Below are 139,840 nucleotides of genomic sequence, written 5' to 3'. Positions count from 1 at the left end.
ATAGTTCTTTTACAGTGTGCAATCATCCCGGGCAATAATTGGGCAATAATAGAGAATGTGCGTGAAATTATTGATTGGCTCCATACAAAGGAATTGAACCGGTGTCCTTCACCGTAATCATAGCACAATGCAGTGCATTCAATCAAACGTTGTCGTCAACCTATTTGATCGTATTTGTGCATTTGTTATGTGTGTGAGACGAACTGTCGCGGTAGATTGCAATAGCTTGTAATCATGCTTTTGTTGAATGAATTTGAGTACTCCGCCATATTTACGGTATGATACGTCATAATCTAGGTGATTATTTGCATTGGATATCTTGAATACGCTGGTGAGGTTGTGTAATAATCGGATTAATGCTATAACAGTAGGTGAATACAAGTTTTGAATATATCACGTTGCAAAGCCCCATTCAGTGATCCCAGCGAAAAAGTGAAAAAAAATCAAATTGTTACTTTTATAAAAAATTTTTAATGAACAAAATTGGCACAAAACCCAAGAAAACGGCAGTATTGACGAAGTTGAAGCCCCATTCAAATACATGCATGCTAATTTATATACTGTCAGTATATAAATTACAGATTCACGTAAATGCATTATTTTTGTCTTAAATAGGCCTACACGGCTTAGGGCTGAACCACTAGCAGAAGACACCAAGTTGATGTTTTATGACCTTTGACATTCTTTTGTGGCGAGTGACATCATAGATTTTAAAATCTATGGTTCAATTCACGCCGAGTGTCTTTGACAGGTTTAACTCTGCTTCGGTGGTCATGAAAGAATTCAAAAGATAACCTCTGCCCCAACAATCCCAAGCAATTGTCTGAAACTGCTCTTCGGATGATGTATCATAAGAACTCAGTCGTCAAATGATGATAGTCATATAATGACCAAAAGATTATTACTGACTATATCATTGACGACTGAGTTCCGCAGTCTGTACAAAATCTGAATTTTGATGATTTTTACGATCGTCCGGATGAAAAAAAATCACTGAATGGGCCGTTAGTTCCCTCCTCTCCTTACACTGGCAATATGGATCAAAGAAAATAAAGAAAAAATAAAGAAAACAAGAAAAAAAAAGACAAAGAAAAGAAACAATAAAAGAAAAACAAATATGAAAAGTTCGAACAATATTTGGTTTATAAAATTAATGTGACCGTGATGAGGCTCGAACTCACCACCTTCCGATTTAAAGTTCGAAGCGCTAGTGTACCAAATTCTGATGCCATACCAAGTGAGCTGTGCTCCTGAGATACGAAATAAAAATAAAATAATACACTGTATACCTGCTTGTGTCGGTAATTGATTTGCTCAAATTCCATAATGGTACAGTGCAACAGAGCAAAAATGCCCAAAATTTAAAAGCTATATAATTTATGACCACTATACACTATACATAAAAATACTAATACAAGGGAATTTCAACGTAAGAATCCAAACAATTAAGTACCAACATGCACAGCTTTGTCCTTATATCACATTTGGGTTTTTAACAAAATGTTATCAAACCTCTACTGTGATTGGCAGCTGCACAAGGCATCTCTTTGATAGCTGATCATGGCCATCCATTCAGCAAGTGGCTACTAACTGACCTTGACAGGCTTGAATGAGCACTGTCATCTGCTACAAAACCATCACACTCTAGGACCTGGTCACTCCATAATGCTACAGCTACAGGGAGCACAATACTTTGACAATGGAGTGAAAGACTATTATTATTGATTAGGCGCGGATTTTAAAAGTACAGCTCCTATGCGTGTATAGCAAAAATTGGAATAGAATGTTTGGAATCATGTAACTAAAGTACTAAATGCATTCTGCAAAATGCGCTCTGACCAATTTATAAAGCATTTCATTAGCTTTAATTTGACATATTGTTTGACATATTTGGAATTATGGTAAATCATCAAATAAAATATTTATTAATTAATCAATTATGTCAATTAATTGAAAATTTAATGCAAATATGCATATTTTCTCTGACAGAATTGTAGGATTTGACAAGAGCCATCTTTCTTGTAAGTTTGATTCTTATAACATACCGGTATCGTATTGCGTCCCGTTATAGTTGCAGAAAAAAAAATACGCGTGCAGGACACACATACGCACACACACCCACACACACCCCCACCCAGAGGATCGTACCGTTTTATAATCTTATAACATTCATTGGCGCTAGTAGTAGTAAATTTCCATTTTCTTTGCTTTACCTCACTTGTTCTGCTCAAAATTAAAAGGGGACATATCTAGCTGACAGTTAAAGCTTACATTTTATGGAAATTATGTTTAACTATTTGCTTAAACAGCACAAAACAGATAAAGCAGACAAATTTACTATACATAGGCCTATACATGTATGGTATCATGCCAGGGACTGTTTAAGAATATAACATTAGATTTATGATATTTACTTCGAGGACTGTTATTTATCAAAAATGTGAAAAATATCAAATTTTAATAATTTGTCATAAAATTTGTATTATATCGTGAATTTCAAACAATGAAATTTATTTGATATCAGAAAGACATTCATCGTATTCAGAATGCAATTCGATATGTCTGATGTGCTCTCATGTCCCACAAAAAATACTATCGAAACGCTCAAAACGCTCATTCCAGATCCCTTAATTTGGTTAATTTTCTTTTCTTGTTTTCTTTCCCAGTGGGCACAGGTTAGGATTTCGACGTTGTATCAACGTTGATACAACGTCGAAATCTAACCTAACCAGATTTCAACCCGATTTCAACCTAGAGATTGGTTGAAATCAGGTTGAAATTTCAACGTCGATACAACGTTGAAATTTCAACCTGATTTCAACCAACTTTCAATGCAAAAAATTAAGAAGGTTGAAATCAGGTTGAACTTCAACGTTGATACAACGTTGAAATTTCAACCTGATTTCAACCAATGTTTCAACGCACAACTTAATGGCCTTTTTAATACATAAGATATTATTAGGACGAAATAGGCCTATGCTTAGTATATTAACATGATTAAAGTAATTATATCCATGCCGCATGATCTCCCGATTTATACCGTACTTCCGTTTCTCTTCTTCAAAAGTGGCCCGCCGCGGCGTTCACTACCTCCAACAAGCATGTAATGACTTACGCGAAAACACCGGGTGGTACGGGGTATGCTATACGGCCCCGTAGCCGCTCAACTGGCGGGCTGATGTTGATATGGGAATTCCTACAACTTGGTGGAAGCTGGTGCGACAAACACTTGTTGGGGAGGCAAAAAAAAAAAAGGGGGTGCTTAAAGTTTTGACCCTTCTAGGGGGTGGCCTTGAAAAAATAAACTAACAATTTTCCTGTGAAAATTGAGTTTACATGATTTTCGATGGGATTGACCCATAATTTTTATGTCAAAAGGGACCCTGAACTATTTGAGAACTGATAATTTTTTTTTTTTGCATCAGACCCCGAACAAGTGTTTTGAACGGTCCCTAATAGGCCTATTGTTATTTCGCATATTCTTTTAACCATTTTACTAACACGTGATATCGCCCCGGGGTAATGTCCCGGGTATCGCCGTCGGCGTAGCCGGCGTCAGAGGTGCAGAGGTCGGCATCCATACGCGGGAGGCAACCGGGTGTGGAGTGAGTGGGCCGTACGCAGCGGTCATGTAGTCGGGCCCCTAGCCCCTGGCTGGAAACCGGCCGCATCATAGGCCTCTATGTTTTCGATCATAGTCGGCGAAAGCAGGGGAGGGGGAACGCACTCTCTCACTGAATTTTTCATGGAACGGCAAGTGTTATAGGTAGGCCTGGGGAAGGTGGGGCATAACGGAACACTTAACTTCGAGGATGCTCTGTGACGTCACCATAAGTAATATGACTGTAAAAAGTATATGTTCAGTTGAAGTTTGTATTTACCTTTAATATACCATTAACCAATATAACTTGAATCTTAAAATTTTTTATAAAAAATGAAGAAATATTTTCAAAAAAATAAATCCGTTTTGCCCCACTATCGGGGCAAAACGGAACCCCCTATGGGGCAAAAACGGCACCCTGGGTGTAAACTTATATCAGTAGTTCCATCGGTAGGCCCTAGGCCTAGTTATTATGTAGGCCTATATTCAGTTACAATATTAAGTGGGCCTACCATCTCTGTGGAGTGGGTTAACTTCTTATAGACCTAGTAGGCCTATAATATGTATGACCAATATTTGATTAGAAAGAAATATTAAGTAGGCCTACCCATCTCTGTGGAGTAAGTTAACATTTAATCATTAATTCTATCTGTAGGCCTAGTTTAATATGCCTATGTTTCAGCGAAGTGTTTACCATGCTCGAGTAGGCCCCTAGATAACGCCTACATTTCCTTGAGTGAATACGTATTATGTCCAATTGGGGCAAAACGGAACCCATCTGTGGGGCAAAACGCCCGGGGCAAAACGGAACCCTGTTCCATTATGCCCCACACTAGGGGTTCCGTTTTGCCCCATACCTGATTTTTTAGGAATAGGTTGCATGCATAATACATTGTAGCATATAGGCCATGCAGTTCATACAGCTCAAAGCTAGTACCTTAGTGTTTACAATATACACAATTATTTGGGAATCCGATATTAATGAAGTAAAATTTCCGCGCATTAAACATCTACATATCTTACGTCAGACAGGTTGTAATTTTTTGACTCGATCTTGCTCGGATGTCAGCAGATTGTTTCAGTTCAAATTTTTGTTGTAAATCTGTGTGGCCATACTTGTGTTCCTCAATATAATTTGCATAGACGGCAGTATTGCCAAGGCCTATTTTTCCGTTGTGTCCGTTTTGCCCCGGGGGCCCTATACACGCACGTTTGGCAAGCTATTGTAGGTGGGTGCGTACGCTCGCGCACATTGCCGGTAGGCCCTACACACACGCGTTCGCAAGTGTTGGTGAGTACGCACGCGGGTTCGCAAATGTTTGCGACCACGCCCTCACGCTTCGAAGTTTTCCTGCGTACGCTTGCGCACATTACCGGTATGCACACACGTTTGCAAGTGTTTGCAAATGCGCGCAGCGCGTGCACAAGTGTTTGCAAATGCGCATGCGCAATCTCAAGTGGTTATATGATATTGCGGTTTATGGGTACGCATGCACATGCTCAAGTGTTATGGGTACGCACATGCGTTCGCGAGTTATTGCAGGTACGCAGCGCGTGCATACAAGTACTTGCAAGTACAAACGTACGTTCGCAAGTGTTTATGGGCACGCATTTGGCATGCGAGTTCGCAAGTGTTCGCAAGTGTTTTCGTGTTTGCTTGTGCGTTCGCAAGTGTTTATGAGTACTGCGTGCGTCGCGCGGGTTATTTGCATGTGCGCATGCCCATTCGCAAGTGTTTGCGACTACGCAAACACGTTCGCAAGTATTTGAAAGTACGTACACGTGTGCGCAAGTGTTTGCATGTACACACCCGTTCGCAAGTGTTTATGCGTACGAAAGCACGTTCGAAAGTGTTTGCAAGTACGCAAGCGTGTGCGCAAGTGTTTATGGGTACGCACGCACATGTGCAAGTGTTTATGGATACGCACCTGCGTTCAAAAGTTATTTCGGGTACGCACGTGCGTGCGCAGGTGTTTGCAAGTACGTATCGCTTTCGCCCAACACTATGGGATATTGCCCAATGTACTGCAGTGAAAGTAAATGGAGTTACACACGTACGAGTGACGTACATGAACTTGAGGCCTAAATTTGCAAATAAAACAGGTTAGTAAACATTTAAATTTTCTTTAAAAGTCTACTTGAATTTTGGACATATTGCAGCATGTATATTTCAACTTGTTTTTCCATTTTGTATCATCAGGATATGTTAAAATAGTTAAGCTTACTAAGCAGTTAAGATACATGCCTGTTGTTCATGTTGTTCGAGCATATTCTCTAACGCAATGCGAGGTTATCCGTGAGCAAATTCGTTGCTAGTGTTTTTCGAGCAACATGCCTGCTGCATGCTGTATATACGATGAATGCACCATTAGACAGACACGATACAGTCATGACAGTGCCTTGACTTGTAGGCCTACTTTGTAGAAGACTCGGTCATTTGGAATATTTGCTGGGGCAATGTAAATGTAATTAACGAACTAGGCATGCTAGGCCCCTAGCCCTAGTCATATCGTACAGTAAAAGGTCTTGCTTGGTATACTGCTGGGAGCATAGATAGGTGAACCCTAGGCCCTAGACTACGTCCAAGTCATGTTCATGTCATGTGCATGTGCATGATGTGCTAGGTCGTGTATTAAATGATTTTATATTTTAGTAGACATTTACGTTACCGGTAGGGGAGTCTAGGTTTGTAACTCCGTCAAGTTTTTTGATTTTTTACATTACGCATATTTAATCCTACTGCATATCTATGCCAAATATAATGTTTCTGTGTAAATTATGGAAATAGTTGTGTTTTTATTTTAAATGATAATCCCTAAATTGTTATTTTTGTCGTTACAGCTGACGTGTCGTTGCGCCACATGATAAAGGAATCAAAACAAGATCAGTGAAGATTGGCCATGCAATAGACAGACTATAGTCCATGACAATGTATACAATGTATAAAGCATCAAGAAAATTGACGTAACATCAGAAAGGTTAGATGCAGCCAAAGATTTCGGATGAACTGGTCACTTGAGAGAGCCATTAGTTTAAAAGAATTGCATGGAGCAACTCCTAGATCAACCCTCCTTCTTCCTGCAAATTCTGCCTTTGGGTCCATCGTAGAGCAGTTAGTGCCACGTACTACTCATCAGTTTAAGTTCTAACCTTGTTAGTCATGAAGGGTCAAAGGGTCCTTCATTCCATCTATATCCCGCAGATGGAATGTACTCCCGCCTCAAATTCCAGGAATTGTGAAACGGACCAGCTTCCAATCTAGGCGCCAAACCATCAGCTTAATGATAACAGCTGTTATTGCCTTGATATGTGTCTTAACATACAAAGAAAGAAGGTGAACAACTAAGCAAGCAATACAGATTCTGGTCTAGATTTTCTTGATATTGGTAGTGATGACATCATCAATGCGAAATAAGCCTACTGATAGGGTTGACGTTTTCGATGCTTATCTCCTTCAGCTAAAACTGAGCACGACAAGGATCCTTTGAACATGTGTTGAAGGGTGGAGTGCAAGCGCAGAACAGTTCCAAAACTATTGATCACATTCTCTGTATGATCTGATCATCAGTCTAAGAAAGTTAGTGTGAAGTTCTTCCATGAGAAAAATAAAAGTATTTAGTTGTATAATCTGTCAACAATTTCCAGTTTAGTTAGCGTATCAAAAGTCAAGACGTAGAAACCATATTTTAAAGATACCTTGCACTTGCATGGTATCAGAAGTTTTAAGTAAGTTGTAACGTGAAAAGAAGATTTTTACGCGTTTTCTTCAAGTTAATATTGAATGGATATTCCAAATGCGCAAGCCAGGGAAACCCCTTATTAACATTAAATACGAGGTTCATTCAAAACCCTCCATCGTCACCTCTTACGTCACCTCTTATCGTTATCTCTATCTTACGTGTCAGGCAATTGAAATTAAAAATGTTTTCGAGATCATTCGCAAAAGGTTATAAAAGGTTGTCAGAAAACGGTTAAATGTCGGGTTATATAAAGGTTATATTAAAGGGGTAACCCTATTGGTTTTGGATATGGATTGTCTTTAAAATTACATAATAATATCAAATATCTCCCCTTTATGCTGCTTTGTGAAAAAACGAGAGCATTTTCAGCGTAAATGTGAATAAATAGCCAAATTTGCAATCCAATACCTTGTATACGTGAATTGCATTCTGGGTAGGCATGCAACAACAACAATTCCCGTTCGTATGACGAATGCTGACATGCTGCAATGCCCGGCCCGTATTGAACGGAAAATATTTGTTTGTTTTTTGTTTTTTTTTTTTTCGTACCGTTTCAGAAAAAAAGGAAACAAAATATATTTCCCCTTGCGATATGTACATTTCAAATGAATATAAAAAAGTTTGGGTTAAAAATGGAGAGGAAAAAAACCTTCCGATACCGGGTTTTGAACCGGGTACCTCGCGGGTAAAAGAACGGCGCGCTAGCCAATTGCGCTATTTCACCAACTGAAATAATAAAGGAATTGTTTTAATTATATACGGCGGACCGTCTCCTCAGCACTTAACGTAGTTCGCTTTTTCTCTTCCCATGATCCGAAGTAATTTTTATTGTTTACAAACTGGTATACCTGTAAAAACCGCTGTGATTCATGATTTCTCCGGAAATACATCGACTTGGAGCGTCAAATTTCAGGATAGTAATGAGAAAAATAGTATCTATTATGTGATACCAAAACCTCATCAACAATGAAAAAAAAACCGGGGGATGATGCTGTCGATCGGGTTACGGACCTTTAAGGGTATAAAACGTTTTCATAACATTAAAAAAGATTTTTTGATAATCTTCTGCCCAGCAAACACAAAATGTATTGCAGAAACGTTTAAATGTCGGGTTATATAAAGGGTATAAAAAACGTTTTAATAACATTCCAAAAACATTTTTGAAAACTTGATACAAAACATTCTGAACAGAATGTTATTTTGGGGTTGAAAAAATATTTTGCGAAAAATGTTTGCCTAAAATATTAGTAATAACGTTTTAAAACCGTTTTCATGACATTTATATAACCCGACATTTAAATGTTATTAAAAAAAAAAAAAAAACATTTTAAGAACATTTCTGTGTTTGCTGGATGCAAATATTTTAACATAATTAGTTATTTAAGTGTTGACAAAATATTTGGCAAAAATGTTTGCATTGATAGTTTACAATAGCATTTGAAAACATTGTTAAAATATTGTTGCAGTGTGTTTTTATACACAACGTTTTAAAACGTTTTCATGACCTTTATATAACCCGACATTTTAATGTTATAAATACGTTTTTACCTAAGCCAAAAGCCAAAATATAACTTATCTAAAACGTTTTTAAAACGTTTTTTTTTTTTTTTTTTGATTATACCCTTACATCTTGGCTACAAAATAAAAGTTATTAAAATGTAATGTTTGGTTTTTAAGATGTGTTTGTTGAAGCGAATACAGATTTGGTGCGCCGGAAACGGTCTGAAAGATTTAAAAGGTGGCCTACATCTATGTGGAAGTCATTACAGATTTATTTCTGAAAATAATTAAATTGCTGTATTTTGTTCAAATACTTTAATCAATATCTAATGCTTGCATGTAGTGCAACTGGGTATCGTGTATTTTGCACCCTCAATTCATCATGATCAGTGCTTTAATTAAAGCCTATGTGAGCTGATAAATTTGGCGGCCATTTAGGATTTGAAGGTTAAAAGTAGGTCCAATCATCAAATTGAGGCTTATTACGGTAAACTGATATGAAAAGGTGAAAAATTAGCACAAGGTTGCAGGTTTACTCAGTGGTGGCCATCTTGAAAAAACAAATTGGTCAAAATGTTTTGGTCAAAATGAGATTTTTTGGTCAAAAAGTAGATTTTTGGTCAAAAAAGTAATTTTTTGGTCAAAAAGTAGATTTTTGGTCAAAATGAGATTTTGGTCAAAAATAAGATTTTTGATCAAAGTGAGATTTTTGGTCAAAAATGAGATTTTTGGTCAAAATGAGATTTTTGGTCAAAAATGAGATTTTTGGTTTAAAAAATGAGATTTTTGGTAAAAAAATGAGTTTTTGGTCAAAATGAGATTTTTGTTCAAAAATGAGATTTTTGGTCAAAAATGAGATTTTTGGTCAAAAATGAGATTTTTGGTCAAAGATCGGATTTTTGGCCAAAAATTAAGATTTTTGGTCAAAAATATGATTTTTAGTCAAAAATGTGATTTTTGGTCAAAAATGTGACCGCAGCACACGGCACTCCACACCCAGTTCCTGTCGCGTATGGGTGCCTACTGCACGGGGCCCTCTGCACCGACAACAACGCATGACCGCTGCGCACGACCTACCAACTCCACACCGGGTTGCCTCCCGCCGCTGGCTCCCGCGTATGAGTGCCAACTGCGCATTCTGCACCGACTACGATGCGGGCGATATACCCGTGGCTATTCCCCAGGGCGATACCAGGCCTATAATCATGATATAATACACCAGCCGGCCGATTGTGAAACTCTACACGGGTAAGTATCAATTTATTACTATTATTTAGTAATTAGGCCCTATATTTGAATGATAATTTACAAAATCGGGTTAAAATCGGGATATAATCAGGTTGAAATCGGGTTGAAATCAGGTTGAAATCAGGTTGAATTTCGACGTTGATACAACGTCGATACAACGTTGTATCAAGGTTGATGCCCATTTGCAAATACAACGTGATTTCAACCTTATTTCAACGTCGAAATCGGACGTTGATACAACGTCGATACAACGTCAGAAACTGACCCGTGTGCCCACTGGGTTCTTTATTTTTCTTTGATTTATATTGCCAGGGTAAGGAGAGGGAACTAAAGGCCCATTCAGTGATTTTTTTGATTTTTTTTCATCCCGACGATCGTAAAAATCATCAAAATTCAGATTTTGGATACTAGACTGCGGAACTCAGTCTTCAATGATAGTCAGTAATTTTTATATTTTGGACATTATTATGACTATCATTTGAGGACTGAGTTCTTATGATCCGAGGAGCAGTTTCAGACAATTGCTTGGGATTATTGGGGCAGAGGTTATCTTTTGAATTCTTTCATGACCACTGAAGCATAGTCAAACCTGTCAAGGACACTCGGCGTGAATTGAAAGACCATGTCACTCGCCACAAAAGAATGTCAAAGGTCATAAAACACCACTTTTGTGTCTTCTGCTATCTAAAGGCCTATGGCTGATTTTGTACCTTTCGTCATTGTCATAGATGTGCTAACATAGCTTGCTAGTGCAGTGGTTCAGCCGAAAACCGTGTTTCTAAGACAAAAATAATGCATTTACGTGAGTCTGTAATTTATATACCGGTACTGACAGTATATAAATTAGCTACAAGTATTTGAATGGGGCTTCAACTTCGTCAATACTGTCTCGTTGTCCTGTTTTGTTTTTTTGCCATTTGTTTTTCATCAAAAAATTTATAAACGTAACAATTTGATTTTTTTTTTCACTTTCGCTGGGATCACTGAATGGGACTTTATAGCGTGGATTATTCAAAACTTGTTTTTACCTACTGCTATATAGTACGGTATTAATCCGATTATTACATAACTTTGCCAGCGTATTCAAGACATAGGTTATGTAGGGATAAACTGTACATGGGTATAGAAGCCCTGCATGCTTTTATCGATTGGCTCCAAACAAAGGATTTGAACCGGTGTCCTTCACGGCGCAGTAGCCTACAGTCCATTCAATCAAATGTTGTCAGTGTGCGAGACGAACGATGTATAAATCTGGAGGTCACATCATCACTTATCATGCTTATTGTAAAAAGTTTGTCCAATGCATATACTGTGTGTATTGTTCCCGGATATTGTCAATACAGTCAAGCAAACAGGTATTATATTTTGAAAAGGCCGCTAAGTATATTCACAGGGGTGTCTTGAATGGCCAATCATATGGGACATAATCGAATTGCAGTGACTGCTTCCTTTGTTACCACATGTCAGTCATCTTGTGATTATTGGACCATGTAAACCTGCAAAAAACGAGCCAAAGTGCAGGCCCTATGTTTAGGGGTTGTTTGGATTTTTTTAGTAGGCCTATGGTCATGCTGGTCCCACCAGGACATAAGTGTGTTTCTGCACAGAGAAAGGCAGTACATAAACAGCAAACTGCAAAATGCATCTGTGTATCACACTCACACACAGTCAGTCATCGCCTATGACAGTTCACGTATTATAAGCTTACATGATATAAGCTTAACAACTGCAGCCAAGACACCAGCCACGACAGCATGAAATTGGAATGAATCTGCGTGCATAGACAAGGGTCTATGCATCCTTGCAGTCTCACTTTTCAACTAACTTTTCATATTCCATCATGCAGACAAGCACACGACAATCCGCTGAGCTGCACAATCAGAACAAATATGGCGCTGATGTGACCACGTGAGCCGATGCACACCGTGTGTGCAAATAGTTCCGAAATGCAAGTCATTATAAAGTTGACAAATTGGGTAACTTCGGTCAAAAAATGAGTTTTATTTATTAATCAACAAACATTAATTGCAGCTCATGTTTAAACTCATTTATGAATTGAGATTTTCAAAGCGGAAGATTGAAACTGATATCAATGCGCGACGGTATCGGCAAAATGACCACTAAGTTTTTGACCACGTTTTTCGTGGCTAAAATGACCTCGTGAATGTGGTCAAATTAAAATAGTACAACCCCCTTGAAGGGTCAAAACAACCCCAAACGTGGTCAATTCAAAATGACCACGGAAAATATAACCCCGTAGTTTTTAGTGTGTACACCCTTTTGCATTACTTTATCCTCCAGCTTTTCAACTCATTTACTTTTATTTGGTATTTTAATACCCAACATTCAAGGCTAGATAAACTTTTGTGAAAAACGGTAACTCGTGCTACAAGCAAAGGACATGCTAAACAAAAATTTGTCTTTAAAAAGACAAAGTTCACGGATCAGGTGTATTATAATAGTACGGTACTCTACTATGGTCTAACTTTCAATATTATTATACTAACCCACAGATAATAACCTACTCTGCACTGATTTAACAATAAATAAGTGATTTGAGGCATACGTGATACTTGCATCTTGACTCTGGAAAATAATTTTCAAAATTTTCAATCTACTAAAAATAACCAGAATGTATGGTTTGATGACATATGACATTAAGGTTATACAGGATTTTGAACTCTTGTGTAGGCAAATTGGCTGCACGTAGCCACCTAAAATATTTTGTTTTTCAAAAAATAAACATGGCAGGCCTAAAAATCATACTTCATCTTAAAGTTGACACTCTAATGATTATTATTGTAATACTTTTAACGTCATAGCTCATACACAAATGTACTTTGTAAGTGTTTCAATTTGTGTTCAATTTCATGAGCATGAGGTTTTTTGGGAAAGAGGCCAGGAAAATATGGGGAGAGGGTCCGATTTCATTGCGATTTCGCATATGTGTTACAAACAAACCAATGAAATAATGTACCTATTTATTCTTTCGATAGGTCCTCCTGATTTAAAACAGTAAGCTTACATGTTCACAGAATGTCAATGAAAATGATGGGGTAAATGTCGTCTTTTTTGCAACAACAATATTAATTTAGTGTGCCAATATATTGACACAACTATTCCCTACATTATTTCTTTGAAGTATCAGCTAACACATGCATATCAAAATTTTATGAATCAGCTACGGGAAACATTAAAAATAATTTATTTCATCTCAGCATATCAGGCCAAATGGTCCAAAATGGAGTTTTGAGATATCCACACATTTAGTTTCAAGTACTCACATTTTCTGCTATTTCACAGTATCAATTCACAATCCCATAATATTCCAGGTGCAGTGCTCCTGTATTACTACTGATAATCCTTACTGCATGGGAAGTATCAATTGATTTTCACAAAACTTGCAGAAATTGACAAATTTCTGCCAAAACTTCCACACTATCTATTATCATGTTCAAACCATGTGCTAACTTGTTTACAATGCTAGTTAGTGTTGCCAGGGCCAAGGTGATAGTACTTATTTTATTGATTTTGTCTAGTATAGTGCTGGTTGAATACTCATGCTCCACTGTGCATATGCTTCAGTGATTTTAGCAATCAAATGAAAATGATAGGGTTGCCAGTTCATGCACTGGAATAATAATCACTATAAGGGGCACATCACTAAATAAATGTCCCATTGAAATACATGTGAAAATACAATAAAGTAACTAGGTGCATAATAATTATGAGTCCTGGGGAGGGTAGAATGGGGGAGGGGGAGCAGTTTTTGGCAAACATTTACAGTGCATCTTTATAAGGCTTAGGAAACACTACAGAAACATTCAAATCTGCATCATAATATCTAGGCCATTTAAAGTTTCCACATTGGCAAAGTTAGGCTGGCCGAGAGCAGGGCCAGGGAGGATGACAGGAAATGTTGGCATACCTTTTAAAATCTAACCCACGGGCCCCCATGTATATTTGGGATTCCCCTTCCAAAGAAAATGATAGCCCTCACACCTTCTCTTTCTTCCATGAGTTACACCAAATGCGGAAGGATTTAGTGTAGTGTCCCCTTAAAACAAGAACTGTCTTTAAAAAAGAATTAGTGCTGTGGGATATCTAGAGCAAATATTGATACACAAAAATAATTTAAAAAATACTTTGTTGATACAATTTTTTCAATCTACATCTCTGAGATGTTTAATATATACATATACTTCATAAATAAAAATTAAAAAACAAAAGACAAGTTGAGTGGAATTTTCACCCTCCGTAACCTTAATCTGTAGATTAAGTGGATCTTGTGTTATATTTTGGGATTGCAGTCTTGTCCATAATCACTGAAAACTGATGGGTACCAATTATTTTGATACACCCTCTATCAGCCCATCAGATGCTATTTCCCATTCGACACCCCATTCCTTTTTAAAAGAAGTATTATTTGGAAGCAAATCGCCTAATGTGTTTCAGGAACACTGCATGTTGGTAACATCTCAAATTATTTTGTTGAATAGTTTCCTATACAGATGCTAGATCACTAAAGTAAACACATTACACTACATGGTCTTGCTAGTCAATAAACAATCAATAATCTAATAGAGAATGGACTTACTTTTGTGCGCTGTAGTTATATTCTGAAGTAAATCGCCTATTTTGCAGCTTGCTGAATACAGATCTAGATGATGCCTTATCACTAAATAAATCAAATTATAGCTAATTATACTGACTATGGTGACCTGCTTAACCAATCAGTTATGTGTATTGTCAGCATGTGATTGCTATAAGCCAATTGCAAACATGTGAGCAGTCTCACTGAAGATTAATTGTGCTAAATTGTCCTTGCCATGGGGAGCAGGATTAGATAAAGGCATACAAACGAGGGTATGAGATATTAGGAATTATTTCCTAGCCTCTTAACCACGGGGTTGGTGGGTTATAGCTATTCAAGACACATGTCATGTAAGGGATAAACTGTGCATATGAGATGTGGGTGCAAATGGTTTTAATGTTCACTGGCGTGAACAAAAATCACTCAATTTTATTTTGACGGTGTCCTAAAAACAAAAAACACTTATATGATAAGTAACTACTATAAAGGTTTATCTTCATATACCCTGTAATGTAACTCATGCTACAGTTTGTCCGCCCAAAAAGATGGAAACATGGAAAACATCATCGTAGCGGAATATGTAAATTTCAATATTCGTTGAGTAATTTAAAACAAAAAAGCATGAAATAAAATCTTATTTCACTCAAAAAAGAAACTAATTTGGCCAAAAACAGGTTGTCTAATTTAAAGAGCATGTTAACATCTTTCATTTGATCCATGCTATTGTATTTTATGATTTGGGTCATCCCTGTTTCGGTGCTTGGAAATGCCAATGACATGCCAAGTTAGGCCTAAAAAAAGTGTTTGATTGGCGTAACCCGACCGACCCTAAAAGTAGGCCCGACCCTGACCTTTTGTTTGTTTTTTTAAATAAAAGATTAAAAAGTAAAGAATTAAATAATTAAATTTAAAAAAAAAAGAAGAAAAAAGTTCCAAGGCCTTTCTTTATCAAACGCAATTTATAGCTTTTTAAAAGTAAAAAAAAAACATATGTTATATATTACCTGTAAACCCTATAATTTTTTTTTTCATGTTACGCCATTCAAACAATTTTTTAAGGCCTCAGATGAAACCATTATGCTTTGAATTATTTATGTTTTACATATAAATTGTTTGTTTTTCCCCTATTTTGGTGATTGAAAACTTTTTCGGTCACTTCAACTTGGAATACGGAGAAATGTCCGTTTTAAATAAAAGTAGAATGAATAATAAAAGTCTGTCTTTTTTAAACTTTTAGGCGACGAAAAAATCATGTAAAAATCCTCCATTTTTTGCCCAAAATTTTGGATGAACAATTTTAGAAAATATGTTTTAAAAAATCAGATTTTTTTTCAGATTTTTGCAGAACAGTAATTTTTTTAAATATTTAATTATTTTTTTATTAATTTTGTGAAAAATACAATATTGCCAATGAAATTTAATATTTATTGCATGTGATATCTAATGAAACTGAGTGAGAGGAATGTCATAATTGTGAAAGTAAAAAAAATAAAAATAAACGCGCCCCTGGGTGGGCTCGAACCACCAACCTTTCGGTTAACAGCCGAACGCGCTAACCAATTGCGCCACAGAGGCGGATGGTGTGATGTGGAAAAATAATTAATTTATACAATTGTCCTAGAACCTGCATTTTCATAACGCCATTATACGCCTTAATTCATATAAATTACTTCTAAAATATAAAGAAATGCATTTCCTTTCAATGACAGTTTATAAGACCGTATTATTGGATTCAAAATAACTTCGCTTCTTCGGTCTTCATTTCCATTCACCTGAAAAATGTACCTGCTTAAATGTATCAACATATTTATTTGCTTTAGTTTTGTTTTTTGCAGCAGTGCTGCATTAATTCTGAATTGGCTGGGTGTTACTATACTGAAATTTTCGAATGTGAAAGGCATTTTGTACCACTGAAGTTTTTCGTACACATCGATAGCTTTATTAATATAAAGATTGACTTTTGTAGAATTTTGGTTGTGTATCCATTGATTTTATATGCGATTTCATTGAAAGAAGTGTTTTTTAATGCAATGATTTTCAACAACACACTCAACCTGGGCTCCTTGCATGAGGAATATTAGCTACAATCATTAGCTGAGCATGCGTCCTGTCAATTTCTACTCTCACACCCCTGATTTAGCATAGGGATTGGGCTCGTTTGCATATGCATGAGTTCGTTGAGTTGGTCGTAGCGTCCTTGGAGATAGTACATTTCTAGTAAAATGGTATAGATGAGTTTATAGTCAAAATGCGTGATGTATTTTAGCAGTTTAAACGTAGGCCTATGTTTTTGTAAATGTGCATAATTTCCAATCACGTCGCAGATGGCAACTATCACAGCACAAGTAATAATTTATTCTAGTGTATTGCCCCGGTAGAATACCTTGCATATGCCATAGACAAATTTTGATAACTTGGTTGGTAGACAGAGATGACGTCAGTGGTACTGATTTTGGTTTAGATCTGAAACCATATTATACCTCAGGTTTAGATTGAGAAAGTATAGGCCTACATATCAAGTAATTATCTGGTGGGAATTGTTTTATTGTTGTATTAATTGTGGTATACTGAACCCGACAACCACATTTGAAGAAAATAATTATAACTATGATTAATTTTATCATGGGCTATATTTTTGCCGGCGGAGGAATATGGATTTAGCCTGGGGAGTTAGCTTTCAAAAACTGTATCACGTGTCATTACATGTGGATGGGATGGGTGAAGTTTCGTGTTACCAAAGTATGGTGTGTTACCATTACAACAACAACTTACTTATTTACATAGTACATCCAATCACAGCGTGCTGATCTGTCTAAAGTAATAAACAAAGGTTGTTCAGTCGCACAGTAACAGTGCATGCACGTCATTAGAGGCGCTGTAGTTTAATATGGATATGCAAACGAGATGGCCGGTGACCGTGACTCAACTGTAAATGATTATTCTTCGGGACACCTTGACGGATTTTCCCGCAATTGACACACCGTGCTGTAAGCATGGTAAAGTGAACCTGTAAAATGTACCAAATGCAGTTTTTGATATTGCGGTACATGTCAGCTATTTTTATGCAATTTTCGGCCGTTGTTTCGGCCTACAGTTTGTTTAGGACTTCTTTGTTGTGGACCATACTATTTTGTTTTTACGAAAGTGATAATTTCTCCATCATTTTGTTTCAAGTTGCTTTATTTATTACTAAATAGCCTATTCGGTCTGGGTATTAAATTGATAGGCCTAATGGCGCAGTGTATTAAAGGACCATGCGGTTATAAGTTGAGACTCCCAAAAGACTGACGGCGTGACATTTTTCTTGAACAAATGAAATGATAATGATATTTTCAAAATGAATACTTACACCCCTCATAGGGGTCTATGTAAAACAGTCAATTATCAGAATTGCAAGTGTAGTCTAAAAGTGACAAAGAGATATTGTATTCTCTGGTTTGGAATGAGTAGGCCTATTTATGACTGAAAGCAGTTTAAGCAGCTAATTAGCACTAATTAAACCTTTTGAATAAATAATTAGGTCTGTTAATGAAGTAAATTTTGATCACCCTGTATACATAGAAGCAAACATCGCACCCAAAATAAAGTATATTTCTGGTTGGCTTTTTCAATTCAAGCTCTGTTTGATTTTGTGGTCCTCAGATTGAGAAAATATTCCTGAAAAGAAAAATATACCACATGTTCCTTAAAAAGTTCATTTTTACACACTGTATATCGTCTAGTACACCCTGAATATTGATTTCGAATTTTGGTCAGTTTAATCTCTGTTCTTAATGCTTTCCAGAAATAGGCCTACCTGTAATTGGTTCATAAAATGATATAACTATTCATCGCAAAATTGAAAACAATGGCCATACCCGATGTCAGTCAATGGTATATCAAACCACAATATGAACCTGAAGACTCGTCATCAGACTTAGACACTATCCATGCTATCAATGAGGAATTGCTATTACCCCATACCACAGTATTATGTTTATAATCATTCCTAGGCCTTAAGGCTCAAATGCATACAACTTTTTAACTCATTTATGTTAAGTACAAACTTGAGAATAATTATGTTCTTCATTTTAAGTAAATGTCATCATATGTTATTAAGTATACCAAGAAATGAACTAAGTACTCAGCATATAAATTAATTTGTGCCCTCATTGTGGGTTTTAAGACAAAATAAAATAAAGGAAACAAACATCATTCTCCTTTTTACAGTGTCGTTTCTAAAAGCTCATTTTTAAGCCAAAGGTCCTCTCAGTGAATGTGAAATCCAACATTTTTTCTTCATTCACTGCGCCGTCTTTTTTAAAGACATTTCTTGTTTGCTCTTTTTTATTTTTGTTACATTTATAGTATAGAAATAAAATATCATAAACAGTAAATATTACTTTATGTTTTCTTACATGAATAAATAATATATTTAATTTAGTAAAAAACAACATTAAAACGAATTATTGTGAGCAAGGACAGGAAAGGTCATTTAAATTAACCTCGATTTATTACGCCGCTGCATGAATTGTGAATTGGATATCCAATTAATTTGGACATCGCCCATGGAATGAGGTTCCTATACTACATCACATGTACGCTGCAAGCCCAAACAATGGACGGTTCCTGTATAACAGAAACGTAATCTGCACGGAAAGAACCCTTCATTTTGGCGTCGTTTCAGGCCTTTCTCAACCCGATGGCGCCGGGAAACATGAAATCTGAATTCATCGGACTTCAACGAATCAAGATCGAGAGAAAAACTTCTTTGAACCGTAAAGGTTTATCCAAGAACGGGGTTAACTTTGGAGGGGAGTTCCACGACATCAACACGAAATTCAACATGTCTGGTGGTGGTGGTGACAGTAGTACACACAACGGTGTGTGTACTACAAGTCCGACTAGTCCTGTACAAAAACTCTCTCGTCAAGGTGATCTATCTAGGAAGGATTTATTAGCATCAGGTGATCATGTTGGTTTACCTGACAATTTAAAGGTGAAATCGGATCATCAGATCCCGCATTTGAAGTCACTTTCTATGCTTCATTTGGATTTCATTGAGCAACAGCAAAAACAACTTCAAACGCAAGAAAAGGAGATACAAAAGTTACGAAGTGAAAATGACACGGTATGTTTGTATGTTTGTTTTGGTTAAGATTTGAAGTGGGTGTGTACAATTTCTGTAGAAATAGATGAATAGGTCAAACACAATTAATATTTAAATCGCAATTTATTAATTGCAATGACTAGCTGTCAATGACATTGTGAATGTGTCATTCATTGTGAATTTGACAGTTCAACACAGCAGGTGATGGCCTTGGCAGACAATACAGAGAAAAGTCAAGTGCAGTGTGGAATCAAGTACAGGTGTCATAGTGATAATACATAGTGATGTACCCTCTATATATTTAATATAAACTTATGCACAAAACTGTTCCAGTCAGTAACTCTCCAGTCTCCACTCCAGTACGTATCCTTCTTCTACACTCACTTGATCGAGAACTCGAGTTACAAAGTACATTGTACAATCATGGAAATACATAAGCCTAAGGGAGCGATCGTTATTTCTGACCCGGAGGGGGTTCTCCCTGGTAGAAGGTATATAGGGAAAAATTGCCCCTAAAAGCACCCAATTAGGGCAAATTTTGGTGTTTTTTGTGGAAAATTGGTATACTGATGATGGGTGGCAAAAAGTATGTATAGAGAAAGTCGGCATCCGAAAGTCTGCGCGGCACATCCCCGTAATTTTTTGATTAAGAAGTGTCACTTTTCTTCTTTTTTTTTTTAGAATTTTTTATGTCGACACACTGTCGACGCCGGTATACAAATTATATCGACATGTCGACATTAAAAAACGGTGCCGACGACGGCAGTAGTTACGAACCACTGATCGAAATAATCACAACACAAAGCCTATGGCATATCATAATTTGGAACAGGTGTATGAGCCCATCAGGCTTGAACCAGTAACTATTACCGTAACCACTCTGGTATAAGCCCACCCCCCTAGATGGCAGATTTCACTTCAAACATGGAGGTGGGCTTATAACCGGGGAGGGGCTAGTACTTGAATTTAGAAATATGAAAAATCATCCCCATTTGTATATGCCCAATGTACTAGTAATTTCTATCATCTATGTTAATTTCTTAAAATTCTAAGTGTGGAATGTTAATTATCAACTGATATTTTTTTTTATTTGTTCTTAAATGTGAGAGAAAAGCATTGATTTGATTTAAGAACTTGGCCAAAATTTAGTACTGGGCTTATAGCCGAGTGCACCCTTGTTCCCAGAATGTTTTGAAAAATAGGGGGTGGGCTTATACCTGAAGGTGGGCTTATACCCGGGTGGTTACGGTAAATGTTTAGTGTGGACAGGGCTGGAAAAAATGAAAATTTCCCTGGAAGATGATCAAAATTTCCATTCAAAAAGACAAATTTCCCTCCAAATTCTTATGTATTTCTTTGTTTAAGGACCTTAATTTCCCTCCAAACTTACAAATTTCCTGGGAAGGAGCTTCCCACTTTCCACATTTTTCCAGGCCTGATGGTTACTAACATGCACTACGACAGCGAATACAGCAGTTTTACAGTTTAGCATCTAGCATTTCATTCATGGTTTTGAATTTGAGTACAGTAAGCATGACATGGTGGCAATATTAATATAATACTTCGAGATTTGTTTTAAAAGGGGGGGGGGGGATATAAAAAATTGTGAAAGGGGTCATTTGTAGGCCCTATTCATGATTCTGATTAACTTGACAACTATTGTGATCAAGGGATGTAGTGACCCAACAACCAACATGCAACACCAGTTTGAGATTTGGGATATATATTTTTTCAGCCCAAGAAATTTGTTATTGGGCAGGGTTAGAATTTTCTCACTCATCAGTTTCGAGAATCAATCTTGATTCTTGCAAAGGAATTTTGCTGTGTATACTTTGTCAAATATTAAAACTTTTATAAGCGGGTCACCTACTGATGAAATAGGAAAGCAGTATAAAAGCACTACCATACTTTTTATTGATCTTGAAATATAAACAGATATGAATCCTATTTTAGTGTTTTTTGTTTGTTTTGTTTGTTTTATTTCTTCTTTAACCTGGGACACTCAATCAGTTGAAAACACAATTAATCATCTGTTCTTCCTTGAGGCCCAGTGTCCTTCAAAAGTGTTTATTTGGGATCTTTTGAGTGCTCTCTCAGCTACTTGTGCCTTTCGAAACTAGAGTTGATAGTATCATAGTAGCTTCTACATGTAGGTGGCAGTGATTTAATCAATCAATTCTTAAGAACGCATACCATAATTCAAATTGTATGACCTGCACTGCTTGGCAAGGATTAATAGCGCCCTCTTTAGTCTGGGTGGGCGTGAAGATTAAAATGCACACCACCAACTTATACCAACATCAACACCACTATGAGTTTGGCAACTCGCGTTCGCAAATCAAATGGATCTTTCTATATGCACCGATTTTGGATTTGATCAAGTTCTAAATATTTGCAATAAATGTAGTATTTTAGTATTTTAAGTTCATTATTCTTTGTTGACCCCGAGTTACGATAGTCTCGAGTTTTCTGGTAGTTTGCCGTAGATTGTCTAGAAACATGAAATTATTGGCAGTGGCGGTGTGCCCGCATGCCCATTTAGCATGTTTAGATTCGTCCAAGTCTCGTGATCATGCATAATGTATGATGTAATTTTCAATGCCGCTTGCTACACTCTGGACACTGCAATTATCTTCACCAATCTTATAGAAAGTGAAAAAACCCAAATAAACAAACAGAATCAAAAATATAATTGTTTGTGTTTTAGTTGAAAATATTAAAAAGGGAAAATCGAAATCTAGGGGAGGATGAATGAAATGCAGTATCAAGATAGCACCCCCCCGGTGGCTGGAGAGGAATGGGGAGAGGGCGAGCAATATTTGGCAGTGAAAAGAGTGAAAGCGAATTTGATGAACATAATTTGAGGTAATTCATGTATCAAATTGGACATACTAAATAAGTTTTATTTAAGATTTTTTGGGCTGTGCAATAATTATGAGCCGGGGGAAGCAATTTTTCGCATGCGGGAGGGGGGGGGTGGTCGAAGACAAGCAATTTTTCGCGTGTCAGATGCAAATTTTACCCTCCCGGGGGCTTTCAGCCCTAAATTAGTTCATCATGAAAGTAGGCCTAATTTATGTAGTACACTGAAATATGGATTAAAAAAAAAAAAAGAGAGAGATTGGGGTAGATACCTGGGTAAATATGCAAATCCATAACATCAACTTGTAAAAGTGATTTAGTGATTGTATTGTTAATTTCAATTCAATAGTAAAAATAATGGAAGGAAGGGAAGAAACGAATGAAAGGAAACATATTAAAGAAGAAAAAACGTGCTTTTATTTTTAAAATGAGAGAAAGGGCCCATGCAAGTGGAAATTTTATACAGCATGTTTTTTTGTTTTGTTTTTAATATTTTGATAATTTTATAATACTTTTAAAAATATGTTTGTATTATTATCTATAGGCCTACAATTTATATAGAAATATTCCATGCCCTGCCCCGGGTCCATGCAAACTGCAAAGTGGCACATTGCACTATACCTTAAAATCTATGGTTGTACAGATTTTAGTATTTAAAATTGTCCAGACGATATTGATTGACGTATACACATTAATCATTAATTTATATTTGTATTATAAAAATTGGTTTTTATTTGTCCTATGCTACCCACCGCCCAGACCTCTTTCGATTTGCTGTCTTGTATTTAAATATGCATAACCCTGAGTGTTGTTGTTCGAGTTGCTTAAATTTTGACAAAGGCCTTTTAACTTTCAAGTTGAGGTTATACTCCATCGCTGAGCGATGAGCGGTTAGTATTTGACCAATGAAGTAGTGTGCTTTATGCTGCATTAGGGACCTCATTGGCTAGAAACCAATCGCTCGTCGCTCAGCGATGGAGTATAAATTTAGCTTCACGGTCGAAAGGCTAACTACATGTACGGTATGGCTACGTGTCTCTGAATGGGACGTGTACAGTACAGGCACACAGTTCATCAAAATCCCGCTATTGATGTTGTACGTGGGTACCAGCAGTACTGCAATTCTGACGTTTGTTTTGACTTTTGGGAGGTCGTCGCCACTCAAGGAATTATTTAGAAATATTGTGTAGAATTTGGTGATATCAGGCGTTTAGTTAACACCATTTTAGACAAGAGGAACCAGTGATTTAGGCGATTTAACGCCACAAACATCTCCTCTTCTTGGTGTGCTGACTTTATAAACTACACGTGTTATTGTGTGCATCAATCGCGATCACATTCGCTATGGCAAGACCATCAAAAAGAAGTCGAAGCGCTAAGGAAAATCATTACCGAAGAAAAAAGACTGAAGGGATGGAAAAAACATTAAATGAACATTTATCTACATTAATTTTGACTTTTCTGAATGAAAAGGAAAGTAAGCAGAGCAAGGTAGGAATATTGTATTTATAGTTATGGCTCCCGCGACTGCATTGCCTGTCGTGATTGAGTGCATACATTGTACAATCGCGGCTCTTTGTTTTTAATTTAATAGGCCTACGTCCGGTGTGCCCATTTCCTTTGTTTTTCTGCACAACATGGACGGGCTTTACAAATCGGCTCAATTTGTTGCCTATGAATTTAATCAGATATCGTCTGAGCGGTTTTTTAGTCTAGCTTTTAAAAATCAAAAATCGTCTAACGGTTGGTTGCTTCAAGCTGAGAGAGGGTTCAAGGGCATTTCCCTGACGCGTTTTAGCTTAGACTGATCAAAGTCTCAATACAAACAAAATAATGTACAGGTCTGCACAAATGGGCGTTTTGTCATTCCAGGACTTTTATATAAAAGAAGTTTGTATTGCTTTTTTCAATATATATTTAAATATTTTGGTGTTTTCTGTGCACTGAAAATTACCTGGAACTGAAAGACCCTGTACAAAGCAAAATCAATACCGTAAGGATTTCGCAAGGGACCAAGGTTGTCCCCTTTGACAGGCACAGGCGGCGGATGACATGATCGAGCCGGCAACTCGTGAAACCCGCTTCGGCCGTATGGCATTTTCCATATACTGGTTAGTTTTGTGGGGTTCATTATCGAACCCCAACGGTTTTAGCTTGTATTTATATTATTTATCAACATAGGCCTATTTGTTTGTGATATTTCAAGCGTTTTAAAATTTCAAAATAATCCCATTCAATTACACGGTTGACGATGAAAATTTACTGAATTTAGGGAATGCACGTCATACACCACCTGGACAGGCATGAGAAATGTGCATTGGATGGAAAAACCCGGACCGAGAGAAATGAAAATGCAAATGTTAAAAAAACCATTATTTTTTCTGATTTTTTGGTAAATGGTTGGTCAAAAAATAGCAATATTAAGTTTTGTGTTTAGCCCTAGGCTGAAACAAACAAACATGCTATTATTCTGTCGGTCCGTGCCACGTCACTTCCGGTTTATGATGCGACTCACGGTCGAGTGAAAACAAGTCCCTGATTCGATTTTTGTTGGATGATTTCTGTCATTGGTGTTATGTAAATTTCGATCGCAAATAGTCAGTGGAATCAAACAACCGTTTCTCAAGTCTTCAGAGTGGAAGAAACTAAACTTGATTTACCGTTTATATACTGACAAACTTAAAATTAAATTCCATGGTCGAGTGTCGTTTTTTCCGAAATTGAATGTCACTCCAACAACATCGCTATGTAGCCTTCTTCACAGCCGGTTTCTGTTGTTCATAACAAACCGTGAGCTACATGCAGTTTGGGCCCCGAGACTAGAGATAGCCCGGATGTTGGACCGACAGAATACCATATGATTGTACTACAATTTGTAGGGTGGAGCAACTTCGACCAAGTCCATGGGCACATAGATTTCTCATCTTTTTAGAGCAATTTTACGTCTTATTTCTTCATAATGTACATTTTGTGTATTATTGTACGGGTACAGTAATTTTAAGGGGGTACTACACCCCTGCCCAATTTTGTGCCTATTTTTGCATTCTTCTCAAAAATTATAGCACATTGGGGACAAGTAAGATATGAATATTATAGGGGCAAAAACTACAACTACACTGGAAATTTTATTTCAGCACAGACAACAGTTGTGGAGTTACAGTCAAAAATGAGGGAAAGCCAATATTTGATCAATAAATCAATAACTACTTGCCTTGAGTTGCTGAATTTTCAGTAGAGTAGTTGTAGTCCTTGCCCCTATAATATACATATCTTACTTGTCCCCAATGTGCGATAATTTTTGAGAAAAATTGGCCAGGGGTGTAGTACCCCCTTAAGCCGTACAATCTTGTTAAATTAATTTTGTGAATTGTTATCCAATCTATTAATTAAATTCTATAATTATTTTATACACAAGTTATATAAACTTTTTTTTAAAACTATTTTTGTTTCTGTAGTTAAAATGTCGCCTGGAGCGCATGAAGAGACGTACAGTGCTTGCAGGGAAAGGGGATGCACCTAACACACCAACCAATCATATTGTACCAGGCCAAAGAAAAGACTCCTTCTACAAAAGGTATGGTGATGGGTTTGAAGTTACTGGAATTTTTTTCTGTGGGGGGATTTTGCAGGTGTTTTATGTAGACATATATATTATTTATATTGCATTTTACCATATACGGTCAGTGTTCGAAATAAGCACTTATCCTCTTGTCCAAAAATCACTGAGGACAACCATATTGAGCTATGTACTTGAAGAGGAAGCCCCGCCAGAGCAGTTCTTCTGAGGTGATCAGAACCTGCCTGGTTATCACATTAATCAGTAAGGTCATTTCTCATTTTGACAGGTGCTTATTGATGTTTTAATGTTAGTACATCAATTAACACCTGTCAAATTTAGAGATAACCTTGTCAATGATTAATTTGATTACCAGGCAGGTTTGGTTCACCCCAGAAGAACTGCTCTGGCGGGGCTTCCTCTTTAAATCCCCTGGACAACCACTATTTGGATTCTTTGCACTCAAAAACATGACATATATTTTGGGGACAACCAAAATGTTTTGAGGACAAGCAGAATTCATGCTTTAGTATACGGTATATTTTGGTAAAAATATTCAGTAAATTGGAACATATGTTGCTTAATTGTATAAATATTAACTTTGTAAGCCACCTGTGATTTGGCTTATACAGTAGGGCCACAATTTGTGTGTAATAAAATATACTAGTCTAGTTAGGAAATACCTTTTTAGCAGAACCAAGTCAAGAATTTGTTAGTGTTATTTAAAAGAAAAATATGAAAAGTGCGCATTACATTTACAACTGAACTTGCTGTGCATTTCATGGAATGGCTGAGTCTTTTATGTATGTACTACATTGTATGTAGTGGTGAATAATTCGAATAGATTAAATGAGAATGTTCAAGGAATAGTTACCTTACTAAATGCGTTCAAATTAATTTTGTTGAAATATAAAAATTTCAGGAAGCGACCCACCGTTTTTGACCTTCCTCACACGACTCGAAAGCAACTGGCAGCAGCTAACAACCACGAGCAGCACGACTTGAACCAGTCCTTACCAGCTACGCTCTCCAAAGCCAGCAGTACAGCCAAGGCCAAAAGAATACAGCAAAACCGATGGGTCAAACGGGAAAATCCACTGAGATTCTCGCAACGAGGAGCTAAAAATACCAGAGAGACCAAAGATACGGATGCGGAAGATGAGGTGGTGGAGGCACAGGAAGATTCCGTGGAGGAGTCGATGGACGAGGAGAGTTATGAATGGACACCCGTGTTATATCCCTGTCTTAGTGATTTGAGAGTGGATATTAATGAACTTGATTTGCCAGGGGGCAGCAATTCACCAGTACTAGGTATACTAACAGGTGATTACAAGGAGGATGTAACCAAACTATGGCTGCTTTGTACATAATTTAGAACTAGTATGACTACTAGGCCTCCCAGCTCCAATGCTCCAATAATAGTTATTCATAGAAAGCTTGTGTACCCCGTCCTCATTTTTACTCACGCATACACAACATTTTGGGGAAGATCAGAAATAGCAATTTGCCATGGAAGTGGGATTGTGTGTAATCGGATTATCACTGTCAACTGGATCATGTTTTGAGTCCTGAACCACAATTAAATTGATCGCCACACAAAGTCTGCCACGTACTATTATTAGTGATAATGAATAAACTAAAAATCGCAATAGTCAGAAGTCAAAATGAGACAATGCTTTTCCTTTTCCCCAAATCTAGATGGGTACACCCCGTCAGTCCGAAACCCCATCAGTCCGAAACCACCGCTAGTCCGAATTTTAAGCTTACCTAACGCTAACCCTAAACCTAACCCTAATCCTAACCCGGGCCCTAACCCTTACCTTAAACCTAATCCTAACCTGACCCTAACCCTTAAAATTCGGACTAGCGGTGGTTCGGACTGACGGGGTTTCAGACTGACAGTGACGGGGAGACCCCATCTAGATGCATATGTACCCTGTTAATTAAATTGATTAATGCTGAAAATCCACTTGCTGCATGTCTAAAAAGTTGAATTCTATTTTTTTCTCAAACTTTTAACCAAATGTATCATGTGCAGCTTTTCTCTTGATGCATTTGACTTTCTGTACAAAGCTTTGCTTGGGTTATGGTTATCTTTGAAAATTGAATGCATGCCCGTGCATGACAGATGGCAAAGAGATGGCCTTCGTCAGAGACAGCTATTTTGGTTGCACTTTTCTTGCATTTACCTTTACCTTATAATTTATGATTTATTTAAATTTATTTCTTCATATTTGTAAACTACTGTTTTACCAGTTATTGCTTGTATGGGAACAATTTTTGAATGTACCATTTGCACCCTTAACAATTTATCACTAACCCTACTCCAGAGTCCAGAAAAATACAGTGCTAATAGAAAGTAATATTGATTGCGAATAAAAAAAATGTGTTCCTAACTGGCAATAAATGTCAAATATTTGGACAATTTTTGGAAATAGGGCCAAAAACATGCATTTTAGGTGAAAATTTTGAATGCTTAGACTTGTGTCAAGTCTTTGATTTTGTTGACTGCAATTGTAAAAAAATCTGGAAAATTGCATGTTTTGGGCCCTTATTTCCAATAATTGGCCAATATTAAAACTTAACTTTTTAAATTATTGCCTGCTAGTTCCAACTAACCAATTAGGATTGGGTTATGTTTCATACTATTTTTGAATCAAAAAATTAGTGCTGTATTTTATTGGAATCAGGAGAAGTCCCAACCCCTTTATCCTTTAATAGCATAAACTTGGAGCAGAAAACAGGGGAAAATCCAATTTTTACCAAATTAAGCTTAATACATTTAAATTTTTGGCTATTGTGAATGTACTTTCAGCAAAAGGCTCACATAAACCATCTTTGACTAATTATTTCCTTTATTTACTTGCTTTTAGGCCCATAGTACTCTTAAAATCCAATGAAATTAACTATTTATTAGCTCTCAGATCTGCAGAAACATCTTGTTTGTTTACATCTTGGTGGAGCATTTCTAGAAAGTTGACAATTGGAATTTCCTGGAATTGGTCAATTTTACTCATTTAGGGATTTTTAGAAACAGTTTGACTTTGCAATGTTAGAAAATGGAAAACTTGCCAGTCTAGCATAAATATACCCTTCATTCCAGCTACAATGTATGACCTCACAAATACAAAAAAATTAGGATGCATAGGTATTCAAAAGTTGTTCAAATGGGAAACTACAAGTGCTTCTTCAGGGTCAGAATTTCGTTTCACAGTGCGAGAATCAATCTTGATTCTTGCAGAATAAATGTGCGGGAATCGCAAATCAACTTCTGTGTAAACTACAAACGTTTGCGGGAATCAACTTTGATTCATGCAAATCTGTTTACGAGAATCGATTCTCTGATTCACGCCGAAATTCTGACCCTACTTCTTCATTGCTTGCATGTAATACTCAAATTGCTGAAATCAGCTGTATATTATACAACCATATGGATGTATATTACTATAATTGCCTATGCTTGTTTAAGTTTAGACATTTTTATCCAATTTATAGTTCCGTCATGGAGGCAGCGATCGATGAGTGCAAGCTCTGCAGATAATACAGGGGTAAGCCAATACATGCACTTAGCGATAAAAATAAATAAGTAGATGTTGACAATCTGACAAGCTAAACCAAAATGTCTTCACAATTCGGACTTGGCATTTTATGGTACTAATATCACAAGTTGTATGTTAAAAAATTGTTGATTGTATTTGTAGGTGAACAGGTCATTTTTGTAGGTTAATGTCAAACCAATAAGGTGTGTTTTTGCAATTTTATCCAACATATATTTGGGCCCAAAAAACCATGTTTTTATTAATAAAAAAAAGGGGGTGTCCCCTTGTAAAAATTTAAGGGGACGTGTCCTTCCTACTAGTGCCGCCTATGAATGTAAGTCCCACATAGAACTAGTGTTAAATGGCCAAAATAGCAAGCAGGTTTCTTTCACTTTATACCTCGTTATTTGAGCTAAAATGGTGATTAGCCTGGTCCTTCTAAAATTAACATGAACCAGGAGCAATTTTGAATTTGATGCAGTAGTGCTGGACCTGCTGGTATGCTGTATTGTATATGCAGTAAAATGATTTACTATTTGAAAATTGCTCCTGTTTCTTTAGAAATTGCTCCTGGTTCTTGTAAAATCCCTGTGAACCAGGAGCAATGTTCAAAAACAAATTGCCCCTGGTTATAGTCCCCTTATTTCAAGACTTGCTGAGTAGAGATTATTTCAGCATTTTGGTTAAAAAATAACATTAAAATTTGACGGAAATCATACATTAAATGGCTTTTAATTGCGTATTATTTCCAATCAATTGACAACAGGAGGAGATTACAGATGAAGCGTTTGATAAGAGGCACAGCAAGCTAGAGGTAGACGAAAGAAAACGAAAGAGATGGGACTTCCAAAGAATACGAGAATTACGCGAGCATGAGAGGCTAGAACGCAATGCCAGGCGGAAAGAGTTGGGAGCATGGGAAAACACGATAATGACATTCTGTCCAGATTCAACAGAAGGTACGTTTGGTTTTTGTTCAAGAATCAAACTTTGAATTGATTCTTGCAAAAGTTTTGGCCATCCAATCTTTCTACATGTATAATTATAGGAATCAAGTTTCATTTTGAGGTCACCAGGGGTCATCTGAGGTACAAGTTTACTGACCGCCCAGCCAGGGGGATCGCGTGGTTCGAGAACTGCCTATAATATTTTGGAATGGTTTACCACAGGTCAACCTTAATTAATTCTGTAAATTGCCATAAAAATGTTCAGCTTTCAGGTGTAAATTTAACTCTTTATGGCTGTGGATGTATAAATTTTGGCTTTGAAAAAAGGCAAGTAACAGGAAACATGATACTAATTCCATGTAACATATATTTCACATTACAGCTCGTAAAATTCAAGTAGAGGAGACGATACCATTAGTAGCATTTGGTGCCCATGTTCCTGTCAGCGAGACCGAGTAAGTACTAAATGTAAATGCAGGGTTCGGTTTTTGCCGGCAAAAACCTGTTTTTGCCGGCAAAGTGGCAAAAACCTGGCAAAAACTGTTTTTGCCAGTTTTTGCCTGGTTTAAACCGGCAAAAATGGCAAAAAATGGCAAAAACTCACATATAGTCACTCAAATATTAAAAAGTGGCACAGAAAGCTCATAAACAGCAGCACACAACTTTTAATGAATCACCAACATATTATTTGTCTCAAGTCCTTGAAATAAAAAAGTTTTGAATTTTATACATGCCTTAAATGCACAATGAAAATGCATGCCTTTAATTTCTGAATATATTGCTGATAATTACAAAATCTGGCCTTGTTACACTCGGGAACTTATTTTTGTAACTTAATAATTTGTTTTGAGATGAAAAAAATGAAATATAAATCACTTTTTTAGTTTTTGCCATTTTTGCCGGCAAAAACTGGCAAAAACTGTTTTTGCCAAGTGGTTAAAACCGCGGTTTAAACCGCGGTTTTTTCCACCTGCGGCAAAAACCTGCGAACCCTGTGTAAATGTGATCCCAACATCATTTCATGATACAAAAATTACAGTTGATTAGTATGCAATACAAATTATTTGGTTCTGTGCATCACAAAAATCCCTGTCAGAATGGGCACATTTTCATAAAGACAAAGAGCATTCCATGCTACTTATGCACAGTGAATGATGCGTTTGTGTGCTGCATGCAATTTTGCCACAGCTCTCTTCTACAGACCTAGAAATTGAAATCGTCAAGATGCAGAAGTAGGTTATCCTGTCCAAAGGCCAATACTGGACCACTTGCCATAATACTCATAATATTTCTGCTACATGCATGATGGTCCATTCAAATCAGATACACTTTGTTTCATCTCAAATTTGGTTGGGATTTTCAATGCTTTTATGCATTTACGCCACAAGAATGCCGACAAGCCACCCTGATGTATGCATACGCTCTGCAGGATAAGGTTAGCTCACATCATTTGAGGCTGTGACCACCGAGATTCGCAGCTACTTCACTCCTAATCTTGAGGGGAAGCAAATTATATGTAGACTTTTGGCAAGTAGTAGCCATGTTACACCTTGTCCTGAAGCATTTACAGCTAAATGGGCTAGTGTCTTAATTTCCAGTTGAATGAGTTCTGAGTGTGATTCTGTCATTACAAAGTTCTAATGAATTTCATCTGACATACTTTTTGTTCACACGATCTGCAGGGTTTTCGATGTTCCTTGGTTCGACGCTAAGAACAGAGAGACGGCAGACACGATGAGGAAGACGAGGAGTCGAGCTTGTAAAAAGTAGTCCCAACTACCCGAAACCCACATTCCACCTAGATTTATAGTTGTAGTTTGTTATAGTGTTTTCAATTTTCAGTGTTTTACCAAAAGCTTTTGCTAGTGGCAAAATGAACGTGTAGAGTTACATAAGCCACATGGGCATTAAAATTTTATACAATCAAAATTGTAACAGGGTTTTTTTTTTCAAATTTATCGTCAACATTGAGAGCAGTGTTTTGTTAAGGGATCTAAAATGAGCGTTTATTATTGCGTTTCGACAGTATTTTTTGTGGGACATGAGAGCACCTCAGACCTATCGAATTGCATTCTGAATACGAAGCATGTCTTTCTGATATCAAATAATTTTCATTTTTGAAAATCACAATATAATACAAATTTTATGACAAATTATAAAAATTTGATATTTTTCAAATTTTGATATATAACAGTCCTCGAGTAATTTATATAAATCTAATGATATATTCTTAAAGTGTATGTAGCAGGGAGGAAAAGCCGACGGTCAATTGAAAATTTTGACCTTTCATATTGAAGATATAGATTTTTTCCCAAAAAGACCTAATTTTTTTTTTGTGTTTTGGGAAAAAAATCCATATCTTCAATACGAAAGGTCAAAATTTTCAATTGATCGTCGCATTTCATCCCACCTACATACATCGTTAAGTATAAATCATCAGATTTATAAGGTTTACTTCGAGTACTGTTAAATATCAAAAATATCAATTTTAATGATTTGCCATAAAACGTGTATTAAATTGCGAATTTCAAAAACCAAAATTATTTGATATCAGAATGACATTCTTCGTATTCAGAATGCAATTCGATATGTCTGATGTGCTCTAATGTCCCAAAATAAATACTGTCCAAACGTTCATACCCCAGCCCTTAAGTACTTTAAAAGTGGAAATTTTCGCTAAAAATGCATGAATCGTGAATGTAAAACAAGCAAAGTAGTTTCAAATCTGCGAAGCGTGAAAATTTATTTTATACAAGCGAATATTTCCACTTTTAACAGTATGCTTTTATCCAGTGAATTAAACAAAAATTTATCCGTACAAAAAATTTAAGTATGATAAAACTAAAATCCAACCTGTGCCTGCTGGTTGGGCATATATCTTTTGTATTGAAATCATGTGGTAGAGTTTGATGGTGTGCCTCAAGGTTCGCGTCATTGGTCCACCTTTGTTAAAGTGTGCAGGATTTTAAAATCGCAGCGTGCTTTCTAATACGATGGCAACTTAATTTTGATAATCTCTAATTATTGTTGTTTTTCTAAGCACCTTGTTTATCATCACAAATATTTTGTAATCTTTGCACTTGAATATTAATCATGTTAATATCTGTTGTTGTTGTTTTTCTTACATTGTGTAATTATGACTGTTAAAAATGAGAGAAACGGCTATTTGAGAATTTAATCACCATGAAAAAAAAGTTGTCCTAATCTTCCATGGATGAGGTGTCCATATTATGTTTATGTACAGTATTCTTGTAAATAAAGTTTTATAAAAAATTATTATGAAAAAATTATTTAAAAAAAAATTTGTGGCAAAATTGTGAACAAGGTAATTCAAATTCTGCAGGCTAGATGTAGATATGCAATTTTGTTTTATGTGGCTCTAATTTCCTTAATTATACTCAGGAAAGCAATTGAATGAACATAGGCATGTAGAAAGATAGTGCTCCCACCACATAACAATGACAACATGCCCACAGCATGTTTATCATGTTTATGGGATAGAGCGGATGCATAGAATTCATAGGCGGCAGAAGCAAGGGAGGACACATCCATCCCTTAATTTTTTGCAAGGGGGACATCCCCCTAAAAATCATAACATAAGAAAAAATAAAGCAATAATTGCCCTTTACATTTGCCTACTTAATACAAATATGTTTTCAGGCCCAAATAGGGCAAAATTGTGTGCACTTCACATACACAGGCCCACAAAATAACAAAACACATTTTATTTGGGGCAAAGATGGTCTGAAATTGATTTTTTTTCCACACACAATTTTAATGCTTCCGCCTCCACTAGAATAGCATACCTGTCATATTTTGTTCATGCAATTGAATTTCTGACTGTAGATGCCTATTTGTAATTTGTTATTTTCTACCTATGCCATACATGAATGGTAGGGACATTTCATGATTATGAAACAAAATTAGCTAAAAGACCAAATAATGTGACTGATTTACAAAGAAAGAAATTGGGTGAAAATGGGGATGAAATCCAAAAATGTATAATCAAGTATAAAAAATGTTTCAGTTGTGACCAAACTTTCCAGTAGTAGAATGATGAGTATTACATTAATTACTGTGTTATAACCCCATGGACACTACCAGACTTGGCCTCTAAGACCTATTTTGATTGGTTACAAAGAGTGCTATAACATGCATTGAGCCAATCAGAGATGTGGTAAGGGCATAATGGGATTAGCTTAACATTTCTAAGGGATCTAAAAGCTATATTTTGATTGGTTATTCAGATGATTATATGATGTATCAACCAATCAAGGGCGCTCTAAGAAAGGAAATAGTGCCCATGGTTAATTCCACACTTTGCAGGGTAAGAATTTCATTCATAAGTTGTACAAAACCAAATGCTAGCTTATTTTTTTGTGATGGTAAAAAATACCATCTCTAAAGGGCAGTCTATAACATTAAAACAGATGCAGCTGCTAATTTTCCATTGACATTTTCCGCAGAAAGAAAATGTTGAGAAGGAGAAAAAAAAGCCCTGAACATAGCTACTAGTAATCATTTAATGTCCGAATATCGACTGCTCAGTGCCAGAAGTGGGGAAGTGTAATAGATGCCCTGTGAACATTTGACAAATTACACACAGTGTATTGTATTCATCTACACGTGACAGCTATTGCACTTCCCTCTTCTGGCTCCGAGCAGTCAATATAGCCTGGCCTTTACTGAGAATTTTAATAGGCAGTTGATATTTGTTTATTGACCGCTCTTGTAGAACTGGCTCAGTTGCCGCTGATCGCAATGCGTCTGCGCTTCGACCACAAAACGGAGCTAGTGCTGCCACTCTTTTGTACTTCATTTACATAATTTATGGACTAAATTGACAGTGGAAGCTAGTTTTTAGATGGAAATCATGCCAAATGTGAGACTGCAGTTGCTTATCGACGGGTTGGTGTAAAAAGGCCCAGTCTGCAATAGCTGCCAGGTGTCATTTAAATGCGTACAATAGAGAATACACAGACATTGTAAGGTGTGCATAGGGCAGCTATTGCAGGTAGGGCATTATTGCACTAATGTTTTGTTATATCGATGTATAATCAGTACAGTACTTTCAGTATCAGTTCAGTTTAGCAGCTTCAAGTTTAATTCAAGTCATACATATAGCCTGATGGTAGAACACGCCCTGTAACTTTTTCCTAATATCTCATCATGCACTTTTCCAGGGGCAAGCCTAAAATTTCTCATTTTTTAGGCTTTTGTGTTCTTCAGCCTTAAAAATGACTGGGCAGTCATTCTCAAGGCTAAAGAACACAAAAACCATGTATTTAACAATGCTTTGGAATTAGGGGCACCAAAGCCTGAGATTGGAATTCCAGTTTCCTTTCTCACGAAGTAAGGGCTAAGAGTAAAATTGTACAATTGTGTTTGGGAGTGGCCTTCTCTCTTTTCTCTTTTCCTAGCTATTTTCTTCCATTTCTTGCTTTGTTTATCAAAGCTATCTAGGCCAGCATGCATATATTAGCCTACACTGGCTATCCAGGCTTGTGCATTTGTATGAGCTTGGAACGGTCCATGGTTTTCCACGGATTAGCATGTGTTCCTCACGGACCAACCTGGGTAAACAAACAAACAGAAGCCACAGTCTCTGAATTTTGTGTTCTCTCATCTCTGCACACAAGTTATGTAAGTAACCTCCAGAACCAGTGCATCATGGGATATTAGGTCATTGACATTTGAAACAAAGGGACAACATCGTGAGAGGTTTAGAAATCAAATGATGCCAATGCCAACATGCATATGCCAACATGCAAAAGTTGCCATATCCGGTTTCTGAGCAGTGAGCATAGACACTTATGCTGGTTTCATACTTCCATGCCGCTGCAAGTGGTATGACGCATGAACGGTGCAGCCAAACGGACACAATCAAGACTTATGATTGGTTGAAAGTTCATGCCGCTTGCCGCAGCGGCACGCAAGTATGACAGGGGCATAACCATGTTTACTAGAATGTGCTATTCCAGCTAAAATTCATACACCCCCTCGTGGAAGACATGACCTTAATCTCCCACACGGAGTGTAAATTTCAAATTGGGTTACCTGAATGGGTGTCTCCATTTGAAATCTACACCCCCTGTGTGGGAGATTAGGGTCATGTATTTCATAGGGGGTGTATGGATTCTAATTGGAATAGCCCAATGCTTTTACCTTATTTCACCTCCCGTTCAGTAGGTGCGTACTACCATGTTGTGAGGGCCATCATGTTAGGGACCGTTCACAAACACTTGTTAGGGGGGCCTGATGCAAAAGGGGGGCCGTGAAAAATTTTGACCCTCCTAAGGGGAGCCCTGAAAAAAATGACCACAAATTTTCCTGGGAAAATTGAGTTTATATGCTTTTCTATGGGGTTGACCCATAATTTTCATGTCCAACAGGGGGGCCCTGAACTTTTGGATATCTGTAAAGGGGGGGGGGTGAATTGTTTTTTTGCATGAGCCCCCTAACAAGTGTTTGTGAACAGTCCCTTAGGTAAATGAGTTGAACAGTCCCTTAATCAGGTAAATGATTATTTAGTGCCACATACAATGACTAAAGTATTCAATCATGACAATGTTGTTATCTGTGTTTGGCTTACTTGTAGCCAGTTGTATTACATGGTAGAATAAAACATTTTGAATGTAAAACAGTAAGAAAAGTGTGACCTTGTCTCTTTATTGAATGAAAATTCACTTATTTTAAGACGGATGTTTCCTTCAAAAATTGAAGGAACAAATAAGATATGCTGTGCGCAAAAGAATTAAGGTACCAGTTATGTTCTCCCCGTATATCCTAAACAAAGACAGATATGTCATAATTGGAACCAAGAGCTGCATATTTTGGCTCGAATTTCAGACCCCATTGAAATCATTCAAGAAATAGATACGATTCAAAAACCCAAGGAAGATGCAAATTCGAAAGTTGCACTATTTTGCACTTGAATTTTATTTGGTTCCTTTTGACTGAGCATGAAAAATTCCTGGTACAATTTCAGATTTTTAACCCCCCAAAAAGGTGAATTTTGCTATTTCATGGGGCAGTGTGTGCGTAGACTATGCCATAGTCGATTTTTGATAAATAAAAATACGTTATTAATCATGATGAACGCATTCAGTTGAACTCGAATTTATACTGATATTTATTTCATCAAAATACTAGTATAAAATGGTTATGAAAAAGTTTATATAATTATATTTGTGACAGTAAAAGTAAAGTATACATATAGGCTTATATTATTGAATGCAACATATCATAATAGCATAACTGTAATGGCACTCCAATACTGAACAATTCTAATTTTAGAATCTGCCAGTTTATTACGATTTAAAATCGACTATGGACTTTCACTTTTAAGCAGAACTGTACCCCGGGACTCACACACTGTCAATCATACTTGTTTATCAATAAAATCTAACCACAAGACTAAGCATGGTGGTACAATACGCGCTAGATGCATACGTTCATCCACCAGCACAAAAGCGCCGCATTCCCTAGATAGTTGTGTACCATGTATAGTTATAATGGTACCAGTACGCGTCGGGAGGATTTAAACAATAACGAGATCTGGGCGACCAATCACAAGCCAGATTCATTTTTAAAGATGCATTACATCATCACTAATTTTAGTTAGGCCAGAAATTGGCCTAACTCTCAAGGCAAAGTCAGTAGTCCACTTGGGAAGCTAACATACAGAGGGAGTACGGTGACTGAAAAGATGATCAGTTGTGAAAATCTATCAATTGTGCACAAATTATTTAAATCGGACTTTTAAGCTTAAATGCAATATCCAAAGTATGCACATTCATGACAATGGGCAAGTGGACTACGGAGTAGTCTAGTGTGTGCGAAGTGTTCAAAATTGTTGTTTTTTAGGTTTTTGAGCCATCAAACTTTACATACTTCTGTGCCCGACTTTCATTATTTGTTCCAGTGTACCTTTTGCATTGTGAAGTGGGCCTACATCTGATGTTTTTGCCAGTTTAACACTTCTGTGAACTTTTGAATTGTTTTTTGTTAGCTATCAAACTTTGATTTGAAAATTCTTATTCTTTGATACTTTTCCATAGCCACCAAAATTATTGCACCCCCCCCCCCAAGTTCACTGAGACTTGTGGCATGACGACAGAATACACAGATTTAGGGTTTCTCTCCCAGAAGTCAAATTGTGCCGAAATTCCTTCCCACAATGCAATATGCGTATTGCATAACAAAGGAGATCGATTAACCTCCAAACTGTATCTATTGTTATGCAAAACGCTTATTGCATTGTGGGAAGGAATTTCGGCACAAATTGACTTCCGGTAGAGAAACCCTAAATCCGCGCATTGAGGATACTAGGGAAGACTGTTGCAAAACAATGTCAAAACTTCAGCCTGATTTCAGGTCATGCACTTGGGAGGGGGGCATACACAGGATATATTTTGGGTGATATGGGACTTCCAAAAAGTGGATCTTTTTCGATGAAAAATGCACTTGCTCGGATTTTGAAACTAGTGGACCTAAACTCACTAAAATTTGCCGTTTCTTGGCCTTTTTGAACCAAAAAAGTGGACCTTTGTCGTTTTTTGGACCTTTTTATTTTTTGGGGGGGGGGGCTTGCTGCACACCTTACGTATGTGACTGCATGTATTGTTTTCTCCAGCAACTTGATGAACAGAACACTGTAAAATTCAGATTTGTGCTTTTTTTGGAACAAATATAAATGTGCCATTGAAGCAGACAAATGGCAAGTGTGCAAGCAACTCATAAAATTGGACATTGAAATGATAGGCGCTGTAATGTAATAATGTAAAACACACTAATTCAATGTCCAGACCAACTGAAATTTTTGAAATAAGCTTTTTTCATGGAAATCTATTGAACTATAAAAAGAGGATGCTACAACCACAAAATACCCCTTTAATATGCTTTACTGAGCAATGTATACCCTTTTAATTTAAGAATGAAGAAATAAGATTCATCAGAGTTCGCAGAATACCCGGGCAGAATACCAATGACCAAAGCCTCTGGGAAAAAAGCCACAACTAAAATAAAGCACTCAATACAAATTTTTGATTCTCAAACATATATTTCACAAGAAAAAAATGAAACCATACATGTACGACTCAACCTGACCTCCCGAAAAATTTTTTTTGATGTGGATGGATACTTCCAATGCCATTTTACAATCCACATCTAGTCTCTCACAAACTCTTGACATCTTTAAAACACTGGTCCCACTATAATAGGCAGATGGAAGAAAATAGAAAATATTCTTTTGAAGAGTCTACTTGGTATCTTAACACTCAGTTCCACCTGCAACATGATCTTGCTTTTTAAAAATAAAACAAAACCAAAAAAAATCACTTTTACATTACATTCAAAACATGTCCTGTTCAAAAATCACTTGATTGATAATGTAACATTTAGTACCCTAGGATAAAAAGTGTCTTGTGCTGATAATGTAACATTTAGTACCCTAGGATAAAAAGTGTCTTGTGCTAAGTGGGACCACACATCACATGGAAATGAATCAAGATTTTTGAAATAGATGGAATGCAGACTACAAAAACATAATTTACTCAATTTCAAATGATAGCTGTTATTTCATAACAAGCTTTGATAACAGGTTGGATGAAGAATATAAGGCCAAAAAAAAAGGTGTCTCAGGGTTTTTTTTTGGCCTAACTGACTGCTTATAGCACAAAAACTCAACTGCTAAGGCTGCTTGGAGCACAGTAAGGTTCACTACCTTTGTTTGACCTTGGCAATAAAACTTTCCTGTGTACCAAGCAGTCAAATAGGGCATATCCAACAATCCAAATTCCTTGCTTTCAAAATGTGGCCCACTTTCAGTATACAAAATCCAATTCTACATAGGAGTGAGATACAGAATACAAGACTGATTTGCTCATTTGATAACATCACTCCCGGCTCCCGTACAATGACTTTACAACAAGAACTGAGGAGAAAATCTTTAAATTGACTTGTTAAATGAACTTCGATCGATTCTATCAGTATTATTTTACGATAAAACTTTAAGCAAATTAGCAACGGACACTGAGATAACGTCAAATCCCAACCGTTGGTTGACCGCCAGCACCCTAGCAAAACCGACAATTAAACACTGATCTTTTGTTCTAAACAACAGAAACCAGACCCAATTGTCAGTTCTTTCAGGGTGCTGACGATGGTAGCAATTGGATTTGAAGCTATCCCTAAAATCCTAACTGCCTGTAACAAATAAATTGACAAATTTGTTCATGATTTTCCCAATTTCACGATGCATGGCCCCCGATAAATATAAAAAAACTTAACTCAAAACCCAAAGTCGATATTGGATTTATCAACGTTATAGTTTTTCATACTACATATGCATCAACATTCTGCCAAAAAAATATCTAGCACATGTTGGCACAATTTGTGGATCATGGGGTTTATTATAAAGACAATGACGCAAACAAGTTTGCATTTTTTATAGTCTAGCTTAAATTTCACATTGTTGGGAAAATGCAAGTGAAGTCAATTTCATTGCCACTTTATATGACGTTCATGCATTCCCCCCGACATCGTCACGTTTCCCCCGACATCATCACGCCCAAATTGGCTATTACATAGTGCAGTTATTGGTGTACATAACTCTAACATCATTCAATCAAAACTATGAACACTTGAAAGTTACAAAACATGGAGTGAATAGACCACTCCATCTAATGCATCTTCTGTCCATTGTAACAAGAACAATTTAAAATTTAAGTTAATTTTTTCAAAAAATTCATTACAAAAATGCTGTACAATGACACTAGAATTTACAAGCGGAGGTTCAGAGCTATGAATTCCGATTCTACATGTTTAAAACTGGGTGCTTCAAGATGTTCTCCAGAACTTACACAAAATGGGAGTAATTTGCGCAGTCATGGCAAAATATCAAACTTACTCGTATACATACACATATATGGCAATGATAAGTTTATTACAACTGCATAAGTACATGCATGTAATTATTGGTCTCTTACACATTCACAATTAGTTTTATTGAATTGTCAAAGCAAGTAAGCACCTGTAGCAGAGATTAATCTTTGCATCCATAAAACAAAACTGGTTTGCTCCAATTTTCACCTGTTTAACACACTTGCCAGGATCTTGTTCGCTATTCTAATCATATTCTTCAGAACAAACCAGAACGTACACACACACTTCTGTAAGCTGCTTTGTCAATCAAAAAACAATTAAGTGAAAGTGATTTTGACACTGCTTATCATTGAATGGGGCTTTTGATTTGTGTCAAGGCCACACCCAATTCTGTGCTTCAGTCGGTACAGAAAACATTCTTCCTTTGGCATGAGAGGTTGCAATTTCTTACGCCAATACTTCTGCACATATACTACAAAATTCCTATTGCGGCTGCCTGCACAGGTACACCATCGCCAAGGTACGTTACCTGACTGGTACACAAAGAGTACCTATACAGTACCAATACAGCTACAGCACAGGACCTACCAGCAGTGGTACTGTACTGGTGCTCCTTGGTACTGTAAACAGTAGTGTCAAAATTGATTTAAACAGGCTAAACAGGTAGAGTAGAAGTTACCATTTGCACAAGAAATCTTGGGATGTTTCTGACCAGAGCTGGGGCACGAGTCGAAGCTTCTTGTGGTTTTAACCTTCACCGACACACTTGGTGACCTTTGACACATGTGGTGACCTTTGACACGCTAGAAATTAGCAACAACAAAAATATGAAACCGGTCAGGACAGAAGAAATCAAAAGATAGTAAACTCTACGAGAATGGACATTACAATGGCAATATTTACAACATGAATTTTTTCTTACTTCTTTTTTTTCTACAAACTTCTTATGCTACAGATAACATTCATCACACTAACCAGACACTCAGTTAAATGGAACAGAAATGCAAATACAAAAACCCACAAATATCCCCATTTTCACTGATCATCGTTAACCTAACTTTGACTGGATCATTAGCCCCTGCTCTTCTACACTCTAGTTGTCTATGATTGCTTTAAACTAATTAAAGTCTGTATATCTACCTCGAGTCACCAGCACTAGCTTTGAAGTTCAGCATGTGCTGCGTTGGCTTAGCGTGGTTTTTTGCGTGTACATATGCGGCACGTTGATTGCGCGCGTAAAAGTATGTACACGCACCAAGTAACGCTGAGCTAACGCAGAAAACGCTGAACTTCAAAGCTAGTGCTGGTGACTCGAGGTAGATATATAGACTATACTTCCGTATCTGGAAAGCACGTCTGAAGGTTGTACTGTACTACAAGTTGCAGCAATTGACAGACAACTTGCCAGGTGGTCAGTTGCTGGTAGTGATCAGGGGCGGATCCAGGAATTTTTGATAGAGGGGGCGCCTTTTGGTCAACAATGAAAAAATGGTGTTAAGGGGGTTACCCCTTCGAAAACTCAACGGTTTTGGCCCATTGTTTGCTGCGCATGGCCGAATGGGTTAAGTTTCTTTAAAATCTTTCATTTTTTGTATTCTAAGTTGGGCCGGCGCCCTTTGCTAGGCAAAAAATAGAGGGGGCGCGCGCCGGCTGCGCCCCTAAATCCGCCCCTGGTGATTTTAAAAATCACTGTTCAACAACTGTCTGCTCAATCAGACTAGCAATGGCAACCGAATTGAGTTCAACTGTCAGACGCCGACATACCAGTCACTGTGAATTACACTCGGATCAAATGATGCCAAAAACGCCATCAAAATAACTGAGCGACTAAAAGCCTGGCTACTGGTCGGTTACTAATCATAACGGTTGTGTTGGGATACACTGTGGTTTGGATATATTAAAAGAGCTATGAACAGGAGCTACTGATCCAGTACACCCACATGATACTGTTGGATTAAATAGATACAATTTTACAATAGGGATGGTTCTGTACAAAAAATATTAGGATAAAATGTTGCGGAAGGGGTTTCCCATGTTACAAAGTTAACACCATCTACAATTTCAGAATCAGCAGTTTACGCAATATTTGTCTCAATCTCCATTCATCGGTATTTCTTGCTCACATCCACAACAGTTAAATGGGGTTAACAAGCTATGACCTTGATGTAGAGATTGCGACAATTGTTGATGATGATGACGCACCCATTATAACAATGATACCAGTTTTTCATCCAAACAAATTACTTATTCGCGACAAAATGATATCAATGTGATAACGAGATTAGTGGTAGGATTTCCTTAAAAAGTACATCATCATCAAACTTTGGAATGGATGAAAAAAATGTTTCTTTTTCTTTGGAGGGTTTAATTATACATCAAAGCTGCAGACAAAGTTTATAATCACATTATAAATATGAATTAAGGTGTAACACGTAACACTTGGTGGGCTGCTGGCCCAGATCTTATATATATAATAGAGTTTGTCCCAACGAGTAGTCTCACAATGTACGCACCCTAGCAATGCACCAAATATTTAACACTCAACAAAAACATTTCAAAGCAATAGGCGATTTCTGTACAGCAAATTCCCACGATGAAACCCACCACAGGCCGATCTCTTATTGCCGTTATTATACGTAAAGCTAGCGTTTAGTACGAAATTTCGCTCATTGCTTTAACATGTTCTTGTTTCCTATTCACACCTCTCCTTTCATAACATTATGTACACTATCGTATCGAGGTGTGCGTACATGTATGTTCTAAATGTCAATCAGTCCAGAGTACCACCGACGAGATTTGTTAAAACGCCGACCACGATGGAGAGGCATTCCAGTCGGCGTCTCTTTAAACTATACGGTACCTGCTAACAGTATCAAAAGTCTGAGCTTCTTTGCTAAAATGTTGGCCACGGTGATAGGACTAGGTGTGTTTTTAAAGATGAGAGGTTTAAACTGGGGTAAGAGGTCGAATGTCAATAGCAGAGACCTCCTGTCTGTTCTTGGTATACTTCAATTGTGTCGTTATCTTCCATGTCAAGCTGAAGGACAAAAACAAACAAACATAGCAATATTAATTACAAGTTCATCTGTGTTGGTATAATTTATGACTGAAGTTCAAAACTTTTGATCAAATATGAAGGTCAAGATCCTAACCGAGACCACAGGTGGTCTGAACGAGGCGATGCACATCAAAGTTAATGAGCCTTCTATCAATAAGGATGGAGGGCAAGTTCAACCTTTCAGGAGTCAAAGACTCAGTGTGAACCAGGCGGCGGATGACATGATCGAGCCGGCAACTTGTGAAACCGCCCGGCCGTAGGGCATTTTCCAATATAGTCGGTTAATTTTGTGGGGTTCATTATCGAACCCCAACGGTTTTAGCTTGTTTTTATATTATTTATCAACATAGGCCTATTTGTTTGTGATATTTCAAGCGTTTTAAAATTTCAAAATAATCCCATTCAATTACACGGTTGACGATGAAAATTAACTGAATTTAGAGAATGCAATGCGGCCACCACCTGGTGTGAACAAGTCTAAGGTCAACAAGGTCATGACCTGATACAGATCTCATTTCACTCTCGCTGATAAAAATGAAAATTCTGAGGTGGGAATAATGTCTTTGTGTTTGGATCAAAAGTTTTAAACTTCACTCATTACTACAAAATAACATTACAGGTTCAACATAAGAAAAGTAGAACACTTTAATAGTTTATTACACCATAAAGGCTCCAACTTTCTCTGGATGTGTTACCAGAAACAAGAACATAATTTTTTGGCCTGTTGTTTCTATGCATGCGCAACACAGAATAGATATAAAAATGTGAGGTCAAACTTCATGATACCTGTCGGATAAGCCACTGAGGGGTCATGCTTTTTAACCAGTCAATACTGGTCAAAGATGACCAGCATTTTAGCAGAAGAAACAAAAGCAACATTTTCAATGGAAATAAACTATGCAACTTTGGAATCTGCATCTTTTTCACTCAAGAGGTCGCCATGGCAACATTAAAGGGGCTATTGACATAAATATGCATAGAAATTGTGCAGAACATAGTTGGGCTTCTTTGTTGATACTGCAGGTTGGAAATTTGATCACAGGATTTTGAATTAGATGACAATTTTTGCTTGCCAAAACCAGCAAGTTTTAACTTACAATATTTCTTCCATCTCATAGTCGAGGACTTAAACCAATCTGAACATATGATCCCAGGGTCAGAATTTCGGCGAGGATCTGAGAATCGATTCTCAGTGATCCTAGTTTTGCGTGAATCCTAGTTGATTCTCGCAAACTATTGTAGTTTACACAGAAGTTGATTTGCAAGAATCAAATGATTCCCGCAAATTTATTCTGCTAGAATCAAGATTGATTCTCGCACTGCACTAAATGCTAACCTTGTGATCCACTTTCCCAGGAAACTGGCTTCCAATTGTGTGTAGTCTCTTTCTAGACTTCAAAGTGTGTCATATACACAACTGAAGAAATAAGTGTCTTCTTCTCTATTCATGGGCTTTGTCCCTCTCTTTCTGATCTCCATCCCTTTCCGTACTTCTCCAAAACATTCAGACAAGTTCCCAGTCAAGCATCTCTGTGTTCGCTTAAATGATGACATGATTTGATAACGACTACACAGTACACACAACCGGAAACCAGTTTCCCAGGCAAGTGGAAGTGGATCAAATGTTCAGTTCTGAAGAAGTTCTCCGGAGGCTCCGACCAGACAAAATTTTAGTTAAGTAAAAACTTGCTGGTTTTGACAAGTAAAAAAATTGTTATTTCATTTGAAACCTGATGAATCTTATTACCCAGATTTTGAATTGTCTCGTAAATGTCTTCCAAAATAAGTGGGTAGTTACTACTTTGTTTCATGGCTCATACTGTTAACTCAAGCATGGTGATTAATGTAAGCAGTTGCCTGAATGTGAGAATACTTGAACGAACTCACCTGTTTCGGTGTTTGATCGTCCCTTATCCTTTCCCCATCGAAGAGAAACCTCCGTGAAGTTGTTGGCACACCCTACAAAGTCAAACGAGACAAAGTATTAGGCAATGCTAGAACAGTGACAGTATTTTTCAATGCAATACAGGTCTTAACCTTAAAACAGAATCAATTGTGGACATGGACCTATTTTTTTCAAGAAATTCCTTATAAACAGAAACTTTGCATTATGAAACGATAACTTTAATTGACTGACAAACAGGTAGAACTCGCTGTTTCATCAACATAAGAAAATTGATGAAATATTAAGATCCATTTTATTGTACAGAGCTTCAGCAACAAGTAATTTGAGACTGAATTGAATCTTTTTAACATCCACCCCATCCATTACCATTTGAAGATCAAGACCGCGTCTAACACAACTTTAGTAAGTATAACTGTATCTTAATTACTTTTTATGTTGATCAAAATAACAATTATGAGAATATAAACATTTATATACATTATATTCAAACTATTTGGAGTATGATATTTGTTTTCTGTTGATAGCAAGGGTCCTAATGAACAATATTCCACTTTCAATTTAGAGCTCTATGATACAAAAAATGAATAATGCACTCAAAGTAAACACTTATTTACTGAACAAGAATTGAATGAAAATAGTAACAGTGTTAGTAAAACATTGTAACCAGATACCTAGGAATACTGTTTGGACATCTCAGTGTTAAAGCCATGAGACTTCTCAAATATTTTAAACAAGGGTTCATGACTGTTATTCTGGTAGAATCGCAATGCATGTACAATATATTTTCTTATGAATGAACAATGAACATGATTGTGAAAATTTGCATACATTTTGTGTAGCACCATATCAGAGTTTAGCTGTTACTTAACATAATTTGTTGGCCCTCTGAAAGACGCTTCATTCTGATTGTATCCTTTGTGGCCAACTATACAGGAAGTATGCTCATGTTACAGTACCAAGTTCACCCTTTTGATGTGGCACTACACATTTCTCATCAAGATGATGCAAATTTCCTACCACTATAGACTTAAGCCCATATCATACTAGGCAAATCACATGGAGCATAGCGTTTTTTGGGAAGAGCAATGGCAGAGATCTGATTAATACTTCACTTGTTTGTTCGGCATCAAATCACATCCAGTTTACTTTGTTGACCAGCTTTGTCTCTACATCGCTAGCCACGACTTGATACTCGTAGTGATTGCCAAAATGTTACCAGCGTTTTATTACTAGCATGCTGTGACTACTAGTCTGATATGCTCTATCTGCCTATGCATGGTAATTTAATGTTTAAAATGTTTTGGTCTGGTATGTAATGCATGGTTCTTTCTTCCCTTGTATATTGGTATGTTAAGAATTGTGGTTAAGCATCATATAATTGATCTTGTGCTCTAGTGTGAAATGTTTGAATGTATGAATGTTCCAGTATATGAATGATGCCAAATCCTCTTACCTACCTTTTCTGATATGTCCTACATGTATGTACATGACTATGTACTTGTGTGATAGTGTACAACTGTACAATGTATGTGTATGTTCTTTACCCTAACCACTAAACAAAAATACCAGACATGAGCCTTGTATATCAAGGGCAGCCTGAGTCACTTGGTAGAGCATTGGGTCCAAGTTTGAAGCTCCTACACAGGCAAGTGTGTCCAGAATTTTTCTCTGAGCTTACCAGCCTATGCATATCATGTTTACATAGTAATTGAAAGATGTGCAAGAGATATTGAGTGATAACATCAGTCCATATTTCCAAAGGGCCCAAAATCCTAATCAGCAAAAGTTTCAGTCTCTTTGTAACTATGGTCACAGATGCACTCAGGTATCTCTTCAACAAATAAAATAAAAACAAAACCAACAAACATACGAATAACATGTCAGTGTGACAAGGATAATTCAAGAACCAATCTTATATGCTGACTTTGATACTCACCTGTTTACGGTTTAATTTTTTTATCTCTATATTTAGTAAAACAGCAAGTCAACAGGTTGGAATTGACTGTTTCACCAGTCAAATTTACCGTCTGCAGAAACTGAAAAACAACAAAGCGTGTGGATGGGATATAATCTCCGCTGAGACCATGAAAGCACTGCTGAAAATAATCAACACTGCCTGGGTGTAAGGCCAGGGAAAATACTGGAAGACTGGAGCAAGGTACAGATAACCCAGGTAATCATGCCAGGTCACAGCCAACTACAGGGCAATTGGCCTACTTTCCATCCAGGCACAGAAAAGTATTTAGAATGGCGGTCTTAAACCATATCCAGAACACCATAAATGAACACCATGGAGAAGAACAATGTGGGTTAAGAAACCCGTGAGACACCACTGACGCTGTATTCATTGTTTGCCAAGTAATAGAGAAACCAAACGACACATCGCATACCAATACACAGGAACTTCTAGAGCTGATTTCAAGGCATCATTTATCGCCATCTGGAGAGAACAGCAAGCTGGTAGATTTTATGGAGAAGATGTACAGTATGTATGAGCAAGGCAAATATGCCAGAAGCAGGGTTATAGCTACGGTGGGCGGCCCCGCCCGGGACTGGCGCTGTCCGCCCGGCACAAAAAAAAAAAAAAAAAAAAAAAAAAGTAAATGATTTTTTCATCATAAGAAGAGCAAAAAAAAAAAAAAACATTAGGGGGGTGATACCCCAGAGCTTATTCCCAGATAACTCGCGTTCACTAAAAAGATTGTACCCCGAGCCAGCGCTCTAATTGGATAGTAAAATTACCCGGCACTCAACTTGGGCTAGCTATAACCCTGGCCAGAAGCTGTTGGCCTTTCGCCATCTTATGGGTAAAAGCTGGCAAATCAATACAGTTCCATAATTTCCCTTTGTTGTCGTGGGTGCAAATTCAAACTCGTCTCTAGGTTATCATATGAAGTCTTGTATATTTGAAGTTAATTATATCGATCTCTATGGAAAATTGAATTGGTTTCACATATTCATTGGTGTGAGACAAGGTTGCCTTCTATCTCCATGCCTCTTCAATCTCTACCCGGAATTTGTAATGAGAGCAGTACACAACCTGGCTCTGGAATCCAGATGAGGGGAGACGGAAATCATCAACATCCGATATGCTGATGTAGTGATCATACTCTGCAGTGGGGTTTGACCCCCACCCTGTTTATTTTACCCCCACCCTTTTTTACTGAGGCACCCTTTATACTGAAAATTCCTGACCCCCACGCTTTTTACTGAGCATTGCTGAGGCACCCTTTATACTGAAAATTCCTGACCCCACCACTTTTTGTATCCATTGATGAAGTCACAAGCAATTCGAAGTAAATCAAGTATGCCGAATTCTGCACCTACATGTATTTCACACATGCAAGTCCAATGTTTTTCTCTCCATGAAGTTGATACATTATGTGAACAATGCAAATTTTATGTGAAAAGCTACTACTGTACAATAAACATTTTAATGTATAACTGTACTTTCTTGGCGTCCAAATTGTTTTCTTGTGTTATCTCGCGTGCACTGTGTTCAGTGACTTATATCCTACCCTTCTTCGCTCAATCAATTATGCATGATTAATGATGTCACTCATACGTACGATCGATGTAAAGAATTAACTACCACACATCGTAACACGTCATGGAAAAAATCGGACATTTGCATATCATGGAAGGGCTTCCGGGGAGGATATTGTGTACATGTACATTGCGCTGGTCTTGACTCACATGACTTATTGTAAGCTGAAACAAGCCCACGCTTTTTATTTTATTCCCCCGCTTTATACCATTCCACGCTTTTTAACCAAAAAGTTTAAACCTCCACGCTTTTAATTTTCAGAATTTCGAACCAGCACGCATTAAAAAGCGTGGACTGCCGAGTATGTGATGACACAACTCTGATGGAAATGGTCTGCTATTCACAAATGAACTGGAAAAAGCATGCCACATCATGTTGTGACAATAATCACAAGGCACCTTTACAATATAAAAGTCTTGAAAGGCCAGAATTCAGTTGAAAATTTGGTGTGAATTATTTGATTCTCTCATATCTTGATCTTGTGTTGATTTGAAAATTGACAAGAATCACCCTCACACCAAAATTGTAACCTTGTAATTCTGCTCTTCCAAAAAAACACACAGCATCCTTACTTTGGAAACAGGTGCTTTTGAATCTATCTGCTCTCAAGGTCAAGACTGAATGTTCTTTCCACAAGTAAACAGCATAGTAGGTTTGGACGGCAAATATTTCGAATCAGTCTGCCCCAAAAGTAAAAGGCTGTATCTGCATTTGCACTGCATTTGCACTTGAGCTAGTAGAATTAGTAGTTTGTAAATATTTAAAGCTTACAACTTACATTTCATCCACTTTGTAGAAGAATATTGTGCCAAAAACTTACCTGTTTAAAGCCACCACTATAACACTTACCTCTGATTTAGATGTACGGTGAGCCAATAATGGAAATTGTCATGAATACCTACCTCATCAAAGGCGTCAATCTACTCTTCTTTGGTGTAGCAGATATTAGCGATTTTATTTTTATTTGGAAAGTGGATAAGTAAGACCTAATAATACCAATGGCCAGTTAATGGAACCCAAGGGATGAAAAGATCTAGGCTTAAATTTTTAACTTTTGGTCTTTACGATGGACGTTGACTTGATGAGTAATGAGTTGGATGAGTTAGTAGTGCGCACGGCACAATAATTGGAGCCATACCAATTTATTACAATATGATTCCTTAAGTTTCTTCATTTGGGTGGTCATCTTCACTCGGAAGTGCACTTCGCTCCCCTCCTGCCAATGAAAAGAAAAACACACCAAGAAAGACGTTGGTTAAACCTGAGAAAGTGGGTCAGAAATTGCTGTTCATCTTACCAATTTATTACAATACGATTCCTTCAGTTTCTTCATTTGTGTGGTCATCTTCACTCTGAAATGCACTTCACTGTTATCCTGTGTTTTTAAGATACAAGAATCAATTGTCAATTCACATTATCACTTCGAACACTGGGAAGTCAAAGGTCAATCACTCCCTGGTCATCAATCAATCGGCTCATCTGGTCTACGTTCATCTGAAATAACACTGCAATTGTTTCAAACATTGTGTCTAAGGCTTAATTATAATATGAAAACAGGCTATTCCAGTCTCAACCATCAGTATAGCCTTGGTCATCAAACGGCTCATCACCTGTGCTACAAACATTCATCCCTAACAGTGACGGCACCAGGAATTTTTTAGGGGGCAATGGAGGGGGAAGCAAATTTTACAGGCATGAGACTGAACTTTCCTAAATAAAACTGAACCGAAAATGTGTGTGAAATTGGGCAAAAAGTACCAAAAACAGGCTGAAATTAAATAAATTTGTGGAAATTTTGACCAAAAAAACTGAATTAAGTTTTAAAACTGAAAATTCTCATGCCAGATTTTAGGGGGAAATCAAAATGTTGCGCACAATTGTTGCAAAAAGTGAAAATGTTCATGTTTTTGGGTTTACTGGGGGAAACAGTTCTGACTGGGGGAATTTTCCCCATTCCCCGTGGTGCTGCCACTAGTCCCAGCATGGACGTGGGGTAACTTCTCAGTTAATCTTTTCATCAATTTTTAAGTTGATGTTTCGATCGGCCATGATCTTCTTACAAAAATTCTTGCTTCGAATCGTTGTTCCTTTGTCTAGATGCCTGCGTATGAATGGAAAGCTCCTGTTGTGGAGCTTATATAGTATTTTTGGTTGGTACTGGCTGAAAATTCATTCACAATGAAAAAGTAATACAGGTGGTTTCCAAACAGGGGTGAAAATAAGGAGTGATGGACCAGGGCTACTTTTACATTAAAATGGCACCTGGTTCAACAAGTTTAACTAGGAACCAGGGGCCATTTCCAATCACCAAGGGGCCAATAAAAATAAAGATGTGTTGGAAGAGTTAAATAAACACTGCTTTGAATTTGATATTTTTGGTTCACTATCCAGGGGGGCATGTTTTGTGAGAAAAGTGTCCCCAGGACAACTAAAATTGTCCGAATGAATTTGTAAATTTATCGAGAGTAATGTCGCATTGAGCTCAATTCATAAACATCATGTTACTAAATTGTCTGTAATAGAATCTCCCCTAGTAAACAACGCCCCCATAATTTTTTTCAATGAAAAAGTGCAATTTTTCCATGCCATATCGCGCAAGTAAATTTGCATGATTGCATCAGTGCTGGGTGCTGGCTGTCACAATCTAAATTGCATGGAACAGTGGTAGATCCAGGAATTTGGGAAAGGGAGGGCACACTTGTTGAAGTTTTTGCCGCCACCATTTTGAATGGTTGCAAAGCTCCAACGTGTGGCGCAACACAGGGGGTGTCTGAGGGGGATGTGCTATCTTAGAATTGGAAACTTGATCAAATATAGGCCTAATACCGTAATGTTGTCATCGCTAACAAAAGTGTACGAGTGTCCAAAAAAGAGCAAGAGGGGACACATATTTATCCAAACACTGGGAGGGGTGCATGAGGGGGGATATGCGCTCTTAGTAGTTGGAAAAAATTTTAAAAATCAAGGCCAAATTGAAGCCATATCTTCCATCATAATAAAACATGTAAAAATAAAAAGCCAAGGCTCAAAGCCTTTTTTTTCGCCAACAATTTTTTTTTTTTTTTTTTAATTAATGAAAAAAGTGGGACTCTCGGAAAGGGGGGTGCGGGCAGGGTTCGATTTACTAAGAAAAATTTGTATAGCAATTTTTTATTATTTTTAGCGAAAACATTATTTAGGTAATGTTCTAAATAATCTTAGCATTTATGTTTACATTGTAAAAAATTGCAAAAAGCAGAAAGTTGTGAAATGGGGAGCATTTTGCTCCGCGACACCAGTTAAATCGAACCCTGGGTGCGGGCCCGGTGTACCCATGCCTGAATGAATCCAAATATAAATTCTAACGATTTCTAAGCTTTTTTCACTGACAATTAAACACCCACTTTCAAAAAATTGCACGCCCTGACATCAGAAAATAAAGTTTTATGTTTCAATTGTTTTAATTACTTATTGTTTTTTAACTTCTTAAGGGGGTACTACACCCCTGTGGTAAATTTGTGACTATTTTTGCATTTTTCTCAAAAAATAATAACACACTGGTAACAAAAGTTATGTATATTATTGGGGCAAGCAATCCAATTACTACACTGAAATGTCAGTGACTCAAGACAAGCGGTTCAGTATATATGATCGGAAATGAGGTACATCCTAGCGGTACCTTATTTCTTATCATAAATAACGAACCGCTTGTCTTGGGTCACTGAAATTCCAGTGTAGTAACTGGATTCCTTCCCGGTGGGTTCAGTCTTCACTGACAATGTGTACGCATGATGGTTCCAATTAGGGGTACTTTTCAAGAAATGTCCGGAATTTTCGAGGACAAAATTGTTCGCGATTGTCCAAATTAGGGGTGTTTTGGAGCAAAATTGTCCTTGAAATGAAAAATAGGGTATATTTCTAGGACTTTTGTCCGTGTTTTACCGCTACAGTTTTCGTTATTGTCCTCATTTCCCGTGAAATAGGGGTAAAATGCAAAAGCATCCTTAAATGGTAAGAATAGGGGTATTGATTTCGAAAAAAAGGTCCTTGATTCCTCGTGATAAGGGGGTGAAATGAAAATGCGTCCTCAAAATGATTAAAATAGGGGAGGTATTTGGGGGCAAATTGTCCTTGATTTTGCGCAAAATAGGGGGTAAAATTGCTGCAAATGTCCTCGATTCCCCGTGAAATAGGGGTCATTTTCAAATCCTGGAACGGTCATACGTCCTACCTTTAAATACAAACTGAACCCACCGGGGATTCCTTGCCCCTATAAAATACATAACTTTTGTTCCCACTGTGCTATCAGTTTTTGAGAAAAATGCAAAAATAGACACAAATTTATCGAGGGGTGTAGTACCCCCTTAAATTAATTACTTCATTAAAATTCAATAAATTGTACATTGTATTGTAAATTATCTTTTAAATTTATAAAATGATTTTCCTTTATTCATATCATACTCCTCAATAATTTAATCATGAATTTCAATGACTCCCGAAAAATGTAACTAAGTCTAAGTTATTATGATGTTCTTGCAGTCAACAGTGAGTAAGCAGTCTTAAAATTCAACAAATATTATCATGATTGATGCAATGATGATGATTGATATGATTTTAATAACATAAGCCCAACAAAAAAATTATGGATGCTTCAATCATTTTAATTTCATGAATTTAAAAACAATATTTTTATCTTTGACTTTTCAACTTTTAATAATCAACAATACACAAAAATAATAAGATCAATGGAATTATGTACAGCTTAATTGATTATAAACCTGTGTGATCATGAGGGCAAGCATGCATGCATATGATGGCAAGTGTCTGACCGGAATTCGTATGACCTTCTGATTGACATCCAATCAAAATTCAGTTTTCACTCCCCTTCTTTTAAATCACAACAATGATCATACAGCAAATTCTCAGAGAAATGTAACTTACCTGATCTTTAACTTTCAATTTAATATATTCACTCCCTTGTCCTCCTCCCTGGTTTTCAGCAGCATTGCTGTCGGCCTTTGAGTCGGAATTTGAAGCCTGTGAAGGAAGCCACAGACACAAAGCAATTATGAAATTTATTCAAAGTTTTGTTCCCGCGACTATCGTATCCTTCCTTTATTTATGTCATTACGGCTATTGATGAGTACAATACAGTCATAATTAAATGGAGGAAAAGTCACAGCATTGTAATATGTAATTTATTCACAATCAAGACCGGAATAACGGTTTTTTTCTTAAATTTTCTTACCTGTTCTGACATGATTGACGCAGATTTTCTGAGCTGTGCAAATGCGCTAATGAAAAAATACGCACGCTGGATAACATCCGGGTATTTTCGTTTTTTACTTCCGGGTCGATATATTTTTTCGTCAACAGAGGGCGTTTATCATTTTTTTAAACGATACGTAACAGAGGGCGCCCTACAATGTATAAGCACCAAAATGCAAAACAGCCAAAATAAGGGTCTAACTTTTAAACTTCAATTGATGACATTGAGAAAATTTATATTGTACAACATTGTGAGTTTTATGAGGTAGATTATGTATGGGGCCTATTCTACCAAATACGGTAATAAATAGTGGCAGTGCAGTCTAGTCACGTCACGCGTGATAATTGACGCAGGTGCTAATGTTTTAATGTTATTGCATCAATTATCACCTGTCAAATTCAGAGATAACCTTATCTGACTGATTAATTTGATAACCAGGCAAGTTTGGTTCACCCCAGAAGAACTGCTCTGGTGGGACTCCTCTTTAAGAACCTGAACATGTTAAAGCATCATAGACGTACCGTATAGGCCTATAGTAAATAAATTATTTCATGATAAGCTAGCTGCCAGTTTTTTAGTTGAGTTGTTTGAGCTTGTTGTATGAGTTGAGCTTAAATAGCTGGGCTCCGATGACTGCTCTAAGTTCTTCCCCTCGCTTTCTCTCACTAAATCGGGGCACTTGAAGATGAAGGGGATTCGGGGAGCAATTTTTAGAAAATTTCCTGTTATGCTCGCGGCTCGCATCATAATTATATCTATAAAGTTTGCAAATTGGGAACCAAAAAGATTGGAATAACTGTGCAAGGGCGGGGTCCTGGGGGGTACTCAAGTTTGATTTTGGTAGGGACGTGTTTGAGAAAAATTGAGAAAATTCTGAAAAAAGGACCCATAGGGGTCATTGATATACCAGAAGGCTGAAAATGCTACCCATGTTTGCGGCACGTCCCCGTATGGTCATTTGTACTGAGTACTTCCCCAAGGGGGGTCAAAGATTTGAGCAGGCCAAGAGGGCTGTAAGCAATTTTTAGCAGGCCGAGATGGGGGTAAACTTTCAAAGTGTGTCGTGTCAAAAATTGTTTGCCCCCTCTCCCCGGGCTCAGGCTCATAATTATAGTTGAAAATGCAGCCCTCCTCACAAATGAATATAGAATCTATTCAAATTTGACGGGTATGACTATTTGGAGGGGGACATAACAGATTTCTCTTCAAAATGAATCTGAATTTCTCATCAAAATGACAAGAAACTCGTCAAATTTAATAAGATTGCCTTGTCGCATGTCATTTAAAAAATGATCTTGTCAAAAATGAATAGGTTCTTATCAAAAATGACCAAAAAATTAAATTTGAATAGTTTGTCTATAAACAGAACCTTTTTAAAAATTGAAATGGGTAATCTTGTCAAATATAAATGAGTTGGAGATCTTTTAATTTAAATAGTTACTTGTTAAAATGAAACGGAAACTATTCATTTTGATAAGATTGTCGGTTCAAACTAAGTGATCATATCAAAATGAGCATTATATCTTCCAGATCAAAAATAAATGAGTAGAGGGATTCTGTTCAGAAAAATGAATAGTGTGAAATTAGAGTGAAGTGCACTCAAGAAGCGTTTAGTATTTAGGTATAATAAGTCCTTTTCTTCTGGGGTCATAAAGTAAAGCCAATAATAGTATAGCCAACAGGGGGAAGGTGGGACAAATTAAAGTGCCCCCTCCCCCGAAAATAAAATGCAGCCAAACGTGCCCGCGTGCACTATACCGTAGCCCATCAAAAAGCAAAACACACATTTATTTTTAAACTTGATAGTTTGAAATTGAAAATTTCTCAGTCTGAAATTGAAAAATTCACAGTATCCCCAGAACAAAATATTATGTTGCCCCCCACCCCCAAAAATATTTTTTAATTTTAATTTTAATGCTTCCGCCTCCACGTATTAACGAGCGATTTTCTTTGTCTTGCTTCATCTGTTTGGACCAAAATTAAAAGAGGACATATCTGACAGTGAAAACTAAAATTTAAGAAAATTATAATTCTATAAACTTGGCAAATGTATAGTGCATGAAAACCCATACATGCCTTTAATTTCTTCATATTGCTTATTATCATAATTTATAGACAAAATATTGGTTTTCCATGGGTTCTTTGTAGAACCCCCCCCCCCCACAAAAAAGGTTTTTTACAGAAACTTCCTTTAAAGGAACCATTAAGAAAGAACTTTCAAAGGGGTCCTAAGTAACAGAAAAAAGGTTCTTTAGCCAAGAAAATTATTTAGGCCCACCAAAAAGGTTTAACACTATTTTTCCACTTTGAGTCCCTGAATCAATTGATTAGAAAGTCCCTAGGCCTTAGGGACCGTTCACAAACACTTGTTGGGGGGAGGGGGTTGATGCAAAAAAAATTAATCACGAAAATTTTTAGGGCCCCAAGTTCAGACCTCAAAAATTTTAGCCCCTCCCTTTTTTTTGACATGAAAATTATGGGTCAAACCCATAGAATAGCATATAAACTAAATTTTCCCAGGAAAATTTGTGGTCATTGTTTTCAGGTCCCCCCCCCCCCTTAGGAGGGTCAAAACTTTTAAGAGCCCCTTTTTTGCATCAGGCCCCCTAAAAAGCGTTTGTGAACGGTCCCTTAGTAGAACTTTCTATGGTTCTTTAGATACCTTTTCATTGCTTAGGGTGCTTATAGGCATACAGGACAAAAAAAGTTGTAAGAGTGATAAACAAAATAAGCTGACATGATATTACTAAATAATTATACATGTAGGCCGGGCCTATATGAAACACGATGAAAATTGGAATCACTTGGCAGATATTTTCCAATGATGGTTTTTTTTATGCGCTGTTTAAAAAACAGCAACCGAATGTGCATTTTTCAGAGTTAATGGCAAATTTGCACCAGTCCCATTCAGTGATTTGCTCATCCTGACGATCGTAAAATTCATCAAAATTCAGTTTTGGTACCTTTGTCATTCATTGTCATATAGATCATGTGTGCTTACATAGCCTGCTAGTGGTTCAGTCGAAAGTCATGTAGTTAAAGGAGGATTTCGTGATCCTAGCATCCTCTTTTTATGACATTTTTCAGTAGATATCCACGAAAAAAGCTTATTTCCAAAATTTCAGTTGATTCCGATTTTGCGTTTGCGAGTTATGCATGATTATGAGTATTACACTGCTCCATAGACAATGTGTTGTAATTTCGTTCTGGTGCACCAGAACGAAATTCAAATTTGGCGATATTTTTGCTAAACGAATTAATCTGCAAGAAATATTTGGTACATAAACATTATGTAGCCAGAGGTATCCAGTGGTGTAAAAATCTCAACTTTTTTGGGAAAAGTGGGGGATGAGGCTGTGGATCACGAAATGCCCTTTAAGACAAAATAAGACATTTTACATGAATTTGTAATTTATGACAGTATGTAAATTAGCTGCATGTATTTGAATGGGGCTTCAACTTCGTCAATACAGCCATTTTCTTCGTTTTGGGCCAAATTTTTCATTTTGATACCAAATGACAATTTGAATGAATTGTTCTTCACTTTTTAGCAATTTATAAACAATTTAATTTTTTTAAATATACTTTGCGCTGGAATCACTGAATGGATCTCTAACATCAAGTTAACGTAAGTTGAACAAGCAAGTTACTCAATTTTCAAAATCCTGATTTCCTATTAGGGAACAACCCAAAAGTTCGATGAAGCCCTATAAACGAAAGTCCTTTCGAAGGCTAACCCTCCCCCTCCCTTCTAACGTAAGTTTTCAAATATCGAAAATTCCAACCCGCATTCATAGGATACAGGACCGTCGCTATGGTGGATGGGGATGTGGAGGAGTGCAACAACGCAATGATATTGATCACGTTTATGGAAGAAAGCAATATTCTATTTTATTTTAAAATATGTTTCTTCATACCTTTTTGGGCACGAAAAAATTTATGACTCGCTGGATTTTCACATAAAAAAGAATCAAGGTGCGGTACAGCTGATTAAAAATGAACTTACAAATTGCAGGTTGCGAGTACTGCACTCTATATTGATTTGAAATTATTTCGAAGCAACCACTGTAAAATGTCAATATCGTAGGGTAACTTGGGGCAAATTGGGACACAGGGTAATTTGGGACAGTGATTTCGGAAATACTTTTATACCTTAAAATAGTCACATTTTACCCATTTTTGCAACAAAATAACTTTGATATAATGTCTATTTATATTTCAAACCGTTAAAAAGTACCATTCTTCATTAAACAGGAACTTCTGAGGGCCGTAAGCTTAACACATCAAAATAAGTATTCCATTTTTTTGTCATGTCTAAGCAAAGGTCACGACTTGTGGCTCAATATCTGAATCAATGGTCCGGATTAGTGTTTCTCAAATTAAAAAATAACTTCTAAGCTACCCTTTCAATTAAATAAGACAACAATTGTAATTTTTTTCTTCGGAAATTATAAGAAAAGCTTTCTTTTAGAAATATGCCAAATTGGGGTAAAATGGGACGCCATTGATTTACTGTGTGCTAACTCAAACTGTCCCATTTTGCCCCAACAAAAAAAAAAGTCCCATAGTAAATCAATGGCGTCCCATTTTACCCCAGCTGTCCCATTTTACCCCAGCCTCTATTACAGAAAAATCTTGCAGTGGGGTAAAATGGGACGCCTTAAAGACACCTTAATAAAATAATGAAGCCGGAGGCCGACCGGCACCAATTTTTGTGAAACGTAAGTCTACTAGACACTTGGTGATGTACCTTTTGTTTTGTAGTGTTCACTTGTCGCAAGTTGTCGGGTATTAGTATTATAGCCGAGTAAAATCTGGTGGGGCAAAATGGGACATTAGGTGGACCAATTTGCCCCACTTCCCCCTACTTTAGAAAATACTAAAATTTATATTAAATCCTTAAAAAAGATCAACGATGTTTTAACTACTTTTTTACAAACGTAAGGGAGCGATCGTTATTTATGCCAGGGGGGGAATGGGTAAATTTAGGGGGAACACGAAATTTTTTGTGGTCTTGAGGGGGAACCTGAAATTTTTAGTTGAACCAGGAGGGGGGATTGTTAAATTTTAAATGGAGAAAATTGGGAAAACAAGGGGGAATGCGAAAATTTTGAGCGGACGCGAGGGGGGAACGCGAAATTTTTTGTCGATATTTTTGCCAAAACACCCATTCCCCCCCCTGCCGTAAATAACGATCGGTCCCTAATCGGACTTTTTGACCCCTTCCCTCCTATGCCTCCCAAACGAAAGGACTTTCGTTTATAGGGCTTCATCGAACTTTTGGGTTGTTCCCTTAAGGATGAAACTTTTCAGCCATGAAGGTTTTATGTTTCCCGGTAATGCTGACGTGGGAGTCAATAATTGGGATAATCAGCTTAATCTAAATCTCCTCTCTTTTCATCTTCTCTGATTGAATGTAGGAATTGCTTGAATCTGTGGGGTAGGCTCACCTAACAATGACAGTTATAAAATCATCAATCTGATCGCTTTCTTAATTATGTTAAACGTCGTCTTTCATGTAGCATTCTGACACAGATTTAGCCAACGCACTGAAAGGTCTATTGTTCTATTGTGTCCGATTTGAGCGCTGACATATTGGAAAATGTTACCAATCAATATTCATGAGAGTGTACATTCAACGTCCAATTTTCGAAATTGGGTGACTTGTGCTTGGTAGGTGTGAAGTACATCTGACTGGGCGTTTTAATTACGTAACTCATAATAGCATTGACATCATCGAATTGCTGCCTGTAGTGCTGTTAGTGTTAGGCCTATGTGGGGGGGGCTGTGTTTAGTTTCTATAATAATTATTATTAGGCCTACATTTATTTATCATCCCTTTCTTTTCCTTTCTGCCGGTACTTATTCTTTCCTGGCTAAAGTATCACCCCCTCTCCTTTTCTCTCTTCCCTTCTCCATCCCCTGTTACTTTTTGTCCCCTCTCATTCCTATCATTTTCCTTATCTTTCTATTATCTTATTTATTTTTATTATTTTTTCTCTTCATTTCTTCCTCTTTCTCTCTTCCTCAAGTCCCCCTCTCATTCTCCATATCCCCTCCTCCTGACCTCTTCCTCCCTCATTCCCTCCCAAGACCTCTCACAGAAGAGCTTCCCCCCTTCGGTACGCCACTGGGTATGCCAATCTCCTTCTTTCTCTCCTTTATATCTAACCTCCTTGGATTTAGCATTATTATTATATATTGCAATTGTCATTATAATTTTGTTATCGCTGAGCCGACATTTGTGATGCGATCAAGCAAAATCAGTCGGAACTCGGAAATATTAAATTTTCAGTTTCTTATAGGATAGGCCTAGTAAAAAGCATTTACAAAGCTAGATTTGGCAGAAAACCCCATTGAAATTGAAAAATCAGTTCCAACGATATGAGCCATTACAAAACAAAAGGAAACAAAGGGGAATATTCCCTTTGTATGGCTATATGTGACGTGTCATGTCAAAAGGAGACACTTTTGGGCAGGATCGTAAATGGAGAAATGACCACAAATCTGCCCAGGGTGAATTTTTCACAATTTGGGTTTGTTGCGAATTTGTGATGTTATTAATGTTTAAAATATTGTCTGATAGTTTCAGACCGGAATATAACTGGTATCTTGTATTTTTTGAGACATTGTTCAAGGTAATTCCTATTCTTAACATTGTCAATAATATTTTAAAGGCCGATATCTCAATTTCCAATTTTATAATACCATAACTTACAAATTCAATATCTTCGCTTAGGGCTGTCCGATTTTATTGGGTCAAACGGTGTTGTGGAGCAAAATATCTTTATATTTAAGATATGTTAAAACCTCAAAATTGATAACCTGCCCAAAAGTGTCTCCTTTTGACATGACACGTCACATATCTCAAAATCAATATTTCCGATTTCCGACTGATTTTGCTCGATCGCATCACATTTAATGCCGCATAATAATAGAAGTTGGTAATAAAGAATATCTGAAGGCCAGTTTGCATTAATACCATGGACTCACTCAAAACGCTACTGACCCGCAGCTGCTATTGTTATGCATAGTCGTGGTGGAAGCAGTCGTACTCCATTTTTCAGTAATGTCAGATAAAACCACATCTTTTAAACATATTGTAGGCCAGAACCAGGACAATGCTCTTGGAGACACAGAAAATAAAAACAAAGAGTTTTGATACCTTCTATCAATTTGGTGGTGGTTTGCCACATTCGGTTACACCTCCTTCTCTACACCCCTTTACCCTACTTCCTTCTGCCCGCACTTCTATCCTACCTCTTTCTCTTCCTACAACCCTTATACAAATCTCTCTACATAATATATAGTCTTCAACTAGTAATATCAACCTATGTAATCGTAACCAATCTGTAATCGTAAGCATCAGAACCCTGATGATAAGTTAAACTTAAGATTGGTTGATTTGATCTAGTTAAGAACAGCCTGGTCATGAGATATGTTGTCACTGAGTTTTAGCCCCACACCCCTTACAGATGTCGAGATAAGGCACTATTGTAAGATTTTACCCCCTTAATGACCTTTGACCCTAAGTGGGTTAGTTTGAAACAGTCATGGTTGCACCGTATGCAGGTACTTCTTTTGAAAGTCCTAAACAAGGTATAGCAGGCTAGTCGTTGATAGGATATATATGCAGCTTATAGAACACGAATACCTCATGTGGTATACCACTGTCACCCGGGGGTCATTGGCATTTCGAGATAGAGACCCAAAATAGGAATATTTACCAGAGTCTTATGAGGAGTAGCACTCCCCGGTGGGGAAATAATTTTTTATTATATTCTGTACTTTTTATCTTTTTCATTTGACCCCACTGGGGTCATATCTTCTTGGCATTTCAAGATATGAAAATGACCCACAATATGAATATTGACCCAGGTCTAAAGAGGAGTGTCACCCCCGGTAGGAAAATTACTAATCGGGGTGTCATAGCGTCTTGGATATTAATCACGTTTAAGAAACAATAATTTTATTTTATTTACAGCAACCACTTAATGTCAATATCGTACTTCAGAAAATACTAAAATTGTACAATTAGGCCTATCCTATATTTTAATATACATTATAATTGTAAAATTTTAAAAATCCTAAAAAAGATCAACTTTGACCGATGTTTTAACTACTTTTTTTACAAACGTAATCGGACTTTTTGACCCCCTCCCTCCCTAACGAAAGGACTTTCGTTTATAGGGCTTCATCGAACTTTTGGGTTGTTCCCTTATCAAGGACTATATGACCTATCTTTATGTCGAGCCCTGGAACATCTGGGAACATCCAATTAATTAAGCGTTTTTATAATTGAAATAATAAAACATCGATAGTTCAGGTTTTCTTAGTAAATCATCTATTCGTTTAAACTTTTCATGGAATTTATATACAAAATCTGAAAGAAATTCCAATATAAAGCCTATAAATATTTGAAAAATAGTGTCTTTTTCCTTTAAAAAAAATATCAGCTTTGGGTAATTTTTATGATGAGTACAAACTAGAAACACATTGTAAACAATTTTTTTTCGTTCATTCATCGGCTGACTGGCAGGTGAGTAAGACGTGTTTGTGTGCATGTGTGTGGATCGTGATATCGTACGATAATTTTTATAAGCTTATTGTACTACTACTTGTAGGTCTTTATTCATAGAAAATCGTGTTCATATCCGGGATTCCTTTATAATAGTTCCGTTTTTGTCATGTTTGTGGCATGCTGCAATTTATGGCAATCCTCGATCGACAAGGGTCCCCGAAGCCAAGGTGGTACAAAAACTGGGGGCGGATCCAGAAAATTTGTCAAAAAAAAAAAAAGGGGGGCACAGATTTTTCTCATTTTTAGCCTCTCATGCTCTGGAGTTGTTCATAGGCCCAAATTATAAATTTATACTTTTATTGTTTTAAAGGAGGATTTCGTGATCATAGGTATAGCATCCTCTTTTTATGACATTTTTCAGTACCGGTAGATATCCACATAAAACTAAAAGCTTACAATGTACTCTCAAAGTTTCAGTTGATTCCGATTTTGCGTTTGCGAGTTAAATGCATGATTATTTGTGAAAGACCCCCTTTGCAATGATTTTTCATCATATTTACCCCCCTTTTTCATGCAAAATCGAGGACAAAATTTGGCCAAAAACAACCCCTTTTTTGTGGTTTTCAATGACTATAATTTCAAACACCCTTTTTCAATGACTATAATTTCAAACACCCCTTTTCAATGACACTAAATATTGACATAAAATTACTGGATTTTCTCATGTACCCCTTTTATCCAAATTTCGTGGACAGTGCAAATTAAATACCCCCTATTATTGTGTTGATTTCACGGTCAAATTTTGCGGACAGTCCAATTTAAATACCCCCTATGTTGCCAATTTCGCAGTCCTTGCTACTGGAAAAAAAATTACCCCCTTTCCGACTCCGTGCTATTTGGTATTTTGGTGTATGTAACTCTCATGGTTGCCAATTTTGGGTTGAGTTGGGGGCCGGGGGTTAAAGTGTATGAAACATTAACATCAAAATAAAAAAGGATAATACAAAAATTAAGTGCTTTAGGCCACGGGAAAAAAAAACAGTTTTACAGGCCTAGCCAACCCAGATGTTGCATTTTGGGAGTTTTTTTTTTACTTTTGTCTAAAATCATGTAAAATCTGCCATTTTGGGTCAAAATTTATTGAATTTGACTGAAATATTTTGAAAAAAAAAAACTCAGAACATTTTTCAAAATTACCAAATTTTTGCTAATTTTTCATGAACAGATATTTAGGGGTCATTTTAGCATCCACCGACTACTTTAAAAATCCATCTGCCTGTAAAACAGGGTGTGTTTTTGTGTCATCTAACTGATATTTTTATGTAAATATTGATCAGTTTTAAAATGAACAAAATGAGTTGTGAAATAGCCTAAAATACTCTTGGAAATGCATGACAAAATTTCATCTTTGAAACAATGTTGATTCAACATTGAAATGCCCACCTGTACCCACTGGGAATCTTGATATGCCTCCAAGAGCTAGAAAGTGGGATCCATACTTTGTGCCAAATATGGGACCCATTTGATATTATATACCCAAGGCTCAGAAAATTTGGGCTCAAAATTAATAAATGCATAACACACGTTTGAAAAATTTTCTTAGTGATTGTTTGTTTTGGGTAATTTGGCTTAAAATTCTCAAAATTGGCTAAATTTGGCCGCAATTCTTTGGTTGATGTGTACAAATTTATGCTTTGCAAGAATGATGAATTTTGTACTTTTCTGTACCTATAGCTTTTGCAGTATTGGTAGCATTTGGCATCCATCCAGTGCTAAACCTAGCTAGATTCTTACACAGACCAAACCAAACATCAAGATGTCTGCCAAAGCTATCAATGAGGTGACAGGCAAGAACCTGCTACAGAAACATCTCAAATATGGAGGTACAGCTGAGAATTGTGTCGCTGTGGTCACTGAGGGTGTCAACTGGGATGAGTTAACAGCACAGAACCCATGGCTACTTACTGAGGTAAGGTCATTGCACTATGATACGAACTGATCCAATCAGAGTGAAGTCGGCAATAGTGAAATAATAGAGATATAGGCAATAATAAAAGGAGCAATTTAAAAAATATAAGAAAATGGACATAAAAACTTTGCAACCAAGTATGCCAGGGATTTCAGCAACAGGAATTAAGTTTAGGTGCTGAGCAAGTTATAAGGGGTGATGCAATAATTATGTACCCCAGGGTGGTGAATTATAGGGGGGGCAAAGATTTTTGGCAGGCCAAAAGGGGGTGGGGCAAGCATTTTTTGGCAGGTCGAAAGGGGGGTCAGTCGATTTTTGGCAGGTCAAAAGGGGGGGGCAAGCGATTTTTGGTACAGATATTTTGGGCCCTGTTTCTATACACCCTAAAAAGGTGTAGTAAAACGTTAGGAACAAGTTCAAATGTGCAAAATTTCCTGCTTGCTGCACTCGCATTAATATATGATAAGACAATATAAGGTTCAAATTCGGGATCTCCAAAATCTTGCATGTGTAAAGGAGGGGGGGGCAAAGATTTTTTGGCATATCAAAAGGGGGGCAAAGGCTTTTTGGCACGTCAAAATTGGTGGGGAAGTTTTTTGGCATGGCCAAAGGTAGACTATGGACTTTCAATTTTAAACGGGATTTTGAACGGGCAAAGTCCCTAACATTCACACAGTCAATCATACTTGTTTATCAATCAAATTTAACCGCAAACAAATACAAGACGCATTCATGCACTTATTGACGCGTTCATGCAATTACACAACACAAAGGCGGGGTAGGCCACATACTTGTGTACCATGTAGTTATTAATGGTAATGACAGGTACCCGGAGGATTTAAACCATAACGAGATCGGGGCGACCAATCACAAGCCAGATTCATTTAAAGATGCATTACATCATGGCCAATTTTAGTAGGCCAGATTTCCGACAATCTCATCCATAGAAGCTCATAGACAGCCGTGTTAAGCATCTCTGACCGCAATCCAAAGTCAGTAGTCCACTTGGGAAGCTAACAAACAGAGGGAGTAGGGTGACTGAAAAGAACAGATGTGAAAATCTATCAATTGTACACACATGAATTAAATAAGAGTTTTAAGCTTAAATACAATATCCAGAGTATGCACAATGGGCAAGTGGACTACGGGGTAGTCTAGGCCAAAGGGGGAGGGGGGCAAGCAATTTTTGGCAGACCATTTTGAGAATTCAACACACCGGGGTACACATAATTATTGCACAGCCCCTTAATAAATGGCAGTAATTTAATTTTCAAAATTTCTTTTTCTTTTTTTTTGGTTATATTTTTTACTGGTCGGTACCCTAGTTTTCAGAGCCGCACATAAAATTACTTCCTTCATGACTCAATTTAAAAAAAAAAATTTCAGGGTGTTTAAACAAGTAGACTGGGACTGGGCCACTGGGGGTGTAAGTATTATTACAAGTTGATAGGTAATTGTCAAATTTGATTGCCAATTGAGGGAGCAAAATTAGCCATACTAATAGGGCCTTTTGAACATGCTATACCCGAGAACCGTTAAAATCCAATGACGTTCCACCCAAACGGTCACAAGGGTGGAGTTCTAGGTAGCAGTTCTGTAGGGTATATTGGGTTCTTTTTAGGGATTGCCAATTCAAAAGGCCCTATAGGGTACAAGTAAAAAGACATATGAACAGTATCAATGTACTATAATCATAAACCATATTGTAATATTTGCTGAGGAGGATGCCCTCAGTATTTTTAAAAATTCTGTTTTTTACATGATTGTAATACACTTTAGTAACATATTTTTATGTGCTTATTATAAAAATATGATTTTTATGTTTAATGTGAAAATGAAATGAAATCAATGAGAGGCCAGTTTGTATACCCTTTTCCACAAAATATACATACATTGTAAGATGCAACTCAAGATAGAAGTCTCTTTCATAATGATCCCTAAGACACTGCACTATACCCGGGGCAGCACTATGGCATGTTGAGTAGACTGAACCCATTGTAATCTACAAACTGCATGCAATGTTACTAATGTGTTTATGCTTGTTACTGGCGACTGAATAACATTACTTTAAAACATGAATGAAATACATGCTTTTAAAAAATGCCAGATTTTAGAAAATATCTGCGCACAACTTTAGTCACAAACCGACTTACAAATTAAGTCACAACTTCCAAATGAGCTCAAATTTGTGTTTTTGCAGGCCACAGTGCAAGGGTTATATGCTCAAATATGTATAAATTGCATAAGTTTTGCAATTCCAATTAGCTGGCTAGCAATATATGTATATGAAAAAACAACACCACATTTTTCTTGAGCAATAATCTACCCAAAATTTGTTAAAATCATGGAATACTGATGCTGAACTACAAAATGTAGGTTTTTTACAAAAACATTGCAGTTATCTCTGTTTCTCTAATATGAATAAATGAATAATGAGATTCGTAATGTGTGCTCGATTTGGAACTTTTGCCCAACTTATGTACGTAGTCCTGCACATCATATTGCTGATCAAAGGGACCTGTGGGTTCATTATACCGCCTGGCCATAATGGCCCTCGTCGGCAGTTCGCAGTTTGTGAACAGGGCTAGTTGTACATTTTTTTTAAAATTGCAAATCATAATGATTGTTTGAAATTATTCAATTCAATTCAAAGTAGTTTTTTGCTTTTCAATCTTACATAGCAATCACATAGTACCAAGGCACATGATAACAATGTAATAATAGTAAATTATAAATAATAAATAAGATACAGTATAATGTAATTATATAAACACAATAAAATTTGTAAGATTGTACACTCAATATGAGTTGGATATTAAATAAACTATGATTTTACAAAATATATTTATTTTATATTATATGTAAGTGACGTATTCCAACAAATGCAATATATATCCAATGTTATAAAGAAGATTTGTATCGTAGACAATATTTTTCTCCCTAAATATTTGCCACCTTGCAAATAACCTTTTCCAATGCAACATTTAACCTCTTACCTGCTGAAATATAAGAGATATTGATACACACACCAAACCAATAAACACAATATTTAGATATCAACATAAACATGAGGATTGAATCAGCAAGTAGAAAACATGTCAAATTCTTTATAAAACTTAAAACAAGACAATAACAAAATTCATTTTGTAAAAGAAAAATGGAAGAAATGATACACTGAATCTAAAATTCATATTGTACATCATGGGTGCTATGTGATTAAATAAAATTGAACTGCTGCGAGAGTCAAGAACTGACACTCCAATCTTATTATAGGCTTTCCTGTATATTACAGATGATATGCGCACACAGGACCCTGTGGCAATGTGTGCTACAGTCACGACGGGATTTACCAGCCAGGAAAATTATCGTAACAAAATTAGACTTCTTGCTCCGCTTAGGTGAACTGGTCGTGTCGGAAGGAATTATACGTAATTGTGTTGGCCTTGTGGGGTTTCAATTTTAGAAGGTGGTTAAATTGTATAATTATTCTTTTTCTGTTACAATTGAAAAAGCCCCACATTTGGATCTGCCCCAATTCTTTGAGCCTCAAACTCTGGCAAGTGTAGCTCTCATCAAGCTCAAAGTTGGAAACAAATTTGGAATTTTTTTAGCTCCACAACTTATAATTTGGCCCTAATTTCGGTAATATCAAGCACCTATTTTGCCCGAAAGTCAGTTCTTAGTTCCGAAAGTTTGATGCTCCTTGCCACACACGCCTACCAAAATTTATGTTGAGTGCCCCCCTCCCACGGGCAAATTACCCCTCCTTGTGCTTTGATATATTTCACATAAAATACAAATCTTAAATTTAGAAATTTGACAGATTTTATGGAATATGGTACATGAGTACATGTGTACATGTAGGTATCTTTTAAAGGACTTGTTTGTTTGTTTGTTTGTTTGTTTACCCAGGTTGGTCCGTGAGGAACACATGCTAATCCATGGAAAACCATGGACCGTTCCAAGCTCATACAAATGCACAAGCCTGGATAGCCAGTGTAGGCTAATATATGCATGCTGGCCTAGATAGCTTTGATAAACAAAGCAAGAAATGGAAGAAAATAGCTAGGAAAAAGAGAAAAGAGAGAAGGACACTCCCAAACACAATTGTACAATTTTACTCTTAGCCCTTACTTCGTGAGAAAGGAAACTGGAATTCCAATCTCAGGCCCCGATGCAAAGGCTTTTTTATGTATGTTCCACATTATGCAGGAACAGGCCACACATTCTTGAACAATTCTTGGGTATTCATTTATCATGGCACTGCTTATGAAACATGAGTGGTTTTAAATGATGACCTGGTTAGATGCATGCACATGGTAACGGGGAAATTGATAGCAAATACTCCATTTGGCTATAAAAGTGAGAACTCAATTACAAATAATGTGTCGCAGGTATTGCGACGAGAGCTGCTAATACACACACAAATCATCAGCAAACAGATTCAATCTCTCTTTTTTAAGGTGGTACTACACCCCCTAATACATTTTCTGACTTATTTTGCATTTTTCCCAAAAAATAACCTACACACTGGTAACAAAAACATCTACGTATATTATCGGGACAAGGGATCCAATTACTTCACTGAAATTTCAGTGATTCAAGACAAGTGGTTCATTATGTATGTTAAGAAATGAGATACATTCTAGTGGTACCTCTTTTTGTATCATAAATAACTACCGCTTGTCTTGAGTCACTGAAATTCCAGTGTAGTAACTGGATTCCTTGCCCCTATAATATACATAACTTTTGTTACCAATACCAGTGTGTTATTATTTTTTGAGAAAAATGCAAAAATAGTCACAAATTTATCAAGGGGTGTAGTACCACCTTAATAACCTTATGAGACAACTATTATGCAGCACACAAAAGGTTAACTTCCACAAACTGCACTTTGCTGCTGTTGAATAATACTACATTAACATCACTCCCATCTTGTTTTTCAAAATTTGTAAAACAAAACATCCACCATTGCATCGGTGTGCTCTCAAGATTCCTGTCTACATGCATGTATACCCGTTCCTCTTGACAGCACGGAAAAAAGCCAAACAGAAGTGAAATTATCATATTATGTTTCCCTGTTAGCTAGGAGCACTTTCTATCCTGTGTTTCACCGCTGTCAACATCTCTCTCGCTCTCTCTTTCTCTGGCTGACTCTCTCTCCCTATCAGGATATGTTCCAAGCAAATACAAGTCACTGATATGACATTTAAATGCATCATTCAAGGAGTTGACGAGATGCAGTTCGTGTGTTTCGCCCACTTGCGTAAATTTGGAATTACCTCAGTTAATTGAAAATATTTTGCAGTGTGAAATTTTGCATGAAAGGGTTTGAAGCTGGGGTATAAACTTATTCAAGAATTACCACACTGTTTTTACAAGCAGTATCAAACTTGTGTTAAACAAATTTGACTAACCTCCATAAACAACACAATGAAATCAATATATCAAAAGAATAATTTAGTGTGAAACAGGTAGTTGAAAGGTTAACACTGATGTTTCTTTTGTACCGTGGGGTTTGCAGCGGGATTTTGGAAAGCAAATTGTTTACATCAGAAGAAATTGAATATTATTGAAGTACTATGATCCCGGGGTCACTCCCATTGTGGCCTGTACACCATCCGCGATAATGAAAACGCGTAAAAGGGTCAAGTTGTGGGTAGGCACGATACGCCAGTATCGCGTTTAGGGTGTCAAAAACATGAAAAATTGGAAAAAAGGGTAGCAAAATTGCAATTTCTAAATACGCGGAAATGAAATTTAGGGTATGAAATTTGATGTTAGGAATGAAATCCCTGTTTAGGGTGTCGCTTTAGCCAAGGGTTAAATCCTTGTTTAGGTGCTTTTCAAAAGTTGATTATCGCGGATGGTGTACAGGCCACAATGGGAGTGACCCCCGGGACTATGATGACATTAAGTGTGTGTATAGGTGAGAACTGAGACATAGGACTGCATCTATGCTGGTATTAATGATTATAATTATCTAATGTGATCAAGCTAAATTTGTCTGATGTCAATCAAAATCAAAATTCAGTTAGATAAGCCATTTGCAGAGCTTTATTTTGCTGAAAACCCATCATAATTAGACTTACGGTTCTAGAGACATGGCCTATCTTTGAATTAATTTTTCTCAACCTGATTAAGCATAATTCATAGAGTGTGAAATTAGTAATTTGAAGGGAATGCTTGATACCGTCACTTTGTAGTTATCATCTAGAATTATTATAATTTACTTCATACAATATTTTAATGTACCGGTATGTGTAATCGGAAAAAAGAAATAATAATCTGCCATTGTTTTAAGAATGAAATAATTTACCATTTTATAACAAGTATGGGCTGGTAAGGAACATGTAAAAATAGTTTTTTTGTGTGGACTCACTTGCAAGTCATAAATATTCACAATTTTCTCTGGAAGTCTTTTGAAGGTCATTTGAAACAAAACACAGATGAAGTCTAAGTGAAAGGATGCATTCTGTAGTGGTTTGTTTGTTTGTTTGTTTGTTTGTTTGTTTGTTTGTTTATTTGTTTGTTTATAAGGAGGAGATAGGCTTAGGTCCTGATAGGTTAAAGAAAATACCGTTTTGTCTCCATTTTTGTTCGTTGATTGTTTACTTGTTTGTTTGTTTGTTTGTTTGCTATTGGGTTATTTCAGTTGAAATTAACATAAATGGAAGACATGAACTTAATCTTCCACACATTCTACCACACCTGAATGGATGACTCTGTTTAAAATCGACACCCCCTGTGTGGGAGAGATGTCTTAGGTGCAGCGTTCGAAATTTTGGTTGTCCGTTCGCCCGGGACAACTGAAATAAACATAAATACTGATTCAGTTGTTCACCGGACAACCATAAATCTGTAGCCAAAAGTCACCTTTGTAGGCCTACGGACAACAAAAACTTAGACGGACAACCAGAAATTTATTTTTCCTTAATTCGAACACTGCTTAGGTGTACATGTATGGGTTTCAACTGGAACTTACCCATTTGTTGTAACAATGTTTCATGTGGCTAATAATGAAATAAATTATTTACTATTAGGAATATGCATCGGAATCATCATCAGCTCATCATTAATATCTGATCATGAGGAAGATGCATGGTGTCAGATTTTTGCAAATCTGTCAATGTCATTGGTTTGTCCTGTCAGGTCACGCATATCTGAGAATTGCACAATATGATCAGTGACTATTTGTAATAATTCTGTATGCGTAGATTGATAGTAACATTTACTTTACCTAAATAGAACAAAAGAGTTTAAATCTGGTGTTTGGTTATCTGGTTTATTTACTCAAAAGACTGAATCGTATAGTCTGACTAGATACCGCAGGTCTGGCCATGTGGTCAGACCATGTGGAGTAAGCATTAGACTATAAATATAGCAAGATCGTATCCAAAATAGAAATTTATATATATGCCCTTGTGAAAAATAGAATAAAGTTTTAATTAGAAAGGTCTGACAAAAATAATTTGTGTACACAGAAGATTAGATAAGGCATACACATGTATCCAAATAAGGCATAGCATACAAATATGTTTCCATTTATTTGGGTTTTTTTTTTTATCAAATTGAAGTACTATTTGCATCACATTATTGATAAGCAGATACGTAGGCCTACACATTGCCACATATATATTGATAGTCCAGAAACTAGCTCTCAGATCTTTCAGGCATGTTCGCAAAAGATTATCTTTTTTATTTTCGCAAATGTTAGTTTTTACACAGTTATACCACATGCTTGAGTTAGACTTTGAGGACACTTTTTGTTTGGTCCTTAGCATTTGCAATTTCTTGCAAGAACTTGTGAATATTAAGAAAAGACAACATTGTCTGCGTAAACAGGACTATTTACAATCTACACCCTTCGTATGGGAGATTAAGGTTATGTCTTCCAGAGGGGTGAAGGGCTTTCAACTGTAACAGCTTGATGGATGCTCTGCCAGACTTAAAAGAGAAATCTAGAAAGTCTAGACATTTTGGCATCTCCTGGGAAATGTTACTTTCTCAAATAAGGAATATACACAAAATTGTGGAAAGAGGTATATTTTTTGGAACTTTGGATCTTCTTGAGAATGAATGTTTTACTAAAGGTGATAAATTTGCCTCCCATTTTGTGCTCACAATCCTAAGTGAATACCAATTACCAAATTAAGCAGAGCATCCATCGAGCTGTTACAGTTGAAAGCCCTACACCCCCTCTGGAAGACATAACCGTAATCTCCCATACAAATAGTGTAGATTTCAAATGGAATCTTCCATTCAGGTAACCCCATTTGAAATCTACACTCCCTATGTGGGAGATTAAGGTCATGTCTTCCACAGAAGGTGTATGGATTTCAACTGGAATAGTCCATACAGCTGTCTGTAACCTACTCAGTCATATTATGGATGCTAGTAAGCCAGAGTTACCAATTAGGATTGATTTTCTAAGGTGGTTCAGTAAAGATACCTGTGTGGGAGATTAAGGTTATGTCTTCTACAGAGGGTATATGGATGTCAACTGGAATAGCCCATTAATACAGCTGTCTGTAACCTACTCAGTCATATTATGGATGCTAGCAAGCCAGAGTTACCAATTAGGATTGATTTTCTAAGGTGGTTCAGTTACGATGCTCAGTCCGTGTGATTGTCTTTACCAAGGGTACTCAGCGATAAAATTGATCCGCCTCACGACCTGTAAGAGCGCAAAGTGCCATTTGCAATTTTGCATGACAGGCTCAGGCTATGAGGGGAGCTTGGTTATGTAGCTGTGCATGCCAGGTGTTTATTTAGTGATTCTGATACATGCATCATACCTGAACAACACAGGGAAAACAGATTTCAGCGGCATATTTATGAATAGGCCATGAAATTTATTGTAAAATGAATTATGATCCAGCATATTACATTCAATACAAGCGTTTATTTAGAATGCGGAATACGGACATAAAACTGATTTATATGAATAAATGAGTGACAGATTTACAGGACCGTTAAAATTGATCATAAATTAAATATTAATCATTGATTATTGCCCTGAAAATCCTCTCGATGTGAGAAAAATTCTGTTCAAACTATGTGATGAGTTCTTTTTTAAGGTTGGCCATGGAAAGCATCTGTAGTCAAAAAGAGTCCACCTGTCATTTGTATATAATCATTTTTAGAATGGTTCCCTTGTTTGCTTCAAAATATATTTTTTTTACCAAATGAAATAAATTTCTTTTCAAAGTGATTTTGAACCCCTCAGAATTAATTCAAGAAATAATTTGTAATAAATCTTTTTTGTCTGCTCTATAATTGCAATACCTGGGGGGCACTCAACTTAAATTTGGGTATGGGTGTGCAGCGCAGAGCGCCAAACTTTGGGAACTAAGAACTGATTTTTAATCAAAATAGGGGCTTGATGAACTGAAATTTCAACATTTTTGTGGGGATCTGTGAAATAAATTGGGCCAAATTACAGGCTTTTGAGCTAAAAAAAATCAAATTTGAACTATAAAAGAGCTACAATTGTCAGAGTTTAAGGCTCAATGAACTGGAACATTCAATGCAAATGTGGGTTTTAAGGAACTGCCAGAGAGCCTGAAAAAGGGACCCTTGAGTGCCGCACATACCTGTACCACCTTTACATGTGAGTGAGCCCCTAGGTTGCAATGGTTTAAAATTACTTTTGAACACTGCAAAGTAGTTATTCCTAATACATTTTACCTTTATATTGAAGGGTGTACATGCAGTGAATTAATCAGTATGAATATTCAAACATGTTCCTGTTTGAAAAATGGTGCCTGTCATCTGTTATTAAGTAAGAGAACTCTGTAGAGATAGTAGCGATAAATCATAGCGCAATTTTTTGCCACTACCTCTAATTGCGAAGGGTTTTCCAATTCCAAATTGCAAACACAATGTGAAAATCAGATACAAGGAAAGCAAGTAAGTAATATAAGCACTCAAATACACAAGCACGCACAGACAAATACATGTATTACCAAACATCCCCCATAGGGAGGAAATTGAGAAAGAGAAGAGCACACAGGATATGTGTATTTGATTATCAAAGTTGTACGACAGCAAGGCGAGAGGTTTGTTCCTTCTGATGCAATCATTTAGAAAAACAGGTTGCGATCAATCAACAGAAATTATTGCACCTGCCCCATTTGCTGAAAATATTTTGACTTTATGAATAGTTTTATTTTATAGAGTGATGTTGAGGGATTACTAAATAATATTCTGATGTGTACCGAATACCGATATAAATTGTCGTTCAATATAATTTTTCGTTTCATGTACTTTGATAATCCATCAAACAGTCATCTAACCCTAACCCGCCAGGGGCTTTTTGGCGACGGGAAGGGAAAGAAGGAAGGAATAAAGAGAGAAAACAAAGAAAGAAGTTGTTTGCTCCGGGTGAGATTCAAACCCAAGACCCCTCGCATGCCAACCACGTACTGGCTCGGCAACACTTTGCCATGGGTCTTGGGCTTCACTGGCCAGTGAAACCGTGCCTATCACTTAGGGCGATTGCGTCATCACACCACGTGGGATGCACGCACGAACAGCGCATACCGTATTTCGTCAAATAGTCGCCCCCCTCAAATAAACGCTTCCCACCACTTTTTTTCAACCAAGATGTTTCAAAATGCAGATATTTCCATGCTATCTTGTGTAGTAAGCTTACCAAGTTGCGCACATGGTCGATAATACTCAATAGCGTCAATAATTGGCGAAAATCTGGATCAGAAACCCGGAAGTGATCCAGAGGTCAGTGTTTCTAGTTCATAGTTCGTCATTTCAGCATGTGTTTTTAGTTTACCTAATGATTTTAACGGGAATTATCGTTCTAAAATTGACCTTGAATACCCCCCCCCCCTTGGGGGGGGGGGGGGTATCAAGTAGTATTTTGTAGTACTCAGGCGTGTTAGGGTTAAACAAAATAAGACCAAATAAATTTTGGAAGTGCCAGAGATTTGGATCATTAGCAGCCATGTTTTGAGTTATCAAGACTGTAGTTTTATCTCTCGAATGCAAAGTTTGTGTTCATGAAAGGGGGCTGTCATTTTCTTTGGAGGGCAGTCTATGAATATACTGGGGGTCATAGTTTTTTAAACAAAAATAGGGGGGTCATAATTTTTTCAGCTAAAATAGGGGGGGTCATAATATTATCAAAGGCTTGTAACTATTATGTCATTTAAAATATTGACCAAAATAGCAGTTACAATGACATTTTCCTGTACTACACATGCATTCAAAAGCGGAACAAATTTTACACATTTCCACACATAATTTGCTTAAGTCTGTGTTTGCGGAGTGGGGTCTTACAAATTTTCAACCCAAGATACAGGATCTCTGCTCGCTGACATATTCATTACCTCCCCCTTCCAAAGAAAATGGCACCCCTATTAGAAACTGAGTGTCCAGCACTCCCCTATTTTTTGATGTACATGTATGTGTAAGGTGGTCAAGACCCTATTATTTTATATTTTGCATAAAGACCCTTTCTATCTTGTTCATTGGCCAATCTTACAACAAAATGTACATGTACATGGGCTCTAACCTAAAGACCCCTTTTATGTTCAATATATTCTTATAATATATGTTAAGCCTGAGTTAGACTGTAAACTGTTATTGGAAATTGAATGATGCCAATATTGATGCCAATATAATATGAATGTGTATGTTTTGAAAATGAATTTTAATTGATTCAAATGTCTTTATGTGGCGACATTGAAGACAATCTCCCAGAAACTTGCGTCCTCTCTGCATTTTTTAGTGGACTTGTATTTTGTTATGAATCTTTAGGTTTATTTATTCTTAGTCAAATATTGCTTTGTTTTTGTATTGCCAATAATGTGGATGTTAAATCCAATTGATACATATTATAATCAATACGTGACAGCTGTGCCAACTCAGCAGTCCTGATAGTGTAAGCATTAATAGGTACTGCACCTTCTTGTACATGTATGGATGGATGTACAATTCATTATGAACCAAATTATCTCAATTTCAATGAATGTGATAATTACATTGTATATAGTGTACAATGCATTGATCAATGTTTTGAAAGTATTATATTTACTAGTATTACTTTGTTTGATCAGCTTATCATTGGTAAAAATTATTCAATTTTAAGTCTCAACTTACGCTTGCATAAATTCATGTGAGCGCAAATCGGTGTGACGTCAAATGACGAGTTCTCAGGTGTACCTGCAATGGCTTATGGGATTTACCGAAAAGGTGAATTAAAACAAAAGCCAAACAAACTATATCTTCAGTTAAAACTGAAATGACCATACTACCCTGGGCAGGGTTGTCACTAGACTGAATGTAGTGCCGGCTAAATTTCCATGATATTTGTCCAAAATACTCTCATGCGTCACTTTCCAGCTGTTTTTTAGGGTAAAAAGTACAATTTCTCTACTTTAGTGCCGGTTGGCAAGTCCTCATATTTCCTTGAGTGCCGGTTGGTCTGCCTGAGTGCTGGTTACTACCGACCGGCACCGACCAGTGTAGTGACAACCCTGACCCTGGGCTTGGTATAATCCCACATTATAATGTGATCAGGATTTGAATTGAATGCGATTATATAATGGATCTGTAACTGAAGATGGAAATAAAATTTGTTTTCTTCTTTCCTGCATAAATATTATGCGATATCTACTTGTAACACACAAGTTTTAAGATATACCCTGCACCACAGACAGAAACCAATCTAAATGGGATTTGTTGAGATTTACAATATTATGCAGGCAGTGATCATTTTCTCTGTACACACTCAATGTAGCTTAGCGCTACTAAGTATGTGACATTATCTGATCTATTCAGACCAAAGTCATACATTTTGACATTGAGTTATTACTATTTCTAACATGCTCAGTACCTACACTTTACTGGTATTAAAATCCCCACATTCATAGCATACTATTTGCAATGTTTTGAACTTTTTATATGCTCATTTTTGATGTTTTATTGTATTTTTTTCCTTACTTTGGACTATATCTCAGATTCATCTTGCCGACTTCGGTCTGATTTGATCACATCATGTCATATTATTTAATGGCCCTCATCCACTTGTTATTCCAGTAACAGTAAACCAACAGAGAAATGTAGGAAAAGTCCCTGTATACTATAGCTTGATGAGATTCACCAGACTGTATGTTTGATTTCCAGGGACCTGTTATAATGATTGTCTGTTTACTATGCAGTTATGTGTGGAAACACACTTGGGTCCTGATTGGACCAGACTTATGGAAATAGAGGGAGGAAGAGTAGAAGAAAGGAGACCATTCCCCATCCCTCAAAAAAATTAATTGAAACATGTCATCTGATCTAATCAGTTTTAGAAGAATTCCACAGTTAAAGACAAAAGTTAAATAAATGTTAGGATTTGACAACAGGTGCAAAATTTAATTTTAATGTTTGGGTGTTTTTTCATCAGCCATGTTTAATATCGTTTTTTATGTTTCTTTTGCATTGTAACAGCGCTTGGTAGTGAAGCCAGATCAACTGATCAAACGAAGAGGCAAATTGGGTTTAATCAAGGTGAATGTGGATTTAGATGGTGTCAAAGAATGGCTTACTACTAAACTGGGACAAGATATTGAGGTAGGTTAAACCCAGTGGGCACTATCGGCTGAATTATCAGTCACTTAAAACTACTGTGATTGGTTACAAATAAGTCTGTATCATATATTGAACCAATAAGAGATATGGTAAGAGTAGTGAATAGGGCTGAAAGGGATTACATTTTTGTAAGCTGAAAATTGCCAAGAGATCTACAAATTCTATTTTGATTGGTACTATTTGCACTATTTAACCGACTATATTGGAAAATGCCATACGGCCGGGCGGTTTCACAAGTTGCCGGCTCGATCATGTCATTCCTAATAAACTCAAACAGATTGTGACCTCGGGCAACCTGATGCATTGTTTTGAATGTGCTGTACATTCAGATTTGGATTCAGATTTTATTTTCCATGATCAAAGCAATGCATAGTACAAAAGATTGAGCAAGCACCTGTAATAGCTATAGATGTCCTCTTCAAGCTGTTGTGTGGAATAATAAGTGGTACCAGAAAGGATGTACATTATTATCGTTATGAGTTTGACAGACATCCGAAAAACATTGAATCTTACATTGAATCTTGATTCAAAAGCGTGATGTAGATCTATGATAATTTGAATTTTGATTAAGGTTCCTTTGTGCTTTTTAAAAGACCTAATTTGGAAATGTGCCATATCAAATTTACAGACCGTTTTTGTTTGATTTTGGGGAATTGTATTTACCCCGTCTGGTGTTGTATGATTTTGGGGCAGGAGGAGGGGGGGGGGGGGGGAATGAAAATTACACAAAAACAGGCTTATATGTCTTTCAGCCAAACCTGCCATATTGATTACTTTCAGTGTAATAATTATTCATAAATGAACTTCACAGACCTGTAATGAACTATGAAGTAAATATAACAGGTCAATAAAGCTCCTTAACGAGGATCGGTAATTATCTAATTAGTAATTACAGCCTACTTGTTGTGGTAAATCAATGAATGTGTGCTTGAATGCATTGGCTTTATAAGGGATAATCAGTCAGGTGTGTACATGATATGATGCACAATGGAATATGCTAATATAATATGCTAATTAATGAAAATATGTTAATTGCAACCAATGTAGATGTTTATTATACAGTAATGATAGACAAAAGTGATGCAAAAATGAAATAAAAATAAGTAAATTTTAATTTGAGGTAAAATGGAGTCCTTTGTTAAACAAGATATCGGTGATCAGAGATGAACTTGTATCATAAAACTAGTGAAGACCCACATGTGCATGGGAGTTGAACTACTGATTCAATACTTTTGATTTAAGCATGTACTAGTTGTGTTTGTGTAGTAAGCCAGAATCGCTTCTTATAATATCTGTGGCGGTTAACAGATGTTTGCTTTTAAACCTGATCATTTTTTCTGTAAAAACTTAATCTGTACTTTTCAAATGTCACCATCTTTAAAAGAAATGTTTGAACATTTTACTCCTGATTTGAATGAGTGAGTGAAAAAGTGAGAGTGTGAGTGAGCAAATTCATGCATTTATGAGTGCCTGATTGGTGAGTGAGTGTGCGGATAGGTGAGTGAGGGAATTATTGAGTAAGAGGGTGGATGAATGAGTGTGTTGGGTGGGTAGATGAGTGATTGATTGAGTCAGTAAGTGAGTGATCAATCTTGATACAAATTAAACAGTTGATATGCATTTTATTTTGAAAAATTAAAATTTGTTGCTTGCTTGATTGATTAATTGCTTGATTGATTGATTTATTGACAGGTTGGTTCAGCCAAAGGCAAACTGAAGCATTTCCTCATCGAGCCATTTATAGCCCATAAACAAGAAGAGGAAGTCTATGTGTGCATTTATTGTGAGAGAGACAATGATGTCATTCTCTTCTATCATGAAGGAGGTGTGGATGTTGGTGATGTAGATGCAAAGGTAAGTATATGAACGCACACCCCCGAGTACACACCCACACCTACATGTAATTACAGTCATTGTGAGAGAGACAATGATGTCATTCTCTTCTATCATGAGGGAGGTGTGGACGTTGGTGATGTAGATGCAAAGGTAAGTATATGAACGCACACCCCCGAGTATGTACATGTAATTACAGTCATTGTGAGAGAGACAATGATGTCATTCTCTTCTATCATGAAGGAGGTGTGGACGTTGGTGATGTGGATGCAAAGGTAAGTCTATGAACGCACACCCCCGAGTACACACCCACACCTACATGTAATTACAGTCATTGTGAGAGAGACAATGATGTCATTCTCTTCTATCATGAGGGAGGTGTGGGCGTTGGTGATGTAGATGCAAAGGTAAGTATATGAACGCACACCCCCGAGTACACACCCACACCTACATGTAATTACAGTCATTGTGAGAGAGACAATGATGTCATTCTCTTCTATCATGAGGGAGGTGTGGACGTTGGTGATGTGGATGCAAAGGTAAGTCTATGTGTGTATTTATTGTGAGAGAGACAATGATGTCATTCTCTTCTATCATGAAGGAGGTGTGGACGTTGGTGATGTAGATGCAAAGGTAAGTATATGACGCACGGACCGCGTCGAGTACACACCCACACCTACATGTAATTACAGTCATTGTGAGAGAGACAATGATGTCATTCTCTTCTATCATGAGGGAGGTGTGGACGTTGGTGATGTGGATGCAAAGGTAAGTCTATGTGTGCATTTATTGTGAGAGAGACAATGATGTCATTCTCTTCTATCATGAGGGAGGTGTGGACGTTGGTGATGTAGATGCAAAGGTAAGTATATGAACGCACACCCCCGAGTACACACCCACACCTACATGTAATTACAGTCATTGTGAGAGAGACAATGATGTCATTCTCTTCTATCATGAGGGAGGTGTGGACGTTGGTGATGTGGATGCAAAGGTAAGTCTATGTGTGTATTTATTGTGAGAGAGACAATGATGTCATTCTCTTCTATCATGAGGGAGGTGTGGATGTTGGTGATGTGGATGCAAAGGTAAGTCTATGTGTGTATTTATTGTGAGAGAGACAATGATGTCATTCTCTTCTATCATGAAGGAGGTGTGGATGTTGGTGATGTGGATGCAAAGGTAAGTCTATGTGTGTATTTATTGTGAGAGAGACAATGATGTCATTCTCTTCTATCATGAAGGAGGTGTGGATGTTGGTGATGTGGATGCAAAGGTAAGTCTATGTGTGCATTTATTGTGAGAGAGACAATGATGTCATTCTCTTCTATCATGAGGGAGGTGTGGACGTTGGTGATGTGGATGCAAAGGTAAGTCTATGTGTGCATTTATTGTGAGAGAGACAATGATGTCATTCTCTTCTATCATGAAGGAGGTGTGGACGTTGGTGATGTAGATGCAAAGGTAAGTATATGAACGCACACCCCCGAGTACACACCCACACCTACATGTAATTACAGTCATTGTGAGAGAGACAATGATGTCATTCTCTTCTATCATGAGGGAGGTGTGGACGTTGGTGATGTAGATGCAAAGGTAAGTATATGAACGCACACCCGAGTACACACCCACACCTACATGTAATTACAGTCATTGTGAGAGAGACAATGATGTCATTCTCTTCTATCATGAGGGAGGTGTGGACGTTGGTGATGTGGATGCAAAGGTAAGTCTATGTGTGTATTTATTGTGAGAGAGACAATGATGTCATTCTCTTCTATCATGAAGGAGGTGTGGATGTTGGTGATGTGGATGCAAAGGTAAGTCTATGTGTGTATTTATTGTGAGAGAGACAATGATGTCATTCTCTTCTATCATGAAGGAGGTGTGGACGTTGGTGATGTAGATGCAAAGGTAAGTATATGAACGCACACCCCCGAGTACACACCCACACCTACATGTAATTACAGTCATTGTGAGAGAGACAATGATGTCATTCTCTTCTATCATGAGGGAGGTGTGGACGTTGGTGATGTGGATGCAAAGGTAAGTCTATGTGTGCATTTATTGTGAGAGAGACAATGATGTCATTCTCTTCTATCATGAGGGAGGTGTGGACGTTGGTGATGTAGATGCAAAGTGTGAGTAGCAGGAACGCACGAGCGAGTAGAGACGGGCACCTACATGTAATTACAGTCATTGTGAGAGAGACAATGATGTCATTCTCTTCTATCATGAGGGAGGTGTGGACGTTGGTGATGTGGATGCAAAGGTAAGTCTATGTGTGTATTTATTGTGAGAGAGACAATGATGTCATTCTCTTCTATCATGAGGGAGGTGTGGATGTTGGTGATGTGGATGCAAAGGTAAGTCTATGTGTGTATTTATTGTGAGAGAGACAATGATGTCATTCTCTTCTATCATGAAGGAGGTGTGGATGTTGGTGATGTGGATGCAAAGGTAAGTCTATGTGTGTATTTATTGTGAGAGAGACAATGATGTCATTCTCTTCTATCATGAAGGAGGTGTGGATGTTGGTGATGTGGATGCAAAGGTAAGTCTATGTGTGCATTTATTGTGAGAGAGACAATGATGTCATTCTCTTCTATCATGAGGGAGGTGTGGACGTTGGTGATGTGGATGCAAAGGTAAGTCTATGTGTGCATTTATTGTGAGAGAGACAATGATGTCATTCTCTTCTATCATGAAGGAGGTGTGGACGTTGGTGATGTAGATGCAAAGGTAAGTATATGAACGCACACCCCCGAGTACACACCCACACCTACATGTAATTACAGTCATTGTGAGAGAGACAATGATGTCATTCTCTTCTATCATGAAGGAGGTGTGGACGTTGGTGATGTAGATGCAAAGGTAAGTATATGAACGCACACCCCCGAGTACACACCCACACCTACATGTAATTACAGTCATTGGGGGACTTATAGTACTACTCAAATGCTAAATTTGTCTATTCAGTTCTTAAGGAGGTACTACACCCCTCGATAAATTTGTGTCTATTTTTGCAATTTTCTCAAAAACTAATAACACAGTGGTAACAAAAGTTATGTATATTATAGGGGCAAGGAATCCAATTACTACAATTGAATTTCAGTGACCCAAGACAAGTGGTTTGTTATTTATGATAAGAAATAAGGTACCGCTAGCATGTACCTTGTTTCCTATCATATATACTGAACCGCTTGTCTTGATTACCCAAACATGCATACATGTACATGGTACCCCAGACACAGACACCGCCCCCCACACACACTATATATATAATTATACAGAAACTTTATAAGTGAATAAATAGAATACCAGCAATTGACATTTACCAACATTAGTTGTCTTTTAACAAATGCCAGCTAGAATGCATGATAACCCAATAGACTGCTCATTTCTAATTACATAGACAGCTTATCAAGCAGATTCTAAAAATGTTTAGAGCATATTAATAACAATGTGATGTAAAAAGAATGGTTGAGCTCAATCATGCTAACAAAATATTTCATAACTTACCTAATTACCTTAGTGAACAGTTTGCCACCACAGCCGTTGTTTTTATCGCAAATGTGATATGCTTGTGCTAGACCCGGGTAGTGCAGTAATTATATAGTATGTATATGGGGATTATAGGAGAAAGCATTTGTGGCAGGTCAACGGGGGAGTAAGCCATTTTTGGCACAGATCTTTTGGCATCTTTTTGATATTATGCCCTAAAAAGGCATTGAAACACAGGAAAATTATGCAAATATACAAAATTTCCTACTCGCTATACTTTCATCACATGATAAGAAAATTGAAGGTTCTAAATTTGGATTCCCAAAAATATGGCACGTGTAAAGGGGGTGGGGCAAAATGTTTGGCAAGAGAAAAGGGGAGGCAAAGATTTTCTTGCATCTTCCATTTAAGGAAGATAATCTCTTTTTGGACTCAGATTTCAAGAAGTCACCCCTCCCTGTACAAATAATTATTGCACAGCCCTGTTAAAGTTTTATTATACTATAATTCAGTATAAATTTGTAATGCTCATATGTTATACAAGTATCTTGACATTTTCCTGTATTTCCTTGATGTTCAATAATAAATCATACCATTCTATTTACCAGGCTGTAAAGTATGAAGTAAGCCTGACAGAATACCCCACAGCTCAGACAATCAAATCAAAACTACTAGCTAAAGCACCAGCAGCAAAACAAGAGTAAGTATCACTAATATAAATAGTCTGGGTAGTTTTTATGATTAGGAGTATTATTTCTGACCGCCATGTCAAGATAAGTTGATTGGATCCCAGCTAGACTTGATATTAATTTAGCCAAATTGGATCGTAAGTGCACCGAAGAATAGATGATAATATTAGATTCTATTGCCCATCTGCCAAGCATTTTCTCAGTAGCTCAGTAATATGAAGCTTTTTTGTATTATTTCTGGTTCCATGCTAAGTAACTCTTTAATAGTCAAGGTTTGTTCCATCTTGTAAATTTTGCATCAAACCTTCACCCGGGTCTTAGCCAGCCACCTGTCCACCCGTCATTTTGGACGGGCAGTTTAATTTGCATCCAGGACAGGCAAGATTAATGGGTCTGGCAGATGCTAAATTCTAAAATAACGCTTGAGTTTATTTTGCATACTTTTGCCCTGAAACTTGGTCTCGCCCTCTAATTTGCATATTTGCATAATTAATGAGCTAATTTGCATAAATGCTAATTAATTATGCAAATATGCAAATTAGGGGCGGCTTCACTATATAATACATTAGAACATATTAGAAACACTTTGACCAAGTTTCAGGGCAAAATTATGCAAAATAAAAGTACCCTGAACATTTATGCATGGATTTTTAGCAAAATATTGGCAAAAAATTATATGTAAATGAGCTTCTCCAGTCATTTTAGCTCATTAACTTGATTGATTATTGATAAAAACAATAAGATACAAAGAAAATATAAATTGATATATTTTGAAAACCGTATGTCCGATTGACTCCAAACAAAAGGCATTAATTGAGTAGAGCAAATTACACTGATCAATATTATTGATCAGTGTAATTTGCTCTACTCAATTAATCTGTTTAAAACATGTTTAGAGCACTTTTATAATGCCTCCATAACCACCTTAAACAGCATAGCAGTACCAAAGTAAAAGGCAGTATCTGAGTATAGTTAACCCTATGAGAACTACCTGCCTATTGGTCAAAAAGAAGTTTTCATTATCAATTGGACTAATCAGCAACATTGTTAGAATAATTTCACCCCCCTAAAAAATTGGGGTGAATTATTTGCAAGGCTCCATTCTGATTGGTGATTAAAGTGAAGATATCACATATTTGACCAATCAGAGGCAATGTTAAATCGGCAGGTAGTACTCAGGGGGTTAACAAAGCTGATGCTGTAATTTACTTTGGAGGGAAAAGAGTTGCATCAAAAAGTAGACTATAATCAATAGCAACATGTATACACATGCTTCAAATGTATTGTTTTTCCACAGTGTAATTGAAGGTTTTATTGAGGCATTGGGAAGGTTTGCCCACCGTATAGATATCCCTGTCAATACATCCCTGCAATGCACTTTAGAAGGATACTTCTGCTCGTGTAAAATTCTAAGCAAATGTTTTGTATGTCATCGTTGGGCAGGAAAAACCTCCTATGTGTCATTGGCCCCTGAACATGTGTAAAGCAAAACCTCGTATGTAACCTCTTGGCAGTTTTGTTTTAAACATGTTCAAGGGCCACAAATACATAGGAGGTTTTTCCTGCCCAATGACGATGTGTTGTTCTCTCTTTACAGTTAATTGAAGATTTTGTAGAGGCATTTTGGTAGGTGTATGCACTGCAGGAGACATTTTTTGTCAATATACCCCCAATACATAATTCTAGGTGCAACATTTAAAGCATTTTTTGTGTATTTTGTATTTTCTCTCTTTACAGTTTAATAGCAGGCTTTGTAGAGGCATTGTACAAGCAATTCAAGGATCTCTACTTTACCTACTTGGAAATCAATCCACTCGGTAAGGTTTACATGCACTAAAGTCTGTTCAGTATAAGGTGGAACATGACCTAAACCAAAATGCATGGATCTTACGCAAATGGGGTAAAGGTCATGTTGCCAACTTTTGGTAGAACATACTTTAGTTGATAGAGATAGAAGGAACATGACTTTGGAGAGAGTATTATTTATGAGATAACAAAGGTTAATGGATGGGGTGTGTTTTGCCTTATACTGAAAAGACTATATAGTATTATAGAAGTATTATGTAATAGATGCATGAATAGAGATGTTAGAAAGCATTAACATTTTCCTGAGCAGGAGTGCCTAACTCATTTGCCCTGAGGGTCAGTTTTGACTTCAGATGGCCTTGAATTGATGAACAATATTTGTTACAAACACTTTTTAAAAAACATCAAAATTAAATTTACCAAAATAGAAGATTTGAAGAAAACAACGTATATCAAATGAAATTATGCCAAGAAATTAAAAGGGTTGTTGAGATTGCACATTCAGCTGGTAACTATGCACAAGAAATTGGAATTTCCCTTCATAGAAAAAGAAAGATTGACCATGGCTGTGATGTGTTTGTTTGTCTGTCATCTCAGGATAATCAAAATGAGGGAAATGAGGCCATACTCAAAGAAGCTTAAATAATATACCTCAGAGGCTGTACAGCTACCTACACTTTGTATGAGTAGATTTCTATTCAGTACACCTACACTTTGTATGAGTAGATTTCTATTCAGTCTATTGAGTTGTACAGCATTCCATTTCATTTAGAGAGAGTATAGTAAGTCATCATCAGGGATCATAGGTTTCAGGCTTTTGCCTGAATTCAGGCTCTTTTGTTGTCCAGATTTATGCAATTTCTTTTATTTTCAGTCCGTTTTAGGGCCATTCTGGTCATTTTTATGCTGTTTTTCAGGCTTTTTGTCAAAAGTGGACTTTCATCCCTGCATCAAAACATAATTTGTTGACTCTTCTTCCAATTACAGTTGTTACAGACAAAGTGTACATCTTGGATCTTGCTGCTAAGATTGACGCTACTGCTGAGTTCATATGCAAGAAGGAATGGGGAGACATTGATTTCCCACCACCATTTGGAAGAGAAGCCTTTGCTGAGGTGAGTAGACATTTGGCTCTCGAACATATTCACCTGTCACTATAGAGATCTTAAACAACCTTTTCACATCAGTAAGAGTAAATTAATTTTCCGTTATGTCAGCTTTCCAGGCATGTTTACAACTCTCAATGGTCTACATGTGTACAGTATTTGAAACATATGAATTTTCAACCTGAATAGAGATGTAACATTTAACCATAAAAAACTTTAAGGTCGATAGTCCAAAAACTGAGGTCATAAGTCAGAAAACACAATAACTTGGTTATAAATCCTAATCCTTACTCTAAACCTAACCTAAGCCCTAACCTAATCCTAATTCTGACCCTAACCCTAGCCTAACTTTAATACTAATCCTAACCCTAATACTAACCCTAACCTTATCCCTAACCATAATCCTAATCTAAAATACACCCTTTTCAGACTATTAATAATACAACGGGCTGTTCCCCCCCCCCCCCTCAAAAGCCATTAAAGCCAAAATGGAAGATCTATTTAAATTGCTTTGTATGGTGAAAGTTGAGAGTACACAGAGAAGTGTGGTTTCTCTATACATTGGTGATGCAGCTGCATTAACACACTGACAGCTCTCTCAACCTGAGACAAGACATAGTATACCCATGTACATCTCTGTTTGAAGCCTGAGCATTTTGACATGCACTAAGCTTCCTGAGCAAGTTGTTGTTTATTGCATTAGAAACAAAGCTAAACTAAACTATGCAGCATCTCGTCTGTTCAACACATTCATTATGTATCTACTCATTTTGTTGCCTGCTCTCTGCTTTTTCAAAAACACCTGTCCTGAGTGGGTTGAAGTGAAGAGAAAGTAAAAAAAGATTCTGACACTTAAACATTTACATGAAGTTATCAGCTACATATAACATCTGTCTCCAAATTGTGATCATTTTATGCAATTTTCATAATACTGTAAAAGTGGAAATTTTCGCGGTACATTAATTTTTGCGCTTTGTGTGCATAATACAGCTACCACAAAAATAAAAACACACTACCGTATTGGTCCGAGTATAGTCCCACCTGTTTTTTATGTGAAAATTTTTCACAATTGGGGGTGGGATTATACTCCCATCTAGACCTAGATGCTAGGATCATTCATGGTTGACCTTGTAAAAAATTTAAAAAAACCAAGATGTTTTGTATTTTAATATGAAAATTGATAATTTGTATTCATGTCATACTCTATTAATGATTTCAAAATGCATTCAAATTCAATGCATTTTGAAATCATTAATAGAGTATGACATGAATACAATTTATCAATTTTCATATTAAAAATACAAAATATCTTGTTTTTTTTTATATTTTTTTTTTTAAGGTCCAATTTCTGAAATTTTTCAAAAATGGGGGTGGGATTATACTCGAACGTGGAACTATACTCGGACGAATACGGTAATATGTTCTTTTAATGTATAGGTCCTATGTTACAAAAATCAAAATCGTAAAATTAAAAAACAGCAATGTAGTTCAAATTCAGCAATGCGCAAAAAATTACACACACAAAAATTACCCCTTGTACACCATATCTATCCAATCTGGGTCAATATTTATCAAAGTAGCTAAGAAAAGGTCATTCAACATGTGAAATACTGAATAAAATATATTCAACTATTTTAAAAGCATTGATATCTTATAAACCAGCATAACAAGATTTTTTTGAAAATATTTAAGTATAAAGCTGCGTGTATAGAAGCACTGTATTATTCAGTTTCCAGATATGATTAATTGATTTTTATCAGAATAAAGATGGAATATATATAAATCATTTTTGTAAAAAAAAATGCTGTAATATTTGCATAAGATAACTGACATTCTTGTCATGGTTAAAAGCTTTTATCAATGCAATATAGATATGGGATATGAAATGCATGTGTGAAACATTGCGCTATTCCAGTTGAAATCCATACACCCCCTGTGGAAGACATAATCTTAATCTCCCATACAGGGGGTGTAGATTTCTAATGGAGCCGGGTAATCCCATTTGAAATTCACACCCCCTGTGTGGAAGATTAAGGTCATGTCTTCCATATCGGGTGTGTGGATTCAACTAGAAGAGCCTATTTAATGCTCTTCAGTGATTCTGCATAATAGTCATCCCTGTATGTCAAACATTTTCTACCCTGTAGTTTTCCTGAACAAAATTATACGATAATAATTATGTTGAAATCTGCACCAGGCGTCTTCAATATTTTTGGTTGAATCAATTTAAAACTGATATGAAAAAAATGCCTTTTCTCATAATTTCCCATCATGGTTTTGGGCTGAAATTTAGCATCGATTTCATTTTTGATTTACACAAATTTATATCCAGTCGATCAACTTATATGCTTGAAATCGTATTACAGTGCAGAATCAAATTGATTTGAGGAAAATATCTTTATTAATTAACATTGAGATGAGCCTTGTTTTCTTCTGTGTTCTTCAATGTGCTGTAAAACACAATATTTTGGCAGCACAAAATATTTGTGATTTGAAAAGAACCACATTTTTTGCAGAATGTAATTTTCACGAAATTTATAAATTTTCTGAAAAGTAAAATAAAAATATTTGCAGAATGCAAATTTCATCACAATGAATGAATCATTCAATGTCATTCATTTAATTTGTAAAATGCACATGAACATTTCATGCATTACAGTTAACTCTAGTTGCTCACAGTAATATGAAATTACACTCTGTTTGTAATATATTTGGTTAACAAATGAAACCTAATATGTGAATTGTGGTCTAGCAGGAAAATAGCAACTAATTGAATGCCATGTCCTATGGTTTCCTGTGAGTTTTTCTGAACTAAAACAATCAAACTTGTTTATTAAGAAATGCTGTACAATGCCTGTATTTTGCTTTTATGAAATGTGCTTTTGGGGAAAGAATGTAATACTTTTAAGTGTGTTGTACAAGCAAGGCTAGCAATTACATTTATTGTTTAAAATTTTTTTAATTCATGGTTTAAAATTTTACTATTTTGAATATTTTCATAATGCCCTTTGCAAATGTGTATAACCTTACACAAGTTACAGTAACACTATGTGTAATTCTAACCAAACCCACTGTATGCAATTTCCATCTGAAACTAACACATACATTAGAAACTTCAAGTTTTAATCTGAATTTGGGTGGAGGTCTAAATGTCCTCACTTTCTTTTAATGTCGGCCTGCTTTTGGCATTTTTAGCCCATTGTCACACTTTCCAAGTTTTTGTCAAACACTTTCTGGTTTTTCATGGATGCTCATTCTCATGCTTGTTATGAGAAAACAATTGTAAAACTCAGGGCTATTCCAGTTAAAATCCATACACCCCCTATGGAAGACGCACCTTAATCTTCCATACAGGGAGTGAGAATTTCAAATGGCGTTACCTGAGTGGGTCAATCCATACACTCCTTTTATGGGAGATTAAGGTCATGTCTTCCACAGGGATGTATGAATTTGAACTTAAGTGGCCCAAAGGACGTGTTCTTGAGTTACTAGCATTAATCTACATGTAAGAAAGTGCAAAAAAATATATTGCAGTGTTCATAACTAATTGAAATCATCTCTTATGTACCGATTGCAGGAAGCCTACATAGCAGATCTAGATGCCAAGAGTGGGGCGTCTCTCAAGTTGACAATCCTCAACCCCAAAGGACGCATATGGACCATGGTTGCTGGAGGTGGCGCTTCTGTTATCTACAGGTAAGCGCATTCTATTGGTAGATTTTGAGGTAGTATTAGATTTTCGTGCTATATTTTGTTCAACCAATAAATGGCAAAAAATGAGGGTTTTTTTTTGTTACTGTGTGCATCAATTAAGTCCCAACTTATGCTCACATACCATATTGTTTGTATTAAACACCCCCTCTAATAAATGCCCCCTCCCCATTTTTTCAATGAAAAATTGACAAAAATGCAAAAATAACCATGCAATATAAGCTTAAAAAACATGCATCAATCATGTCCGTGACGATCGCTAAATTGCATGGACAAAACCTGTTATGACTCGAACTTCCATCCAGTTCATTGCCTAATTATGGTAGAATTTCACTAAGTAAATCATTTCTTGCTTAATATGCACTTACCATATGTAATTTCATAGTATTTAGCGCGATAATATCATATTCGATATTAGGCGCCATCTTGGATTTCAACCCGGAAATGAACAATAGTATTAGTATAGGCATAAATTCATCCTTTCTACAGGAGCACCATCGGGAATTTAAACCTGATTTTGAAGTTTTTCTCACTGATAATTCACTTCTAATAAATGCCCCCCCCCCTTTTGGAAACTGCAACACCCCCGGGGCATTTATTACAAACAATAAGGTAAATTATCATAAGCACACAGCAGTTATGAAATGCACTTGGTGTAGGCGTACGTTGCACCCAAATGAGTCGTGCCATTTTATCAATCAACAATGTTAAAAGTCTTGGGGCTCATATTGAAATACCCTACCACGTTTTCACACAGAAAGAAGGCAGGATTCCCCTCGCGCGCGCCTCAGGAAAGCTCGGTCATAAAACGGATGGATTATATGCATCAGTGATACACCCTGTCCAGGATTTTAACAAAAGAAGGCTAGCACAGGAAAGCTGCAGGATGGCGCACACCTTCCTGTGTAAGGGAATTTCAATATGAGCCCTTGCCACAAAGGTACAAAAAACAGACACTGAAGGGGGCTAGCACCCCCTTTTAACTTGACTCCCCTGCATCTGCCCCCGGATATAGAAATAAAATGAATAGAAACTATGATGTAACATACTTACAATAATTTCCTTTCAGTGACACCATATGTGATCTGGGCGGTGCTTCAGAGCTTGCAAACTATGGTGAATATTCTGGCGCCCCCAGTGAGGGCCAGACATTCGAATATGCCAAAACAATTCTAGGACTCATGACAAGGGAGAAACACCCAGATGGAAAAGTGTTGATTATTGGAGGAGGCATCGCAAACTTTACCAATGTAGCAGCAACTTTCAAGGTATTAGGATATTTCAGTTGAAATCCATACACCCCTATGGAAGACATGACCTTAATATTCAACACAGGGAGTGTGAATTTCAAATGGAGTCACCTGAATGGGTGACTCCATTTTGAAATCTACACCTCTGTGTAGGAGATTAAGGTCATGTCTTCCATGTGTGTATGGATTTCAACTAGGATAGCCTATTGTAATACTAATAGCAAATAACCAGCTGTCATTCTATGGGTCCGACAATCAAGCGTTTGGCCCCCTTTGCACAAAATTTCGAGCATATATATGCAGAGCTACCAGGGTAGCAGGAGGAAAATGCAGTGAGACTGTATATTTTGCACATTATTTTATCTGTGTTTTCCCCTTTGGGTGATGCTAGCCAGACCATGATAATGTTTTCAACATGTCACACTCAATCCAAGACAGTTTATGGTATGGGTATATGCCTCCAAACTTTCTGTAAGCTTAAAGCTTAGTTCTGGACTATGAATGTTTTGATCAAAAATGCAATCTTTGCAATAACTGTCAAATTCAATCTTCTAAAAAGCTTGAGACGTTATTGAAAAACCCAAAAAGGTAAATGTAGAAATTGTATCATCAGTAATTAGATCAAACTTGACCAGTTTTAGCACTTTGAATCTTGACAATTTTATATAATACATCAATTTTCTTTTAGGGCATTGTTAGAGCACTGAAACAATTTCAGACCAAGTTGATCCAGTATGGAGTCTCTATATATGTAAGAAGAGGAGGACCAAACTACCAGGAAGGACTCAGAGTCATGAGAGAATTAGGTGAGCCATTCTAGACATAGATTCCTTGTTTTTACAGCTCCACTAAACCAGTTTAAAGACATTCTGTGAGGTGTAGACATGTTTTTGCACCTTTATTAAACCAGTTTAGCGACATATTCTGTGAGGTGCAGACACGTTTTTGCACTTCCATTAAACCAGTTTAGGGACACCTGCTGTACACCATTAAATCCATTTTAAGAAGTTCCAATTTGTGTAATAAAATACAGTGATCAATTGTGTCAAAGGCTTTTGATAATATCTAAGATGGTAAATGTTATTGTTTTTGGGTGAATCCACAAATCAATTCTCATAAAAAAATTTTATAAAATGGATTTTTGTGAATCAAAATTGATTCTTGTCAATTTTTGATAAATGTACTTGGCAAGAATTAAATGATTCCTATGCTAGAATCAAGATTGATTCATGCACGAATAAAGATTGATTCTTACAATACATGATAAGAATCAAGATTGATTTTCGTGTTGTGTGATAAGAATCAAGATTGACACATGTGATAAGAATCAAAATTGATTCTTGCATGTAATCAAGATTGATTCTCACATTGTGTGAAAAGAATCAAGATTGATTCTCACATTGTGTGATAAGAATCAAGATTCTCACATTGTGTGATAAGAATCAAGATTGATTCTTGCATTGTGTGATGAAATTCTAGCTCTGGGATTACAAATGAAAGGACTATCACATACATGTATATCAAGATCTGCTTCTTCAGCAAGTAGGTTTCATCTGTTCACAGTTGAGGAAAAGTAAACGGTGCCTATAATATGCGTGTTCAAAACATGCTGGTAAACACACATTAACTCATTGACTGTTGAGTTGAAGTTGATTATAAACTAGGACTGCTGGTAGCAAGGGCAGAATTGATAAGCTTACATTTATAGAGAAGGCCGGTTTAACACATGAAGAAGTTTGGTTGCAGTTAAGTTTAACATATTTGTGTATTTAAGCACAAGCCCCCACTCTAACCTTAACCCTAAAGCAACATGACAGCCATAATCTTTAGATTGTAGATGAACTTGATACAATTGGCATAGTGGGCAGGTGTTTGGCATGCAATACAATATGGTACATATGTCTGACCAAGAAAATGTTAGTTTACCACTAGATTTTTAAAAGCTTACATAATCTTTTTTTCCTTTATAGGCGTTAACCCTTGCATATGCGCAAGACGTCAAGTGTGTGTATAGAACCTTCAACCTTGTGTAAAATAATATGCACTGCGTGGTTAGCAGTAGGCTTAATTTGTAAAAGCAAATCTGCATAACATAGTTTTTAAGTTCCATCTATCATGCATTTTATGTTTGCAGGAAGTAGTTTAGGTGTAGCTATGTACGTATTTGGAACAGAAACCCACATGACGGCTATCTGTGGTATGGCGCTAGGAAAGCGTCCGATTCCAGCCAAGACTCCTACCGATCAAACTACCGCTAGCTTCTTGCTTGCTGGCAGTGCTGTAAGTAAATTTTTTCCCTCAAGTCAGTCAAGGAAGAAGGGTTTCATTCTTGACCAGGATTTGGAACTAGGGACCTCTGGGAATTGAACCAGCGCTCTTACCAACTGAGCTATCATGGAAGCTATTGGAATTGAAGTATTATAGTATACTATAGGCCCAAAATTCCATAGCATGCTTGTCTAGTTAGTAGTTCATGATGAAATCAAAACTCGACCGCCAGTTGACTGGGGGTTATCGGTGGTGGAACCACATTCCATTGTTTAGAACAATAGAGTCCAGCTCCAACTGGACAGGACCGCCCGGAACTGGCGGTCGACCACCAGGTGAGTTTTGATTTCATCCCTTACAAGCATTAAGCAGGAGAAATATTTTATAAATGGCTAGTTAACCAGTGGTCCCAGGTTCAAACCAAGTCAGACAACTTGTAATCTCTGAGTCTGAACCATCGTAAACATGGTTACTTTGTAGCATTTGTTTGTTCAGTACTTTTAGCTGAAAATTATAGAGAAGACCAAACAGTCAGAAATCAGAAAATATGAACATATGTGCTAAAATTTCATTAATTTGGCTCGGATTTTCATTAATTAAAATGTGTCATTAATAGCACCGATTTATAGATTGAAAAGTTTGAAATTACATGTTAGCGCTATTAACTAAGAAGAATAGTGCTCAAATAGTAACTAATATTAGTATTTTGTGTAGTTTTAGTCTATGCATAACCCGTTATCTCATAATTATTTATTTAATGTGTACCTTGTATGTTTATGTAGTACGGTGTCCAGCAGCTTTGTTGACTCTTTAATCTACCTGTGTTTAGTTTAATGACCCCTTGTTCTATAATGTACCTGTACTAAGCCAGTAGTCATGGGTATAAATATGCTACAATATCCCCAAACCCACCTGTGTTTACTTCAATGACCCCTTGTTTCATGTACCTAAACTAGACCAGCAGCCAGAGATATAAATGTTCTTCATTAGGCCCCCAAAATGTTCAAATTTTGAAAGTGAAAATGTTCAAAATAGACGAGAAGCGTCCACTTTTGAGGGGTTCAGGTTCTCCACTCTATTCTGAATGAAACCCATGGTAAGGCCCCATCTTTTGGAAGTTCTGCATTCCCCAAAAATAAATCCTGGCTACAGGTACTATGTCTGTACTGACATGTGTTATTCTCTGTGTATACAAATAGTGACCACAAATCCAAGAATATAACCATGTATTACTATTACATACCCACCCATTCACAATGCTACCTAACCATTTAATAACATGCTTGTGTCATTTTTTGCTTATATTTTTTTGCTTTTTTGCACATTGTTTTTTGCACATGCAGTCCCCTAAAGTTAGTCATGCCAAAGTAAGTAACCATGGTAATCTTAGTGCGGTTTGACTCTTATTTGTCATGTCAGCAATATCCTTAAACAGATTGGTTATGGGGCTGACATTACTTTCCATATTCACTAAAAAGATGGCTGCTTTTCTCATTGTATTTTGCAGTGATTAATACATGAGATCATAATAACTTGGGTCACTTTCGTCACCATTTTCTGTACTAACCTGTTTTAGAGGATATTGTCTTTCCATATGTGACCATCCAGCACAACTGAGCCCGGATGTCGCCAGTGCCACTATTGAGATATGCTCCATTGAACTTAACAATAAACAATAGGAAACAAAGGATTTATTGACTGTTTTATTAAATGTCAAGTACTATAGACATGATATACATCATTTTAAAGCTAATTTCAAGCAGAATATTTTGGTTGAATATCTCAAAAATGATGATTGGCGACTTCAGGGCTCAGTTGTGCTGGATGGTCACATATATCAAGGGGTTAGAACAAGCAGTCCCTATCTACAATAGCTGCCTTATAGACATTTACTACATTCTATATTGTACACATATGAAAATATGACACCTGGCAGCTATTACAGATAGGGCCTCCTTGCATGAACCCTTCAGCGTAGATGTAAACTTGCTCACTGTATTCCATTGTGCTATTCCAGTTGAAATCCACACAACTCCTGTGGAAGATTTTGGAAATATCTTAAGGATCTAAAATGAGCGTTTATTAGTTTCGACAGTATTTTTTGTGGGACATGAGAGCACCTCAGACCTATCGAATTGCATTCTGAATACTGAAGCATGTCTTTCTGATATCAAATAATTTTCATTTTTTGAAAATTACAATATAATACAAATTTTATGACAAATTATAAAAATTTGATATTTTTCAAATTTTTGATATATAGCAGTCCTCGAAGTAAATTATATAAATCTAATGATATATTCTTAAAGTGTATGTAGCAGGAAGGAAAAGCCGACGGTCAATTGAAAATTTTGACATTTCATATTGAAGATATGGATTTTTTTCCCAAAAAGACCTAATTTTTTTGGGTGTTTTGGGGAAAAAAATCCATATCTTCAATACGAAAAGGTCAAAATTTTCAATTGATCGTCGGCTTTTCATCCCACCTACATACACTTTAAGTATAAATCATCAGATTTATAAAGTTTACTTCAAGTACTGTTAAATATCAAAAATATCAATTTTAATGATTTGCCATAAAATGTGTATTAAATTGCTAATTTCAAAAAATCAAAATTATTTGATATCAGAATGACATTCTTCGCATTCAGAATGCAATTCGATATGTCTGATGTGCTCTAATGTCCCAAAATAAATACTGTCCAAACGTTCATACCCCAGCCCTTAAACAGAAGGAATGTGTTTTTCAAATGTTATTGGTCATGGTTATTCATTTTGAAACCCATACCCCCTCCCTGGTATTATATATTTCCCAAAATCTTCCACAACTGGAGTGCATATTTCAAATGGAAGTTACCCAATTGTCTATTGTTTTCAAAACTCGTACTCCCTCTGTGAAAGACTGCATCTGAATCTTCCACAGGGGTAGTGAGGATTTTAAATGGAATAGCCCATAGTTGCCCATCAATATTTATGATGGAGAAGGGGGAATTCAGAATTTTTGGATAAAAACTTTCATGCCCCCCCCTCATGTTGGCTCATTGGGTTCCTCTTTTTTTACCTAAAAAATTGGGAGTTCTGCATTTATTCTTGGGGAATTGTGTCCACCCTAAATTTCCCTGCTCCACCTGACATAAATATTGACCAGTCCCTTAAGCGGCTTGTGCACAGTGGTAGATTTTGTATATAGGGTCTCTGATATTGCCCAATAAAATTGAATGTGTATGGGCTGCTTAACAAGTTGAGCTGATGTGATCTTTGTGTACATGTTAGTAAAATCTAATTCTGGTTACATATGATGTATGTGTGTGTGGGGGGATATTTGTAAACATTGGCAAACTAGGACACAAACATTTAAATATCTGTATGTAGTAGATGACACACAGGAACTGCAGATCCTGCGTTACTAGATCGAGATGGGGTCTGTCTGCACTTGGATAATGAAAACCTGAAGTCCTTTGGAAGGTGGATAAACCTCAAACATGTGTCTCTGCAATTGGATAGTTAAACTCGTAAGCGGTCTATCGCTGTCCACGTTTGCCAGTGTGTTTACACATATGTGTAGTGTTCTTCTTATTCTGTGTGCTTCCATACTTTCATTTTGTGCAATAACTTATGATCTTGTGGAATGTAAAGTATTATTACATAAAATTCCAAGAAAGTTAAATAAATATTCAGTGTGTCCTGATTGTCATGTGACTATGCAAAATGAGTTGATATGAAAGCATGCATTTTTGTGCTATATTTATTCACATAATTATTCCAAGTAACTGGCGCAAAATAACAACATGTAATTATATTCACTCTTTTTCTCTCTCTCTCTTTCTCTCTTTAGTCTTTGTCTGTGCAGATTGCAGTTTTGTATATGAAATATAATGTTTCTATCATAATTTCATCATTTCACATGCATCCATTGTTTGCACAGTAGAACAACAGTGTAATAGGTCACATTTTCAAGAGTACTCGTAAATAGCAGTGGCATAGCCAGTGGGGGCTGGTATCCCCACTCATCATGATTTCTGAATTCAACTGACTCCCTTGTAAAACAATAAAAATAAATAGATACCATATTTTTTCCATTAACTGCTCATGCCCCTATAAGCACCCACCCAGTAATTTCACAACAAGCAAACTGTGATATTAGTTTATTAACTGCCCATGCAAATCTGAATCATGGCCCCAAACATATGACACACTGATGATGATTGATGAATATTTTGTGCCTTTTTTAAGTATTGCCAGCTTAAACAATATAAAAAATAAGTGCCTACCCAAAATGACTTTGTTAAGCACCCTGGGCAGTTTATGGAATGAATATGGTACTTGTATCCTATCCTCATATTAATTTTATCTTTATTAGATTTCTTTTACATTTCTCACTTACATAGTTTATTAGAACATTTGCACTTGTTTGAAAAATGTCCAAATTTTTAATAAATTGAGATGTTTTTATTGTCTCTTAGAATTAACTAACAGTTAACCATTCTTAATGACATCAGTTTTGGTAAAATCAGTTCATAATCTTGTTTGCATCCATCTCAGGAACCTGCAGCTGCTCACAAAAATCGTACACCATCAACATCAACAGCAACAGCAGGTGGAGCCAAGCCAGGTGCTACAGCAAGTGTTGCAGCTGGTGGTGCAGCAGGCGGCCATATTGAAAAACGACTCTTTACCAACAAAACAAAGGTGAGAAAATGATCAGAATTTGTACAATAGAGGGATGATTATATGTGATGCGATCAATATTATTGAAATATGAGTTTGTACAATTTATGATCCAATTTGAAATTTTGAAATGTTGGATTTTGATATATGCTTTCTCTTCCTTTTTACAGTCTTTCTTATATGGTATGCAGCCCAGGGCTGTTCAGGGCATGTTAGATTTTGACCACTCATGCAGCAGAGAGGAGCCCTCAGTCGTTGGCATGATTTATCCATTCACGTAAGTGTTTGTGATTCTTACCCCCTCCACTTGTCCAGTGGGGGTTAGCGTAAGAACCCCTATCTGCAATAGCTGCCATATAGACATTTGCCAATTTCTGCATTCTATATTGTACACATGTACAAAATATGACACCTGGCAGCTATTACAGAAGGAGACTTTTTGCATTATTCCTCGACTTTCCTTTGTCCATACCAGCATATTTTTTTCTGATGGGATTTCTCTATTGTGTGCCTTGCTTTGGCTCCATTTTCGAACAGAAATGGGAGTAAAGCATAATTTTTGTATTTTATTGAGCCATCAGCAATGTTTCTACTATTACTGTATCCATTCCAACATCATATCATGATGTTAGAATGGATATTTTTGAATATACAAATGCAATTCTCTTCTTGCTCCTTCCTGGCAGTTGTTTGTTCAGGATCTGTTGTTCTTTGCCAATTTTGTTTTGCTGCTATTAATCAGTTATTAAACTTGCCTCCAAATAAATGATTATAACATTTGTATGGCCTAGGCATACTATTCAATGCAAAGCTGGAGTATATGCTCCAATATGGGTTTAAGGGAAAAACCAAAAGTCCTATATAACAGAATGGGAAGTGAGTAAAAATATAATTGATGTTTTTTAACTACATATGAAAAAATGTAAATGACATTTTAATCTCCTACCTCCCTAATGAAGCTAGTTCAGTTCATAGGACTTTGCCATTCTGTTGGTTTATTCCCTAAGCACATTTACATAAGGGAGGACAGTTTTTATGGTCTACTTAGCTCAGCAATGCTTTGCTGTCTTCGATAATGGTTCATGTACGCTAGAGCGTTTGATAGGAACAAGCGAACAGTATACGAGTTTGCTGATATCTATCGGAGCGCTCAGCAGAGCAGCAGGATTATAAACACGGTCGATGGTAAAACCATAATCAATTTCCTTTGTGTTCAATAAGTACATAACGACCCACTCATCACATTCTCAAGTGGTCATTAAATAAGCATGTCTGGGGTCATGTCTCCGGTCAATAGAAAGTCAATAATGTGTGAAAGTTTATGTTTACACAAAGTGGTGTAATTGGGTTTCAAGTGGTTGTTAATTCAAGCATGGTCGTAAAATTGATTCAATCGATATTTTGGTCAAGCGTGGTATCGAGCATAGTGTACAATTGAGCGGAGTCTGACAGAGTTTGCTACAGGCTTTTATGGGTTTGGGCTTCGATAAAAGCCAGGTACCTCTCCGATACAATGCGCTATCGAAGACAGCAGAGCATTGATGAGCTAAGTAGACCATAAAAACTGTCCTCCCTAAATGACATTGAAATAATGTTGTGCCTACTGTTAATCTACTTCTAGCGGTGATCACAAGCAGAAGTTTTACTGGGGCCACAAAGAGATATTGATTCCTGTATACAAGAGTATGGAGAAAGCAATGAAGACCCACCCGGATACCGATGTAGTTATTAATTTCGCTTCGTTGAGGTCGGCTTACGATAGCAGCATGGAAATATTAGAATACAAACAGGTAATCAACATACCGTAAAAACTTGATTGTTAGCATATGTGCTTACTATCAAGTGCTTTTAAAACATGCAAACATGAAGTGCCCCATCCACAAAAGTGTAAAGTTGTTTTTTTACCTGCAAATTTGTGTCGCAACCCCATTAGCTCAGTTGGTAAAGCGCCATACTTTGGTACAATTTCACGTTTTCAAAAGTGCTCGATAGTAAGCACATATGCTAACTATTGAGTTTTTACGGTATGCAAAATAATTTACAGTGCAAGCCTCTGTTATCCAATGTGATGGGACTAAGCACTAGGTGGTTGAGTGAAAAATCTGTTTAAGATCACAAATAAATCTATTGACTTGCCAATGTCAGCAACATTTGCATAGATGTAAAACATCTGGTAGTGTAAATTTAGCTGCATTTTATGTCCCCTAATATGCTTTTTGAGGATGCAATGAATAGTTGTCAACTATCACCAAGTCATAACCGAGTATATTTGACTATAATCAACTCAGTCATGCAACCTTATTACCAGTATCCTGCTATTCCACACCATGCAGGCAGATATGCATCAGATTTCACAATCATGTAGATACTCAGTGAACCAGGAAAATCTGCGCAAAAATTTAACAGAAGTGCCTTCGTAGAGGCTACATGCATTTAGTTATTCAGTATCAAAGTTACATAATGTTGCTATGTCAACAGGATCTCGCGCTTGAGTTATATACCATGATCGAAACAATCACCACACAAAGTATATGGCACTCAAAGGCATACCAATTAATAGTGTAATCCGTTAACCAAGAAAATTACGTAACCACTTTGATGCTGAATATGCACAAGTACTAAGCTTCCAATTCCGCACAGTTTTATCGAGCCATGCATACATTTGTGCCGTACACTAATGTAATATGTGTTAAAATGAGTGGTTTATTTTTAGTTAAAATGAGTGGTTAACTCCAAAGTATTAGCATGATTAGGAGGAATTCAATACTATTCAGTGGATCAATAAGATTCTCCTTGTGATTTCACTATTCTTGCCCTTACATGCAGTAATCAACCTTTGGTGTTTAAAAAAAAAATCCATCTCTTCAACATACTGATTTTGTTTACTACAGATCCGCACTATCGCAATCATAGCAGAAGGTATTCCAGAAAACAAGACTCGTGTTCTCATCAAAGCAGCTAAAGAGAAAGGAGTAACAATCATCGGCCCAGCAACAGTAAGTATATTGATTCACTGGACTATTACATTTGAAATGAATTGATGTTTCTTGTTTGATGCGCACCTGTACATGCCAAAGTATATCTTTGTGAATGTGGAATGGGTACAACATGCACAATAGGGCATTCACAAAGGACATACTACTAGCTTGTACATGCATCAAACAAAGAACATCAACTCGGCAGCCAGGAGGGTCTCTAAACTACCAATTTGTGACTTTACGCTTATTTTGAGGGAGCAGGTCACATTGTTTGTAGTCTGTGAGCACTCATACACCAAAGATTTATCATACAATAGATGTCACAGACCATCAGCATTGGTTGAAGACTGAAGCAGATAGATAGGAAAACTCAGACTCTAGTTTAAACTTCAATCAAACATTGATGTCCTTCATAATTTCTTTCCATAGGTTGGTGGTATCAAACCAGGTTGCTTCAAGATTGGCAATACAGGTGGTATGCTGGATAATATCCTCTCCTCCAAACTCTACCGTCCAGGATCTGTGGCATATGTATCTAGATCTGGTGGCATGTCCAATGAACTCAATAATATCATCTCTAGGAATGCTGATGGTGTGTTTGAGGGTGTTGCAATAGGTGGTGATAGGTAGGCATAGCTATTAATTTTTGGGAATAAGGGCCAAAATCATGCGTTTTTATTGTATTGTTGTATTTTGAATGAAATAAAGATGATTGATTGATTATAATAATAATAATAATAATATCTTTATTTATTCACGGTAAAACATGTTCAATATAAAAGTCATTGTTCTTCCACATGTCCGTGGCATATACACATTAAAGTAACAGAATTATAAATTAGTACGCAATTATTAAAACATTATTAAAACAATAGTCAGTATATTACAAAATTATGAAAGCATAAGAACATATAATATTTAAAAAAAATTTTAAACCCAGTAAAACTCATTTCAGTATGACATCAAAATCTAAGAAAATAGGCAAGAAGATAAATATAATCACCAGAATAAAATAAAAGTTGTAGACCTTATATTGCAACATATATATCTGAATACCACTTACACATTCACCAAGTTCACACTCGCTACAAACGCCTATACACACCCCAAGTACACCCCAACTCCAGCACACCCATAAATACCACACACCCACATAACCACACACCCCTTGCACCCACATCTTACTCCCATAGCGCACCTTCATCCTAAATCCACAAGCATGCATCCATAACACAATGACACAGTTTTTAAAATATAAAATAGGTTATAAGCTATATTATAATGTACAAAAATATTAATTAAAAGAGAGCACCAGCAATATAGGAAAATTAAACCACATTGACAAAAGTCTACATCAAATTCAGAATTAAGGCGATTTTACAAATTGCACTAAATTAATACACATTTAAGGAACATCATATTGTACAGGAGCAAGAAGTCAAGATTGAATTTCTATGACACATAAATAAAAAACATTCATATAATACTATCAACATGGTTAAAGCAGTATTTAAAATGTTTAACATTACGGGCAGCTTTTAGATGGTCATCTAGCGCATTCAAGACACAGCACCCGGTAACTTAGACTTCTCTTCTTAAAATTTGTGTTAGGTTTAGGAATGCTTAGCGCCCGATAGCCACGAAGGTTATATCTCTCATTATTTCTCAGATTAAAACGATCACTTAGATAGGGTGCCGTGTCGTTATTCATAATTTTGAACATTGTAATAACATCATGATAATCACACCTTTGCTTAATACAATCCCAACCTAGAACTGACAGTACGTTTGAACTGGAATCAGACCATTTAGCGCCAGTGATAATTTTGGCAGCTCTGTTCTGGAGTTTTTGAACAATATCCATATCATTAACATTACAAGTAGACCATATTACATCACAGTAGTCTATGTGAGGTGCAATAACACTTTTAAAAATGAGAGACATTGTTTCTGATGGTAATACATTCTTACATTTTCTGAGCATGTATAGACCTGAAAGAACTTTCTTCCTGATGTTGTTTACCTGATCATGCCAGGTCATACTATCATCTACAATGACACCAAGATGTTTACAGTTGTGTACCTGACGAAGTTTAACACCATTTATGTTGACATTGATGTCGTGGTCTTTGACTACAGCAAGGCGTTGTCTTGACCCCATTAACATGAATTCTGTTTTCGACACATTCAAACTTAATTTATTACATGCAAGCCAATCACTGACATTTACTAAGTCTTTATTAATAATGTCAACTAAGTCATCAATATTGTTACTAACAGCATACAATGCAGTGTCGTCAGCGTACATACTAACATTAACATGTGAAGTACAAAGAGGTAGATCATTGATATACATAATGAACAACATTGGTCCCAAAATGGAACCTTGAGGTATGCCACAAACACTATTTGCTGGCTCAGACATATTACCATTAATTACAGTGTTATGACTTCTTCCAGTCAGATAACTATTAAACCAATTTATGCTTGTCTCGTGAACATTAAAAGCTTTCAACTTCTGGAGTAATATTCCATGATTAACCGTGTCGAAAGCCTTTTTAAATCAATCATGACAAGGCCAACATATTTACCTTTGTCAATGGCTTCATACCAGTCCTCAGTAATATTAATTAAGGCAGATAGAGTGGAGTGCTGGGGTCTAAAACCAGACTGCTTATCATAAATCATACCATTAGTATTAAGGAAAGGGTATATTTGATCAAACACCGCTCTCTCAATAACCTTGGAAATTACAGGCAAAATGGAGATGGGTCTGTAATTACCTGGATCCGTAGCGTCACCACCTTTGTAAATAGGACAAATCCGGGCATTTTTCCAGGCATCAGGAAAAATCCCGCTTTCCAAAGATAAATTGATCAAATAGGCAATGGGTTCAACGATTGATGCAGCCGCCATTTTGATGAGTTTAGAAGGAAGATCATCTGTGCCTGTAGCTTTTCCCTCCGCAACGATCGTAACTTGCTGAGGACATATTGATGACTAACAGGCTGGAACATAAAACTCTCACGTGAGTGGGGCATCCTTTCATTGACCAGTTGCCCATCTGCACAGGCGTTTGGAATCTTAGCAGCAAGATCAGGACCTATATTGGCAAAGAATGTATTCATAATATTTGCAATATCTTTTGGTTCTGTTTCATTACCATTTTCTCCTTTAATACAAGTAATACTGGTACCCTTACTTTTACCAGGAATAATCTGTCTAATTGTATTCCACACTTGCTTAGTGTTGTTACTATTTGTTTGAATACTATTAGCAACATATGATTTTTACTATGCTTGATTTCATAGTTAACCCTATTTTTCATTGATCTGAAGTCAGACCAATCTTTACTTAGTCCAGTCTTAATAGCTTTCTTTTTCAGACAATCGCGCTCACGCATTAGCTTAATGATATCATCGGTGAGCCATGGTGCTTTCTTGTCTCTTACACGTTTCTTTGTAATAGGTGCATGATGGTTACAAACATTTGCAAAAATTGATTGGAAATTATCAACAGCAACATTAATATCATTACAATGTATTACTGGTGCCCAGTCAACATTATTCAAATCCGTGACAAAATCAGTAACATCTAGATGCTTATAGTTACGATTTGATTGATACTTGTGCCCATTGTTACTAACCTTAGTGTTCTTCCCTATATTTACAAACACCAATGAGTGATCACTAATACCAGTGTGGATTACTCCACTATCATTAACCTTGTTTACATCAGGTACATAGATGTGATCAATTAAAGTAGATGAATTTTCAGTAACACGAGTGGGCTCTGTAATTACTTGATGGAGATGATAGCTAGTTTCGACGTTACGTAATCTGTTGGTGTAACAACTTGGGATTGGGGCAATTACATCGCAATTCATATCACCAATCATTACAATTTCTTTACCTTCAAGTTCACAACTTTGAATTACTCTTTCAATATGATCAAATAACTCCATTTTGGTATCTGGAGGCCTGTACCACACAATGACAAGAAACGGTTTAGTGCTTGATTGATTGGTATCTTTTTGTATGCTGTGACAATCAAGCAGGCCAAAGACTTTTACTAAGAATGTTTTCAGTTTATCCATTCTAATTTTTGAAAAACACATTTTCTAATATCTTTTATAACCAATTATCGAAATGAACATAAAATGTTATTATTATTTATGAGCAAACTCATACTCCAAATTTTGAATGCTTAGACTTGTGACCAAGTCTTTGAATTTTGTGATTGCAATTGTAACAAAATTATGCACAATTGCACATTTTTGGTCAATTTCTCCTAAAATTGCAAAACTATTAAAACTTGACTTTTAATGCCAATTAGAACTTACTAAAGGATTGTGATATAGCTGTTTCATTTGGCAAAACAGGATAATATTTTCCAATCTAAAATTGTACTTTTCTGGAATAGGAAGTAGACACATCAGGCTGTGTGTGCATTGATTGTTATAACATCTCTCAACATGTGATTCACAGTTTTTAACTATTCACTTTCAGGTATCCTGGCACATCTTTTATGGAACATATAGAACGTTATCATGACGACCCTGATGTCAAAATGCTGGTCATGCTTGGAGAGGTAAGTATATTTTGTCAACCCATTACCTTCAGTTATCAATCATACATCTATTGGTTAAAAACACAATGTAAGGTCTTCTAAACATTGTAATCTACCAGTGAAAATAGCAAATAAAACCTTATTTTTCCCTAAAGAAAAAAATGTATCTCTTCAATTCGAAAGGTCAAAATTTTCAATGATGGACGGCTTTTCCTCCTAGCTACATACACTTTAAGTACATTTCATCAGATTTATAAAGTTTACTTTGAGGACTGTTAAATGTCAAAATTATCAATTTTTAATAATTTGCCATCAAATTTGTATTATATCGAGAATTTCAAAAAACCAAAATTATTTGATATCAGAAGGACATTCCTCGTATTCAGAATGCAATTTGATGTGTCTGATGTGCTCTCATGTCCCACAATAAATGCTGTGCAAACATTACTATCCAATCATTTAATGAATAAAATTATTTATTTCCATTTTTTTTTTTTTTTTGGGAATGTTAGAAACACTGTAACTAGAAATAGAAACACTTGGTTGGAAAAAGCTGGCAAGAGAATTTAGATAATAAGCTTAATTACAACCCCTGAAAGTTGGTAACTATACCATTTTATATATTGGCTTGTAATATGAGCTGAGTAAATATTGCATCAGTATTCAATATTCAAAATATTAGACATATCAGTCCTCTATGATATTTAATAGACAGTAAAAACAATACTTCCCATCTTTTATTCTCTGGATGCAAGTAACATTACATCTTTATAACCTAACAATTTTATTCTAACATATTATACCACCAACAGGTTGGCGGTGCAGAAGAATACCAAGTAGCTTCAGCAATCGAGAGTGGCCGTCTGACCAAGCCTGTCGTAGCCTGGTGTATCGGCACTTGTGCTTCTATGTTTGCTACAGAAGTGCAGTTTGGTCATGCCGGGTCATGCGCAAATGCCGAGAGGGAGACATCTAGAGCCAAGAACCAAGCATTGAAAGTAGCTGGTGCTTATGTACCCAATAGCTTTGATGACTTAGGAGAGAAGATTAAGTAAGTGATAGCAGAACTCTGAAGTCCAGGCCCGTATGCACGATTGTTTTGGTGTTTTTGGGGGGGTGCTGATTTTGAAAAAGTAGATCTTTTTTCCAGGGGGGGGCAATTTTATGAAAAGACTTTCTTCCCAAAGTTAGGACCTTTTTTGACCAAAAAAGCGTATAAAAACTGGTTTTTTTTATACTTTTGCAAATTTGGGTGTGTGTGGCCGCACCCCCACCGCCCTCCATATGGGCCTGCTGAAATCAATACGCTGTGTATTGCAAATTTGTACAGTCATCATGCGGGCTGCCACCAGAGGTGCCGGTGACTGCCCAAACATATTCAATGCTTCTGCACTATGCGATCAGTTATGTGATGTGTTATAACTTCTTTACCAGAAAATGTTTGCCTCTCCTAATTTTGACCCTCAGGTAAAATTTATTAAAGACCATACTGCTTAATTTAAATTGTTTTCATAGTATTTTTTTCTCCCCCCACATGTTGCTAGTTTAATCCACTTTCTTTGTTGTTTTTGCAGTGAAGTATATGAGCAGCTAGTAGAACAAGGCGTCATAGAGATCAAACCAGAGGTCCCACCACCCACAGTACCAATGGATTATAACTGGGCACGGGTACGTAAGAAAAGCCTTTTAGCTTTGCAAATGCAGTGAGGTAAAGGTATATATATATACACAACCCACTGTCCCGATGAACTGAACTGATCAATGGCAAGAGGTGGAATATTTACTTTTAAGTCAACTGATGTTAATCGATGAAATGTTTTGGTGCAGAAAACAACATCCATGGAGTGGGATTCATGTGACATGCAGAAAAATAGAGAAACTTGCAGTGAAATCTGTAAAAATAAACATTATGGGCCTGAGCCAATGCAAGCAATGAGTAGAATATCCTCAAATGAGGGACAGGATTTGAATAACTCCAATGCAATTACCGTAATTTCCGGAATATAAGCCGCGGCTTATACGTTATTTTTGGAGCCGCCGAAAGTCAGTGCGGCTTATACGGCGGTGCGGCTTATACAGCAACGTTTGAAGCAGAAAAACACACAAGAAAAAAAAAAAAATCCCGACTCGACCGCTGGTGAGTGAGCCAATCGACAAATTGTTCAAAGTCATCAAAACATCGTTTACCGTAATCCTCTTTTATGTCAGTTCATTCATGGAGATTTTGATTGACAGTCTCATTGATTGACTGACATGACTTGAGTATTATCCCGGAAATTATCAACGGACGCCCGCCGTCATTCCCGTCCCAATTTAATCATGATCGCATTGATGGAATTATCATTCAATCATTACCATAACTGCAGCGATTTAATAGAAAGTGTAAAAAAAATTATTGTAAATTTGTCTTGCATTTTTAATTTGATTCTTGTACAATTGTGAAGTTTGAGTAAAATAAAATATGGTTGTTCGTTTTTATTAATATTATAAAAGTTTCATATCTGTCATGTTTGATCGATCGTTGAAAGCAAATTATGTAGGAGCCCTACCTCACACTCATGCACTGGCGCGTTGGCTCTCATTCAGCCCTCAGCCAACTAGCAAATAACTTTCCATATTACTGGTAAAATGCTCCGTATTTTGTAGTAAATCACTGTACAACAAGAACAATTCACATTTTGTTTTCAAATAACTCCAAGAATGAATTGGCCATTAAATATCCACGAAAAGTTGAATTTCTGGTACCACACATCGGGTACTTTCCTCATTACGGTAATTATTCATACACAACCGCTGAACCCGGTTCTGCCCATGCTTATACGTTGAAAGTAGACATTTTTGGTAAACAACTTTACGAGCGACCTTGTACTTCCCGGGTAGTCCTCATTAAATATTCATATTAACTTCATTCATATCGACCGTGGGAAAGTATCAATTACACCAATTTAGAAAAATGTTTACCTGGGCATTTGCCGCATGGTTCCTGGGGGCCGGGGTGATGACCTCACCAGGCCACGTGTATTATTCATGTTGGTTCTGATTTTATTCTCTGAATATGGGTTTTGTTTCATATACAATTATTTTTAAAGCAAGTTTATGGTCAAGAAGTTTATTTTTATAAAATTTGAACGAATTAAGGTTTTGTAATTTTTTTTTAAACTTCAACATAAGTATAAAAAAACAAGTTGTCCATCTTAGATGATGAAATGGCATGGTGAATGAAATCACGGTAAATGATGAATTGTTTTAAAATGCATGTGACCGATTCAAAATCCGTTCTTCATCAATTTTTTTCCCAATTGAAATGTTCTTTTCAAGTCAAGGTTAATACATCTATTCATCAAAAAAACCTAATAACATGTTTTTGGTCTCTTTTTTCCTTATTCTGACGTAAAATAAATTTTATGTCAGATTTTTATTTTTACTTTTTTGTAATTTTTTTAAAATTATTATTCTAATATTCTCTATTTTATTCTATATTTATAATTCTCTATTTATTCCCTTTTTTAAATTCTATATTTTTTTCCATTTTGTTTTTGTTACTTTTTTTACTTCCAATTTCCCCAAATTGATTTTATTTCAATAAATCACACATCACACAATAGGAGGAAGAATTAATAAATATTTAAATAAACTTTCCTTATTAAAGTTGTTACATGTACTTTAAATAAAGAAAGCGACAGAGAATGAGAATTTACGTTTTAACACCATATAGTAGGCCTAATTAATTCTTTTACGGCAATAATATTGCATTTCGTCAGTAGCGGGAGAGGGGTCAACGCACTTAGCACGTGCTAAAGTTTGAAGCGCGGAGGGCAACACACTAATAGCTAGTGATGGTTAGGCCTAAAGAATATGTAATTGGTTTAATATTAAAAAGACTTAAAAAGTATACTGTATCCACTTATCCCAAGAATGAATCGATACGCAAGAATCAAACATGTTTAAAATGTCACTACTTCCCGTGTCGATTATTGAATGACCGACATTATAATAATAAAAAAAGATCGATTGGATTATTTGGATAGCAGTGATCGTGCACGACACGGCCGATTTAATAGTGCATGCTGTTAATTTTAAAGACATCAACATGTTAAAGCCTTAATTTATATGCAGACGCATAAGGATTTAAACAAAATAAAGTGTATAAAAAAAGTAGACTTTCATTTATAGATGCACGAAATTGGTTTTAATATAATATTGGTTTACTTAAAACAAATAATTACCTCACTCCTCAGTTTGCTTTGTAGCGCCACAATCGTGAAAATAGCGCATTACAGAAGAGTATGTATGTCAAAATAGGCCGTCTTTGGTGAGGCTTATATGGCGATGCGGCTTATACGCCGCCGTTTGAATCTTATTTTAGCATTTTTTCGGACCTGCGGCTTATACTCCGTGCGGCCAATATTCCGGAAATTACGGTAAAAGGGCATTTCGTGATCCACAGCCTCATCCCCCCACTTTTCTCCAAAAAATTGAGATTTTTATACCACTGGAAACCTCTGGCTACATAATGTTTATGTTCCAAAAATTTCTTGCAGATTAATTTGTTTTGCAAAAATATCGTCAAATTTGAATTTCGTTCTGGTATACCAGAACCAAATTACAATAGTGGCCCATTGAGCAGTGTAATACACATAATCATGCATAACTCGCAAACGCAAAATCGGAATCAACTGAAATTTTGGGAATAAGCTTTTTTCATGGATATCTACTGAAAAATGTCATAATAAGAGGATGCTTGGATCACGAAATCCTCCTTTAAGTGCTCTACTGGATACTAAAGTCTGACCTTGGACACAAGCATGCACTTCAGAAATTACTTTCTTTAGTATCAAGTACAGCACTTTTAAGATCAAGTACAGCACTTTTAAGTGCTTGCATTGGGGTTGTTTAACCATGTCCCTCATTTTGGGACATTCTACTCGATGCATTTGTGTTGGCTCAGGCCTATATCAGCTATGCTTTTCTTGCCAACTGTTCACACATTTCTGTAATCCAGTAACAAGTGTCGGTTGCTGTTTTACCTTCTTTTTTTTCCTGCAAGAAAGGTTTTAGACTTCAGAATAACTAGTGTGACCCAGTGAGATTAGGGTTTAGTTATAGGGTTAGGATTAGGGAGAGGATTAAGAGATAAGCATTGGGCTATTCCAGTTGAAATCCTTACACACCCTGTGCAAGATATGACCTTTATCCACACAGGGAGTGTGATTTTCAAATGGGGTTACCTGAATGGGTGACACCATTTGAAATCTACACCCCCTGTGTGGGCGATTAAGGTCATGTCTTCCATAGGAGGTGTATGGATTTCAATTGGAATAGTTGGTGTATGGATTTCAATGGGAATAGTTGGCAACCACTATTTTAACTTGTTGCAACCACTATTTTAACTTATTGCACATAATTATTTTTGGTTAAATTTAATTTTCAGCCAAACAATTGGAAATAATATGTTCTGAATTAAGAAAGATGGATTACTTGATTTGTGCATTGTATTTGCAGGAGTTGGGTCTGATCAGGAAGCCAGCATCTTTCATGACCAGTATCTGTGATGAGAGAGGTCAAGAATTGATATATGCTGGGATGCCAATCACAGAGATCTTCAAAGAAGAAATAGGCATTGGTGGTGTATTGGCTTTACTCTGGTTCCAAAGGAGGTAGGTGCAGCAAATCTTGTTCACAAGGTTTGTTAATTTTTTCGTATAAATCAAGAAAATTGATCCCGCCTTGGAATCAAGCCCAGGAACTTTAGTTTGCAAGTCCTGTTGGTTATTATATGTTCCACAACTGTTTGGAGGAACCTGTATATTTGTACAGGTATTTTAATCCATTGACATGCTCACTGACTCCATACTATGTAGTTAGGAGATCAATAATACTTAATTCTGTTGCCTATTTCGGACAATAGTCGAGATCCAATATGCCCTTTAACCTTTTCCCAACGCTCCAATGTATTATGGAATTTATTATAAGTTATATTGAATCTCCAGTGTACCCAATCATAAAGCTCTCATGGGTAAAGCACATGTCTTGAAATCCAGAGGTCCTGGGTTTGATCCATGGACAGGATCCCTTTTCCTGTCCTCCTCTGTCTTTAACATCTAAATATCTGTTTTATCTACTGCTCATTTTCTCAAATTCTTTGGTAATTTGTCTCGCCTATAATATTTCCTATGTCTTAAAATGTGTTAATGAAGTTCACTGGACATGAATTAATCAAATTCAGTTTTTTATTCACAAAAAAAGTGATTTTTTTTTTTCAAGAATTTTCCTAAAATTGATTGAATTTCTTGTCTATTGTTGACCAGGTTACCCAATTATGCAAGCAAGTTTATCGAGATGTGTCTGATGGTGACAGCTGATCATGGCCCTGCAGTGTCTGGAGCACATAACACCATAGTAACTGCTAGGGCTGGTAAAGACTTAATCTCATCGCTCTGCTCGGGCTTGCTCACCATTGTAAGTATGCATGCAACAAATAATGTTATTGTTATCAAACTTAAGATATTATTACGAACGAGAAACATGGCTGTATATTTGATAAACTTATGCTTAGAAAATTACTTGAGGGTGTCATCAAAGAGCCTGTTACATCATGGAGATTAAATATGATGCATACGTTTAGGGAAGGGAAAGTAACAGAAGGAATCTAAAAGGCTAGTCTGAAAATTGTACAAAAGTGTACTATTCCATATCAAAACAAAGGCCCTCAGGAAGATTTTGGAACTCCAAACAGAATCCAACAGTTCAAGATAGTCCAGATTCAACAATTTTCAGTGCAAAATATGTGGAATTGCTAACAAAATTTCCTAAATACATGTAGTTGTGTAAATTTGATTTGTGGAATTTGTTAACAAAATAGTATTGTGTAGAATCCAACTGGATATTGTGGGCCATTGTGAAACACATTTTTACTTCTAATATCAAAATGGCTAGTGCAATTTACCTAAAAACTTGGGAACTGGATTATTTTGGTACAGACCTCAATGTGAGGTACAAAACACAATACAAAATTCTGATCACCTACCTTTAAAATACAATATACCTTTGGTTTCCAGGGTGACCGATTTGGTGGCGCTCTTGATGCAGCAGCTAAGCAGTTTAGTGAAGCCTATGACACCAATCTAATTCCTATGGATTTTGTCAACAAGATGAGGGCAGAGCACAGACTCATCATGGGCATTGGACATAGGGTTAAATCGGTAAGTACACCAAGAAATTATTTGAAAGTTTGATTCTGATGGAAGAATATTGGACAACTCTAACTTATTTGTAACTTTTTTTCCCGCTAATTTTCTTTTGGAAGATCGAGGCAGATGGCACATGGTAGTGTCTTAGGTAGCCACCTGTCTGCCCTTCATTTGCCTATCCCTTTATTAGGCTATTCCAATCGAAATCCACCCCCATGGAAGACATGACCTTAATCTTCCACACAGGGAGTGGGAATTTCAAATGGGATTGCCTGAATGGGTGACTCTATTTGAAATTAATGTTCCCTGTGTGGAAGATTAAGGTCATGTCTTCCATAGGGGTGTGTGGATTTCAACAGGAATAGCCCAGGTCCTAGGGCGTGGCACATTGTTTTGATCAACGTGTATCATTGGCTACTCAGCATGTCATATCTTCCCATCAGCAGCTGACTTCACATACACAAATGTGTACACCGCTATCAAAACGATGCACTTGTTGGCTGCTACATGTGTCTCTTTTTACATGATAGCTATGAACAAATACCAGACTCATCTCAAGTGGAGGTCACTTCAAATAATCCCCAAGTCACAAGGTTTGGGAATACAGAGAGCATTCCTTAACCATGTGACTTCGGGATGATTTGAAGTGACCTTCCTAGCTTTTTTGTGAAATGAGACACATGTAGGAGCTGACAAGTGCATCATTTTGATACGGATATACACAAATAGTGTTGTTCTATGCCTAATCACAGGAACCAATCGGCTATGCCATGATGCCAATATCATGCAGACTTGCATTTTATCTCGGACTTCCGGTTTCACTACTTTAAAAAGAATTTTTTTTAAATCTAATTAATTAATTTACAAAATTAGACATTGGGCAGCTGCATTCCAAAGAGAATCTCTTACCACTGCGTCAGTAAGGAATGAGCTGCAAAGATTGCGATTTTAATTTGATATAAGCTTTACGGAATAAATTGCATAGGTTAACCATATTATAGAAACACTGAATGTGACGTCATATTCAGTAGAATATGGCACAGCCAAAATCGTTTCAATGACAGATTGGTTCCAACAATTTTGCACTTCTCCATAGTGTATAGTATGTAAATAAAGTCGGGAATCCTTATTTGTTTGTAAAATTATTTGTTTGTAAATACCACTTTGTTGTTTCCTTTCCTTCAGATTAATAATCCTGATATGAGAGTGGTAATTTTGATGCAATATGCCAAAGAGAATTTCCCTGCCACACCTCTATTAGACTATGCCCTCCAGGTAGAAAAGATAACTACTGCTAAGGTAAGTAGGTCAACATAGGAAATAGGAACAAACATATATCAGCTTTCTCTAGCCATTTTTCTAGTATCATACTGTTGATATATATCAATAAAAATCAATAAATCCAATATCACCGATATTACTTTTTGAAGAAAATTGATCATTTTCAAGTTGCCGATAATGGAAAGAAAGTATTGAAAAATCAGAAAATTGAAAAAGGACTGAAATATCGCTGGAAAGTGGCTGGCGCATTTGCAAGTCCAAGTGACATAGCGCTCCATAAGTCACTGGAAAGTGGCTGGTGCATTTGTGAGTCCAAATGGCATGATGCATCCTTTTTTAATAGGTTTGGGTTATGTTGACATATGTGTCAATAAATGTATGGATGAATGTAGAAGATATGAGTAAAATTGGGAGGAAAGTCAATTGATCAATTTTTATCAATATTGAGTGGCCAATATATCGATTTTATAAAATCCTGGTGGAGGGGGAACTGTTTGAGACCTTAAAAATATTGTGATATTCATATTTCAATTTTTGATGTGTTGACAGAAACCCAACTTAATCCTGAATGTTGATGGCTTCATTGGAGTTGCAATGGTTGACTTGCTCAGGAACTGTGGTGTCTTCACAGTGTAAGTTGCATTTTTTTATCTCTTTATTATCGCAATTGTAATCATAACAATAGATGGTTTTCCTGGGGGGATTTTGGTGACATAAAATGGGGTTCCAGAGCTAGAATGAGGCCCTGTTTTGACTTTTGGGGGAAAAGTTTTTCAGAATTAAGTGCTTGAAGCTCAAATTTGAAGCTAACTTGAATTATTTGGAATAAAATGTAGCCAACAGTCTGTGGAACTTCAAATGGGTTTCAAATAGAGGTCTCTGAAATGGAAAGGATAAGTCTTGTGGGCAGCACTTACCCATAATGCAAGGGGTGGGGTTTGCATGTTTGTTTGATATTAAATCATCTTAGTACTTGGAAGATTGGTAAATACAATAAACACCCTTATGGAAGACATTACCTTAATCTTCCACACAGGGAGTGTGAATTTCAAATAGGTTTACCTGAATGGGTGACTCCATTTGAAATCTATACCCCCTGTGTGGGAGATTAAGGGGGTGGGGAATGGATTTCAACTGTAATAGCCCAATATGGGGAAAATACTCGAACAACAGACAGCCACTTCAGGAATATACTGTTGCATGATAAAATACAATCAAAGTGAAATAGGAATTCTTTTGTGACCAGTTCCACGTTTGGGAGCAAAATGTATTACTCAAGTTTCTTCTCTTGACATGGTCATCTTTTAATCTTTTTACCTCACTTTTTATTGTTCCATGCAGTGAGGAAGCTAATGAATACATAGAGATTGGCGCCCTCAATGGTCTGTTTGTGTTAGGCCGAAGCATGGGATTCATCGGTAAGTCTTTCTTAAGAATATGTGGTCCTAACCTTTCGTTTTCTCATGGGGTTACAACACAGTTTTGTTGTCGTACTATTTTTCCGATTCCCGTCTTGTAAGCCTCAATGTTTCCTTGTTATAATACCGTACTGACGCGAGTATAGTCCCACTTTCGAGTAAAGTCCCACCCCAAATTTTCGAAAAATTTCAGAAATTAAAAATAAATAAATAAAAATTTCCGGCTTTGGAGTGTCTCTGGACCTAGAGCTAAATGCTAGAATCATTCATGGTTGATTAAAAAAAAATTGTAGGCCTATGTGTTTTGAATAAATTAGTACTCATGTCATACTCTATTAATGATTTCAAAATGCATTGAAAAAAAAAAATTGAAATTCGAGTATAGTCCCACACCCCCCCCACACCCACCTCAAGGATCTACTCTAAAAGTTGTAATTGTTGCACATGTAATTTTATTATTATTTGTTATATTAATAATAACTTAATATTATGACTATTAATTTTCATTCAAAAATTATATTTTCATTTATGATTTGATATTGCAAGGATGACGCGAGCCTCACGAGGGCGCTGCACATATCATAATATAAAGATGGAGAACTATGCTATGAAGAGAACTATTTAATATCTAAACTGAAGAGCAAATGAAAGGACATATTTCGAATGATCAAATAATATGATAAGGACGTCATGAAAGAAAGGCCTATATATTGGGAACAGGGAAGATCATCCATGCGTGATGATGATTGGATGTCGAAGTCGCAATATCTCAAATCATCTCATATAAAATCAACCATTTACGTGTGAAACGGTGAATGAAATGATCGGAAGACTTCGACCTCAAAATCATCATCATTCATTTCATATATTAATAAACAATAATTCAGACTGAGACTTTGAAATGGTAAAATAAAATGACAACTGAAATACAAATTGAAGTTTGATTGTCGTAGATTTGTTATATTATAATGCGTATATATTTAAAAATGGTAATACAAATATTTATCAGAGTGTGACATAAAATATAAATGGAGAAGTTGAGCCTATAAATATTTAATCAGGATTTCAACCCAGGCTCCTTTTTAAGGGAATTTCTTGTTTAAGAAAGTCATGAATTATGACTGAGAAGAGTGGCAATAAAATACAAGAATTATTCCTTTCCATAAATCCCAAGGGTTTAAAAAAATACAAAGAAATTTGGAACTAAATTTTTATAGCAAATTAAAAGTGATTTCTTGCCGAGAATCCTGGCCTACTTTTTAATACCGATAATCAGGAATCTATTACCAAATGGGAGTGAATCTAAATTTATCCAAAGTTGGAATCCAAAATATAAAAATCCAAACGCGAATCCATAGTCCTACAAAATGGGAATAAATCCAAAGTGCACATTTTAGAATATAATTTTAAGACTAAGAATTTTTGGGAATCATCGCCTTAAAGTGATTAAATATAGGTGCTTTCACCTTAAGCATGCATGCAATACAAACTTGGCCGAAGGTCATCTGACGGAGTTTCTAACACAAAAATACGGCAATGTTAATTGCATGCATGTTCATTAAAAGACCTATTTTACATTAATAATATATCATGGATGCAAAATCTAAGCTTAGGAAGGGACATAAAAAATAATAATACCGGTGATGGCATTTCATCTCGTATTTTATGGAAGCTTAAAAATTGTGATCATCATAAACAGCAAATCGCCGGCGACGATCAAGCCGAAAGTTAAATTAATTAAAATAAATGAAAGTGCTTACAAATTAGCAAATCAATTTCAAAATACGAGATGACGATCCGATCACCGGGTAAAATATAAATAAGTCATTTTGCCATAAAAATAGCAAAATAGCCTCCTTGGTGGGAATTCCCACCAAGCGGCTTGGTCAATTTAAAATTAACCGATCATATAGTCATACCTAAATCATTGATCCAAAATCAACTGAGTCAAGTCATGCACTTCCATATGTGATAAAGTCTGAAGAATGACCGTCCTCTTTGGTCCCAAAGCAAGAAGTGAATTGTTTTAGAATCTCCTGCATGTTCCAATGATTACTGTCCGCGATTCTTTCCTAACTTGCGAGGCAAATTTGGGTCACATGATTTGTGGCGATAGCTACTGCGACGCATGTTTTTGAGTCCTCGCGACGCCGCCTACAAAGCAACCACGCAAAAGCAAATCTAAAATAAAGGGTGAAATAAAAGATAAGCTAATCAAAATATGCTGAACGCTGCCGACGGTAATCATGGAATAATGCAGGAAGCTTTTCAATATTTTAGGTCTACTGGGAGTTTCGTTTCAGCTGGCAGTATCCTCGCGGTGTGCATAACAAAAATGGCGACCTTCATAGCGGGACATCGGAAGAATTTATATAGTTTTAATTTCAGTTCTCAAGGCAAAAATACTACTAAAATGGAAAAATAAAGGATAGGGGACTTTGAATGAGATTTAATTAAAAGGTGAGCTGAAATTTGGCAGGGAAAATTAATCGCGATGGTGGAAACAAACCAAATAAAAATACGAAATAGAAAAGCTTAAAAAAAAATACGGGGGTCCTTGGATCGCCGTTACAATATTTTAATAATATAAAAAACCTTTATTTTCATAATATCTTCATAATTGAAAAATAAACTTAATAACTGACAAATAACTTAACAATTCCTAATGTTGAATGTTTTTTATCTAAATGGTAAATTACTACTAGATAATTAATAGCTCCTCTTTTGTGTGAATTTTGATAAAATTATGTCAGAACTCAAAAACAAATATGCACACATAGTCCCCATCCAATCTGTAGGGCCCCATTTGGAATTGTGCCAGTTTGTGTTGCCATGACAACATTTCCACAGGTTTGTTGGTGACATGGTTTTTCTTCCCAGGGTGAACAAAGTCAGTGGTACAAGAAAAGGGAATTCCCAGTCCATTTTGTTTCTTAGTTTGTTGTGGCCTATGAGTCATCATACTTCCCTTTAAGGGGGCACACAGAATCATTAAAAATGGAACAATTGTTTTGTATTGTATCTTTAAAGGTAATGATGATAAGTACATAAAAGTATGCATGCAATTTACCCTAAATTTCCAGATTGATGAAAATTGCATATTTTTGCTCTAAAGACACAAAACTAGAAACAGTTTTCTCAAATGTTTAACTAAGAACCTTATACTGCTTTTATATTCCTAAATGTTTGTCAAAATTGGAAAAAGGAAGAAACAAATTTTAAAATATTAGAAAACTGTTTTTAGTTTTGTGTTTTTAGAACATAAATATGCAGTTTTCATCGATTTGGAATTTTAAGGCAAGATGTTATGGTGGACGGAAAAAAAATTGGCATGGAAAATCAAATTTGGTGCTTTTATCAAAAACTGCTCATTGTTTCAGAAATCTGCTGTGCTAGTTGGATTTCGAGCATCATTTCCTTTCTGAAAATGTATGCTTTTATTTACTTATCATCATTACTTTTAACGATGTAATTCAAATCAATGTTTATTTCCTATTTAGATTGATCATGCGTGCCACCTTATAAAAAATAACAATTTGACATGGTTTTTCTTCCAAGGGTGATCAAAGTCAATGGTACAATATAAGGGGATTCCCCAGTCCATTGTGTTTCTCATTGGTCAATGAGTCATCATACTTCCCTTTATTTAACCACAGGAAACACTGTTTATGTATTATTATGACTTTATATAGTTCCCTTTTTAAAACCACAAATGTTATATGGCCAGGTATAAAGTGTGACTTAGGCTAAAAGGTTCATCTCACATTTTTTTAGTCGAGGGAAAAAGGCTGTTTGATTATTGTCCCATTTTTGGCATACTACATAACAATGTGAAATTGGATTTGCCACATTTTGGAACTTATAATTATTTATTTTTGTTTGGCTTAGCACCTCCGTGACAGCTGAAATGGCAAATTGATTTTTCAGGGTTTTTTTAGTTGTTTTTTTTATAGTTTTTTTAGTGAAATATGAAATTCTGAGACAAATTTGGAAGAAAAGTTCCCATACTTGATTCGATACTCACAATAGGTATAAAACAAGAGATATTTGTACTTCAATTGTGTAAATCAACCACAATTTCATGCTGTGTCATTTTGAACACTAAATAATGACATCTTAATTCAAAATTTAGTTTTAAAATATTCTTTTTAGCCTTAATTTGCCACTTTCATATTTTTTTGACCGCTAAATAAAAGTTTCAAAATGTAGCAAATGTTATTTCACATAACTATGTGGGTGTGTTTTTGAAACAAATCTTACTTTTCTTGGATTTAGTTGCAAACAACAAATCAGGGTTATGTGGTCTTGAAAATGACCTAATCAAAAAAGGTCATGGTGTGGATAATATATTGGTATATTGTATTTTGGGTTCAAAGTTATTTACTTGTACTGTATGTATAGCGGGATAATTTTGGCAGTATTATATTTTCACACTTTGGCAGGTCTGACAGTGTCTGTGGAATGTTTTATCCAAAAAATTTCACATATTGAAAAAAAATCATGGGCTTTAAGATATACAGCTTAGAAATAAGCTGCAAAAATCACAAAAATAAAAACTACACAAACATTTCACAGTATGTTTGCAGTATTTAAACTTTTGCAAACAATTGAATAATATGCATTTGTTGCATGTTGTCACAAATTAAGTTACCACACCAAATCAAGTGCATTACTGTATGATACTATAAATTTGGATAGCTGTATGTTAAGGTATCAAAAGTAGGTTCCAAATTTTGCAAAGATTTTAAAATCGAATGCATTTTTCCCCTTTCAAAACTTGTATTCTTATTCACATAATGAAATTTTTACTAATTTAAAGTGTTAATCACACAATTCTTCCAACATATGCTTTTAATACATTTTTATCAATATTTTGGTAAAAATAAATTGAGTAAAATTAAATTTGCCTATTTTTCCCAGATAAATATGCACAGCAAAGTGCTCACGACAGCTATGAGATACCCCTTTTTTATGTTGGCCTAATCATTTCCGTTTTTAATGTTAATTAAACCGTCAAATTTAGTTAAGTAAAATAAAATTGTGTATAAATGTATGTATTCTTGTTTATTTTCAGCACATTTTGGAACATATTAATCAGGTCTAAATCTGAATGTCCTTTTTTTCTAGTCGCCACAATTTATGCATTTTTGTTTATTTTCAGCACATTTTGGAATATTTGCCCATTTTCCCTCATTTAAGTTCTTTTGACTATTTCCATCCAGGGTTCTCATGCCTGAAAATGACAAGTGGTATTTTTATGATATATTTGTAATCAACATATATTTATGTTGTTTTATTATTTTATTTTAGGTCATTTCTTGGATCAGAAGAGATTGAAGCAAGGCCTGTACCGTCACCCATGGGATGATATCTCCTACGTGCTTCCAGAAATACAATAAGAAATATACCAAATCCCACTATTGATGTATGTCATCAGTGTGCGTTGTCATAGCAATGTTGTTACCATGGTTACAGATCCGCCATTTTGTATATTTTTATTTGTTCACCAGGCATTTGCTTACATAAATATTATGTAACAAAAAATATGTGTATGTTTAAAAATAAATATACCACTACTCCACTAGCACTGTTTCATTAATATTGCCCTAACAGCACTATTTTGTAGATGTAATGGACAAGTTTAAAAATTTGGATGCAAGTTCCTGATTGGCTGATTGAAATCAGGTCGTGGCATTTGATTTACTTATTTCCTGGCAAATTAGTAAGTGTATTAGGATCATTTGTGGCTGACCTTAAAGGAGGTGGTACAATCAATAACCTCATCCTCACTCTTTTTCCATCAAAACTATTTAAATAGTGGTAGATATTGGTAATAGGGGAAATCCCATGTTTTTCTTAGTGATTCTGTGAAATTTTAGGGTTGAAATATGTTTTGTTTGGATTTTACAAGCCAATAATGTGTTGAGAGTGGATTAATCCACTTATTATTCACACAGACCTGGTGCGGTATTCTATCGTATTCATTCTTCAAATGAACATGATTTGCTCTCAAACCAAAAGGGATTGAAATACTGGTATGAAACTTCATAGTTGAGGGGAGTGAGGTCAAGGTCAGTCAACCATGGGGGAAATATCATGTGGCGACCACCCTCCTTTAAATTTGAATTGTATTTATTATATTTTATATCAATATATGTAATCTATTAGAACCTATGAAAACAAAAACATAGTTTCCTAAAAAAATGACAACTCTATAGAATATAGGGTTTTAAACCATAGATCTGTTATCCCAATATATAAATATGGCCTAAATATTCATTATTATTCAAGTACTATAGTGGAAATTTCAGTTGATTGAACGCAGCCTGACATAATGTGATGATTTTTTTGCGTACACTGTGCAATGTATGTCAGGTTGTGCGACTATGCGTGCATAACACGGAATTAAATCCAACCATGCTAACACACTTGTGATTGGTTAGTATTGTATTCAAGGTCATGCGTTCACGTTTGAAATACGCAAAATACAATGGCGGTTGGGTTGAATACAGTTGTTGAGAGCTGTGCTCTCTCAATTGAAATTCCTACTATAGACATTTGTGTAGGATTTATTTGATAATTCATGAAGCATTCCATACATGTGTAAACCACATGGTCAAGTTGAGTAAATGAGTTTGCTAAAAATGATACTGATTCTGTATTATTTCAGACATTTAATGTACACATACCTTATAGTGTAGGTTTGAAACAAGCTGTCAAACAACCAAGACCTTGGTTTATGAAACTTATGACTAAATTGGAAAGAAGTGTAGCATTGATCAACTTGATACTAATGTACTGAGTATACTCTTTTTGTGTAGGTGCAATTATTATTGTATTGTACCTGTTAGGAATTAGTATAAATATATTGTGTTTGAAATAGCAGCTACCCAGCTAATGATGTGACAACCAGAAATGTATTGATATGTTTGATTCAGGAGAAGATATGTTCCCCTTCCCATAATGCATTTCTCACATTTCAACTTTCTGTACTGGTTTGCTATCTAGTGCAACATGGGTCACAAAGTCCTGGTCGATAGTGATTAAATGTATCTCAAATGAACAGATCACGTCCAGATCTTGCAAAATATGTTTATTTCTTGACTATTGACCCATGCTTAGCCAGTGATATTCTCAAAATGAAAACAAAGGGAACCTAACCTGTACCGTGTACAAAGTCATTTGATGAAATGAAGGAATGTATCATGTTGCAAAGGATTCTGGGAAGGGTAAGATATCTTCAAAAATGAGCAGCTGTTTTCCAAAGAAACTATTGTCACTAGTTTATTTATGTGTGAATGGTACATGTAGTATACCTATTAAATTTTAATATGCGGCACACAGTTTTAAGTTTGTAATGTTACCTTATTTTTTTTCAATAAGTTGATGACCAAGTTGTGTACACATTTCTTTTTCTGATATGAGACTGAGATAATTTGTTTAATTATGATTTATTTATGTTTGTTTGTAAACCTGTGATAAACATATTTTACTTTCAATAACTTTCAGTATTTATTTTAAAACAGTTGATCAGCTATGATGAATGTCAAGGGTTAAATTTACTTGCAGATTTCAAACTATTTGTTAAAGCATTGTCAAGGACAGATTGTACCCCGGGACTGTACACCTTGTTTAATGTTGTGTTGAATATATCCAACCTCAAAAGTAAATATTCTATAGTAATTATAGTCTATTACAATTTATAAAATTTATAGATGTATAATTGAGTAGACAAAAGGTTAATAAGAAATTAAATATTTCTATTAACCCCATGAGAACTCCCTGCTGATGGGTCACATGATGTATTGAACCAATCGGCAGTCTGGTAAGAATAGAGGTAGGGCTGAAGAGGATTGAGCTTGAATATTTAGAAGCTACATTTTAATTGGTCGCTCAGATGAGTATATATAATTAACCAATCAAAAATGCTGTTTAAAAATGGGAGTGGTTCTCGGGTGAATTGTTCCCTGATGGATAACCCAATATCCAAAGTCCTGGATGTAGTGGGAATAATGTTGTAAGCAGCTAAGTATTTTCCTCCATATTAGGTTTATTATTAAGTTATATTGTATTCAACAGAAGATACTGAAAATAGAGGGTTTTGAATAACATTTTGTAATTGTAGGCACTTAATGGAGGTAATATGTAAAAGGAAGGTGATTTAACAAATTGTTCTTCTTTTCACACATGGGTGGCTAGAATATAATGGAACATGTCAAATTATTGTGGTAACACTGTATTTTTTGATTACTGTATCTTAGTGTAAAACCCCACTGATGAATTCCAGGTAACCAGGTAACACCCATGTTTTGTGACCCTCAAAGTGTGCTATTTGTGATGTATATACCAAAGAAATAGAGGTTGTTATTAAAATAAGAAACCCACCTCCAACCAATCAGTTCTCTTATATTCTGCCAAGATGATATAACCAATAATTTCAATTTTTCTGGTCAAATTGCATCTTCATAATGTTAACCCCTCACCCATGAGAACTACCTGGTGATTGGTTACAATAAGAATATTATGATTTATTGAGCCAATCAGCGACATGGTAAGAATGGCGGTAGGGGTGAAGAGGATTGAGCTTACATAGTTAGAACCAGTATTTTAATTGGTCAATCGGATTAATGTTTCACATAATTACCCAATCAGAAATGCTGTAAGAAAGTCTCCGGTGATTAATATCTGATTTTGCAGCAATATTATATGGATGTAATTTGATCAGAAGTTCTGAATGTTTAGGGAGAAAGTTCCATTTCATAATGGATTTAGCAAACCATTCAGGGTGTGACATGTAAGCACCCATTCCCTTTTAAAGAGAATTTTATTCAAATCTGCATCACAGCAATAATCGTAGTCACTAGTGGATGTTTACTTGTAACAGTGTTATTACTATGGACGGAGTAGTAAGTAATTGTTTGAAATGTAGAGATTAAACTATATTGAACTCATGGCATTATGCCAACAACTTGAAATTAACAAAAACTATTGTAACAAGATGTAATATTTTAGTAAAACATTTAAATTATTACAAAATGGATTTGTTGTCTTCATTGTCTAGTTGGTGTGCAAAGAATATGATATACCTGAAAGATTCGCCTGTAGCACATAAGGGATCAATTGATAATAAATGGGATTTTGGGCACAAATTAAAAGTGCCCATTCGTAAAAATCCAACCACAGCATATAAGGACAAGAATCCTTAATTCTTGTTCAGATTTTCAGAGGAGTGAACACTCTATTTGTACGTGAAACTTACCCAAAGGCAAAGGAGCCCATTGGCGCCATTAGGCGAATATATACAGTATTACAATACAAGAAAAGAAAATGCAAACAATAGACCCAGTGCAATAATGAAATGGCATCCATTTTGGGTTTAAAGGCCTGTTCGAATCAAATCTGATATATTGTTCTGGAATCCATTTTGGCCTGAGACCATCATACCTAAATAACCAGGGAACAAAATATGTGGTCATAAAGCTGCAATTTTTATTTGCTTCTTGACTCCTTGGCATGCCGCGCCCTGACTAATTAATTAGCTGATGACACTTAATTGCTCGTCTTAAAGTAATTACACACAAACCTGCACGCGAGGCCCAAGACGCTTCAGATGAGACGCATAATTGTTTTCGTTCGTCTCCGCGCACCGTCGGCAAGGACCCGAATACCCCCAATTTTCTCCCCATAGCTGACGGCGCGATTGTACGTGGCGGTATAGGGAGTCCCGGTTCTCCTTCTCTAATTCTGTGAACACAACAGACAACCCTGATGTGGTAAGTCTACGTTAGTATCAGGTCTGAGATCGTGACTATCCCATCTCAAAGTAATAACACAACAGACAACCCTGATGTGGTAAGTCTACGTTAGTATCAGGTCTGAGATCGTGACTATCCCATCTCAAAGTAATTTCACATCAGAAAACCCTGATGTGGTAAGTCTACGTTAGTATCAGGTCTGAGATCGTGACTATCCCATCTCAAAGTAATAACACAACAGACAACCCTGATGTGGTAAGTCTACGTTAGTATCAGGTCTGAGATCGTGACTATCCCATCTCAAAGTAATTTCACATCAGACAACCCTGATGTGGTAAGTCTACGTTAGTATCAGGTCTGAGATCGTGACTATCCCATCTCAAAGTAATAACACAACAGACAACCCTGATGTGGTAAGTCTACGTTAGTATCAGGTCTGAGATCGTGACTATCCCATCTCAAAGTAATTTCACAACAGACAACCCTGATGTGATAAGTCTACGTTAGTATCAAGTCTGAGATCGTGACTATCCCATCTCAAAGTAATTACACAACAGACAACCCTGATGTGGTAAGTCTACGTTAGTATCAGGTCTGAGATCGTGACTATCCCATCTCAAAGTAATTATACAACAGACAACCCTGATGTGGTAAGTCTACATTATGAGCGCCATAATGTAAACTAATGGAGAGCACATTATCTGCCAAACAATTATTTTACACCATCTCCCGACACACCCCAATTAATATTTAGCCTGTGCTGTTTATGCAGACCTCTACCCATGGTAGGTATTAATATGCTCTACCCGATCAGTCTTGGAATTTTGTGAAAAAGTATTCCATATTAAATGTCAAGTCTGTAATAATACAACAGGTCTGAGATCGTGACTATCCCATCTCAAAGTAATTACACAACAGACAACCCTGATGTGGTAAGTCTACGTTAGTATCAGGTCTGAGATCGTGACTATCCCATCTCAAAGTAGGCCTAATTACATAACAGTAAAAAGCTGCGTCGGCAGTGTGATGATGAATACAAAAGTAAAATGTAGGAAACTACCGTCAAGTATATAAAATTGGGCGTGAAGTATATAAAATGTGCTTTTCCGCTCGCGCTTTCGTCCCTCACTCGCACGCGCGTTTATCAACGTTCATCATTCCTTGTGTATGTTTTGTTTTCACAAGTAGGCCTATTATATCATGGCTATGAAAAAGGCCTATGGCCGAAAGCTCGCCCAATTTTTCACGGTAGTTTCCTACTTTTTACTTAATTGTATTCTAATTACATAACATACAACCCTGATGTGGTAAGTCTATATTAGTATCAGGTCTGATCGTGACTATCCCATCTCAATAATGATGATGATTATGGTGAAATAATAGCTGAAATGAAATAGTCTTCAATTCCACAACAGCGAATCAACACCACTTCTCGCTCGCTATTCATGTTCAACTTCAAAGCGACCAAATTGAAGCCAAACATTTCAAATCAACAAAATATGCATGAGCGCGTATAAAATTTTTAAACAGCACGCTGCTCGCCTAATAAGGGCGCAGCATTGTGACGTGATGCGCGATGTTTCAAGCGCGTTCAAGTTATCCATCGCGCAAAAACTATTGCGCATGCGCCGCACGGTTGCTAACAACAAACAAACTTGCTCAAATCGATCTGATAACAACGAACAAGAGAAATTGCTCACAAAATGTCGTCATTTCTGAAATTTGCCTTAGCGAATTCCATGCGAATTCGAGATGGAAATGACCTGGGGTACAAATTCGACGTACCAGAGGAAGACGAATTCACGCCGTAAGTTTTTATATAAAAGGGAAAATCATCCGCTCTTCCCGGCTTCCCGCCCGCAAAATATAGGCCTAATGTGCACTGAGCTATCGATGGCGGGTTCCCGAAGTTCGTATATTCTGACTCATTTATGGGAGAAAAAACCCCAAATAGATAGAGAGATAGGAAGCGGGGGAAATATTATAATAATATGCCCTACCATTTGGTGTTTGTGTGTGTGTGTGGGGTGGGGGGGGTGTGTGGGGTGTAATTTCTGAAAATTATAAACTGCATTGTCGTGAAATAGGAAATAGTGCGAGAAACGAATCATTCCAAATTTTATTTTCAAATAGATATTTTCCCACGTCACGTTGGTGTTCCTTGCTCTTTTTCTTTCCAGTTGTTCATATTCAAGGTATCCACTTGTAGGCCTATCATTTTTTGATCCTTGATGTGTTTTGTGTTCTCGTCCGTTGGATTCACCATTACCACTTCTACTGGATCGTCTTTTTAGCCAGTCATAGGTAGCCTAAACCGCAGAAATAACCGTCGTGCTCTCTACTTTGTAATGCAGAAAATATTAGTAGGCCTACTTTTTTGTGTTCACATTCGGATTTTCCATATTAATATTCGCGTTTGTCGTTATTTTCACAGAGAGGAAATGTTGGATAAAGAAATCCAAAGAAGGAAAGACTTCAGTAAAGTGGTCCTCGTCCACCTGATGTGTTGGCGGCGTCACCAGGTGAATATCAAAACGTTGTTGTATGAAATCGTTTTACACAAAACCACACTCGCTGCAACAATGCTAAACTCAAGGGGCCGGTTTCTCGAAGCATAGCTAGTGGTACCAATGCTTTCACATACATGTACATCACCTAGAAAGATAAGTCAATAAAATGGATCCACTTGGTGGGCCAGCCTGCTGGCTTAGAAAGCCTGACCACTACCCAAGCTTTGAGCAATTGGACCCAGAAGGCCTACTGGGTGTTCTTTTTCCAGTTTTTTGTTTTTAATTTAAGCATTCTCGTATGTTCGTTTTCTTTGAACTTGGGGAGTAATTGATGCCTTTTTCATAATACCAATATGAAAGCTTGTGACATTTGAAAAACATATAGGCCTATATAAGATACTAAAAAAAAATTAAAGCCCATCAATTATTTGTTTTCAACCAGGTCACAATAACGCTTTAAAAAGCACCAGCACCATACTTGCAACATTTAGAAATATTAGCATAGAATAAAAAAAAATCAAATTGCAGCTCAACTACATTCAATATGTTCAAAAATATTTGTTAAAGAGTGAATAATATTATAACAAAAAAAATGATTTCATAAATAATAAGCTTTAATATAGAGATTAACATTTTGTTCTTCTTTCTTACCTTCTGTTTTCAGCAAAAGAAACATCGCAAATCCAAATGGAGACGGTTGATGTTCTGGAGACCCGTCGCAGGACAGCCAAGAACGCCCGTCATGGAGGCTTTAATTCAACTATACATAGATCCATATTGAAAGAGTTATAGATATTGAAATCATCATGTGAATAGAGTCAGCAGGCCTATAATGAATATGTATTTTCGCGACTTTTATAACACTTATGAATAAGATATAAGATTTGGCCATATATTTTTTTATCAACATTAATATCATAGGTTGCAACGGGTGTACCACTTGCCAGTAAAAAGGTGTATACGTTAACAATTATTTGATAGAAATGATTAACCCAAAATTTATTATGGAATAATGCCGTCTTGTTATGAAAGAAATCAAAATTCCAAAACTGATATTATGGATTATTTTGGTTCAAGCCCTGGTTTAGGATTTGGAAGAAACAATCCGAAAAAAAAATTTCTAAAAAAAAAGCAAACCAAAACCGTTACTATTTTAAAGAAACAAACCAATTACCTTCAAGAAATACACGCCTCTCTGAGATACTTTCCTAAGCTTTTCCTGAAGCATTCTGCATTTTAAATCATTTTGCATTCTGATTTGGTGGAACCAAGTTTTCGAAAATTGAATTTAATATCTTATAGTTTTCTAAAGGAACAACTTGGAGCAATTAACACACTCAAAATTTATTATTGAATAATGCCCTGTGCATTTGTCTTGTTATAAAAGAAATCAAAATTCCAAAACTGATATTATTTATTACAATGAAACGACTTACAGCTTTCATACTGTATTATAGTTTGTCATATCAAACAAACCAAACCTCTAAGCTAGACGAATTTGGTTCAAGCCTGGTTTAGGATTTGAAAGAAACAATCCGAAATATTTGTTCTAAAAAAAATAAAGAAGCAAACCAAAACCGTTACTATTTAAAAGAAACAAACCAATTACCTTCAAGAAATACAAGCCTCTCTGGGATACTTTCCTAAGCTTTTCCTGAAGCATTCTGCATTGTTAAAAGCAGGTTTCCTGTGACTCTCCTCTCCGTCCATCTATGGGATTTACTTGACTGACCGTTTGCATGGAGTGTACCAACAGGACACTCATGGGGTGCACATTTTAAAAGCAAGTTTCCTGTGACGCCCCTCTCTGTCCATCTATGGGATTTACTTGACTGACTGCTTGCATGGAGTGTACACATGACACTCATGGGGTGCACATCGCACATCCTGCAACAAGATCGCAACAATACAAAATACCCAGATTCACCAGTCTCCAACATCGGCCCAGCGCCATTATTTGGGCTGCTCCGTTTGTTGGCGAGACACAGTGTGATCTGTACCTCAGAGCCCTGCGCCGGCCGATGGTGTAAGAGGTACAAACCTACCAAAATAGTATTATTACCTAATCCCATAACGAGTGACTATCCAAATATTATTAATATGTTAACATGTTTTATGTCAACAATACCTACCAACACCCATCACTTAACAGACATTAAGTCTCAATCGCCAGGATCTTTAAGTGTTAAAGTAAACATAATGTCTCTTATCCTGCCGAAGTTACCCCATTTAATTACTCTCTTTAGTTTACTCAAGGCTGTGTTTGTATAAACGAGTTCAGTTATACAAACACAGTCTTGTGACTTACCTCATCCCCCTTTGTAATTATTGCGATCATGTTTGGACAACACAATCGGGTTGTCAAAACATGATCCTCATTTCTATTGTATTTTCCTTAAAACCATTAATAATACCAAAAGCCCCAAGACAATTCACACCGCATCCTGACCAGAACAATAGGTTCTGGAAAGGAATGCGGGCAAAAACTATATAAGGGGAGTTTTCTTCCCAGATCTTGGTCAGTTCTTGTACGGAGCAATATTTATCTACCTGTGTAAGAATACTATTAGCATGGCTTGCTAAGGAAATAAAAGACGGCCGTTTGGCTGTCCGAGGCTTGAACTGTTATAAATGTCTGTGTGAATTCGTCTACGTGTATTAATATCGTCTACTAACCATGTTTTAAATAGTCATCGTAAATCAACCTACAACTCACTATATTTACACTGGTTCCCACACCGATCGTCCCGTAGCCAATCATTATTACACCACTGACTTGAAATGTCATCTGGAGCAATACAACACCCAATCGCCACAGATCCCGGAATCATCAATATGAGCCACTTTTGGACAAAACTTTTCCTCCACATCATCAACTGCTGCATGCTGTTTACTGCAATTGGACGTTAATTTTACTGCAGACTAATTTTGGATTTCATCATTCTTCATAGCCATTTCAATTTGGATACTCATCATTTTACTGGAGCTGCCTTTAACTTCATATGGACCGGCATTGGACATTAATTTTACTTACTGCAGACTATTTTCGGAATTCATCATTTGACATGATAATACAGACAACCTCTTTCGGGAATTCATCATTTCGACATTTACTTCATTTTCATAATATCTACAGCATCGCACACCAGATTTTGGACATTCGTCAAATCCATCTTTTGCTTCGTATTCACATCAACAGCTTAATAATTGAACACTTGTCATCACTTTTACCACCATTTGGATTTACATCACCATGAATTTACCCAATCTTCAAGATCATCTCTGCAGATCCACGTACAGTGACATGTGAGACTATCAGTGTATGTTATTTTGCTACAAATATACATGTGTATTTTGTGTTATGTGATGATATTTTCTCAGATTTAAGGTAGTATTATTTTATATTTTGTATAATTACTATTATCTCATATCACATTTAATATTGAGTTCCCGTGTCATTCACACTATACATGTAATTTACACTCCCACCCTGCCAAAATAATTTTCTTTCAATTGCCTTGGGACATCTGCCAACGACCCTCAACTTTGCAGAAATAAAATTTGAAATCTTCCAGGTAACCAAAATTTACCATTCATCCAACGAATGCGGGGAAACGGATGTCAAATCTATCACGTCCACTATAGATTTTCACTTTTGTTGAAACAGTGTAATGCACGGTACTCATTGTGTTTTGGTCGGATGTCAAAGATCACATTTCTCCATGATTGATTTTGTTTCATCTAATATTTTATCCTTCAATTCAACTGTTATTTCAAACATGTTCCTTAATTTCTACATTCTACAATGTTCCGAGTGTTGATTTGCTTTATTTTACATCACCACGCGTGCACAATTTGGATATCGCCTCTTACCGAATCCTGGGCATGAGCATCAGAGCATTAATGTCACTATCCCAGCTATATCATATCGTATTCAACCAACGTTACTTTCAGCTAGTTTTCTTCCACAAATTCAAACACCCCCAATTAAAAGCAACAGTTAAAGCAGCCTGTTTCAACAATTTAACAATTACACATGCTATTGAACTCCTTGAATTTTCAATCAGTGACTGTAGTTCATAAAACTGTATATATATATACATGTAAAAGGAATTTTACTAGCCCTCTTACCTTAATCATAATATTCTCTGAACATTAACTACATTGCTCTTGTGGATTTCCAAGGCTATGGGCTAGCAAACTTTCTTCCATGATATAACTGTAAATTTTACTGTATGTATCCACATAACTGTATGTATCCATTCACCTTTGTTATACTTCGTGATATTATTTGCATATGCCAGTTACCCCAGTTTCAATAGCTTTTATTTACCTCAAAAGTGCTTTACATCAGGCATACACACTCAGCAAATATATTGCATTGTACTCACTTATCTCATTATCATGATTATGTCATCCTATAATACTTCCTATAATCCATTTCAGAAAGTAGACTAAGTATTATTTTACTTCGTGATGCAACAAAGTTGAATGATTATGTACTCTATCAATAACGCATCTTATTTACAAATGTTTCCCTTTTGGAACCAATATATTCCTCACTTTAGAGCAGGTCATCAGAAATACTTAACTTTTTCCATCCATTAATGTTTCGCAACCAAATCAAACACTTGTCCCAAACAAGTATTATAATGCATTTTTTTTTAAACACCCATGGTCCACCACTTCAACGAGTACACAATCATGACAATCAATAATTCTAATATATATTATTGTTTACCTGCATTTTATTTAACCATATCTTTATTCAAACCAGTTGTATAATAAGACCCTGCAGGGTGATTTATAATTTTAGGTATGTATTAACGTTTGCCGTGTTTTAGTTTTATGTACTAACTAGTTTAGTTCTTTTTATTTACTTTATATACAATAGATATTTAATGCCAAAATAGCAACCATGCAAGTACACATTGTCACTACTTTTACAGTGCATTATTAAATACCACTGTTAGTAATGCATCACCCATCAAAACAAACCCATACTCCTTCATACTATTATCATCAAATCCATCAATCATAAACTTTTATGGAAATACTTGAACCTAAAATGTATTCAGTGTATATTGAATAGTAAGAATCCCTTTTACGATACAATAGAATAGTACAAATTAGAGTATGTAGTTAAAATACCTATTATATAACTTGGTATGCCGTGTGTAATTTAAGTATTTAAGTAAGATAAAAATTCCAAAAGGAAGCAAATCATATAAAAAGAATTATGCTATACAGCCTATTCTATTGTTGGCACATACATACCTTGGTCATCTTTAAAATTTAAAATTTATTTCACCGAACTTGACCTGCATAACCAAATATAACATTAAGTATCTTAATTCGTTCAGAGATTAAAACATCAAACACCCCAAGTTAATCAATTAATTGATCTATATCGAAAAATAAACATTTCACAATAATTTAAATGAAAAGTGAGAATTTCATTACACTTCTATAGGTATTTTCAGGGAGCATCCTAGGTGTTCCAGGGACTATAATGTTAATGCCTATGAATTTATTGGTACCTGGCCAGTACCAAAATTAACGGCATATAGCTTGGTCTCACCGAGTCAGACAGGCAAGGCTTGAGACGGGGTTCGAGATACCATGTTGTTTGATGATAATGACCATTTAACAAGTGAAATTATTGATACCGTTGTCATAATACACCCTCATGGTGATTATACATGACCATAGGTTTTGGCATCCTCGGTGTACTTGATGTTAACCCAGCGCTATAAGGGGCGCTATATCAAATAGCCGATAAAGTAGAATTAGTATGTCATCAGTGCACATTGAGGATTATCCATAACTTCATCAAGTATATAACAAAAGATGTTATCATTATTTACGAATCAAAGACGTATAGCTTCATACATGTAATGTAACCAACATTATGAAATAATGCTCATGAACACCATAATATATTCTTCCACAATTGATTTGCAAATAATTTTATTCAATCATGGAAATTGGTATAACTGACTATCAGACCATATTCACACAGATTGTAGTAGTTATTGTACGTATCAACAATTCGGTTAATATCTATATAAAAGATTACCATAAGCCTATTCCTGTACATTAATTCAACAATGAGTGCTACTGATATGAATAGGCCTAATCAAAACAATATCTTTGTAGTTCTGTATCAATTTCAACCTCAGGTCAATATTATCCTATATTTATATCAACCACAATTATAAATGTTGTTCAGGTATAAGATTTATTGATGTGCATTTTGATAATATATCAATTTATTTATCGTAAGAAAAGTGTGTCATAATCAAAATACTAATATACATATCACCCACTACAAGACATTCACATCCAACACACACGCCCATGATCGCAATATTTTGAAACCTTATTTTATCATATTATGTTTTCACAATCTATGATTTTATACTGTACCTTCATTTTCATATACCTTAGCCATGATCCCTCACCACAAATGAGGCGGGTAAACGCGACAAGGCACCTACCGTTACATGAGCTCCTGCTTTGACTGCATATACAGCCCAATATATTTATTTAATTTTATTCAGCTCTTCTTAAGAAGTAAAAACACGGAGTTTGTAAGCGCACCGATCTGGTAGTACTCCATGGAGACTAGGTAAAGCATCATTCGGATATACCAGCTGGACAATCCCTTAACAGAGTGATGTGATAAGCCGCTCAGTCAAACTGGGTCCACAGGGTGATACGGAAAGTTTGACGCTTAAGGCATCCCCATTTCCAAATCATTTAATTAACCAAATTCTCAGCATCATGGCGTCATAATATTCAATCACAAAATCACACACAACATTAAAACAACACCACCACATTAATTACAAATCTATGTATTTTCTTTGTAGTAATAGATACCCTAGCCATGAATCGCAAAACCATTACAAACCAATTATATTTATAAGCATGTTTACACATCCTAGTGTAAACTACCACTACCAGCGACCAAAAAGTTGATATTAGTATATTCAAAGATAAACCAAAACAAACACTAGAATTTTACAGGTTTTGCGCAAACACTGCTAGAGTAATCGACTTATCAGTAATGGCTTGGCACCCGTCTCAGGTCCCCGCATCGTGCCAATACACATAATGAGCAAACATGCTCTTGTGGGCCAACAAACAGGTACCAAGCAATACTGAAGTTATGAAAACCAAATGATTCATAAATTACTTGTGTAGCTAGTCAACTATTTATGTTGTGTAAATTTCATTCATATTATTTATAATCTTCGTGTATGTATAATGGAATGAACAGGAGGTACATGTACATTGTACTAGAACTATAACCGAAACTACCTCACATTTGACTTGAATTTACATGTTCATATTCCTCTTTCTGTTCATTCCACATGACAAATTCGTTACGTCCATACAAATGCTTGTTCATTATAATTGTATAAATATGTATATATGTACTAGTATGTTATACCTTTTCCATTCCTCGGTACCACCCCAGCCCATTTCAAATTCATTGTTTTTGTTGTTCAATCCCAAACTTATCTACTTACATTCATGCCCCCAAAGGCACCTCCCACCGAACGAACTTATAGTAGTGGATATCCACTACTGTCAGTTCAAGTTCATAACGCGGAGCGTTACTTTTCCAAGGGGATGTGAATGTAAGAGGTACAAACCTACCAAAATAGTATTATTACCTAATCCCATAACGAGTGACTATCCAAATATTATTAATATGTTAACATGTTTTATGTCAACAATACCTACCAACACCCATCACTTAACAGACATTAAGTCTCAATCGCCAGGATCTTTAAGTGTTAAAGTAAACATAATGTCTCTTATCCTGCCGAAGTTACCCCATTTAATTACTCTCTTTAGTTTACTCAAGGCTGTGTTTGTATAAACGAGTTCAGTTATACAAACACAGTCTTGTGACTTACCTCATCCCCCTTTGTAATTATTGCGATCATGTTTGGACAACACAATCGGGTTGTCAAAACATGATCCTCATTTCTATTGTATTTTCCCTTAAAAACCATTAATAATACCAAAAGCCCCCAAGACAATTCACACCCGCATCCTGACCAGAACAATAGGTTCTGGAAAGGAATGCGGGCAAAAACTATATAAGGGGAGTTTTCTTCCCAGATCTTGGTCAGTTCTTGTACGGAGCAATATTTATCTACCTGTGTAAGAATACTATTAGCATGGCTTGCTAAGGAAATAAAAGACGGCCGTTTGGCTGTCCGAGGCTTGGAACTGTTATAAATGTCTGTGTGAATTCGTCTACGTGTATTAATATCGTCTACTAACCATGTTTTAAATAGTCATCGTAAATCAACCTACAACTCACTATATTTACAATGGTGCCTGTAGATGGTGCATTGGCGACCGAAGGCAGAGCTAGAATTGGATACTATAGAGTGGTCGGCTGTGACCACTGGTACCAATCCCGCCGGTTAAGACGTGTTAAGTCAAGTACAAAAGTCACACAAATGCATGCAAATTGCTTGAAAGTTACAGATGCTCTGCAATCAGCTTATTAATTTATTCGAGAGATAAAGTGAACAGCATTAGCGTAGCCCATACGTTTCATGTTATAACCTTTTATGGTTTGCAAAAGGTTTGTTTGAGCTTTAAAGTATGTCCGATTTATGAAAAGTAGATAATTTAATTTTGATTTTGCAAACGATCAAAACTCAAAAGCAAACATTTAAGCGGCGGTGTACACCTGTTGAAAATTATTATTAATTTTAATATGCACCCTCGAAGATGTGCAGCGTGCATCTTTCGTTCCTCTTGATGTCCGGTATAGGTAAATGAGGCCAGTAATAAAATCAATATGACGATTTTCCAACTGCTGTTTTTATGACACAAAATAATAATTATTTAAACTTGCTAATCGAGTCCAATTTGTATAGGCAAACATTTGAAATTAGTATGAATGAAAGTATAGGCTATACCTGCTGACTATATCGCTTAAAAATAATGTAAAATGTTTATAAATGCTGATATTTTTCATATTGAAGATAAGCTTATACTATATGCACACAAAGCTACTACTATTGTTCCGAATATATCCCAAGTGGATATATTTTATAGTCTATTTTTATATAAATATATATATTTTTATATTGCAAAAGAAAAAAACAAATTAAATATCTCAAATAGCCGCCGGCTGAATGACAAAATTAATTTGATATTGATAAGGTTTCGTATAACTACAAAATAATTGTATAATGGGCATCATACAGATTTTAATAAATACAACCAGTGATTACATCGCAAGCGTGTTTTATTGACTTGTAATCTTGTAGATATACAGGCTGAGTCAAAAAGAAGTAAACTCATGTTTGAGGGGCTGCAACTCAAGATCTGCAAAGAATCTGCTAAAAATAAAAATACCACTGGAAAGAGCAAATTTTATACGTCTAAATAAAAACAAGAATTGTTGAAATTGCTCACAGCAAACTAAAGTTATACTCATTTGAATACAACCACCCATTTTTGTAGCTGCACACGGCTGATTGATTTTCATCCATGCATTTCAATCTCGACGAATCAGCAAAGTGCTAACAGGATTTATTGTTTAAAAGACAACTTTTGCTTTTAATTAATATTCAACAAAGTCCATTACGGTACTATAGTTTGTAGGGATACCAATTCAAGTCTTTACGAACGATCCAGCAGAAGCTTGATTGGGGAATGTTGGGTAAAGGATTGAGCTGATCTTTGGTCTTGCTGTAACGCATGTCTAACTCTAGCAATGGTCACTTGTGATCTAGCAGTTCGTGGTCTGCCTGAAGCTTCCGGCTGTCTGTTCCTTAGTGTCCCATGCACATTGAGCTTGTTCACATTTTTATATACTGCTACCTTACATGAAACCCGGTTAGCTGTAGGAAACT

At 36.3% G+C, this 139,840-nt stretch overlaps 3 protein-coding genes and 1 non-coding gene across 7 annotated transcripts; 2 read left to right on the top strand and 2 right to left on the bottom strand.

Annotated features, from left to right (window-relative positions):
* Positions 1-16,184: 16,184 nt before the first annotated feature.
* Positions 16,185-16,258, bottom strand: Trnan-guu (transfer RNA asparagine (anticodon GUU)). Its single transcript has one exon. It is a non-coding gene; the product is annotated as a tRNA-Asn (tRNA).
* A 3,017-nt stretch (positions 16,259-19,275) lies between these two features.
* LOC140159392 (male-specific lethal 1 homolog) lies at positions 19,276-32,658 on the top strand. 3 transcript variants are annotated; one of them, XM_072182852.1, is made up of 7 exons: positions 19,276-19,793; positions 26,090-26,208; positions 27,113-27,501; positions 29,686-29,738; positions 30,496-30,688; positions 31,059-31,131; positions 32,359-32,658. In XM_072182852.1, the coding sequence occupies exons 1-7, from the start codon at positions 19,365-19,367 to the stop codon at positions 32,444-32,446; spliced, it is 1,344 nt and encodes a 447-aa protein (XP_072038953.1). In that variant the 5' UTR covers positions 19,276-19,364; the 3' UTR covers positions 32,447-32,658. The 3 variants fall into 3 exon arrangements, with proteins under 3 accessions (XP_072038953.1, XP_072038952.1, XP_072038954.1); XM_072182851.1 differs by having other exon boundaries at positions 27,113-27,513; XM_072182853.1 differs by lacking the exon at positions 19,276-19,793 and adding an exon at positions 23,579-24,125 and having other exon boundaries at positions 27,113-27,513.
* A 10,495-nt stretch (positions 32,659-43,153) lies between these two features.
* Positions 43,154-55,416, bottom strand: LOC140159391 (small ubiquitin-related modifier 1-like). 2 transcript variants are annotated; one of them, XM_072182849.1, is made up of 5 exons: positions 55,299-55,416; positions 54,992-55,087; positions 51,210-51,287; positions 46,506-46,577; positions 43,154-44,597 (listed from the first exon to the last, which is right to left on the bottom strand). In XM_072182849.1, exons 1-5 carry the CDS (start codon positions 55,308-55,310, stop codon positions 44,532-44,534), a joined length of 324 nt encoding a protein of 107 aa, XP_072038950.1. In that variant the 5' UTR covers positions 55,311-55,416; the 3' UTR covers positions 43,154-44,531. The 2 variants fall into 2 exon arrangements, with proteins under 2 accessions (XP_072038950.1, XP_072038949.1); XM_072182848.1 differs by lacking the exon at positions 51,210-51,287 and adding an exon at positions 51,369-51,446 and having other exon boundaries at positions 43,158-44,597.
* Positions 55,417-63,838: 8,422 nt separating this feature from the next.
* LOC140159390 (ATP-citrate synthase-like) lies at positions 63,839-124,562 on the top strand. The gene is made up of 27 exons (XM_072182847.1): positions 63,839-63,858; positions 65,575-65,809; positions 79,268-79,390; positions 81,101-81,262; positions 85,354-85,445; positions 87,172-87,251; positions 88,228-88,355; positions 91,924-92,042; positions 93,127-93,325; positions 93,996-94,113; positions 95,442-95,587; positions 96,919-96,942; positions 100,118-100,264; positions 100,414-100,520; positions 101,865-102,033; positions 103,135-103,239; positions 103,651-103,847; positions 107,730-107,811; positions 108,603-108,841; positions 109,365-109,458; positions 113,293-113,447; positions 114,099-114,249; positions 114,849-114,992; positions 116,166-116,279; positions 116,811-116,893; positions 117,603-117,679; positions 122,990-124,562. Exons 2-27 carry the CDS (start codon positions 65,657-65,659, stop codon positions 123,076-123,078), a joined length of 3,297 nt encoding a protein of 1,098 aa, XP_072038948.1. The 5' UTR covers positions 63,839-63,858; positions 65,575-65,656; the 3' UTR covers positions 123,079-124,562.
* Positions 124,563-139,840: the final 15,278 nt, after the last annotated feature.

This window comes from Amphiura filiformis, chromosome 8 (genome assembly GCF_039555335.1).
Source record: "Amphiura filiformis chromosome 8, Afil_fr2py, whole genome shotgun sequence".
Lineage (NCBI taxonomy): Eukaryota > Metazoa > Echinodermata > Ophiuroidea > Amphilepidida > Amphiuridae > Amphiura > Amphiura filiformis.
The sequence above is the reverse complement of the archived record's forward strand: the minus strand, read 5'-3'. Positions and strand labels throughout refer to the sequence as shown.

Bases quoted from the DNA above. Each gene is read 5' to 3' on its own strand.
- LOC140159390 (XM_072182847.1), top strand. From the start codon at position 65,657: ATGTCTGCCAAAGCTATCAATGAGGTGACAGGCAAGAACCTGCTACAG. The intron at 102,034-103,134 runs GTAATCAACATA...TGTTTACTACAG, and splicing joins AAATATTAGAATACAAACAG to ATCCGCACTATCGCAATCAT. The intron at 116,894-117,602 runs GTAAGTTGCATT...TGTTCCATGCAG, and splicing joins AACTGTGGTGTCTTCACAGT to TGAGGAAGCTAATGAATACA.
- LOC140159391 (XM_072182849.1), bottom strand. The intron at 51,288-54,991 runs GTAAGTTACATT...TTTCATTGGCAG, and splicing joins AATTGAAAGTTAAAGATCAG to GAGGGGAGCGAAGTGCACTT. The intron at 46,578-51,209 runs GTATGGCTCCAA...TTGACTTTGTAG, and splicing joins AATCATATTGTAATAAATTG to GGTGTGCCAACAACTTCACG.
- LOC140159392 (XM_072182851.1), top strand. From the start codon at position 19,365: ATGGCGCCGGGAAACATGAAATCTGAATTCATCGGACTTCAACGAATC. The intron at 19,794-26,089 runs GTATGTTTGTAT...TTGTTTCTGTAG, and splicing joins TACGAAGTGAAAATGACACG to TTAAAATGTCGCCTGGAGCG. The intron at 27,514-29,685 runs GTGATTACAAGG...TCCAATTTATAG, and splicing joins AGTACTAGGTATACTAACAG to TTCCGTCATGGAGGCAGCGA.